The sequence below is a fragment of the Manis pentadactyla genome, chromosome 14, assembly GCF_030020395.1.
Source record: "Manis pentadactyla isolate mManPen7 chromosome 14, mManPen7.hap1, whole genome shotgun sequence".
Taxonomy (NCBI): domain Eukaryota; kingdom Metazoa; phylum Chordata; class Mammalia; order Pholidota; family Manidae; genus Manis; species Manis pentadactyla.
In genome coordinates, this window is record NC_080032.1 from 47709195 (window position 1) to 47831090 (window position 121896).

The 121896-nt window shown below is 40.7% G+C and overlaps 2 protein-coding genes and 1 pseudogene across 3 annotated transcripts; 2 read left to right on the forward strand and 1 right to left on the reverse strand.

Moving 5' to 3' along the window:
* The first annotated feature begins 65630 nt into the window (after nt 1–65630).
* Nucleotides 65631–67477, forward strand: LOC118918947 (erbin-like; annotated as a pseudogene).
* Nucleotides 67478–77592: 10115 nt separating this feature from the next.
* On the reverse strand, nt 77593–85890 carry LOC118918946 (guanine nucleotide-binding protein G(s) subunit alpha-like). Its single transcript, XM_057491854.1, has 4 exons — nt 85813–85890; nt 85304–85395; nt 81789–81918; nt 77593–78355 (listed from the first exon to the last, which is right to left on the reverse strand). Exons 3-4 carry the CDS (start codon nt 81857–81859, stop codon nt 78058–78060), a joined length of 369 nt encoding a protein of 122 aa, XP_057347837.1. The 5' UTR covers nt 81860–81918; nt 85304–85395; nt 85813–85890; the 3' UTR covers nt 77593–78057.
* Nucleotides 85891–86129: 239 nt separating this feature from the next.
* SGO1 (shugoshin 1) lies at nt 86130–100547 on the forward strand. Of its 2 annotated transcripts, none has more exons than XM_036898296.2 (8): nt 86130–86271; nt 88235–88383; nt 88476–88672; nt 91371–91444; nt 93927–93982; nt 94969–95784; nt 98023–98209; nt 98394–100547. In XM_036898296.2, exons 2-8 carry the CDS (start codon nt 88242–88244, stop codon nt 98533–98535), a joined length of 1614 nt encoding a protein of 537 aa, XP_036754191.1. In that variant the 5' UTR covers nt 86130–86271; nt 88235–88241; the 3' UTR covers nt 98536–100547. The 2 variants fall into 2 exon arrangements, with proteins under 2 accessions (XP_036754191.1, XP_036754190.1); XM_036898295.2 differs by having other exon boundaries at nt 86133–86283.
* The last annotated feature ends 21349 nt before the right edge of the window (nt 100548–121896 follow it).

Sequence of the window (121896 nt, forward strand, 5' to 3'; positions counted from 1 at the left end):
TACTACATGCCACCCACTGTTAAACATAATCACAACCATCCTTTACCCGTGAAGAGTGTACATCCTAGAAGGGTGGGGTAGGCAATGCGGTGGAGGAAAGAAAAGCAGAGTGGAGCAGGCTAACAGGGTCCAGAAATGGTGGGTTTAAGGAAATGTAGGCATGGTTGCAGTTTTAAATTGGTGTCAGACCAGGCTGTTTTGAGAATGCGAGATTTGAGCAAAGAGGAGAAGGTGAAGTGCACTGAGGGAAATACAAAGGCCTGGACAAAGGCCTGAAGGTAGAATGTGCCTGCTGTGCACAGGCTGAGGCGAGTGCAGCTCCAAGCAGAAGAGAAGGGGGTCAAATGGTACTGAGGGAACAGAAGATGTGTCCTTAAAAGACACCATGCTAATAAATACTAGAAAAATATAAAACAAAATGGTCAATTTCTTCTTCTGAGTGACAAGCTTACAAATAATTTGTATTTTCTATGTGCTTTTTTCCTCCAGTTCCACTGAGATACATTGATGTACATCACTGTAAGTGTAAGCTGTGGAGAACAATGGTTTGACTTACGAACGTCATGAACTGATTAGTGCAATAAGGTCAGTTAGCGACCATCACGTTACACAGATACAATAAAAGGAGAAAACAAAGAAGAAAAACAACTTTTTTTCCTTGTGACTAGAACTCTCTGGATCTGCTGTCTCAACAGCTTTCCCATACACCATAGAAGTGTTAACCTCTGGTCCTCACGCTATACAGAATATTCCTAGCACTTATTTATCTTATAACTGAAAGTTTGACCTTTTGACCACCTCCTCCAATGGTGCTTTTCTGAGTACTAGTTTCATAACCAGAGAAGACATTACTATAGGAAACGCTTTTGCTATAATCTTAGAAGAAACCCAAGCTATCCTAACCCTGCCTTCCCTGCCACAGCTATGAGGAAGGTACAACCTAAAGAATTCACACCTCCTCTCTGGCTGTGCATGCACACCTTACAAGCCACAGCCTGCCTCCCCACAGCAAGATAAGAGAATCAACAGTTTCATGCAGCACAAAGACTAGAGTCACACACCTCCAGGTCTGCTGCTTACTGCCAGCTCTGCTGATGGTTTGGTTTGACAGATCCAGGGACTTGTCATCTAGACCTGTGAGTCCCACCTGCCAACTGTTTGCCTTTGCCACTCAATTCAACAAACACTGACTGAGCACCTACTACCAGCAAGACAACCTCTGCCACTGTGGGCTCAAAATCCAGGCGACTGCCAGCTAAACCAATTACAGTAAGAGCTAGTAAGGGATAATAAGAGCAAATAGAAGGCATCCCCAGAAACATAGCCTGAGCATGCAGCAGGAAAGATAAGAAGTCTTCCAGGAGGGGGTTTCCTGATGTCAATCTTAAGGATAAGTGGGTGAGCAGGCAACCTGACAGAGAAGACATCTTCTGCAAAAGCATCAAAGCAAGAAATAGGCCCAGTGCTTCTCAGACATTAATGTGAACATGAATCATTGGAAGAGCTTGTGAAAATGAAGGTTAGGATTCAGGAGGTTGGGGTGAGCCTGAGAGTCTGCATTTCTAACAAACTCTCAAGAGATGCTGACAGTGCTGGTGGAAGGGCCACGTTGCTGGAGCAGCCCGGGGCTACGGCAGTCCAGTTCCAAACTTTGCTGCACAATGGAATCACCTGGAGACTTTTTTAAAAAGTGCTAATGCCTGGCTCCATCCTCAGATGTGAGGATATAATGGGTATCTGATGCTGTCTGGGCATCGGATTTTCTGCATCTCCCCCAGGTGGTTCTCATATGGGACAACATTTGGGAGTCACTGGCATTCAAAAGGCAAAAAGAGGGCACCATGCCTGTGGGGAATTAGACGGAAATGCAGTGGGAGAAGGCAGCACACCTCCCCACCACATTTCCACACTAAGAAATCTGGATATGGCTATAGATGTAGAGAGAGGATAGGCAGATAGACATCCAGCTGCCTGTTACGACCTCTTTCCTTTTTTGCTATTATTTTTTATGTTGAAGTATGTACAATAAAATGCATGGATCTTAAGTGTACAGCTTGATAAATGCTGACGTGTGTATACACTCATGTAACCATTGCCCTGATCAAGATATCAGACATTCTGAGTTTTTCTCCTTGAGTAGCTAATGAACATCTCAAAGCTACTATGTAAAAATCCAAACTCCTACTTCTGCACTGCCTGCAACACCCCACCAAAGAAAGTCTGTCTTCTCCCTTACTCTTTCCCTCCCAGTCGGACTCAGCTCCATTCTCCCTGGAGCTCTGGGGGCCATCCTTGAATCTCACATCCCACACCCAAACTGATGGCAAATCCTGTTGGTTTTACCTTCAAAACAGATCCAGACTTGCCTGGGATTTCTTCAAAATAACATAGTAAGGGAAGAATTGTGTGGGCAACAGGTGAAAGAAAACTGGTCCTAAATCAAAAATTTTTTTGAAGTTGGGCAGATTCTTTATATTGTTCCCCTAATTTTTTAAATATACTTAAAGCTTTCCACTATGAAAAGATTGCATATATATTCTTACCACCTTCATCACCACCTCAATGGTCTAAGCAACCACCAGCTAGTACGTGGATTGCTGAAAACGCTCCTTAATTGCCTGCAAAGCCCTCTAATGGGCCTTCAGTGGTGCCGCATTTCCTTCTCTTCTCAAGAAAGCAGCAGAGATCTCCAGTTAGGTAGGGGTCCATATTACTTCTCTGCTCAAAACTCCCCAATGGCTTCCCATCTCGCTCACAGGAGATACCCAAGACCACAAGGGTCCAGCATGTGTACTACCCCCACCCTTGTTTCTTCTCAGCTCGTCGATCTTAATCTCCCACCTATTTCTCCCTTCTTAACACATAAGCCTTCTCACTTGCTCTTTAAAACGTGAGGCACATCCCCTCCTAATGCCTGTGCAGTGGCTGCCTCTCCGCCCTTAGGCATATGGAAGCCCTGTCCTCACCTCCTGCAGGTCCCCACTCAGACGGTACTTCCTTTGTGAGACTTCCCGGTATCCCTCTCTTCAGTCTAAAGCCCTGCCCCTAGCACTTCCTTCCCTGCTTAATTTTTCACACATACTTATCATGAGCTGACACACTATTTGTTTTACATATTAATTCAGTTACTCTCTATCCTCTCTGTGTTGCCTTCTATCCTTGCCCTACCACAGCTAACTAGAATGTAAGCTTGGTGAAAACAATGATTTGGGTTTGTTTTCTTCACTCCCTTTAATTCCAAGCCCCTTAAATAGGCTGCCTGGTAAATGGCAGCTACTCTGTAAATATTTATTAGTTGACTGAATGATTTAATCAGTCAACTAATGTTCTTCCTGGCCATGTTGGATAAGAGACTTTTACTCCACATAAAGTACTTGGTGTATTGGGCCACAATATCAATAAATGGTAACTCCTATTATAATATGTATTTCCCTATAGCCGGAGTTGGCAAACTTTTTTCTGTAAAGGGCCAGCCATTTCTTGGGAGTCATAAAATCTCTATTACAACTACTGGACCCTGCCAGTGAAGCCTGAAAGGAACCACAGACTATAGCAAAGCAAAAGGGAAACTTTGTGTTCCAGTAAAACTCTATTTACAGATTTAGCCCCACCTCATAGAGAGTCCCAGTTTTGCTACTAAGATACATGCAGAGGAATTGCCTATCTCATGTCAAGCAAGGCAATTAAAAGCAACAGAAATAACCTAAACCCCTCAAAATAGGTGAAAAAACTTCAAAACAATAAAGGCTAGTGTAACCAGTTCACTCAAGATTCAGTAAGGTGTTTTGATATAGTTTAATAGCACTTTGTATTTCTCAGAAATAATGGCACATCAGACAGTTGAAGTTTTGGCAAAATACTAATAAATTCTTTTCTGCTTGAAATATCTAGAATAGTTTCTACTTTTTGCACTTTGACTAACATAATGCACATTTATCTAACTTGTCTGAAGAATTTTCATGTATTCTATCTATAGCACCCATCTATCAGTAAAATTAACACGACCAATCTATCAGTAAGTTAACGGGATGGATGACAGGATAACTTGCTCTTTCAAACAGTTAATTCCTAAGAGCTTCTTAATATAACTGCTAAAATAATTCTTGTTAATATAATTGTTTAAAATTACTTTATCTGATTTAGAATCTTTTCAGGATAGTGAACAAATTTAGATTATCTATATTATAGAATAATATGCTTTATCCATTTTTTTTAAACCAGGACTCCCTGACCATTTCTAATTTTCTCATTTTCCTCTGGGACAACCAATACTGGCTTAGTAATCTAAACTACAGCTTCTTTCAATATTATTAAAATTTATCCTTTGTCAACCCAGAAGCAGATCTATTTGGAATATCAAAGTATCAGGAATATCTCTGGCAAAATGTCCCTCTTGTTAGCTAAAAAGAACAACATGAGCAGTGGGGGAAGGGGAAGATAAGGTGCAAGGAAAAAACTGCCCAAACTCTGCCCAGGTAGGGGGTCCCGCATGAAGACAACAAAGGTTTTGCAGGGACTTAACTTCTTTGCCTACAGGGACCAGACCAAACTGGTCCCAACCTGATCCCAACGTGGCGCAACTGAACAAAACTAAGAACTGCCCAAAACACGCCTCATCGTGGGAAAGGAGACGTGCCCTGAGAGGTTTGGCCCTAAAGGCGGACCTGCCCATCAAATAACCTCTCCTTGTCAAAGAGGCGCCTCCTAGCTAGAATGCAATATACAGGCCTTCCACCTAATGGCTCAAGACTTTTGTCGAGTTTGACTCTGGCCCTCAGCTCCCTTGGGGTGTATTCAAGTAAAACCCTCCTTCTACTTCCCTACTGTGCCTCTGCCTGTCATTTATTTGTTTCAGTGGGGACGAGAACCAAGGAGAACAAACTCAACCCATAACGTGCATAGCAGCACAGACTGACCTAGAGGGGAAGGAGCCACAAATGCAATGATTATTGCCTTCAGCAGCACAAGAAATGAGGAACTCACTCAAAACAAGCTTTCACCTCAGAGACGCAGCCAGACGGGCAAGCTGCAATGTCCGAAGGCACAAAATGAAAGTTAAGTGCATCACAATTTCCAGTGAAATTCGTCTTTCAATGTATTAATTATGTCTTCAGCTGAGTCAATCTATTGTTCAATCTGTCCACTGAGTTTTTAACGTCAGTGACTCTATTTTCCATTCCTAAAAGTCTTATTGGTTGTACTTTTTTCAAATCTTCTTGGTCTTTTCCATGGAGGCTGCTTATTTCTCAGTCTGGATACTGGTTATAACCTTAACTATTTTGAGTATACTTATTTTACCTTTGCTATTCAGTAGCTCTGTTATCTAAAGTTCTTGATAATATATTACTGCTGCTTATTGTGTATGCTGGCTGTCGATGGTGGTATATTGTTTTCTTGCGTGTTTTATAATTTGGTATTGTGAACTCTCCAGCACCCTTCAGGACTTGGTGGGAATCATGTAACTCTTCAGACTGAGGGTATTTTTCCAAAGAGGTTTTACATTTACTTTCCTAACTGCTCAGGGTTTTCACAGGCTCAAGCCACTTGTATGTGAATTTATGGGCCTCGGGTTTCCAGCACCATACAAACAAATTCTCTGGGTGAGAATAGGGATATGGTTATGAATTTTCAGGTAAGATTTCTTCTATCTAAAATCTAAACAAAGACATACAAGTGTCCTTCAGAGATTATTCCACACCAGAGAGTAGATAACTGTTGCAGTATGGATCTTCAAGGGCCCCAACTTTCTATGGGGCCCTTCAATGCCATCTTTAAACCCATGGAATCCCAAGGCATTATCTCCTATTCGTGTGTAGCACTAAGACCTAACCCTCTATGGGACTCAGACCAGGATTGCATCGCCCTCTCCTGATCCCACTCCTGGGGCTGTCAAAGCACCATCCAGTGGGGCTGGGCTCTGAATTTCAGCTTGTACTTCACTTTTAACTCATCAAGAATTTCCTTACATGCTCTCTACCTTGGCTATATATTTTCAAAAGACATTTAAATATATAAATTTTATCTAGCATGTGTATTTTACAGCAGGAAGCTTTCTGGGTAATCTAGTTTGCCATATTGCCAGAAATAGAAGTAGCAAGTGGTAGCATGATGCCATAAAGATTAGCAGGATATGTTAAAACTAAGCATCTTATACCTGAAGAAAAACCACTGCAATTTTTCAGGGATTGATACAGTCATGAGGCACTAAATATAGAATTTTACAAAGTGTCATGAAATGCAGTCATAAATATTTAATAGCTTCTTTTGAGATTTTTCATTTTAAAGCAAAGGTAAAAAGCATAGCCACATCCTTTGGGGAAACATATATTCTTTCTGTCATAGTTAAAATGGCTGAACTAGTACCAAAAGCAGCATATGGTGAAACCTAAAATGTGTACCCTTGTCAGCAAATATTGTTGAATGATATATGAAAAGCATTATAGAAGAGTGAAGAAACAAATGTTGGAACAAATTATATAGTGTTGAAGGTTTGCTATATATTTGGCTGAAGCACTAATGTTTCTAACACATTTCAGTTTATGGCATTTTCTGGATTCTGTTTCCAGTAATAAATACATAAAGAACTATTTTTATGTGTGTGTGAGCTGCTAAAAAATATATATATATATTTTTCCCCTGATAATATGCAATGTCTTTTAGAAAAATTATGATATATAGAAAACTGTGGGCAAGTATTTGAAATGCAACATAAAGAATTCTCAAGCAGAGGTGCAAAGTACCCCACATGAAATATATACCCTCCATCATTCACAGGCAAGCTATTGTAGCAAAGATGGTGATGCCATAAGAGAGCAAGGTGCTAAAGGATATCATGGATGAGGTTAGTTTTATAAAAACATGAGACTTTAAAAAGTAGGAGACTTTGCACTCCTTTATGAAGGGTAACTCTCATAGATCATGTTCCCTGTGAAGCAGATTCTGAGGAAAACCAGGTAAAGAAATGTTACTGGAGAGTGTCCTCAGTATCAGCTACCAGGGAGTGAAGGAGGGAGGACTGGGTGGAAGGAGAAACTGAATCAAGATGCATCCATCACTGTGCCTCAGTCAATCCCTTGGGAGGCCTGGAGCTGGGTTGGCCCTTCAGGTTTGACCCCCTTACAGCAAGCTAGCCAAGCCTTTATATCTGGCACTGACCAGTCTTTGGATGAGAGCTGCCTCCTGGAGAGGATGTGACCTTGGGTGAGGTATCTTTCTTCTGCTGAGTACAGTATCTAGAAATGACCCATCAGTCACCGACATGGTGTGAAGGAATGTCAACAGCACACCACAGGGTCCATTAAAGTAGCAAGCAGAGGATTGCAGGTGAGACTCCGTAAAAGACGTAGCAGACTTGAAGAGGATAAAGGAGCACAAAAATTCTCAAATCATAATATAAGCTGGTCACAGGAGTAGTAGTACAGCATGGAGACTATAGTCAATGATTCTGTAACTGCACTAGAGGGGGTGAGGATTTAATAATATGGGTAACTGTTGAACCACAGTGCTGTATATTTGAAGCCAATGTAAGATTTTATGTCAACAATACTTCCGTTTTTTTAGAAAGAAAAAAAAAGCAGACTTAAAGATGATTTCTTCATTTTTCTCTTACGAAAACAATCAAGTGATCCAAATATGCTGAGCTTTCCTATGAGCACAATTAGCAGACATGAGAATGCAACACTCCACAAAAAAATTCCATCTAACATTAAATGAGAAAATAAATATTCCTTGAAAGGCAGTTATGCTATAGAGAGAGCTTTTCGGAAATTTGGAAGTATTCCATTATTACATGCCATTGTTTCCAAAAATTAGGTAGCCTATAAAAACTCTAATACATGCTCAGTTAAGAAATTTGGAAAGTTGTTTTAACTGTTAAAATTCTCAATAGTTTCAGTGCATGTTAAATCCAGATATTAAACATTTTTAATTATAAACCTTCAATAGATAAAAATTCCCTAGTTATTGTTTTAACAAAAATATTTACATATTTTGGATTAACTTTAGAAGATGAGTATTAAAATCTGGAAAGCACAGTCAAAGATACACTATTTCCATTTGGGTTTGCACATGTTGGAAGAACCTTTCAACCAGGACAGCATCAATATCAAGTACCTAAGTAAATTGAAAGCCTAGGTTTTAGAATTTCTGCATTACAAAATGCTAAACCCAGTTTTTGAATCAGAGTACAGCATCGGATCACACAGCGTTGTGAGGCTGAGAGTTCTGTACTGGATCCAGAATCAGGATAATTTAGCAGCAGCTCAAGGTTACCAGGCTCCCACAGGCTCCGACATTTCCCAAGCTGAAATGCCCATTCTCTTCTTTCTAGGATCCAGCTCTTAGATCGTAACTGGTTTCCCTCATTATCACTTAGCACAATAGACTCCAACTCTTTATCTTCATGTATTACTATCAGTAAAGAAATTTTAGTATGTACCTCCACTTATTTGTTTTTAAATTATACACATGTATACTCTTCTAATACATTATCTAGTTATGTAACATTCACAAAAATAGAAATCAATAAAGATAAGACAATTCTTGCCAAGAATGCATAAACTATGAGGAAATACCACACAACTCCAAATGAACAGAGATTCTGCAGTGTAAGTGGCATTTACTCATCAAAAAAGTCAAGGTCCAAGTAATGATTCTATAGCATCTTACACTGATGGACAGTGACTGCAATGGGGCTGGGGGGGGACTTGATAATATGGGTCAATGTAGTAACTACAGTGTTGCTCATGTGCAACCTTCATAAGATTGTATATCAATGAAACCTTAATATAAATAAATAAATAAATAAATAATCAAGATCATGAAAGACAAAGATTTAGGAACTGTTCCGATGGAGCAAGAATTAAATGCAATGCATGAACCTGGATTGGATCTTGGACACTCAGTGGGATCCATGGATTGGATGGCAATGTTAGATAAATGTCAACTTCATAATTTTTGTTTTTGCATGGTAAATATACTTTCAGTATTAAGGGGTTACAGGGCACCATGTATGTAACTTATTTCCAATTAGTCCAGCAAAAAACAAAACCCACAGTAATATGTATGGGTAGGTATTTGTGTATGTGTGTACAGAGGCAGAGAATGCAAATACAGGCATACTTCATTGTATTGGCTTCCATTTTATTGCACTTCACAGCTATTACCTTTTTTACAAATTGAAGGTTTGTGGCAACCCTTCATACAGCAAGTCTCTTGGTGCCAATTTTCCAACAGCATTTGCTCACTTCATGTTTCTGTGTCACATTTTGGTAATTCTCATAGTATTTCAAAATTTTTTGTTATTTATATATTTGTTGTGGTGATCTGTGATCAATGATCTTTGATGTTACTGTTGTCATTGTTTTGGGGCACCATGAACTACAACCATGTAAGACCTCAAACTTAATCAATAAATATGTGTTCTGGCTGCTCCACCAAATAGCCATTCCCAGTCTCTCTCCCTCTCCTCAGTCCTCCCTATTCCCTGAGAGGCAACAATAATTAGGCCAATAATTTGGCCTACAATGGCCTCTGAGTGTCCAAGGGAGAGGATACTCACATTAAATCAAAAGCTAGAAATGATAAAGCTAAGTGAGGAAGGTATGTTGAAATCCAAGAAAAGCCAAAAGCTAGGCCTTTTGTGCCAATTGGCAAAGTTCTGAATGCAAAGGAAATGTTCTTGAAGGATATTAAAAGGGCTACCCCCATGAACACATGAATGATAAGAAAGAGAAATAGCCTTACTGCTGATATGGAGAAAGTTTTGTGGTGTGGATAGATCAAACCAGCCACAATATTCCCTTAAATCAAAGCCTAGTCCACAGCAAGTCCATAAGTCTCTTTAATTCTATGAAGTCTGAGAGAAGTGAGGAAGCTGCAGAAGAAAAGTCTGAAGCTAGCAGAGGTTGCTTCATGAGGTTTAAGGGAAGAAGCCATCTCCATAAGAGAATACTACAAGGTAAAGCAGCAAGTGCTGATGTAGTAGCTATAGCAAGTTATCCAGAAGATCTAAGACCATTAATGAAGGTAGCTATACTAAACAACAGATTTTTCAATTTAAATAAAACAGGCTTATATTAAAAGAAGATGCCACTAGGACTTTCATAGCTTGAGAGGAGAAGTCAAAGCCTGGCTTCAAAGCTTCAAAGGACAGGCTGACTCTCTTGTTAGGTGCTAATGCAGCTGGTCACATTAAGTTGAAGCTGATATTCATTGACCATTCTGAAAATGCTAGGGCACTTAAGAATTATGCCCAATCTACTCTCCCTGTGCCCTATACTGTAAATAAAACAAAGCCTGAATGACAGCACATCTGTTTACAACATGCTTTACTGACTATTTTAAGCCCACTGTTGGGACCTACTGCTTAGGAAAAAAGAAAGATTCCTTTCAAAATATTACTTTCCACTGACAATATACCCAGTCACCCAAGAGCTCTGCTGGAGATCGACAATTTGATTAATGTTGTTTTCATGCCTACTAATACAACATCAAGGAGTCATTTCAACTTTCAAAATTTATTATTTAACAAATAATTCCATAAGTTTATAGATGCCATAGACAGTAATTCCTCTGATGGATCTGAGCAAAGTCAATTGACAAGCTTCTGGAAAGGATTCAGCATTTTGGACAACATTAAGAACATTTGTGATTCATGGGGAAGAGAACAAAACAGCAGCATTAACAGGAGTTTGAAGGAAGCTGATTTCCACCCTCATGGATGACTGAGGGGTTCAAAACTTCAGTGGAGCAAGTAACTTCAGATGTGGTAGAAACAGTAAGAGATCTAGAACTAGAAGTAGAACCTGAAGATGTGACTAAATTGCTGCAACTTCATAATCAAACTTGAGTAGATGAGAAGTTGCCTCTTACGGATGAGCAAAGAAAGTAGTTTATTGACATTAAATCTACTCCTGGTAAAGATGCTATGAAGATTACTGAAATGACAACAGAGAATTTAGATTATTACAAAAGCTTAGTTGATAAAGCAACAGCAGAGGACTGGCTCCGATTTTGAAAGACATTCTATACATAAAATGCTATCAAACAGCATCATATGCTAGAGAAAATCATTTGTGAAAGGAAGACAATCAAATCAGTGAAGCCAACTTCATTATTGCCTTATTTTTTTTAATTGCCACAGACACTCCACCTTCAGCAACCACTACCCTGATCAGTCAGTAGACATCAACACTGAAGATCCTCTACCAGTAAAAAGATAAGGACTTACTGCAAGTTCAGATGATGGTTATTATTTTTAGTAATAATGTAATTTTTAATTAAGGTATATGCATTGCTTTTTTCTTAACATAATGTTATAATACTTAATAGACTACAGTATAATATAAAGATAACTTTCATATGCACTGGGAAACTAAAAAGTTAATTTGACTCACTTGATTGCAATATAAATTTTATTGCAGAGTCTGTAACCAAATCCACAGTATCTCCAAGATGTGCCTGAATGGATGATGCCAGTGACTGGAAAATCTGCGTGAAAAATATACAGAACTCTATGAATCCTTGCACTACTTTTGCAACTTCTTGTAAATTTGAAATTATTTAAAAACAAGAAAGGTTAAAATTTTAATATAAACAAAACAGAACCAAAAAATCCTTGAAAAAGAGACAAAAATAGAAATTAGTTTTATATTATCCCATTTATTAATAGTAAAAAATAATGTACTGGGTTTCTTTAAATATTAGCAACTTTTTAATATGAGAATATTAACAATTATAGATATTTGTCCTGTTCTCTTCTTTAAGAAACTGTTTCAGAGGAAAAACTTCGGTGATCTTTTTATTAATAAAAAAATTAAGTTCCGAGAGGAGGGGCGGAAGATGGCGGCGTGAGTAGAGCAGCGGAAATCTCCTCCCAAAACAACATATATCTATGAAAATATAACAAAGACAACCCTTCCTAGAATAAAGACCAGAGGACACAGGACAATATCCAGACCACATCCGCACCTGAGAGAACCCAGCGCCTCGCGAAGGGGGTAAGATACAAGCCCCGGCCCGGTGGGAGCCGAGCGCCCCTCCCGCCAGCTCCAGGCGGGAGAAGAGCAGGCAGAGAGGGAGGGAGACAGAGCCCAGGACTGCCGAACACCCAGCCCCAGCCATCCGGGCCAGAGTGCAGGGCCCTCGATACTAGGAAAACAGGGCAGCAAGAACAGTGAGCAGGCACTGGAGGCTGGGCAACAGAGGACATGAGAAAAGCGCGCGACCATTTTTTTTTTGCTTTTTTGCTGTTTTGTTTTGGTGAGCGCTTTTTGGAAGTCTTAAAGGGATAGGGACCCAAAATACTAGGGAAACAGGGCAGAAAGACCCGTGAGCAGAGGCCTGAGGCTGGCACCAGAGAATAAAGAAAAACGAACGACCACCTTTTTTTTTTTTTTTTAATTAAAAACTTTTTTTTTTTTTAATTTAAAAATTTTTTTTTCTTTTTTTTTTTGGTGGGCATTGTTTTGTTTTGGCGGGTGCTTTTTGGAAGTCTTAAAGGGGCAGGGTGGGTCACTTAATCCAGAGGTAGGGAATCCAGGATCTCTGGGCACCCTAACCCCTGGGCTGCAGGGAGCAGGCAGGCCCCTTACGGAGATAAATAGCCTCCCAGCAGCTCCTGCTCCAACGCGACTCCACCATTTTGGAGTAGCTGCCCGAGCCAGGCCACGCCCACAGCAACAGCGGAGATTAACTCCATAGCAGCCGGGCAGGAAGCAGAAACCCTGTCTGCGCGCAGCTGCGCAGCACAAGCCACTAGAGGTCGCTGTTCCCCCAGGAGAGGAGGGCCACAAACCAACAAGAAAGGAAGTCCTTCCAGCCATCACTCGTCCCAGTTCTGCAGACTATTCCTATCACCATGAAAAGGCAAAGCTACAGGCAGACAAAGATCACAGAGACAACACCAGAGAAGGAGACAGACCTAACCAGTCTTCCTGAAAAAGAATTCAAAATAAGAATCATAAACATGCTGACAGAGATGCAGAGAAATACACAAGAGAAATGGGATGAAGTCCGGAGGGAGATCACAGATGCCAGAAAGGAGATCGCAGAAATGAAACAAACTCTGGAAGGGTTTATAAGCAGAATGGATAGAATGCAAGAGGCCATTGATGGAATTGAAATCAGAGAACAGGAACGCATAGAAGCTGACATAGAGAGAGACAAAAGGATCTCCAGGAATGAAACAATATTAAGAGAACTGTGTGACCAATCCAAAAGGAACAATATCCGTATTATAGGGGTCCCAGAAGAAGAAGAGAGAGGAAAAGAGATGGAAAGTATCTTAGAAGAAATAATTGCTGAAAACTTCCCCACACTGGGGGAGGAAGTAATCGAACAGACCACGGAAATACACAGAACCCCCAACAGAAAGGATCCAAGAAGGGCAACACCAAGACACATAATAATTAAAATGGCAAAGATCAAGGACAAGGAAAGAGTGTTAAAGGCAGCTAGAGAGAAAAAGGTCACCTATAAAGGGAAACCCATCAGGCTAACGTCAGATTTCTCAACAGAAACCCTACAGGCCAGAAGAGAATGGCATGATATATTTAATACAATGAAACAGAAGGGCCTTGAACCAAGGATACTGTATCCAGCACGACTATCATTCAAATATGACGATGGGATTAAACAATTCCCAGACAAACAAAAGCTGAGGGAATTTGCTTTCCACAAACCACCTCTACAGAACATCTTACAGGGACTGCTCTAGATGGGAGCACTCCTAGAAAGAGCACAGCACAAAACACACAACATATGAAGAATCGAGGAGGAGGAACAAGAAGGGAGAGAAGAAAAGAATCTCCAGACAGTGTATATAAAAGCTCAATAAGTGAGCTAAGTTAGGCAGTAAGATACTAAAGAGGCTAACCTTGAACCTTTGGTAACCACGAATTTAAAGCCTGCAATGGCAATAAGTACATATCTTTCAATAGTCACCCTAAATGTTAATGGGTTGAATGCACCAATCAAAAGACACAGAGTAACAGAATGGATAAAAAAGCAAGACCCATCTATATGCTGCTTACAAGAAACTCACCTCAAACCCAAAGACATGTACAGACTAAAAGTCAAGGGATGGAAAAACATATTTCAAGCTAACAACAGTGAGAAGAAAGCAGGGGTTGCAGTACTAATATCAGACAAAATAGACTTCAAAACAAAGAAAGTAACAAGAGATAAAGAAGGACACTACATAATGATAAAGGGCTCAGTCCAACAAGAGGATATAACCATTCTAAATACATATGAACCCAACACAGGAGCACCAGCATATGTGAAACAAATACTAACAGAACTAAAGGGGGATATAGACTGCAATGCATTCATTCGAGGAGACTTCAACACACCACTTACCCCAAAGGATAGATCCACTGGGTAGAAAATAAGTAAGGACACGGAAGCACTGAACAACACAGTAGAGCAGATGGACCTAATAGACATCTATAGAACTCTACATCCAAAAGCAACAGGATATACATTCTTCTCAAGTGCACATGGAACATTCTCCAGAATAGACCACATACTAGGCCACAAAAAGAGCCTCAGAAAATTCCAAAAGATTGAAATCCTACCAACCAACTTTTCAGACCACAAAGGCATAAAACTAGAAATAAACTGTACAAAGAAAGCAAAGAGGCTCACAAACACATGGAGGCTTAACAACACGCTCCTAAATAATCAATGGATCAATGACCAAATCAAAATGGAGATCCAACAATATATGGAAACAAATGATAACAACAACACTAAGCCCCAACTTCTGTGGGACACAGCAAAAGCAGTCTTAAGAGGAAAGTATATAGCAATCCAAGCATATTTAAAAAAGGAAGAGCAATCCCAAATGAATGGTCTAATGTCACAACTATCAAAATTGGAAAAAGAAGAACAGATGAGGCCTAAGGTCAGCAGAAGGAGGAACAAAATAAAGATCAGAGAAGAAATAAATAAAATTGAGAAGAATAAAACAATAGCAAAAATCAATGAAACCAAGAGGTGGTTCTTCGAGAAAATAAACAAAATAGATAAGCCTCTAGCCAGACTTATTAAGAAGAAAAGAGAGTCAACACAAATCAACAGTATCAGAAACGAGAAAGGAAAAATCACGACAGACCCCACGGAAATGCAAAGAATTATTGGAGAATACTATGAAAACCTATATGCTAACAAGCTGGGAAACCTAGGAGAAATGGACAACTTCCTAGAAAAATATAACCCTCCAAGATTGACCCAGGAAGAAACAGAAAATCTAAACAGACCAATTACCAGCAACGAAATTGAAGCGGTAATCAAAAAACTACCAAAGAACAAAACCCCCGGGCCAGATGGATTTACCTCGGAATTTTATCAGACATACAGGGAAGACATAATACCCATTCTCCTTAAAGTTTTCCAAAAAACAGAGGAGGAGGGGATACTCCCAAACTCATTCTATGAAGCTAACATCACCCTAATACCAAAACCAGGCAAAGACCCCACCAAAAAAGAAAACTACAGACCAATATCCCTGATGAACGTAGATGCAAAAATACTCAACAAAATATTAGCAAACCGAATTCAAAAATACATCAAAAGGATCATACACCATGACCAAGTGGGATTCATCCCAGGGATGCAAGGATGGTACAACATTCGAAAGTCCATCAACATCATCCACCACATCAACAAAAAGAAAGACAAAAACCACATGATCATCTCCATAGATGCTGAAAAAGCATTTGACAAAGTTCAACATCCATTCATGTTAAAAACTCTCAGCAAAATGGGAATAGAGGGCAAGTACCTCAACATAATAAAGGCCATCTATGATAAACCCACAGCCAACATTATATTGAACAGCGAGAAGCTGAAAGCATTTCCGCTGAGATCGGGAACTAGACAGGGATGCCCACTCTCTCCACTGTTATTTAACATAGTATTGGAGGTCCTAGCCAAGGCAATCAGACAAAATAAAGAAATACAAGGAAACCAGATCGGTAAAGAAGAAGTTAAACTATCACTATTTGCAGATGACATGATACTGTACATAAAAAACCCTAAAGACTCCACCCCAAAACTACTAGAACTGATATCGGAATACAGCAAAGTTGCAGGATACAAAATCAACACACAGAAATCTGTGGCTTTCCTATATACTAACAATGAACCAACAGAAAGAGAAATCAGGAAAACAACTCCATTCACAATTGCATCCAAAAAAATAAAATACCTAGGAATAAACCTAACCAAAGAAGTGAAAGACTTATACTCTGAAAACTACAAGTCGCTCTTAAGAGAAATTAAAGGGGACACTAACAGATGGAAACGCATCCCATGCTCATGGCTAGGAAGAATTAATATCGTCAAAATGGCCATCCTGCCCAAAGCAATATACAGATTTGATGCAATCCCTATGAAACTACCAGCAACATTCTTCAATGAACTGGAACAAATAATTCAAAAATTCATATGGAAACACAAAAGACCCCGAATAGCCAAAGCAATCCTGAGAAAGAAGAATAAAGTAGGGGGGATCTCACTCCCCAACTTCAAGCTCTACTATAAAGCCATAGTAATCAAGACAATTTGGTACTGGCACAAGAGCAGAGCCACAGACCAATGGAACAGACTAGAGAATCCAGACATTAACCCAGACATATATGGTCAATTAATATTTGATAAAGGAGCCATGGACATACAATGGCGAAATGACAGTCTCTTCAACAGGTGGTGCTGGCAAAACTGGACAGCTACATGTAGGAGAATGAAACTGGACCATTGTCTAACCCCATATACAAAAGTAAACTCAAAATGGATCAAAGACCTGAATGTAAGCCATGAAACCATTAAACTCTTGGAAGAAAACATAGGCAAAAACCTCTTAGACATAAACATGAGTGACCTCTTCTTGAACATATCTCCCCGGGCAAGGAAAACAACAGCAAAAATGAGTAAGTGGGACTATATTAAGCTGAAAAGCTTCTATACAGCAAAAGACACCATCAATAGAACAAGAAGGATCCCTACAGTCTGGGAGAATATATTTGAAAATGACACATCCGATAAAGGCTTGACGTCCAGAATATATAAGGAGCTCACACGCCTCAACAAACAAAAAACAAATAACCCAATTAAAAAATGGGCAGAGGAACTGAACAGACAGTTCTCCAAAAAAGAAATACAGATGGCCAACAGACACATGAAAAGATGCTCCACATCGCTAATTATCAGAGAAATGCAAATTAAAACTACAATGAGGTATCACCTCACACCAGTAAGGATGGCTGCCATCCAAAAGACAAACAACAACAAATGTTGGCGAGGCTGTGGAGAAAGGGGAACCCTCCTACACTGCTGGTGGGAATGTAAGTTAGTTCAACCATTGTGGAAAGCAGTATGGAGGTACATCAAAATGCTCAAAACAGAGTTACCATTTGACCCATGAATTGCACTCCTAGGAATTTACCCTAAGAACGCAGCAATCAAGTTTGAGAAAGACAGATGCACCCCTATGTTTATTGCAGCACTATTTACAATAGCCAAGAATTGGAAGCAACCTAAATGTCCATCAATAGATGAATGGATAAAGAAGATGTGGTACATATACACAATGGAATACTACTCAGCCATAAGAAAAGGGCAAATCCAACCATTTGCAGCAACATGGATGGAGCTGGAGGGTATTATGCTCAGTGAAACAAGCCAAGCGGAGAAAGAGAAATACCAAATGATTTCACTTATCTGTGGAATATAAGAACAAAGGAAAAACTGAAGGAACAAAACAGCAGCAGAATCACAGAACTCAAGAATGGACTAACAGGTACCAAAGGGAAAGGGACTGGGGAGGATGGGTGGGTAGGGAGGGATAAAGGGGGAAGAAGTTGGGGGGTATTAAGATTAACATGCATGGGGGGGTAGGAGAAAAGGGAGGGCTGTACAACACAGAGAAGGCAAGTAGTGATTCTGCAACATTTTGCTATGCTGATGGACAGTGACTGTAAAGGGGTTTATAGGGGAGACCTGGTATAGGGGAGAGCCTAGTAAACATAATATTCGTCATGTAAGTGTAGATTAGTGATACCAAAAACAAAGCAAAAAAAAAAAAAAGGGCAGTTCCTGTGTGGTAACCTCCAACGAGTTCTACACAAGGGTATAAAGGGCATATAAAAGTGTAGGCAAAGGGTCTGTTTGTGTTTATACAGAGGATCAAAGCCTAATTGGGCTACCCCGAAAATGAACTAAGATACGATATGAAAAAGAACTTCCAACATCTGCACTCTCTGGAAGACTCATGCCAGAAGATGATCATCAAAAAACCCCAACAAAGATCCACGCACTGCTACAGCTGTAGATGCACTCATCCCACCAGTTCCTGGACTTGCCATGGGAATGAGGAAGGAGATATCTAAGCTGGCCTGTGCATACAGTAAAACAACAAATTGGACTGGATCTATACTGTTGGAACTCAACCAAGAATTTGGAGAAGTGCAAATTGTAGCGCTCCAAAGTCTTACAACTACAGACTATTTACTGTTAAAAGAACATATGGCATGTGAACAGTCCCCAGGAATGGGTTGTTTTAATTTGTCTGATTTCTCTCAGACTGTTCAAGTTCAGTTGGACAATATCCACCATATCATAGATAAGTTTTCACAAATGCCTAAAGTGCCTAACTGATTTTCTTGGTTTCACTGGAGATGGCTGGTAATTACAGATATGCTTTGGTTATGTAACTATACTCCTATTATGTTAATGTGTGTGTGCAATTTAAGTAGTAGCTTAAAACCTATACATGCTGAAGTTACTCTACAAGAAGATATGTCAAAGAAATAATCAATCTTCCCATGTTTTCTTCCGCCTGCTACTTCTATAGCTTTTCTTCTTCCTTCCTAATTACAACCCTTAAATAGAATTCGTGCCTCATATCAAATTTACCGAGTATCATAATTCTTCCAAGTGGTAAAGATACCTCAAGACAAATGCTGGGCATAGAAGCCACAGGACATAAATATGCAAAGAAGTAAAAAGCTAACCTTTTCAAACAATAAGGCTTCCCTCTCACTTACCAACTTCACATTTCCCTTTATGGCCCCGGAAGATGACTGGTTAGCCAGAGACGGGTAAGATTCCTCAAGGGAGGAACAACCTAAGACAGGCACAGTCGCAGGGGGGCCATCAGGTGAGAAATTGGGGATCAACAGAGGTGAGGCTTAGAACCTCACCCCCCCTGTTCTGAGAGAAATCTTCTGCATACGTGGATGTTTTATTGCCCTGGTCTAGCTTGGATTAACACATAGTCTACAGGCACACACCTGATCATCTACATTTGCTCTCTTACAACACTAAACTATGTTTTCTACCTTTATCTTGTATCTACCTACCACTTCAGCATTTTATTAAAAATAATAATAATAAAGAGAGAAATGTGGTATCCACATATAAATCAAGTATAAAAACCAAATGAGTATTCATATTTGAACTGACTGTTTAGAGTTCATAATGCATGAGCAAAACTGAAAGTTTCTGTGATGACTGCCCTTGTACTGTTCACTATGTAACTTATTCATTATGTAAGAATTTGTTCTCCATGTAAGAACTTGTTTGTTATGCCTCAGAAGATTGGAGACTGACGAAAATTAGGCTTGGGGTGGATTAATGACTGTGCATTGAGCATTGACTCCCCTATACAGAATTTTATTGTCGTTAACAACCATTTGATCAATAAATATGAGAGATGCCCTCACAAAAAAAAAAAAAAAAAAAAGGACAGACTTCCAATGGTAAAATAAATAAGTAACCGGGATGTAATGTATAGCATAAGGAATATAGTCAAGATATTGTAACAGCTTGGTAGGGTGATAGCTGGAACCTAGAATTATGTATATAAATGTTCTACCACTGTGTTGTACACTTGAAACTAAGGAAATGAATACTGTGTGTCAACTACCCTTCAATAAAAAATAATTATTTAAAAAAAAAAAAATTAAGTTCCCAGATTGTAAAACCAAGCACTCTTAAAAGATTAGATTTAGTAATTCAAAAGTAACTTTTTTTGATTAATATTTAATAATTGAGAATGAATGAATCATAAGCAATTGACAAATACATTTAGTATCTATTTATGACTATCCAAAATGTTTAAATTATTTAAGATAATGTTTATATTTGCTCATGAAATAAATAGTAGTGCTTTCCTATAAAACACTCAAAATTAGAACTAAGTTCTAATTGCTTTCCACATTCCCATTTCTCTCTCTTCCCTGTTAGTATCATGAGGTGACATCCTCAGAGTACACAAGATTTAGAATATTAGGTAGGAAGAAGTGATAATAGTTTCAGCTGCAAAAAATCAGACCTCCCCATTATGATCTCATTCTCATTCTAATCCCCAAAGAATGGTAAAATGATAGTAGAGTTATCATTTAGCAGCCAGCATCATAAAATAATACCCTGCTGCCTTCTTCCTTCAACTCTTCTGACTTTTGCTGACTGGCTGACACAAAAGGAAGAGCACTTCCGTTGAGAGATGTAGAGCAGTTATGGGGGTTATACACTGACATAAGAAAAGCATATAAGGGATGAACACCATCACTTTAATTATACAAACAGACCACAAAATGCATGCAAACAGAGATTAGGCTTTTATCTGAGTATTTATACTTCACCTATGTGTAATACAAGTTGCAGTGAGGGCTTGTGTAATTTGAAAGAAGGTTCTTGAATACCTCTGCAGCATGTGTCCCCTCAGCCAAAGCCCTCAAACACAGAGAACCATTTAATGTAGGTACCTAGAAATAGCAAAACTCCCCCCAAAAGTCTGTCACAAATCTGTGTACATGATGTTGCTGAGTACTAAGTTTTACAAGCAGAATTAGTTGAAAGAGAAAGCTACATTCAAGAAGCTGCTCTTCAGCAGTTTGCCCACATCCTGGTAGTGAACATAAGCATCATCCATGAATTCTCACCCATGGATATCTAAGACCAAAGTTCCTTTGAGAATTCTATCATAGATGTGGACAAACTAAGAATCTTGAACACACAAAAGAACCACTTTTGTTGCAAACAGAAAATCCTAATTACAAACAAGCAGAAAGGTTGGCTGAGATGTTAAAATTGTTATACTTTTAATATCATCAATTTGCATAATGGCTTGCCCATATTCAAAATGGTAACAAGAAAGTCAAAGATTTTGTCAACAATTATGTTTCCCCTGATATAAGAACTTGGTGATATAAAAAAAAAAACAAGAAGTAGGTTACAGTGTTTTAACAAACAAAGAACCTGGCCAGAATACTGGAATCTACCAAGTATCAAGACATCACACATATAATTAGAAGACACCAGCCATATGATATAGCAGGACACAGAAAATTCAAACATTTTATTTTCCAATAGCAAAGAGGTGAGGAAAGGAACAAAACCCACAGACTGTTCCTTAGCTTACCAACACTCCCCAGCCAAAGCCCAGTGGGACCTCACCTATAGGGCTGAAATGCACTACTACAGAAGCCTCCGAACTAGTCTCCCTCATTCATTCTACAACTGCCCCCTACCTCTTTCCTCACTGCTGCCACAGTGATCTCTGGGTTTATTTCGCAAATGTGGCTTGCCTTCCCCATTTCTCTAAAGGCAGAATCTAAACTCCTTAACGCCACCTAGGTCTTGCCTTACTAGCCTCTCTCCAATCACAATCACATTCTGCAACACTGATTCTTCTCTGCCCTCCAGACACAGTAAACATGTTTTAGCTCTGGGAAACCCATGCTCCTTCAGCCTCGGGGCCTTAGCACGTGCTCTTCCTTCCTGAAATGCTCTTCTTCCCTCCTGCTTTACCCAACTAACTTCTATTCATCTTCCAACTCTCATTTTAAACTCCCTAAAAACCATCCCTAGATTAGATCACATCCCCCTATTAGATGCATTCTTAGCATGCTGTACTTCATCTAACATGCATCACAATTATAATTAGCTAATTACACATGTGTCGCTTATTTGTCTCCATAAGAACAGGGACAGTCCTGTCTAATTCATCAGTATGTGGTCGGGCCTATTAGTACAGTACCTTTCTTGGGTAGGCATTCAATGAGTATTTGTTAAACAAGTGATGAAATACATTTAATAATTTACAGGCTGGGTCATCTTTAATTTTCATACATTATTTTTAAAACTAAAAAAAAAGCACTCAAGAGTAGTCTAACATTGGGAATACAGCAGTGAGATTGTATCCAGGACCTCATAGGTCCTATTTACATTAGAAATAATACCGCCTCATCCCGGTGTTGGGTGGCTGGTATTTTGATTTAAACCACCAGTTCATTCTACCAGTGATTTAAGATAACACAGTAGGACAGAGCGGCAGGGAATTAAAAATAAGATATTACAGTAGTTAATCCTTTACTCACCATAATGTATGTTATTGTTACCAAGTTCTTAATTCTGAAAAAGCCACTACCTGGTTACTCATTAGTCTCTCCATTAGGATTCTCCTCTTCCTTTTAACTACATTAATAATTAAAGTATTATTATCAATTCCCTTCACTATTAGATTAGGTTCTTTCCTCATGTAATTGATTTAATTAATTAATAATTAATAGGAATTACTATCCTCATTTTGTAGGTGAGACACAAAGGCCTCATGGCTAGATGAAGCTAACATTCAAATCCAGATCAATTCCATTAAAATAAGCCTCTCGGAGTCTTCCTCACTTGTGGAGATCCTTATAAGCACCTAAGTCTGGCAGGCCTCCTTCCTGGGGCCTTCCTGGAGCCCAGCAGGTGAGTGATGGTCTGGTCAGGTGCAGAGTCCCTTACTTCCACAGTGACCCCTGCCGGACTGCCCATGGACCTCTGCTACCTGAAAGTACCTGCTGCCACATTCTGATTACCAGCCTCACCTCTTCGTCTCGACAACTACCTGAGCTGGTTCTGTGACTTGTAGTCTTTGCACATCATACCAGGAACTGCCTGGCTCTCCTAACCCACACCAGCCACTGAAGCAGCGTAGTTTCCAATTACTAGACACGAGCCTCAGTCCAGCTTTTCAACCTTCTCACAGATCCTCTCGCTGCAAACGTTCCAGCAGGCCCCACAGCAAATACGTTTCCAAAGAGGATTGTGTGTGTATGTGTGTGTGTATGTGTGTCTATTGGGGTGGGTAGAGCCTGATTGGAATTCTTGTTGAGCAGATAAAACACAAATGATATAATATATAAACAAGTGACAGTAAAATCCAACATCAAAATGCAGGGTTCAGAGAAGACATGTTATAGGCAGTCAGGGAGGGAATAAATAAATCTCACATGAGTGAGATTTTAGGAAGGCTGAGAAGGAAAATATGATTTCAATCAGATAAGGGTATAGGTGCCCCAAGTATGTGCTTTCTAAACGTAAATTATTTTTGTAACCCTACCATATCTATAAACTACCTCTATTGCTTTTCATATTCTTTAAATTGGTTCACCTTTCCTGTTGAAATAAATTTATTTCAAAGGGAACTTTATACCACCACTTTTATATCACTATAAATGCTAGCTGTATTTTTCAAGTACACATCAGGCTCAAAATATGACAAGTAAATTGTAAAAACATGCATTCAAGTTCAACTTGAAACCATCTCATATACCCACGGTAGTATGCTCGACACGCTTTGGGAAACACCAGCCCAAAGACTTGTCATTAATCAACAAATGTGTGGCTCTCCTAGGCAACAGTGGCCTCCTCCTTTCTCCTCCTCCCAGGCACCAGCTCCTCAAGCCTCCTGCTCATACAACCTTCTTAAAAGAACTCTTTGCACTCACTCTCCAGTTTCTCTCCTCTCATCTTCTCTTACAGCCACTCCAGTCAGGCTTTCCAGCTACTCTACCACTTGGCTTCTAGAACACCACTGCTTGTCAGTTCTTTACTGCTTCACTGGAGAGCTTTCTTTGCTGATTTCTTCTTTCTCCTCAACCTCCTGATGTTGGGGAGTCCCTGGGTCCCATCCTATAAATTCTTTCTTTCTCTATGCATACCCATTTTCTTGGTGATCTCATTCAGTCACAGGACCTTAAATACATTAAATACAGTCTATATGCTGATGACTCCCACATGTTTATCTCCAGCTCAGATCTCTCCTAAAAACCAAGTGTGTATACTGCCCAATGTTTACATTTGGATATGTGGCAAATCTCTCACATTTAAAATGAACAAATCCCAAATCCCAATCTTTGCTCCCAAACCTGCTCTACCACTTTACATTAATTTTTATGTAGCATTTGTCTGTCATTTTGGTCTGTTTATGTGAACATTGATGTTCTTATTTATTTCTCTTTAGAAAAATTTAGTGCACAGCTAGTTTTCATCATTTTTAAAGCATAAGCATTATTTTAAGACTGTTGAAACAGACAATAAAATATTATATAATATGAAAATAAATTCTAATTTCCAGTTTTAATTATATATTCAAAATTCTTTCATAAAGAAAAACTATAAAAAGATGTGACTGTTCACTTTAAGAATATTTACTTACAAAATATCTTACTTGATCATATGAACAACATTTTTAACTTCTCAGCCTTGTTTCAAACATAAAACTATTATCTTTTTTATGAGCACTGAGAGAACTGCAATGAAATCACAGCGTTAAAACCAAGACTCAATAATAAATTCTGAAGTCTTTAATTTGTCAAATAAAAGCATAACTAAATAAAGATGAATTAACTCAGTTGTGAAGAACTTTCTTAGGGGTGGGAAAATGATTATGATGTTAAATCATTTCAAATATCAATGATTTATAGGAATCTTCCACAAAACAATAAAAAATAAGTCCATCCTCAAGAAAAATGTTCGATTTTTAAATGCTAATCTAATGTTTTGTACTTAGTCCAGAATTGTTCCTTAGGGCAAGATTTTTTTGCAATACCAGGTTGGTACTTGGAAAAAGGAGGAAAAGAAAAGAAAAACATTGTTTTCATCCCACATTCTCCACCATGTACAAATTCATGTGTCCTTGGCATTGTATCTAATAACTAAAAGTTTTAGTTTCTGATTTGTAAATTTGGATGACTGATAGCATGTACCCCACAAGGTAGTTAGGAGGTTTAAATAAAATAATCTAAAAAAACTTCTGCACAGCAAAGGAAACCATCAACAAAACGAAAAGGCAACATAATGTATGGCAGAATATATTTATAAATGATGTATCTGATGAGGGACTAATATCCAAAATATATTAAAAATTTTACTTGTGATTTATTCTAGGAATTTTTAGGATTCATTTAAATTGTCAAATCTATGTTCTACCTGGAATTAGATTTGGTATAAGAAGGCAGAGATCCAGCTTAATTTTTCCTTCCAGACACATATTTAGTTGTCCCAACATCACTTAGCTACTGATAGGAAATCTCATCTTTGTCTTAAATGAAATTCCAGTGTACAGTTGGGTCTATTTTAGAAGAACAAAAAATAAAAAGGAGTTATTTTGGAACTTCTCAATACTAGTTTAGCTTATGTCACCATATATTTTTGGCTAAAAAGCTCTATGTCTTAACTATCTTAAATTATTTTTACTAATTAGAAACATTTAAAAAACCTTACTTTTATATGGGCTTATCTAATATCCTGAATGGATAAATCATATTTAAGTTTTATACAAATAAGGATGGCTGTTTTCTCCACACACCCTTTCTATTTTCAATACTACTTTACTACTGTGAAAAACTTATAGAATTTAGCATTCAACATTCTTTTATTCTTTTTATCTTCAATGAGAATGATTACTATTTGTGCAAACCTGAAGCTTACAATTCTCTACACTGAAATACGTCCTTGAATCTTTATTCTGAATTTTTTTTCTTTCATTTACATTACTATCCTGTCAGGTTTATTCACCTGAAAATAGTGATTGAAGCTGAAAACACGTGATTTATGAAAACATTTTTGATATTTCATGTACATTTACATTTCTCAGGTTTTGAAGATAACTTTTGAAGAATTCTCAAAACTCATTGAATGCATCTTAGAAAACATTCTTGCTTTTTTAAAGAATTCACAAGAAAGACATATGCTTGTCAAACAAATTTCTTTCTGTGACAACATGATAGAATGTGTCAATTGCAAACAAGACCAAATATGATGCACTTTGTCTCCAGGAAAGCAATTCCTTTTCTTCCAAGTGACACATTAATTTTTCTCATTGACAGCACTCAATGTGGTTTAAATGATGTTCTTTTTAGGTAGGTATTCTGTTGGTCAGAAACTTCAACACAGTGATTTGCAATTTGTAATTTAGTATTGATTCAGCAGGGAAGTTTACCAGTCTTCACCTGATACAATCTAATATTTTTAGCAAGAGCTTAGAAAGTAGAATTTCAAGCTTAAGTGTACCTTAGTTGGCTAAAAATTGACAAATCCAAAAACAGTATTGGAGCAAAACACAACTTGGGGAAGTTCCTTTAATAAGCAATGCAGGCATCATCTCCCCCGAGAAGGCCTTCTGACCTGCAGGTCTAGCTGAGGGGCCTCCCCCGGGGTGCTCATCCAGAAGCATGTGTGACCCTCCAGCTCAGCATTTCATACACTTCGCAGTTTATTTGTCTGTCTCCTCCACTTCAGTGGCAGCTCCCGGGAAGTGGGTGATGTCTTTTATATATCTGAACCTCCAATAACTTTTGTGTTCCAACTTAATAAATTTATATTACATTAATGAAATATGCTGAAGTTTTGTATTATGTTTGCCCAGAGCTGATTATTAGTTTCAGTAGAGGAGGTAATTTAATGAGGATTAAAGTTCAGAACATCCATGATTTTTATCAGGTCATTAGGAAATGCAGAAAGGCAGAACATTAGATATGTGCTTTTGAATTTTCAGAGTTAGAAATCTCTAAAAAGTGAGAAACATTATCCATTCATGTAATTGACAAATATTTATTAGACACCTCACTCTACCAGGCTATATCCTACATGGTAGGGAACCATGTACAGACCCGTTTGTCCAGTACTCTCAGTGCTTACAACTGAATAGGCAAGAAAGACAGTAACAATTTTAAAATGCAAATGAACAGTATGCACAAAAGTGGTAGGAACTCTGAAAGAACCTGGTGTTTTTTTCAGATTGCATAGTAAAGAAGTTTGCTACATCTGTGACACCTAAGAAGATGTATACATCAGAGAGCTGGTTGCCCAAATATCTCAGGAAAGAATATTCCAAGAAGAGGAAACAGCCAATGCGAAGGACCTGAGGTGGGAGTAAGCTTCACATCTTTAAAGAAGAGTAGGGAGGCCAATGCAGCAAGTACATGGTGACCTGAGGAACGGTGAGGAGACAGGTGACATCTTATAAGCAGAGGGCAGGACAAGGTTTTCCTCAGCACTCCTAAGGGCTCAGCTTGGGTCTGAAAATTAAACTGACAGGGAGAGATTAACAGGATAAAACATACAAATTTAATTGAATTTTTACATGTACACAGAGTCTTCACAAAAGAATACAGACCTGAGGAAGTGAACAGAGCAGCAGACTTTGATAAATTTCAGACAAGCAAACAATAGGTTTGTGAAGAATTGACGAGACAAAGGGACTTGGGATAGGGATAGCAAATGGTGAATAAGTAACTGGGAACGTGAAGGTTAGTTGAACAAAGTTTGTTCATACAGATTTCTCAGTCCTAAATTCCAGATCTCTGGTGATAAGAATATCTTCCTTCCTCCTGGGTATTGGGAGGGCTCCTCCTGCATGAAGATTTTATGATCTGTTTCAGGGAAGAAGGATGAGGGGAAGGAAGTCACAGTGACCTACCTGCCTCTGCCATTTTCTCAAATTCCTTCACGTTAAGGTACTCAATATGCCAAGATGCTATATTTTGGAGTAGTGTGTCCTGAACCCCATCACAGACCATGTGTGCATTTCAATTTGAGTCTAGTGTATTGAGAAGTTTATTTTGGAGAATCTTTGAGCAAGGTTTTGGCATGACCTAACTTAGGATCTTGAAAAGTCTACTGTTTTGTGGAAAATAGACTTCCAAGAGAGGTATCAGAAGACCATTGAGCAGGTGTCCACCAGAGGCCAGGTGGCTGGACGTGAATGGTAGAGGCGACTATGAAGAGAACTAGCCAGATTCCATATGCATTATGCTGGTAGAGTTGAATAAACTTGCTGATTGATTAGATAAGAATAAGTAAACTGGAGATGACTCCAGATATTTTGGCTGGAGAAACTAGATACATGTTGCTGCCATTCCCTAGTTAGTCTCATGTTAACTCAAAGAAAGTTACAAAGTTACAACTGAAGACAAGTTTTATTTAGTTCAATAAATGACAGAGAATGTTTAATATCTTACCAGGATTTTGAGCTCCAGAAATAAATTGTGTTATTAACTTTCTATGGAAATTATGTGATGAATCTGAATTCCAAATCTCAGCAATGTTTGATACTGAAAATGACATATAGAGAAGTTGGCAGGCAATGTTACCAGTCTGTGCCACCAAACTCCCTGCCTACAAGTCCACAAAACTACTGGTTGTTTTCCTTTTCAAATCTCCTGTATCATCTGTTCTACATAGCCAGAAAGTTGTTATTCAGAACAACAAATTCCCCCAGCAGTTATCCATCTAAGTACAAATCCCACTTCCTTGCCCTGGTTCCTAGTCACCTCCAATCCCAGTTCCTGATGGTCTCCTTTGTAGTCTTTCTCTCTCACTTTGCCTTTTTACTGCCCTTCAAATGGACCAAGCACAACATGCTCAGGGCCTTTGCACTTGCTGCTCCCCCAGATTGAAATAGGCCTGCTCTCTGAAGGCTGCAGGGCCCACTACTCCCATTCAGTGACATCTCTACTTAGATCTCACCTTCCCAAAGAGGCTTTCTCTGGCTCATCCATCTAATGAGTACCACCATGATCTAATCCTTTACCTGGCTTTATTTTTCTTCATAGTATTTATGAGTATGTAATGTATTTACGATTTTGTTTACTATCTCTTTTCTGTCTAGTGGAATGAAAAAATCACTGGGCCTGGGGCTCTTTCGTTTTGTTCATTGCCATATCCAGATTGCCTTGAAAAGTACCTATCATATATGCCTATCTTATGTGGTTCATAAACATGTTGACTAGATTAGTGAGTATAAGTATTGTGTAGAAATTTAATAATATAGTATTTGTGGAGCTTGATAAGTCCAGAAAAACTGAGGTCATGTACTATATATTTGTGTGTGTGTGGTGTGTGTGTGTTCGCACATGTATTGTGGATGTGTGCACATGCATGTATTTGCATTGATCATCTACTTTTCTGTTATTGCTTGTTGTATGTAAACTTTTCTAGAAATGAATGCTTTCTACCTTTAAGGTACAGTGAACATCTATCTGATCAAAGAGAGAGTAAGAAAAGAATAGAGACAGGAAAGGAATACATAAAGACACACAGGCAGGAACAATTTTCAGAAACCATTTTTATTTGAAATACATTCATTTACATATGTATTTGTCACATTCAGATCTAAAAGAAATTGGTTTATTGATACATTAAATTTAAATTTCTATTGGTTTTATAAATAGAGCATAAACACACACACACACAAACTCACACCACATAACCTAGGTAGTCACAATGCTTAAAGGAAAATGTAAGGCTATGTAGTTAGTCCCAGGATCTCTGACTCCAGTCAGCAGGGCCACTCCTTGGGTTCCCCTTCCTAAAAGATAACAAGAGGAAAGTACAAGTGGTTTAAAGCTTTTTATTCTTTACTCCTAATGATTCCTCCTGCCCTTCAAGGGAAGAGATGAGAAGGGTCTGAAATATTTGTATAGCTGAACGAAATCATTTTACTTAAAATTTTTTGTACTAAGTTATTCTAGTGCTTTCCATCATTTCAGAATTGCTATTTTAAGACTCAAATATTAACAATAATACTGTATATTTCCAACTCCATTTAGCCTTTGTTAATTTTCTAATTCAAATAGAATGTGCTTACAATTTCATCCCATAGCATTTTATTCTTATCATCATTGTGCTTATCCATTTTCATCTTCCATATATGTCTGCTATGGAATGAATGTTTGTATCTCTCTAATTAATTATTGAAATTAATATATTGAAATCAAATCCCCAATGTGATGGTATTTAGAGGTGGGGCCTTTAGAAAGTAATTAGGTCATAAGGGTGGACCCTCTTGAATGGGATTTGTGACCTTATAAGAACAGATAGAAGAGCTTGCTTCTCTCTGTTCTCCACCATATGAGGATACAGCATGAGGAAGGTCATCTGTCAATCAGGAAGCTGGCTGTCACCGGACAGTAGATCTTTGGCTTTCCAGCCTTCAGAACTGTGAACTAAGTGTTTGTGGTTGACACCACCAGGCTATGGTAATTAGTTGTAATGTCTTTTATACATGTTATTACATGATATTATGAGCTTTTTAAAGATTTTATAATATACTATAATGCAATATAATTCCATCTTCACTTCCTTATTATCAAGCAGTGTACAGGGTAGGTGGTCAGTGCATATTTGTTGAAGTAAAGTATAATATATTTGCAAACATTAATTTGTATTGTATGATAGTTAAATTTCTTTGAGGCCAATTATTTGTATTTCAAATACTTTAATTTGTATTAAAGTCATCAGTTTAACTGACTATGACTTATATATCCTAATCCTATATTTCATGTTTTCTACTTTTTACTCATTTATTTTAATTAAACCATTGTAGTGTCAGTAATCATGGTGGTTTCATTAAATCTGATGACCCAGACATCATAGTAATCCTAAGGGTGGTGAAAGCATGGACATGTCACTGCATAGCAGAAGAGGAAAAATAGATTCAAAGTCATAATCCAATAGCTATATATCCATATCATAATGATAGGGTAAAGTAAATGTTCAATTTCTCTTTAAGTACTTGGTACACTGTTAACGTGGCCACTAAATTGAAAGACATAAACATCTTTGCTGGCAATTACTACAAGAAGAATGCATTTAATAGGTAGTATAAGAATAAAGGAGGCAATTATCTTTTCCTGATACTGTGAGAAACATTGATTAAAACCTGAAGTTTTGCTATTATCAGTCAGTTTTAGATGAAAAAAACAGGTGTTCTTCATGACCTTAATTTTTACAAACTAAAAATGAATTATGGCAATTTATAATGATCAATTAAATTGTTAAATCACTATAATTCTTAATATTTAAAGTGAAGATTAAACATAGTATATAATTTTTAACAAAGTACTGGAGGGAAAACAATTTTTTCTTTCTAAAACTCAGAAGTGAAATAAAGTATGTTCTATAGATATCAAACAATTGTAGGAAATGAAACATATTTTAAAAGAAGCTCAAATGTCCAAAAAATGAGGTAGTGCTATTATTGTACGAATTAACACTTATAACTACTGTTGCTTTCATATTTTGAGTTTTTGTTTAAGATATGTTCTGAAGGTTTCCAAGGCTCTTATCTGTTACTAGCTGATACAAAAATAGTTAAAAAATCATACATCATCAAATTCTGAGTTCATTTTAAATAAATCTGGACTACTAATGAAATTACACACCTTGATCTCTTATGATAAAAGTGAAAGTCGAGTTAAATAAATAAAAAAGACATTTTCCTGCCCAAATACCAATATTCAGAAAAAAAATGCAACTTAACCAAGATTTCAAGTCCCAGTCATTGAGACATGATATTGATTTACTGGAGTCCAGTTTCATCTATTTTTCTAAATTCACACTTTTAATTACTTCAAAATAAACAATTTTCCTGGTCTGTAAAAAAATTCCCTGGCGAAGTTGATTTAAAATGCTTAACACTGTAGTTTCTTGAAGGTACTACTCACATTATAATGCATTGTCTTAAGTTTCCAGCTGATTTTTTAACCTACTTCTGTATTTTTATCAAAATTTCTTTCTTTGCTCTCAGCCAAGTGACAAAATTAGGCTTCTACTTTTTTTTCTTTTTTGACTTTCTTCTTCCTTACCTTTTTATTCTTCCTGTTTATAATGTATTGTTTCGGGGAGCCACATTTTACTAGAATCTCGAAATTCCCCCATGTCAGTGCACTTTGAGTCAAGGCATTTCAAAGTAAAAACTATCTATGGTACTTTACAGTATCTGTAAAATTCTGTGTTTATCTTTTTTTCTTTTAGAATTGAAATTTTTTTTGAGGATCAGTACACAGACATATCAATTTGTACACAGTTCTTAACGTACGTACCGAATATCTAGAAAATCACGTACTTGTGATGTTTTTCTCAACAGTTATTCCAGTGACTTTCCAGCTTAAACTTTGGAGGCAAATTTTCCTTAAATAAAATATCAAGTACCATTATATTTAAATATTGATATGCTATTACATCCTAGTTTCCCTAATTCACAACTTATCATATACATTACATATGCAGATTTTCAATCTTTTACAGCAAATTAACAAAGTTACTAGGAAAACTGGACTACTAAAACCAAAGATGTTACGGAGTGCACAAAATTCTGACAGGGGAGTGGTTTTTCTTTAGGAAACTTACCAAAAACAACACAGGAGAAGTAATTTAAAATGTTCAGGATATATTAAGTGCACGACTGACTCCAAATTGCCGTTAGCATGTTTATAATACAGGATATAAAAACTACCCCCATTAAGCTCCCACCCAAGACAATCAAAGCCTCCCATATTCAATATCCCACTGTTTTCTGGTTGTACCAAAAAATAAACAACCAGTGAATGATTTCACCTCTTAAAAAAAAAGCATTTACACTTAAAAGTGGGATGAGGTGGGATCCCCTTCTTCTTAAATATGTTTCTAGAGCTACGAAAAAACTTGCCATTCACAAAATATTCCTCTGGATTGTACAAAAGAGGAGACAGGGAGCACTGATAAGACATAGGGTATGGTATTAACCAGACTTGGCTGCTTTCTCTCCTGCGTCATCAGAGGCTGGATTCTCGTGTTCAGTGTCTCCGTTTCCTGCGGGTAAACCTTCAGCTTCCTGGTTCGCCACCTCCGCAGGCTTTCCCTTTGCTCCCCTTTTCCCTTTTCTTCGCACTTTCTCGTCTGAAGATTTATCCTTTCCTGCCGCCTTTTTCGGCTGCGTTTCCACTCCTGCAGGAGCAGCTTTAGGTGCCAGCCACGCCGACCCCCTCCTGGGCTCCCCCGCCGCGCCCTCGCGGGGCTGACCGTCTGGCGCGGGGCGGGCGCGGGCCGGGTGCCTGTGGCTCGCCGAGAGCCTCCGCGGAGCTGGGCTGCAGGGCCGCGGTCGCCCCTCCCGCCGCCCGAGCGGCTGCGGCCCGCGGCGGGGCGGGGAGGACGGGGCGGGGGGTGGGGAGGTTGGGACCGGGTGCAGCCACGCTGGGAGCCGCCCCCGCCTCCCAGCTCCCCGCCCGGCCTGGGGCTGACCCTCCCCGCCGGCCGGGCCGCCCCGCGACCCCCGACCCCAAAGTTGTGTTTATTTAATGTATATTGGTTTTAGTTGTAAAAGATACACAAAGAAGTACACACACAGGCACTCAAATACATGCATGCACACAAGAATGGACACACACACTCATATACATTCACACACACACACAAATTTAGTCACACCAGAAAGTCATGATAATGTTTGTGCTATTTGAATGGAAAATTGTCTTGCTTGTACTTTAATTACATAACTTAAATGTGTATTTATTATGTATATAGATATACTTATGTATGCTTACATAATATACATAATATGTACATAATATACGTAAGTGTAGATTTTATAGTGAGTTTTTTAAGTGATACTAATATTTCACTTTGAGTTCTCTTTGTAACACCAGATAGAAACATTTACGTAAACCTACAGTTATGTAAACCTAGATGGTTTTATAATGATAAATAAACGGTGTGTGTAATTCCTCCTGGCCCTTTAAATTCACTTCTAAATTCTTCTGTTTTTCTTTGTGAATCCACCATATGTGAGATGATGGAATACCATAATGTATGAATGTGTGCCCTTTTGTATTCCAAGTCGCACCAAAATTTCTTGCAAAATATTAAATAGGACTGCATGAAATCTATAGACAAATTTAGAGGAAATTATATAAATAATATTCCATCCCCCAATATGTGCATATGTCTGTGTATATGTGCGTGGGTACACGTATGTATATATATATATACACAGTCTTTTACTAATGTACTAATTGATAAGAAAGTCATCAATTATTTTTTTTTATTTTACAATATAATTTTCTAATATAAAATTGGTAAAAATTAAATTGACAATTAAAAATTAATTGTATGAAGTAATTAATAAGCTATTATATGTGATATTAGTATAACCTTAACTACATTTTTGTAATTTATATTAAAAATCATGTAATGGACTTATTTGTGGTGGTCTTTTTTGTCAGTATAAATGGTAAGTTAAAAAACCACATTGAATAATTTTTTCTGATGAATAAAAACACAATAGACTTTTGTACAAAATTTTTTAACCAAAATGGGCTACAAAATACATTCAAATCAGACTTTAGTGTCTTATGTCATATTGTACTTACTGTACTATAAGTAGTTATGAGTCTTCCTAGCCCAGATTTACCAACAATTATAAACTAAACAACACTAATCTCTCAACATGACCTAAGGGACACATTGACTTACATCATTTGAAATTTTAAGGGAGTGCAAGCCACTTATTTAAGATTTCTAGAAATACCTATAACAAATCCATTGTATTATTAAAATGTGTATCCTTAATTAGATGTTCTTCTGCAAGTAATGTAAAAGTTGATATAGAATGTTAAAAATTACATTGTTTTTCTTATTTCACTTCTGTTTGAAATATTCATCAAAATTAGTAAATTTTTAAAATAATTTTCTGTGGCTTTTTTAGACATTTTAAACAATGATATAATAATATCCAATTAATTAGTTTATTCAGTTGAGAAAAACTGGTCATACTGAGCACCCTAGGCTTGTTACTAGTTTTGAAAGAAATGCTTTCAATATTCAACCATTTGACTGATAGAATGAGGGGCTTTTTAATTTGGCTAGTAGTTCTTTTCCCCTAGGAATTACAAAAATTCTTCCCATTTGGTTTGAGCTGCTTTGAAGTGTTTTACTTCTTTTTCCAGCTTCATTGAAGTATAATTGGCAATTTAAAATTGTGTATATTTAGAGGAAGGGGAACCTCCTACACTGTTGGTGGGAATGTAAATTAGTTCAACCATTGTGGAAAGCAGTATGGAGGTTCCTCAAAAAGCTCAAAATAGAAATACCATTTGACCCAGTAATCCCACTTCTAGGAATTTACCCTAAGAATGCAGCAGCCCAATTTGAAAAAGACAATAGCCAAGAAATGGAAGCAACACAAGGGTCCATCAATAGATGAATGGATAAAGAAGATGTGGTACATATACCCAATGGTATCTATAAGCCACTATTCAGCCATAAGAAGAAAACAAATCCTACCATTTGCAACAACATGGATGGAGCTAGAGGGTATTATGCTCAATGAAATAAGCCAGGCGGAGAAAGACAAGTACCAAATGATTTCACTCATATGTGGAATGTAAGAACAAAGGAAAAACTGAAGGAACAAAACAGCAGCAGACTCACAGAACCCAAGAAAGGACTAACAGTTACCGAAGGGAAAGGGACTGGGGAGGATGGGTGAGAAGGGAGGGAGAAGGAGGGGGAAGAAAAAAGGGGGCCTTACTATTAGCATGTATAATGTGGCAGGGGGCACGGGGAGGGCTGTGCAACACAGAGAAGACAAGTAGTGATTTTACAGCATCTTACTACGCTGATGGACAGTGACTAATGCGGTATGTGGGGGTGGGGACTTGGTGAAGGGGGGGCCTAGTAAACATAATGTTCCTCGTGTAATTGTAGATTAATGATACCAAAATAAAAAATAAATTTTAAAAAAAGGTATATCTACCTACAAATTATCAAATCAAGAACTTAAAGTCATGCAATAAACCCACAGTATTCAAATTGCATGCTAAGGTTTCCTAGGAAACTCAGAGGGGTGTTATGAGATATTTTCATTTTAATTTTCAAGAAAACCACAATGAGATTTGACACCTGCTGGAAACTGCAATTTCAATGTTAGATCATGCTACATTCCTTTCGATGATGTCACATTATTGTGAAGCTAGGTATTTGATGGTTGCTAGGATAAAAAGCAGGCACTGAGTAAAAATCAATGTGAAACAAGAAATGAGGATGGTGCTGAGCAATCTGATCCAAATTTGAGAGCTGGGCAGTGCCCAACAGGCAAACACATCCCATTAGTAATAACTGTGGTTATTAAAAATAAAATACATTTTTTTCTCTTAAAAAAATTGTGTATATTTAAGGTGTATATTTAAGGTGACTGCATGACTTTATATACATGCACGTTATGAAATATCCACAACTAAGTGAATAAACATAACTTTGTTAACTTTGATAACATAACTTTGTTAACTCTGTTAACTTTGTGTGTCAGGCTCTTCTTTTGTGTCATTTCAGATTATCTATTGTGTCATTTCATGATAATGGCCTTACCTGTCTCTTATTCCCACTAGTGCTAAAATAAATATTGTGAGGACACCAGCTAGCAATATGGAGTTGCGATGTGACAGTGTATTCACTCACATACATTCTCAGAACTAGTAACCAGAAGAGACAGCTGCATTTCTGCCACTTATTTCCACTTTCCAGGAGAAAGAACCTCCCTGGCTGGGGTCAGGGGTCTCATCTGTTACAGCCAGTTGTAGACTGGGTTCTATAGTATAAAGAGGACTTTGGAAGCTTCCGCACTTGGAAGCAGTAGGGAGGGAGATAGGGACAATATGCTTCTCAGAAAATAAGGAATCTTCAGCTGAGAAGACACCTGAGAATAAGCTCTTAATACCCCAGGATGTTAGAAATGTTATTACATTTTATTCTGATAAGCATGAAAATATGTTTATGAATCAAATATTGAAACATAGTCTGGTCCTAAATAACTGAATACTGACTAGAAGATATAAAGACTCTTAATTATTATAAGAAAAAATAAATAAAACCTAATTTAGGACACTTAAACAACTATATTATATTCTACTTATTTGAAAAAAAACATTTCCCATGCCTACAATTAAAAATTAAATCTATTATGTATATTAACAATGATACCAGAATACAAGTAATAGAGTATTTTTTTTATTCAAAAAGAATTAAGTGCCATATTTTTCACCTATAAGAGAAAACTAACGATGAATGCTACCCATTTTCAGGAGACATGGACTAGTGCAAAACAGGATAGGGTTTTTATAAGCTGGGTCTCTGGCACGTTCTCTTTCATCACTTTTATTTGTATCATTTTATGTCCATGAATAGGTCAATAATTCATAAATAGCACTGACACCAGATATTTTTTTCAGTTTTCATAAAACAGTGCATGAAAAGACAAAATTTTATAATCATCTGTCCCGTGAAGTCTGCTCTTTTGTCCAGGTGTATGCAGTCTGGGGCAGTCTTCTTTCCCGGTACTCTTTCAGGATGAGTTCTTTTAATTATATTTTCATATAGTATGTGCTTTCAGGAGGAGGTCTCTATGTCACCTCTCACACCATCTTTAATCCCTAGGAAGGCTATTTCTCAGGGATGAGGGGAGGAAGTTGCACAGAGGGCTCCTTGGGAGCAAGCATACCATGGGAACCTACAGTTGCCAGCCACCCGAATCCTCAGATGCCTCCACTGTTCAACCAGGAGGCAGTGGTTCCAGACAGCACTGTGCCGTGTCTGTGTCCATCCCAGGATAGGCTGGGCCTGGTGAGGACAGCCCCACCTCTCCCTGGAACCCTGTGGCTACAACTCAGTGGCTGATGACACCCAGGCAGCACGTGGCATCAACAACGGAGGAGGTCACGTGCACGAATGGTGACACCCACTGCATGGTGGGGCAGCTTGCCTCTCTGTGCAGTGGGACACGAGTAGAGGGGGCGACACAGCACAAAGGTAGCCAGGTTGGCCGCAGCTATGTACAGGTCCTTTAGGATGCAGCGGGATGCTGGAGAGCTGCCCGAGTCTGCCGACAGAGGAGGTGCCAGAGCACCTGCAACGGCAGAGGGTCAGGGATGAGCAGGGAGAGGAAGAGAGGCAGGAAGCAGACTAGGGTCTTGGGGTGCCAGGTGCTGCCTGCCCGAAGCGGAAGCTCTCCTCCACATGCAGCCAGGGCAGCAGCAGTGTTGCGGGCCCGATGACAGCAGCTGCAGGGCCACACAGGTGAACAGAAGAGGCAGGTTATCCCGGGTTCCCCTCATTATCCTGCTTCCACCCCGTCCCCTTTGCACTCTGTGTTCCTGGCTCTGTACGGAGGGATCTGGCCATCAGCAGCACCCATGGGTTCCCTGTCACGGAAAGGCTCATGAGCATCACCTACTCACAGAGAAGGAAACTGGGCCCAGAGGGGGAGGGGAATCACCCTTCAGTCTGAGAGGTCTGGACTGGCAGTGGAGCTGGGATGCCAGCCCCACCTGTCTTTAGGACTCCCCCACACCCAATGTAGCCCAAAGCTTCCCTCGGGCTGGGGAACAGTCCACCCCTTGCCAATGGCACCAAGCCAGAAACTCACCTGGCCCTGGCCAATAAGTTTAAATCTTGTGGGACCTGAAGAACAACAGTCCCTTTCTGCCAGCCCTCTGGCCTGGGGGCTCCAGCTGGCAGGACAGGCTGTAGCTGCAGGACAGAGGGCCACCTGTGAGCCCCTGGAGCCACACGTCTGGGGCCCTTCTCCAAGAGCCTGCCGGCAGCTGGAGCCCACACCCGCCTCCTGGCAGCCTCACCTCTCCTCCTCATCCAGGGGCTCCACGGCCTGGAAAAAGGACATGAAGTGCTCCTCGGGCTCCAGGTAATACAGCGCGGCCATGCGCTTGTGCATCAAGATCTCACCCAGGACGAGAGTGACCTGGGGCAGAGGAAGGGCAGGATGCAGACAAGGAGGGGAGTGAGGAGTGGGGCAGTGGGATGGTCCTGGATCTTTGCTCACATAGGAAACCACCTTCCCTCCAATGCCAACCAGTCCTGCCTATTCCTACTGTTGGGTCTCCAGCACCTCCTCCAGGAAGGCGGCCTTGATGCCACCCCATCCCCCACCTGACAAAGCCTTCAGTGCCCTCAGCTCTGCATGTCTTAACTCTGTCAAGACACGTTAGACCCAGGGAATGGGCCAGACAGGGTCCTGCCCAGGGGTCTTGACTCCATTTCTAACCTTTTGTGGTACTGCACTCAACACTCTCTTGCTCGTCCTGTCACCCTGGAAGGCAGGAAGGCAAACAAAGTGCATCAGTAACAGTCCCCTGAGCCCAGAACAGGGCCAGAATGTACCCACTCTTTCTCAAGCTGGAAGACTGCCAGGGCCCTCCAAGGGGCAGGCCTGCCCAGAAATAGCACCCAGACCTGCCCCAGCATCGGGGTTACCGAAAGGTGGGGACTGGACTGGGGAGCTGAGGCCTCAGGCGGGAAAGCACTGCTAGCCCCATGATGCGTTTCCTGCCCTGAAGGAGCAACATCCGTCCCCTAGGGCAGCACCTGAGCAGGAGGCCAGTCCTGCTCAGATGCTGCCCCCTGTAGCCCTCAGCCCCACCTGCCCAGGGGACAGGACCAGGGCTTAGGGGGATCCTTCTGGCAGTCCTCTCCAAGCAGCCCAGCTCGTGAGATGGAGGGGAGACTCTCAGGAGGGGGCTGGCCCGGTGCTGCAAGCTCCCGGCTCACTGGGGGCTCTCTCCTCTCTAAAGCTCACCATCCTGCCCCACCACCCACCACCCATGCCCCTTGGGGCTCACTCACATCCTCATTATGTTCCGGGAGTTTGTCTACAAGCAGGTCATCCAAGAACAGTCCAAGGAAGGGGACCATGCCCTGTGCCACCGGGGTGTGGAGGTGATGAGTACCCACGTGCATCATGGGCACCCACAGAGCCACCCCTGAACCCCACACCTGCAGCCCCCAGCTCCCTTGGACCACCCTTGTGCTGCCTCCCTCCCCTCCCTTCACCCTGCGCTCCTCTCCTGGTCCCTCCCAGGGCTGGCTTATGGCCAATCCCAGGACCTGTGGTCCCTGCACCAGTCCCCCAACTTCCCCCTGTACCCAGCTGCTCTCGCCCTCCTCCTGGTCTCCCCATTGCTGGCAGCTCAGGGCTGCTGGCACCAGGAGCAGGTGCAAGGTCACCCCCACCACCCGGGACCCGCGCCACTCCACTCTCACCTGCTGCTTCCTATCCTGGGATAACCTGGAGGCCCACAGATCTTTCGTCACAATGGACTTCGCCTCCTGCAAGGTCCAGGACACTCAAGTGCTCATGCTTCCCTCCCACGTGGCCTCCCACCACCAGACCTTGCTTGATGGATGCTTTGCCCTCTGAGTCTCCTGGTACCTATGCTGTCCCCACCTCCAACAGGCTCTCTGCCTAGGGCGATCCAAGCTCCAGCACTCACTCATACACAATGGGTGTCCTTGGGCCATGGCTGGATGCCCTGAGGGGCTTCGTCAGCTATAGAGTGCCAGGGGAGATCCCTCTGCCTCCCAGGGTGCCCTGAGGACTTACTGTCTGTCACCTGGCTATCACCAGAGCTCCCCTCACACGAACAGGTGGGATGGGCACAAAGCTGAAGCCCATCTTGTGCTCCCTGGACCCTGCTCACCTGGGAGGCCCACACCCCAAGGTGACAATCCTTCATGACCAAATGAGGAGCCCGAGGCCTCAGAGGGGCAGTGACCAGCTCAGGAGACCCAGGGGAGAGGCCAATGTTGCTTAGCCATAGGCCCCACCCATGCTGCTGACCCCACGCCAGCCCCAGCCCTGACAGGGGAACTGTCCCCTGGGTCATCACTGGATGTCAGGCCCCCAGTCAAGTGGAGCCAGGGAGGGAGACAAACAGGACCCTCGGGGTCCTGCTGGACCCTACTTTCCCCATAAGCTACCCCATCTCACCCCACACACCTCAAGTCTGCCCCAAGTATGGGCCACAGCATGACAGAGGACTTGCCCCAAGGATCCCCTCCCTTCCAGACCTCTAGCCCCTATTTACCTCGAGGAGCCACTTCCTGTTAACGCCCTTGTCCCTCTTTTTAAGGCTTTTATATATCCTGGAGCTCTTCCTAAGGGGAGGGGAGAGGAGGAGGGAGACACATGGCCAGTAGGTGGAAAGTTTGGGGGCAGACCCTTTTCCTGGGGCATCCAGGAGATCCACTAGCCTGCATGAGGCTTTCCACCACAGCCCTGAGCCCTGGGGAATCCGTGGCCTGCGGAGGGGGCTGCATGTTTCCACCCTGGGCCACCATTCCCAGTCCTCATGGGGGCAAATCTGCTTTTGGTCAGGTCACTGTCCTTGGGCCAGAGACCTCCTGCTGAAGAGCACATGCTCAAAATCTCCAATTGGTTTCAACCCACAGCTGACATTGCAGGAAACTGATTCTTCCAGGAGAACCCCTGGCCTAACCCCACAGGGGGATCCAAGAGCCCACCAATCCCTGTCCTAGGCTCTGCCGCCTCCCGGGAAGTCCCAGCCGACTGAGGGGAAACTACCAAACCTAGGGGTGACCTTATCCTCTTAGGTGCCCTAGTCCTGGGGACAGGACAACCCACCAGGTAACACGTCGCCAGGTGCTCTCCAGACGACGTACAGCTGGGCTCTGCAGGGCCAAGAGAATGGCATGGAGGGACGCGAAATTTTTTAGGGCCAGACACTCCTGGGAGGGAAGACAGAGCTAAGAGCATGGCCTGCCTCTCTGCTCTGTCACCCCATGTACTCCTTTCCTTAAGGAGACAGACACCCAGGGAGCTCAACACACCTGGAACCAGGAGAGCAGCCCTCCTGGGTGAAGGACTGTAGCTCAACCCAAGGAAGGGGCCAGGTATGGTTGTCCCACCCCTGAGGCCTGCAAGTCCAGGTCCACACACTCCTGGCAAGAGGGACCCAGGGACTGTGCTGGGTCAGATGTCAGCCATCCATCCTGACAGCTGGGAAAGGAGGGGAGCAGTTCCCAAGATGACAGTATGGACCCCATTGGCTGTCCAATGACATACCGTGGCCACCTGGACCCAGAAGTTCACCACTTGGGCCCTGTCCCGGGCTGTCATGCTCGGGGCACCGAGGCAGGAAGAGGTGACCAAATTAGCCGTGTCACTGCATTGCCTGATGAAGCGATGGATGGTGGGGGCCAGGAGCTCAATGCCTCCCATCTGTGGCTGGTGCCAAAAGTAGGCCTGGCATTCAGCATATGCCACCTTGGTGAACAGCTCCTGGGGATGACAAGGGGTGTCATCCTGCTGTGCCCCTGGTGCCCCTTTGCCCAGGCAGAGTTACTGGTCAGAGCTGGAGCCCATGCAGCTGAGGATGTGCTGTAAGCCTTGTGGCCATCCGGGCTTCGGACCCCATCTACTGAGGCTCCCAGGACTGGATACACAGGACGCCACAGTGGTGGGGAACAGAGGGGCTTTGCTCGCAGACACCCTCACACACCTCCTCCCTGCTGCACAAGGCAGCTCACCCTGCCCATCCTGGGGCATCTGCCTTCCATTCTGCAACCTTGTGGATCCAGCTCCCCACTCAGGTGCAGTTTTCCCCAAAACAATTCCACCCAGGGCCTTTCTTGGTCTCCGGGTCTCCCATGCAGTCAGGTCCATGGCAGGGGCCTCTGAAGTGGGGAGTCTGTGGAGGCCTGCCAGGACAATGGCCTAAGGACCTAAGGCCCTGGCAGCACCTCCCAGAGCATGCCTTCCTTTTCCAGCCCCTCCCATCCCTGCCAGGCCCTGCCCACCTTCCCTCCACTCCTCCTCATTGGTCTGCAAATATCCTTAAGTGCTAGCCATACTGCCCCCGTATGGTCACTGAAGGCGTAGGGGTGAGGAGAGTCTCTCATGACACGGGGTGAGTCCATGGGGAAGCTGTGACTTGGGCCCAGATCACACCAGTCCATGGCAGGTCTGAAGAGGCCAATGACACAGGGAAGGCCCACGCTCAACCCAGAGAGCCCGCTCTGCTCACCGCACACATTAGGGTCAGCTGCTCGGCCACCAGGCGAGGGGAAAACACCAGGATGGTCGGCTCCTCCTCCCTCGGCACATCACAGGTGTTCACGGCAGAGGGGTTGGTGGGTTCCAATACTGCCTCTGGCTCTGCCAGGCCTGGTGCCATTCCATCAAGTGCTCCGGATACCATGCCTGAGGGCTCATGGGGCTGCAGCTCAGGGCCTGGCACCGTGGCTGAGGTCACAGCTGGGACATCCCCTGGCTCTGCAGGGCCTGAAGCAGGTGACACTGGCCGTTGCTCCAGCACAGGGGTCTCAGGGAGCTCCTCAACAGGCTCTAGCAATGAATCCAGCCCTCCCTGTGCCTCTGGAGCCATCTGCATCTGCCGTGGTTCTGGAGCAGGACACAGAGACACGGTCACCCCGGGGCTGATTCACCACACCTTACAATGACAGAGAAGCCCTCACTGCCTTGAAGGGAACCCCAGTCTGGAAAGCCCACCCTAGACAGTTCCCTGGCTGCAGCCCCTCACCTTCCAGCTCTGCCACCATGGGCTCCTCCTGGACCAAGTGTTGGGGGACTTGGCACTCTGGGATGGATGAAGGCTGGCTGCCATGGAGGACGCTGAGCACATGCTCTGGCTCCCAGGTATGGCACCTAGCCCGTCGCATACTGGGACTGGGGGTAGGCCTGTGTGTGAAAGTGTTAGAAGCCTGGTCTTTCCAGCTACACTGCCCTCCCAGCCCAACCTTCTGTAGGCCTGGCCCCTGTCCATTCCCCTGCCGGTCAAAACATCTGCTCCTTCCCCTTCCGGACCCTGTGTGTCTGTCCTGGGACCCCATCCTTTCTCAAACTCCCAAATAGGATATCCCCAGTCATTAGCCCACCCATGGGAATCCAAAGATTGCTGACCTGCTGTGTTCCAAAGGCACATCGGGCTCCAGCTCCGGGCATGAGACCACTCCTGGGATATCCCAGGTGCTCACACCATAGGGGCTGATGGGCTCTGGACCTGGCTCTGGCTCTGCCAGGCCCGGTGCCATTCTGGCAAGTTCTCCGGGTACCATGCCTGAGGGCTCATGGGGCTGCAGCTCAGGGACTGGCACCGGGGCTGAGGCCACAGCTGATATATCCTCCAGCTCTGCAGGGCTTGAAGCAGAAGACACCGGCAGTAGCTCCAGCACAGGGGTCTCAGGGAGCTCCTCAACAGGCTCTAGCGATGAATCCGGCCCTCCCTGTGCCTCTGGAGCCATCTGCATCTGCCGTGGTTCTGGAGCAGGACACAGACACAGGGTCAACCCGGGGCTGATTCACCATGCCTTACAATGACAGAAATCCCTCACTGCCTTGAAGGGAACCCCAGGCTGGGAAGCCCACCCTAGACGGTTCCCTGGCTGCAGCCCCTCACCTTCCAGCTCTGTAACCGTGGGCCCCAGGTGCTCCTCCTGGACCAAGTGGTGGAGGACTTGGCCCTCTGGGATGGATGAAGGCTGGCTGCCATGGAGGACGCTGGGCACATGCTCTGGCTCCCAGGTATGGCACCTAGCCCGTCGCATCCGGGGACTGGGTGTAGGCCTGTGTGTGGAAGTGTTAGAAGCCTGCTCTTTCCAGCTACACTGCCTTCCCAGCACAACCTTCTGTAGGCCTGGCCACTGGGCATTCCCCTGTCTGTCGAAGCAACTGCTCCTTCCCCTTCGGACACTGTCCTGGGACCCCATCCTTTCCCAATCTCCCAAATAGAATGTCCCCAGTCATCAGCCTGCCCATGGGAATCGAAAGATTGCTGACCTGCTGCATTCTGAAGGCACATCGGGCTCCAGCTCAGGGCATGAGACCACTCCTGGGATATCCCAGGTGTTCACACCACAGGGGCTGATGTACTCTGGACCTGGCTCTGGCTCGAACAGGATCAGTGCCATTCTGGCAAGTACTCCAGGTACCGTGCCTGACGGCTCATGGGGCTCGAGCTCAGGGCCTGGCACCAGGGCTGAGGCCACTGCTGGGATATCCTGCGGCTCTGCAGTGCCTGAATCAGGTGACACCAGTCGTAGCTCCAGCACAGGGGTCTCACGGGGATCCTCAACAGGCTCTAGTGATGAATCTGGCCCTCCCTGTTCCTCTGGAGCCAGCTGCATCTGCCGTGGTTCTGGAGCAGGACAGAGAGAAAGGGTCACCCCGGGGTTGATTCCCCGTGCCTTACGATGACAGAAAAGCCCTCACTGCCTTGAAGGGAACCCCAGTCTGGAAAGCCCACCCTAGATGGTCCCCTGGCTGCAGCCCCTCACCTTCCAGCTCTGCCACCATGGGCCCCAGGTCCTCCTCCTGGACCAAGTGGTGGAGGAATTGGCCCTCTGGGATGGATGAAGGCTGGCTGCCATGGAGGACGCTGGGCACATGCTCTGGCTCCCAGGTATGGCACCTAGCCCGTCGCATCCGGGGACTGGGTGTAGGCCTGTGTGTGGAAGTGTTAGAAGCCTGCTCTTTCCAGCTACACTGCCTTCCCAGCACAACCTTCTGTAGGCCTGGCCACTGGGCATTCCCCTGTCTGTCGAAGCAACTGCTCCTTCCCCTTCGGACACTGTCCTGGGACCCCATCCTTTCCCAATCTCCCAAATAGAATGTCCCCAGTCATCAGCCTGCCCATGGGAATCGAAAGATTGCTGACCTGCTGCATTCTGAAGGCACATCGGGCTCCAGCTCAGGGCATGAGACCACTCCTGGGATATCCCAGGTGTTCACACCACAGGGGCTGATGTACTCTGGACCTGGCTCTGGCTCGAACAGGATCAGTGCCATTCTGGCAAGTACTCCAGGTACCGTGCCTGACGGCTCATGGGGCTCGAGCTCAGGGCCTGGCACCAGGGCTGAGGCCACTGCTGGGATATCCTGCGGCTCTGCAGTGCCTGAATCAGGTGACACCAGTCGTAGCTCCAGCACAGGGGTCTCACGGGGATCCTCAACAGGCTCTAGTGATGAATCTGGCCCTCCCTGTTCCTCTGGAGCCAGCTGCATCTGCCGTGGTTCTGGAGCAGGACAGAGAGAAAGGGTCACCCCGGGGTTGATTCCCCGTGCCTTACGATGACAGAAAAGCCCTCACTGCCTTGAAGGGAACCCCAGTCTGGAAAGCCCACCCTAGATGGTCCCCTGGCTGCAGCCCCTCACCTTCCAGCTCTGCCACCATGGGCCCCAGGTCCTCCTCCTGGACCAAGTGGTGGAGGACTTGGCCCTCTGGGATGGATGAAGGCTGGATGCCATGGAGGACGCTGGGCACATGCTCTGGCTCCCAGGCATGGCGCCTAGCCCATCGGATACCGGGGTGGGGCGTGGGCCTGGTGGTAGAATAGTGAGAAGCCTGGTCTTTCCAGCCACACTGCCCTCCCAGCCCACCGTTTTGTGGGCCTGGCCACTGTGCATTCCCCTGCCTGTCCAGGCACCTGCCCTTCACCCTTACAGACCCTGTGTATCTGTCCTGGGATCCCATTCTTTCCCATCCTCCCAAATAGGACATCCCGTGTCATCAGCTCTCCTGTGGCAATCCAAAGATTGGTGACCTGCTGGGTTCTGCTGAGCTACCGTGCCCCAAGTCCCAAACTCCTCCTCCACCCTTTCTGTGCAGATGGACAGTGCCCCCTCTTGACCCAGTGAATGCTCACATTTTCAGATCCTCCTCAGGCCTCTTGTCATGCCCCCTGTTACATGAGGAGGCCATGAGGGCATCGCCTGTGATGCTCTCCGGCCGTGACCTGCGGATGATGCCTGAAGTGACTGCCCGACTCCACCTGGGTCAGGGTCCCAGTATTCTGTCTGCTTCCTTCACTCAGTTATGCTAAGTGCCCCCAAAGGGCCTGCACAAAGTGAGTGGTTCATACCTATTGTTGCTGAAGGAAGTCCTAACAGAACCTTGCCAGGTACCCCTCTGCTGCCCCCAGGGGCCCTTCATCTGGCCACGGTGAGGACAAGGACCGGGACCAGCCACAGGGAATCATGAGCCCCCCCATTCCAAAGGCTACTTTCCATGTGCTTTTCCAAATTGAGGTGCCTGATAGGTGAGGCCAAAGGCTTTTTATATGGTACAGAAGAGTAATAGCACCAAAGTGGCCCAGCTTGGCTGGCGGTCCTTTCTGCACCGCCCAGCACCAGGGGAGCCCCTCTAAGGCTCCTCCCTTATTCCCCATGGGCACCCTAACAGCCTGATAACCAGCCACCCTGCCTGTCAGTGGAGCACGTGGTGGCTCAGACACATGTGGGGACACTCAAGACACACAGCGGGCTGTGGGCAGAGGCCTGACTGTGCCAAGGAGCGGGAGGAGACTCACTGGGGGGACAGCTGGCCTGTGGTCGGCTGGTCAGCGTCCTCGGGAGGGTGTGTGAACTCAAGAGTGCTCCGGCTGATGTTTCTAGCTGGATCCACTTGGGAGGTGCACTTCCTCCACTTCCTCCTCTCACCCGTCTGGGGAGCCATGCGCTTGGGAACCTCAGTCCCATTGACAGTTGACTCATGTTCACGCTGAGGGGGGCAGCAGGGATATAGTCAGCGGGAAACCCAGGAACCTCCAAGATGAGGGAGGTTTGCAACTCACCTGAGAGTCCCCAGACCCCTGGGGTGGGATCAAGAAGAGGGAAGGGGTTCCCCAGGGAATGAGATTCTAGGCCTCCTGGAATGGGACTGTCCTGGGCCACTCTCATGGGGAAGCCCTGGGAGGGCCCTGGCAGGTTGCCAGGTTTGGAACGGGGTCCTGGGTTTAGACAGCCTGCCCCAGGTCCTGGGAGATGGACTAGGTGAATCCATCCACCAGCTCCAACACGCTCACCAGGGTGGAGCTCTGAAAAGCCAGCGCCCAGTAGCTTGGGAGGGGCCACCCGGGGCTGCCTGGACCTCCCCCCAGGGGGAGATGTGGGCCCCAAATCCTGCCCCCGACATCATGCACACAGGACCATCTGCAATAGACATCCACTCCGTGAGGGAAGGAGAGGATACCCCCCGGGCTCAGGATTAACATGTGGGTGGAAGTGCCTGGTCCCTACACTCACTTCCACATCCTGAATGATGAGACCAGAGCTGTGACACTGACTACCCCTTTAGGGGGCCAATACCTCACAACATGCTGCCACCCAGGAATGGCCACCCTCCTCCCCAGCCTTCCGTCCCACGCATGCCCCACACCCACCTCACACACACGGAAGGGGCCGGTGGGAAGGTCAGCCTGGGATGGGTCACACTTGGGGCCTGACCCTGGAGTGGCCTGCTCTCGGCTGCCCTGTGTTACCTCGGGGCTCCTCGGGAAACACGGACAGAGGCGTTGGAGTTGGCTGCTGAGCCAGCGCCCGCAGCGAACAGGAAGACTGCTCTTCTTGGCTTCCCTGACTCCCACACCTTCAGAAGGCTCTGCACAACAAGACCGCATGTTGCTCTGTCGAGCACCTCCGGTCAAGTGAGCAGGACTGGGGTCTGCGACCAGTAAATGGGCACCAGGTCACAATTCAGGTTCTACTGGGCGTGTCATCAGAGACATCACTTCCTGAAGGTTCCATTTCCTGGGCCCCTCCCTGCATTCAGACACACCCACGTGCCCCTCTGGGCTGCTGACTGCCCACCTTCCTGGCCCTTGCCTTGCATGACTACAGAAATCTACACCAGAGCCCTCCCCTTGCTCTTTGGCAATGTCACCAGGGTCCCAGCTCTGAGGAGACAAGAGCTGAGCTCAGGCCTATTTGTCTCACCACTATTCTGTCCTGCTGAAGCCATGGCACCTCCCAGGAGCTGCCCAATGTCCCAACCTGCACAGGCAGGGTAATGTCAGACATTCCTCCCTAGGGACATCCTCACGGATATATGGATGACACCTCCAGCTCTTGGGGGCTGGTGTCACGTGTGTATGATGCACAGCCTCAGAGATGGAAGAATGCCAACCAGGCTTGGCATGGAGTGTGGAACACCATGCAAGTCAGACCCAGGTCCGGGCCTTGTGATCTTGGGCAAGTCACTCCCCATCTACGCCAGTTTCAGTTGTGCACCTTGAAGGGGTGGCAATGAGAGGAGATCAAGGTGGTGTCATCTACTGGCATCCACCTTCCAAAGGTCCAGGCTGCTCTCAAACTAGGTGCTTTTCAGACCAATCAGTGAATGAGTCAGAGTAGCACACTGGAAATGAAGTCTATGCTGCCTCTGAAATCCAAGGTGGACCACCAGGCTGCTGTGCTCTTTATTTCTTTGTGTGTGGGGGGGGAGGGGAGACCAGATACAGCCCCTTATTCATCACCTTACAAGTGAGAGCTTCAGAGGTCCACACGATAGACTTCTAGAAACTTCTCTAAGACAAAAGGCCCCTGAATTTTTGTTGGATTTATTTCCCACCTTCTGACACACGACTGTGCTATCAGTATGCTTAGACAAGTTGTACTTCCTGATCACTGGGTCTAATCAGCATAATACCATCAATGGGGTGGGCCAGTGTGACATCTTCTGGAAGGAAAAAGAGATGAAGATTCCTTCTGACTAAATTAGAACCTAAGTTTGGAAATTTGATATACCTCTGAGATAGTTTGTCTCCTGCCAGCTTGAAAGCTAACTGCTCTGCTGGTCTTTACTAACAGGAAGAGAACAAAGAGCACTTTCCTGATCAATAGTTTCACACTAGTGCTTGGGAGCCAAGTGATGAAGTCCCATGTGCTGCAGTAACTGCAATTTGAGACACTGTGATTACATTGACAATCATGCACTGTCATCTCCAAGATTCATCTGTTTTCTGAGTAGGCCAAAAGAGTGACTTCTATAAGAGTATGTGGAAATCACCACCCCTACATCTTTCAAATCCTTGGTGGTGACACTGGTTTCTGTAACCTCTCCTGGAATGCATTAATGCTTTAATATATACTTTAGAGGGAGTCCTAGAGGCTTGTGCTTGACCTGCCACACAGCATGAATTCCTTGCCAGTACAATCCCCTGTGGCTAGCAAGGAGGAAGGCAGGAGCTCTGCATTCTTCCAGGCAACTGGGCCCCGTGGCCTCTGACATTGAAGTACCGGCACTGCGGGCACTTGGTCGGGGTGCTACTCCTGATATCAAAACCCGGTCGTCCTCCCTGAGGGCAAATCACAAAACACAACGACAAGGTTTTGGGGTGGGAAAGAACAGTTTATTGACTTTCTAGCAAATGAGGGAGTGAAAAGCTCCTGCCTTAAAAAACCACCATCCTCCTGACACACAAGCGGTTAGGGCTCTTGGAGTGGAAATCGTGGGAGACGCTGGGGTGCAGACACATAAAGTAGCAGCTTGCAAGGGTTCAAGCAGACATTCCTGCACGGATTCACTAGCTTTTTGTTTTTCTTTTCTGCTTCTCCTCAGTCCCTGGGGACTGGATGCTTGGGCTTGAACCAAATGAGCTTTCAGCATTATCTCTGACCCTCAGACTCAGAAAACCTGGAGAACAATCAGAAACTTTCCCTCCCACCCCCACCCCTGTTAGTGCTTAACAAAGTTTCTGGGACTACTTGGGTTCACTTTCCAGTGAATGTTAGCGTTCGGTTTTGAACAAAGATTTGATTCCCCTTTTCTTCTATTACAAATTCACTTATTCCTGTTACATTCCCTTAACCGCAGTCCCAAAACAGATCAGAAAATGCCTTGAGGAAGAGTTTCTGACTATTTCCTGAAGATAGCCACAAGTTGGAAAACACAGCTCTAAGCGTTTCTTGGAATATCAGTGCTGGCTGACAAGACAGCGGTTCAGATTTCCAGTGGACTTGTCTTACATGCTCAAGTTCTGCAAGTGTTGCTGTTAGAATCAGCAAAGGACTCTCTTTGCAGCTGCCTGGAGCCTTGCATTTAATAATCGCGTGCAGAATTTTCTCAAGCGCCCCTCCCCCATTCCTAGCACATGAACAAATTGGGGAAATGAGAGGAGGGGACCCACAGATACCTTTATGTCCAGACCTCCTGCCCCACTCCCTCCACAGAGGCCTCAGGAGCCAAGGGTGCAATGTTTGCAAGCCCAGTGCTTCCACTTTGTGTTCCAGGCTGTTCCCCCTGCTGCTGCTGCTGCTACACTTGTTACCACTTTCAGAAATCTACAAGAAAAACACAAAGGCAACTTGGGCCTTACTGAGGTTTCCGTTTAGTAAACAGGTGAGGCTACAGATCCTAGGAGTCAGCCTTTCCTGGCCATGGCCCCGCCAGTCCTTGGGGTCATTCTGGGCTGTGAGTACCAGAGCTGACCCTTCCTGTTGGGAACCTTTTACAGGATGCTGTTGCCAAGTGCCTATTGCCTTGTGCAGCTGGCTGTGTACGCAGCGGGCTGTGTATGGATCCCACTATGCTGCCCCCTCTCCACACAATACCCTGGGACTCTGATACCACCTTCATGTCTTCTCTCATTCAGGTTTTTAATTTTAACCATTCTCATGTGCAGGATCTCATTATGTTTTCCACCTACATTTCACTTCCATTTCCCTCGTGAGTCATGTTGTTAAGAAAAAGAAAAGTCAAGCCACACATGGACTTGGGGGCAAATACTTGCAAATTATACCTTCAACAAAGGACATGTATTTACACTATATAAAGGCCTGCTACAGCCCAATAGCAAGAAGACAAGTAACCGTTCCTTGTTCCCTAGGAAATGGTGGAAAAGTCAAGTGATGTGTCCCAGGAGTCCCACCAAGCAGGTGAAGGTGATGGCCCACATCACCACCCATTGTCAGCGTGACCCCCATTGCTGCCCGGCCCTGGCCATTCTTCCCTGGACTCCCAAAGTGTCCCCAGCCTGCAGCACAAAGGGGTGGCGTCCTACTCTGATGTAAACCTTTGTGTGGCCTCACCGCTCTCAAAGGAAAGAATTGTGTATGGGTATAGATGCCCTAGAGCCCAGGACAGACTAATGGAGTGTGATACTGGGATTTCCCTGCGCAAGCAAGCTCACTAAGGTCTGTGGAGGGACCAGCGTACTTATACATCACCCGGGGACAGATCAATGGAGGGGCAGGATGAGCAGTGAGGTAAAAGCTGGGGGAGGGAAGGCCAGGGAGCGACTGAGGGGAGGAGGCAGTGGTGGTTGCCTGGTTACCAGCCTCTATGACCTCACACCACTGAAATCATCACGGTGTCACCTCGCTGCCTGTAAGGTGCACTAAAGTGGGACCCCCCCTCAGGGGGGCAAATACATCAGGCTCTGTTTCCCAAATGTCAAGTGCTTTGCATAGTACTTCACAATTTTTACTATGTTCAAGTGCCTCTCATACTATTATTTACTTAATATTATTGATCAATAATAGGATATTTATACCCATACAGCAATTCTTTACTTTCCTTGGGAGGAATCATTTTGTATCTTACCACTTTCCTCTCATGATCTTACTGTCCTTTGGGGCTGTACAAATCTACCTTGTACACATGCCTGCGGCCGCATAACCAGTGTTTAAACAATGTTTTAAAATGCACTTAAAATTTAAATACATTTAACAATTACCCTAAACAATACTATCCATCACAATTTTGTTGTTGTAGTATGTTTTTCCTAATTATCAATAAAAAAATGCATCTATTAAACACAGAAATACTTATCTGTGTACCACTTAAAATCTTCTGTACCTTCCATAGTTTAAAAAAAGGAATAACACCTTTTGAGATGACAAGTGTAAAAAGTGCTCTAAACTGAGAGCCAGGGGAATCAAGTGCGAATACAAGTTCCACCTTTGTTTTGAGTTTGTGTTTCTTGGACAGGCCACTTCTCAGTTTTCTCAAAAAATGTGAATATTGTATTTTGATCCTCTCTCTTGCAGTTAGGTATTCTCGTTTATGAAATATAGTCATGTTAAGATCCTTCCTGCCTAATGATAATCATATTAACATTCATTGAGTACTTACTGTGTACAGGCACTTTGCTAAAAGCTTTACATGCACTATTTCAATCAATCTTCACAAGAACCCTATAAGGTAGGTGCTGTTACCTCCTAGAAATAGAAATTACGGTCTTTTCTCTAGCGTTTTCTTTTTTCTTTTGTCTAGTGTTTTCTAAATGCGCCCTCCTAATTTGATGCAGATATGTTTTGTTGATGTGTGCACCCTGAATGTGGAAGATGAAAATTCCAAGGTCGGTGTTCTTTGCTCCCAGTTGGGATGGGTGGGAACCTGCAGGAGGGCGATCAGTGGCAGCGTGAGGAAAGGGAAAGGCTGTGGCAGAGGGTGGACAGGTGGAGGGGACTCAGGAGGAGAGCCGTCGTTCTCATGAGCCCGGGATCCCTGATTCAGGATTCACTGTCACTCTTGAAAGCAAGCCTCATTTTAGAAGCCACTGAAGGTGCTGGCAGGGCAGAAAGAATTAAAGCATGGAAGACACCATGTTAGGAAGGTGAAGGGGAAAATCCCAACCCTGTACAAAAGTTTAATTAATGGAATAAGGTTCCTGGGACTGATGAGGGCTTCGGGAATACCTTGGGGGGAGGGGCAGGCAGGGGAGGAGGAGGGGAGTAATTCTGCAGGGAGGGCGGCGGCGGCGGCGGCGGGGGAGCGGAGGGCTGACGGCGTTGGCGAGAGGAGGGCGGAGGGCGGCGGAAGGCGGAAGGCGAGCGACGGCGGGGGCGGCCGGGGGAGGAGGGCAGCGGCGGGGGCGAGAGGAGGGCGGCGGGCGGCAGAGGGCTGCGAGATGAGGGAGGAGGGCGGCGGGCAGCTCTCCCAATTCTTAGCAGAAAGCTCTCCTCTCCTTATCTGTCACTTTAAAGAGAAACACAGGGTCCTTCATTTTCTAGTTCATTTCAAGATGGAGCATCTGTGTTGTTAGTCAAGGGGCAGAGAGCTCTGAGGTGGATACTTTTCCCTCCCTCACATAGTTTTTTTGTTGCTGGTCCCAATCATCCCTTTTCCTTTTCTTGTATAATAAAAACAAAGCATTACCTGCCCCCACCCCTCAAAATGTGAAATTTGAATGACTATATTCTCAACGTGTTTCTTTAACACTTTGTTTTTCTACTCCATCGAGTAGTAGCAAAAATTGAAAACTTTAATTTTTAGAGTGCCATCTACAAAAGCCAATTTCTGACATTAAATGGAAACCATATTCAACACAATGCCTGGGTTAGTACAGTCTATTATATTTATAGAAATCTCTACTTTTATTTCAGCAGTTTATTCCAGTGCTGTGTGTGTGGGAAATACACATAGCATTGAAAATAAATTTAAATTCCAAGTTAGTGCTCATTCTTAAAGTACTTATTCTGCTTTCCCTGATTTACTCACTTTTTCCTTTCAAAATACTCTTTTGAGCACATATTGAGTTGTTAACATCTTCTTCATACTATGATTCGATGTGAATACCAGTATAAGAGAGGCAATGTTTTAGAATGAATCATAATCATGTACATAATCACATTAAGTTAGTGGCTTTTTTTTTTGTTTTCATCCTTTACATTATAAAATAATTGGAATTTCAGTTTTGATTTGCTTCGGATGATTTAATATCTTATTAGCTATTTTAATTGGGCTCTCTGAAATAAAATACAATCCAATTCAACACATATTTAATAAAAATAATATTTGGACTTCAAAAATGTGTTGTAGACAAAGACATTTAATAAGACTGTTTTCTGCCTTTAAAGTATTTTAATCTTGTGGAGATATAATGACATAGACATACATATGTACCAGTAAACTGGTAGGTCCCTTGGATGTCAGCAGTGGAAACTGACGTGGAGTAACATGAGCACATATAGTAACAATTTTGGGATAACTTTCATTATCGATTAAGGAGATAAACCACAACCAAAAGACTTTAGAATTCACAAGAATGGGTTGGCTATTTGAGTAACAGGAATGAAGCAGTCATCTTTCCATGTGGCTGCACAGTTTAAGCTTTCCTTAAACTCTTTAATATCCTGATCATATTTATATTTCTTGGACTTGATGTGTTTCATTTGCTTTCTTTGGTCTTACTGTTCAAGAAAGCCAGGGACCCATATTGGTAGCCTCCAGAGCTATGCACACTTGACTTCCGCTTTTGACAACTATGTAATATCCATGGAAAACTCCCATTCCCAGTAAGACAGAAGCTATGCATATAAAATACAAAGAGCCAAACAACAAACAAAATTTTGAAAGCCTCATAGAGATCTGCAGAGGAAGTGAGACTTGAGGGCCCACACAGTCGAAAGCTGAGGTCCTACTATACTCCTTTTGGAACTTTCAGTGAGGGGCTCTGACTTTGCTTGACCAATCAAGGGCATGAAAGTCAAGTGAGACTCATTAATCCCCAGAAATAGGAATTTTGACCAGAGTATTGGACACATACAAGCCTGCATTCTTAGAGCTATGTTACCCTTGAGGGCATTTGTTGATTTTTGGTGGAGATGCAAGTGGTTGGAAATCAAAAGTTAAAGACTACCTGAATACCGTGAAGGAATATTGAGAGCCAGCAGTATTTTTGACCACATCAAGGAGATAGAAAGATGGACTTGATGATTGTCAGGACAGCTAGGACTTGAGACACTGAGTCCTGATAAGAAAGCAAGTACAAACAAGGGAATTCTATACATGATAGATTTTTGCACAAGAAAGTTGCTGTATTTATAAAATACACAGAAGTTAAAGAAGAAGATGGTACACATCAGGTTACAGATTTTCATAGTTTCATGGTGTAAAAGAAACAAGAGTATTGAGTTTAGTACGTGCTGTTAAGATGTGGATAAGAGAATAGCAGTCACTTCAGGCTCTCATTTGAGATTCCTGGAGAGCTATACTCTACACTGAAGTTGAACCAGAGCCTTCCAAAACTGTAATCTTGTCCTGATGTATTAAGATGGTATATCCTGAGTCTACATTCCATCACAAGATTAAATAAACTCTTTTCAGAGAAAGGTAAAATCGTCCCAACCTACAATTTATCAAATATACCTCTCACAAAATTGGAAATGACCTGATGTACAAAGAACCAGGAACAAAAGAAAACCAGTTAAGGAAAGCAAACACACAGAAGATCCAAATACAAAAATTGCATGATGGATAATTTCTCCAGAGAATTAGAATACCAGTTAGTTAATGTAAAACAACAAAATAAATTATAAATGCAATGTATATAAAAACTAAATTTTATAGCAGATAAGGACCAGGAGAGAATTAGTATACTGAAGATAGATGAATAAAAGTTGTTTAAGCTGAGACACAAAGCACACAAGAAGGAAACTATAGAAAAGAAAAACACTTCTTTGCAGATTTTAGTAAAGCTAATAACCAAACACAAAGAGAAATCTTAAAAACAAGTGGAGTAAAAGGGACACATTGCTTTCAGAAGAATAATATTTAAACGGACATCTGACTACTCAACCAGAAGAATGAAACCCAGAAAACAATAGAATATCTTTAAAGTACTAAAAGAAAATGACTGCTGCCTTCTAAATTCTATGCCCAGCAAAAATATCCTTTAATAGGACAAAACAAAACAAAACAAAAAAATTTATAAACCAATCTTGGTCAAATTAAAACAACAACAATCACCACTACATGTTTTGAAAAAAATACTAAAATTTGTTTTTTAGGTATAAGGCATATCTCTTAGAGAGGAAAAGATAATACAAGAAAAATAACTAAAATGGGAAGGATCAGTATGTGGCTACATATAAATAAGTATTGACTGTGTAAGCAATAGTTTTAAAACTATGGTAATGAAGAATGTAATGTAAATTTCAGACAGTTCAAAGGAAGGCATAACAAAAGGATAGCTTAAGGAAGATTTTTGTGGTACAGAATGGCTCTTTATCTGTTTTCTTGAACATAGAAATTTGGGATTTTGAGAAACACCTTATTGTTGTATAGATAAATAGGGGGGATGTTCTGAGCAAGGAACAAATAGAAGATTGGCTCCTTTTATATGCAGCTCATGTGAGGGACACAAGTTTTAGAGAACAGTTTGGCCACATGTACCCCTTTTTGGGCTAGGATTTGCCTATCTCTTCAGCTCAGAACTCAAACGAGTCACAGTGAGCTACTTTTAGATGTATGAAAGGTCCATGCCATGGTTTTATTTAATACTGTGTACCATTCTTTATGTAATGTGTAATGCCCATGTTCTCAGTTCACATGTTTTAAACATGTCTTGCTTCCCTAAATATACAGTGTAGTTGGATTATTTTTTGAAAAAGAATATCTTCTGATGAGACCCAGACAGTACAGCAGACAAAAAGCTAACTGTAGCTCTAAGTCCAATTCTTTAACAAAATGTTAAGCCTTAAGCTAAAAGTATGTCAGATGCAAGAAATAGGAAAGAACTTTAAATAGTATCATATGGAACCAGTGGCAAAATAATTCCAAGAAAACATTCCTCTAGCAGAAAATACCTGATGGGATTTAGTGGTTGTGACAGAGGTGAGGAGAGATTCTGTAGTTATGACAGAGTTTTAGGAGGCATCTATCCATTAAAGGGAGCTTCCCTATAACTTTCTAAAGGAGTCTTTGGTGTCTGATCTAATATGTTGACAAACAGGGGCCCCATAAAGCTAGGGCTGCTAGGCAGTGACTCCGGGGCAGAAATGCTATTTAACACTTTTAAATAGTGAGGCCCCATAGGTCTCAGACAAACCCCTACCTTATCATATCATCTCTAAGTGTCTTATTTTGCTCTTGTTTTTAATTTTTAAGAAATTCCCTTTCCATTAGTTCTTTCCTGTTACTTAGATGGAACAAGTAACTTGTGTGATATATAAAGTAAATTAATTTTCTAGGAGCAAATTGATACTAGTAATTCAAATAAAAACTATCAGATTAAAAAGATCTATCTCCCTTATAATGACAAAACATATGAAGAAAATTTGGAGGAAATTAACCAGAAGTTTCAGAGATTTACACTGAATTTTATCACATTCAGCCTCTTAGAAATCATATCACTTTTTAAAAGTGGAGAAACTTTATCTGAAGACAGAAAATCTGAGTGATGACAATAAATTGCTTCACTCTAAGTTGAATATGCTGATCTCCATCTGTTCTCTAATAATGTTGATGACAGAACAAGAAAGAAAAAGATGTATGTGGCAAAAGGAAGAGATTCAGCATAGACATAAAAAACATTTTTATAAAATAAACATTTTTTAAATATCAAATTCCACCAGTACCCCAAATCCCTTAGATGTCCCTTCTAGCTCTAAAGAATGATAATATTTATCAAAAATTTTGATCTAGCATACCATATTTTTTAAAGAATTCAGTTTAGTTTATGCCTTGCCTAAAATTACAAGCATTCCACTCTCACCTTTTGTAATTATATTCCCATCTTTAAGAAAAAAAAGGCTACTTTTCCAAGTTCCATTTGATTAAAGAGTCTTTTTCTTGTTAATGACAGATAACTAGTAAGAATAAAGCCATTCATTTGACTTATAATTAATAAATGCATTTCAATAAGCTCCTATTTTCTATACACACATAAGATCAAGCTGAAGAAATTTTAATATTGACAGTGCTACTTATGAATACTAAATATTGTTATTGATAATGATGTTAGAGAAACACACCATCATTAGCCTCATAGGAGTTTATAAGCTAATGCTCCTCACCATTAAGAGTCTAATTCTTAATTTATATTTTATTTTTATTAATCAATGAATCCATTTAGTATTAGAAAGACTTTCATTGACCTTTAAGGCATATACATGAGGAAACCTCATATTAATCATCTATAATGAGTAGAAACTATTTTCTTATCTAGATTTCTAAATCATTGTTATTAAAGGACTAATTAAAATATTATTTTTAAATTCTTCCATTTGATAAAATTGCATCTATCAGTCTCCCAAAAAACATGTGTCTTTTGGAAATCTACCCTCAAATATTTTTTAAAAGTTCTATCAACAGCATGTAGTTTTAATTACCATTTATAGGCTTGCATTTAAATTGCATTTTAAACTAATTTGGTTTGTTCTTAAAGTTAATTAACTAATTGGGAGAATGTTTCTTGGTACAACTGAGATAATAAGGCAGATGTGGTAATTTATTGTCATCTCTTGGAAGCATCCCAAACTTAGACATTTTCTTTTGTTCTGCCTAGCTAACCTTTAAAACCATGTGCTTCTTCAAGGCGAGAGATGTCTCTCATGTGTTTATAGTGGACACTGAGAAAATGCCAGGGTAGACAATTGCAAGTTTATTACCTTCAAACATTTATGTTTAACTTAATTTTATTAGTGATTTCTATATAATTTCTGCTTTCTGTTAAATTCTGTTGGATGCTACCGTTATACAAGTAAACAATGTATGGGGGTCATAGTCTCCTTTTAATGACTTGAATTAACTCTTTCTTTTGCTGAGATTTAGTATCCCTTTCAATTATGCAATCCTGTTTCCTTCAAGTAATAGTGACCTGTGAAAGAAGGTTCCTGAGTATAGGCAATGAGGTCTACTAGGCTGCTGACAACATGCACACATTTGACAATTTCCCTGCACATGATTCAAACTTCTTTTCCTTTGTATTTCCTTTCATGGTATCTCAGTGAGGATCAGGAGAGTCACTCTTCTGCTGTACTTGCCCCTGATCATTGAAAAGGTAGTGAGTACATATTTATTGTATGTTGGCTTTGTGATAGTTATTCCACCAGGTGCTTTGCAGGCACCTTATTTAACCCATATAATAACATGTGGCTCTAGTCAGTGCTATAGTTAGTGCTAGCTTCCATCATGCAACCGAAGAAACTGGAGCACGGGGAGTATAGGTAATTAGTCCAAGATGCCACAGGGAGTAAATTTACAACCCAGGATTCATGTCTAAGTAACCTGAATTTGGAGCCATGTTTTAAAGAAAAATGGGCATTTTTGCATCAGAATTATGCATAACATTGCACATCCTGCTGTTGTTACTTAAAATGGCATAAATATTCTTCAATTTTTTTAGTCTTCATAAAAATAATTTTAATGGATGTTTATAGTTTGCCTGGTTTATACACCTTAACGGATTACATAAATTCCCTTTTATTAGACATAAATATATATATATATATATATACACACATGTAATCTTCACTGTATATGTATTTAAGTATTTCTATACAAATAAGGATTTCCTTAGTCTGACTTATTGTTCTTAAACTATCAGAAGTGGGCACCCAGCCGGACAGCGTGGGCCTGGCCGGGTCAGGGCGCTGAGTGGCGGCTGCGAGGAGCTGGGCGGGTGTGTTGGAGCCGCTCCTTAGGGGGCGCCTGCAAGGGGCTGAGTGCAGCCTCCCAGCGGGGCCAGGGCAAGGGGATCAGGCGCGCGCAGAGGCCACCTTTCAGGGCTGTGCTGGAGGCCAGCAGGCAGGGGATCTGCCCGACCTTATTGGCACAGGCAGCAGCTTGCACCCCAGATACCACGGACAGCAGTGGCACGGGACTCAGACGCCCTGTCCTGGGCGCCCCCTGCGAGCTGCGGCTGAAGCCCTGAGAGGACATGACTGGCAGGGGCCCTGCTTGCGGGCCTGGCCCTGGTCATTCTCGCCACCTTGGACCTTTCCTTATGGGGCCCAGCTGCTGGCAGGCGGCAGGAGACGCGGGATGGGTCCGCACACCATCCCGCTCTGACTCAGCCTGCTCCTGGGCTGCCCTGCAGCTGCCTTCCTGCTGGGATCCGTGTTACCCCAGGTCTTCCAGAGCCAGTGACCCCCAACGCTGGACTTGGCTGCCACCTGGGGATGGCTGGTCGCAGCCACCTGCAGCTGACTGGGGAGTCCTGTGTATGGGAACTGACATGAAACAGTTCAGTCTGGAAGAATGGTGATTTCTCATTAACACGCACAAAGCCCTGAAGTAGTGTTTCCCCGCAGTTATCAGACAACATTCTGTCCTGGTAGGGAAACTGCAGCAGAGGAGAGGGAGCTTCGTCAACGGCTCTTGGAAGACCTGTGTGGGAGGGGCAGGCAGGGGCGCCCCAGACTGAGCCACGTGGATGTGTTAAAATCTCGCCAATGATGTAAGATCTTTACCCACTCACGTCTGTGATCTGAAATCTGCGACCAGACACAGAACAGCCGAGGCCTTTTACGTTGCATGCATGCTGAGAAGCTCAGAATATGAAGATTCCTACACACATGTTCTCAGGTTCTGGTCTGTTGTCTTCTCCACTCAAAGGACTCCCAGGCTCTCAGCGTAGGTGTAATGCTTGCAGAAATTCTCGGGACCAATGTCCGCAGCCAGTACTGGAGTTCCCTAGTGATCCAGATGACATTAACCAGGTTCTGCCTGCCTAGCTGGGACACAGGGAACAGGTGAAGGAACATCACCGAGAGCCTACACCTCTGCTCCTTCTTATGAAGACTTCAGGCTTATTAACAGCAACTCTGATGTTGAGTTCTTGAAGCAGCTAAGGTACTTGGTCTTCAGTTTTAGGATACTAGCTACGAATTATCATCCTCTGCCTAAGTAAGAAATGTGGTTGTCAGGGAAACAGGCATAAAGCAAGTCCGTAAATCTTACGATTCAGTGACAACTAAATTTACCCAGCTTCTCCTCTAGCATTGGAATTAGTTTATCCAAAGTATCTTGTTTTTCAAACAACCAGGCTATAATAGGTTGAAAGTTGTTCCATTGTTACAGGTACCCGCTTAGCTGCTTACCTTAGGAAAGCATGTGTTTTTGAAATTACATGGTGCTGATTTTCATTTCTCTTAGAAAACACAGAGGCCTAGGTTTGGGGATAAGGGCTTTTTGACTGATTATCTTGAGAAAATCCATTTGAAATATACCTCAGGAGTCTCTTTTGTAGGCAAGTTCTTATGTATGTCTCATCATATTTGAGGTATTTGAGGGGTGAATGTGTTTATGTATTTTTCTTTTTCTTTTCACAGTATATGCATTTTCAGTATGATTTTCTGCCATTGTGTATGTAGTTTGAGGATTTTCTAAGCTTCTGTTTCTCCAAAGCTCCTTCTGTTTTTTTCATCCCCAAATGATAATACATGGGGAAGAAAGGAAATTCTGGTATGTCAGTTTTGCTTCTGATAAAGAATAAAAAATCACAGAATGAAAAAAATCTCAATTTGGCTGAAATTGGGTCTTTGAACTATTTGAGAATTTTAGACTTGTCACATTTGCCTCTGAACTAGGGTCAACATTAAGGTGAATTATGCTGCTTAATTTTCTAAACAGAATAATATACCATATCTGAGGTACACATTGTAGATGGCACTGTGTTGAGTGTTAATCTAGGTTCCACAAATGTATAGTGATGGGTTCAGTTCTATGATTTTGTTTACAAGTAATTTAATTCTTAGGGAATATAATCAATGGAGACTTTGTTATGCCCCTATTTCCACACATAATCTTGAATAAGCTATATGGCAGTCATTCATTATAGATGTGATTATTTATGTCTGAATCTGGAAATTCCTTTTTGATAATTATGACACCTAAACTGATAGAGAACCCAAAGTTAAATGTTCTAGGTTTGTTGTCTGAGGCTTACAGGTCACAGCCACTCAAGGGTCATACTTACCATGGATTCCTTCAATTCCTTCTGAAGTGTCATTCCACAGAAAGCAAAGGAGCTCCCAATGACAGGACACCCTTTGACGCCTAAAATCTAATTTTGGAAAAAAGGAAAATATAGTAGCCTTTTCAGTTATTCAGTCCAAACATCTCACAGCTGTCTTTGATTTGTCTCTTTATTTTGCACCACATCCAGTCCTTGACAACATCCGTTTAACTCTACCATTACATTACATGCATAATCTGGCCTCCTCTCAATATTTCCAGTGCTAACACACTAAATGGGCACTTGTTTCCTTTGTTTGAGTTAAACAATTTCTCTATATATCTATCGGGGTCCCGGGGTTGCCCTTGAGGTTTTGGGGCAACGGGAAGGGCAAAGAAGGCAGGGGGAGTTATCATGGAGGGCGCTCAAAAGAGGTCACTTTACATTATGATTAGCACACATAATGTAGTGGGGGGGGCACAGGAAAGGCAGTATATACAGAGAAGACAAGTAATGATTCTATAACATCTTACTACGCTGATCGACAGTGACTAATGGGGTATGTGGGCGGGACTTGATAATAGGGGGAGTCTAGTAACCATAATGTTGTTCAAGTAATTGTACATTAACAATATAAAATAAATAAATACCTTCTTCTTATTAGTAGACCCATATTACCAAAAAATATTGCACTCAATTATTATTATATTTTCAATTTTGTCAATAAAAATTTTGTGAAAATTAGAAAAAAAGAGGCCACTTTATTCTGCATACACCTGCACTTCTTAAACTGCTACAGTGCTAATTCACGGTTGCATAAATTTTGAAAATGTGCATGCGTGTGACCTTCATGGCCAGGTGTCTGGCCTTCAAGGCCTTTATCTAGCTCCTTTCTATGGGTACAACATGCTGTGTTTTCAGGTTTCTCAAGGACAGACATATCCAGCTCCATACAAGGCCAGACATATTTGGGGTGAAGCAGCAGACAGCTGTCCTCACAGAACAGTAGGGAAAGTGGGGGGGCTTCCCTACAATATCCTATGCAATAACAATCCTTTATCTAATCTGTTTTAAGCAAATATTTTATCTATCTATAGAATTTTAAGTGAATCACATGTGTCTGTATTTTCCTTTAAACTTTGACTTTTGTGGCTTATTCAAGAAATATCCTTTAATATGATTTAATAAAATATATTTTTCTGTGTTATTTTTCATACTTTGATTTTTCATAATTATGTGTTTAAACAATTTAAAACTTTTTTTTTGTTTGGTGTGAAATACCACTGTGAAAAGGACCCACTTTTCCCCCAAACACATTTATTGAATTGTTTATTCTTAAACTGCTGTATTGTAATACCACCCTTAACTTCTTAGGAGAGAGCCTCTAGCAAGCAAACCCCGGGCCAGGATTAATGCCAACACTTGGCAAAATACAAGCTGAGGTGATAGGGGATGTGGAAAAAATGAAAGGTAAGGAAGCCAGTGAAACAAGGCCATGTAATGCATTGCTGCTCCAGTTAATGCTGCTCCCAAGTGAACTGCTGAGAAAAATGGCTCCCTCCAGGCCCTTCTGTCGGGTTTGCTGTGTGATGACCTTAGAGTTGTCCACAGGAGAGAGGACAGAGGGGAAATATGTCTGCCTGTCCACTTCCCTTCTCCTGTTGGTCCACTGGTCAGTGCCGACACCCCAGCGAGCTCAGTCCCCCTGGATATCTGGGTCATATCTCTGAGGCCTCAGCCACTTCTCAGGAAGCCATGTTCCGTGCTGCACAGCAGGTGCATTACCCCAGTTCTGAAAAGGCAAACTGGTGGGGAGAAGGTGTCAATCAGCTTCTGAGAGAAACTGAGAGAAAAACTGAAAGGTCAAAAGGTTCCAAGAAGGCCAACAAGGTTTCTGTGTAATGCAGCAATGTTTCAAGGGACCCTATAGGGGTGATCTGTTTCTGAATCCACTATTCTGTCCCATTTATCTATTTATCTATCCCTGGAGCAACACTGAACTGCTTTAAATATTTAAATAGCTTTACAATAAATCATGTCTGGTACATAATAAACCTTACTGTGTGTGTATGTGCGCGCGCTAATCTTTCACATACATTTTAGTTTGTCAAGTTTCAGAAGAGTAGAACTAATACTAATTGATATTGCATCATACTTATAAATTTGAAAAGAATCAACACCTTTATGATACAAAAATCTCCCAATCCTTGAACATAATTTTTTGGGAATTTTTTGCATAAACACATGGAATATTGAGGTTAGGTTTTTACTCTATGGGTTTGTTATCCATTTTAAATTTTGTGCTGAAATATTAGAACACTTGGTTTCCGCAGACTGATCTTCATCCAGCAAGCTCATTGACCTTATTGCCCCTGTACTTTAGGATGCCCCTTCGAATTTCCCATCTAGACAATCCTCTGTGAACAGCAGCTCAGAGGCGCCCCCCAGCGTGGAGCCGCCGCACAGCCTCTTCCCCACGGCGCCCCTTCCTCTCGTCGCCCGCCTCCCGCCGGCCGCTCGCAGCCTCTCCCGGAGGGCCTGTGGCGGCGGCGGCGCGGGGCGCCCTCCCGGCCCTGCCGGCCCCCTCGGGCTCCGGAGGAGAGGAAGCCACTGCCGACGCCCCCACCCGCCTCCCCGGGGCCGCCACCGCCGCGGAAGGAGGAGGAGGGCAGGCAGGCCCGGCGCGGGAAACGGGGCAGGGGACAGGGACGGACGGACGGACGGACGCCCCGGGAGGGGCTCCTGCTCAGTGCGGCGGCGGGAGCAGTGGGGCCCGTGGCCCCGCCGCCGGCTGTGGGGGCCGCGGCCGCGTGTGGCCCAGGCTGCCCGCCCCCGGCGGCTTCTTCGCCCCCAGGCCGCGCCCTGCCGCCGGGGGTGTTCCGGAAGCACGGCCGCCTGCGCGGAGCCCCCGCCCCGCTGAGCTGGTCCCCGGGCTCCCCCGACGGAGCTGGGGCCGCGGCCCTCCAGGCAGGGGGTGAGGTTCGCAAGGTAGTTCCCGCGGTGTCACCGGGGGAAAGTGTGTTTCTGGCCGAGATCCGAGTGGGGGCTAGGGAACCCCAGCAAAACCCCGGCCCGGGAAGCCAGCCCGCCTCCCAGCGGGCACCACAGCGATCTCCTCCTCCTGCGGGAGTCCCTCCGCATCAGCTCGCACCGGACAGGGACTCGCTCGGTCCGCGGTGACTGAAAAGGGAGGAAGCCACGCCAGGAGAGGCCCTGGAAAAGCTGCCCTGCGACACTGACCAGCCAAAAGAATGTTGGCTCAATTAAACATCAGGGAAATAAGTTCAACCCCGTCTAAAAATGAATGCAAGATGAACTTTTTGGTGCCATGTCGTCTAGGAGGCGAAGAGGAAACTGTCCCTACTCTTGATTATTCACATCGTAGTTTGGAGCACGTTCTCAAAGAGATTTTTGTTTTTGAAAAAACTTTTGAGGAGCTCCATTTGGGTACTAATCATTGAAGAGCTTCTAGAGCAACTTTTTAACTGTCAGCCTGAGTTTGCCGACAGTGATTTAACAGCATTACCAGCATCTACTGCAAATCTCACTAATCTCAGGGAACTGGATGTCAGCAAGGATGGAATACAAGAGTTTCCAGAAAACATAAAAATCTGTCACGTTTTGACAGTTGTGGAGGCCAGTGTAAACCCGATTCCCAAGCTTCCTGATGAGTTTTCTCAGCTGTTAAACATAACCCGGTCATATCTAAAGGATGCTTTGCTTGAGACCTTGCCAGCTAATTTTGATAGATTAACTTAACTCTAGATACTAGAATTTAGAGAAAACCAGTTGAAAATGTGGCCAAAAACTATAAATAGACTGACCCAGCTGCAAAGACTGGATTTGGGAAGTAATGAATTCTTTATTTAAGTATTTAAGCAACTAAGTAGAATAAAAGAATTTTGGATGGCTGGTTACTGACTTTCATTCCAGAGTTCATTTGACAATTTGAAGCATCTCACATACTTGGATGTTTCTAAAAATAACATTGAAGTGATTAAAGAGGGAATTTCAGCATGTGAAAACCTTCAAGACCTCTTATTATCAGGCAGTTCACTTCAACAACTGCCTGAGACTATAGGTTCCTTGAAGAACATAACTGACTCTTAAAGATGAAAATCAACTAATGTATCTGCCAGACCATACAGGAGGGTTAGTTTAATATGAGTAGAAGAACTGGATTGTACCTTCAATGAAGTTGAATCTTTGCCTTCATCTGTTGGGCATCTTACTAATATAAGAACCTTTGCTGCTGATCATAATTACTTACAACAGTTCCTCCCAGAGATTGGAAGCTGGGAAAGTATAACTGTACTGTTTCTCCATTCCAGTGAACTCGAGACACTTCCAGAGAAGTGATATGCAAAAATTAAGTCATTAATTTAAGTGACTGTAGATTAAAGAATTTGCCCTTTAGCTTTACAAAGTCACAGCAATCAGTCTCTTAGATAACCAGTCCAAACCCCTGATAGCTCTTCAAAAAGAGACTGATTCAGAGACCCAGAAAATGGTGCTTGCTAACTACATGTTCCCTCAGCAGCCAAGGACTGAGGGTGTTATGTTCATAATGTGATAATTAAGGTTTTATTCCTTCACTGTGGGAGGAACAGAGGAAACAGGCTCAAGTGGCATTTGAATGTGATGAAGACAAAGATGAGAAGGAAGCACCTCCAGGGAGGAAAATTTATCTAACATCATACCCAGTAGAGCTTAAGAATCTGGTCAAAACTATTCACACCATAGTATGTAGATTAAAAGATGAAGAGACTAATGAAGATTCTGGAAAATATTTGAAGCCACATGAAGATCAGCAAGTTGTAAATAATGATGTGGGCATGGAATGAAAGCCAGGAGGCCAGCCAGCAGGTGGTGGTCACCACCAGGGGGCACTGACAAGGCCAGGTGGGGACCCTGAGAGGTGGGAGGCAGTGGGCTCAGAGGATAGCAGCTCTCCCCATTTCTGGTGCTCAGAGAGTGGAAAAAATAAAAAATAAAAATAATGATGTGGGCATGGAGACTTCAGGAAGGACCACTCCAGAAAGAAGCAATGCTGATGAAAGGAAAGTTTAAGATAGGAAACTTCATACAGAAGATCAGTGAGCCTAGAGCTGCGGTCAGTCCCAGGAATCTACCAGACACTGCAAGTATGAAAGTATGAAAACCTCTTCGAGCTTGAACAACATTGTTAATTTTAATGAAGCCCAAGTTCAAAGTGTGAGGCCCTGGAACCCCACACCACAAACTTGGGCAGGGCCCCGGGTACCCAGCAGGAACCAGCACAAACCTTCTCAACATGCATGCACTTACACCTTATGCCTTGAGAAATGCCACAGATGAGTTTTCCTGGGCAAGAACCAGCACAGAGTCAGAGGCAACCAGGCACACACTAAACAAAACAAAAACCAGGGGACTGAGTGAGAACCAGCATCTGATAAAACCACCACATAGGAGTGATGACATAGTATGCTTCCTCTGCTAAAATAAATAAATGACAAATTTGAAACTATCTTCAAGGACCAGGAAAATATGAAGCACAACATGGAAGATTTGAAAAGAGACCAAATGAAATGGCTAGCAATGAAAAACCAAAAACAGCACCCCCACAAGAACTGAAATGAAAAGCTAAATGGATGGTCTTAGCAGCAGACTGTACAAGGCAAAAGAGACAATGACTGAAGTGGGAGACAGATCAGAAGAAATGTAGCAGCAGAGTGAGACCAATCATGGGAACTCTGAAAGAGAGGTAAAAAGAGCTGGTGATTTCAGTGAGAAGGTCCAACATACTTTCAATTAAAACTCCAGAAGGCAGGAAGAGAATGGAGAAAAGGAATCCTTTTAAAAGAAATCTGATGAATCTGAGCAGGATAAATACAAAGGGAACCTACACCAAAGTACATCATAGTGAAACTGGAAAAGAAAAAAAAAGGACAAAATCTTAAAAGCAGCCAGAGCAGAACAGCAGATTACCTTCAAGGGAGTGCAGTTAGACTGACAACTGACTTCTCAACAGTTCTGGATTGATTGAAGTGTGCTGACAACTAGCTGCCCCTTGGTTTTAGACCCAACTATATCTTTTATCCAATACCATAATTGCATGCTGACCAAGACCTTTCTCTGAACTCACCCTCAAGGTAATGGGAATGAAGAGGATGTATAAATTTCTGAAAAGAATTCTGAAATATTTGGGAGCTTTTAGCTTTATTACCCAATAATGTGGTATAGCCACTGTACTAGAAACAATGGTGCTTGGCTTCTAAGTTTTGTCTGTGTTAAAAATCTTCCCACAAATTAATTAAAATACCTTCCTGGAGCTGTGCCACAAAAAAATGAGAATAAGTGGAATTGATTCTTTCCTGGTTAATTGGTGGACCTCTAGATGATAGACTTAAATATATCTCTAGGTCCCCAATGAAGTATTTTTTCTTCTACATTAAGTTTTGGGAAGTAAACCTTTCTTTCATATACTCCTCAGGTTTTTATTTGTCCTCTATATCTTATCAGTAAATCTTTAATTTTGACTGTGAAATACCAGAAAGTATTTTACATTTCTATGTATGGGACTCAGTGATTCTGATGTTAAAAAAGACAATCAAAATGACTTATCATACACGTTCCCAATCACAGCTGCTTAATCCACTTCACTTAAAATGCAGCTGGTGGCTTTTCTAATAAAATACTTGCTTTATCAAGAGGAGAAAAGATAAATGGGAATCTTAGTAATGGAATGTTTAAAAGGTATCCTTTCAGTTAATAGCTTGCTGAAGATTCAGACTTTCCACAGAGAAAAAATATGTGTCATAATTTAACAATATTCTAATTCTTAAGATGATCAACAGAGGTAAGAAATACTTCTTGAGAATTTCAGTGTAGGAGATCGTCTCTGGAAAATAGAGTTTGTACCAAAAGTTAAAGAATGTAGCTTCTATGGACAGTTAAGGATGGTCAAGGACCAAGAATAAATTAGAAAAATAAACCACCGATAAAAATATTATGTAATTTTCTAATTTCTCAGAGCCTCTTTCTAGTTTGTATTTTTTTACTACTTCACATATACCTCTGGTTCACAGTAAAGGTTACATCCCATAAATCTGCGTCATATGCTTTTAAGAAATGACTAAGTTAAGGATATCTGAGAGATCACCCAGTGTTTTAGGTGTTATTGGGAATTTCATATAAAAGCCCTCTGTGCTAGTGATTTATAATTATATTGATTTTGATTTTCGTGTTCTATATTTTCACTAAGTAATTCACATACCTAAACAAATCTCAGTGTTTGCTAAGATAAACTAACCACATACCAGTGCACGCATCAAAAATTGTTCTATAGAAGATAAACTTTGCTATATAAAACCAATTTGTTATTTACCTAGACCTTACAAGACTATAATTTTTTAAAACATCTTAGGCTTTCTGAAAAGGTATTCACTACTGAAGCCTCTGAGTGAAAATGTACCAGCAAAAAAGTAGTATGCACAATTTTGCAGGATAGCCTTGCAGAGACCACTGACTTATAAAATACAGACTACGCATTATAGTTTTATTTTTCACACTTCATTTAAATAAAGCTTCTTAATTATTGATAAAGATATAAAGCCCAGACATTGTAAGTGATGGCCAAAACCGTATCAATTTAGTGCTCCTCTCTCTTGACTGCCTGCCTGAACAGGGCCCTTTCCACATCACCACCCTGGTTCTCCTTTACCATGGCTCCTGCTTCCCTTCTCCTCCCCAAAGATGGCTCTGATTATGCACTAGTGTAGGCTCAAACACACGCACACACTCACACACCCATGAAGCCAGGCATTCACCCTCCAGCCCTCCTAGCCCTGGCCTAGCAGTGCTTCCCAGTTATGACCGGAGGAACCTTCTCTTCAGTTCCTTTCTAGCCACTATTTAAGTCCCTTTTTAATGTGGCCAGCTGAATATGAATCAGAGAACTTTATGAGTTTCTACCACCCTCAAAGGATCTGTGTTTTCCTCAAGGCAAAGCTCCTCCCTGCTACAACCTGTAGAGTGCCACTCTTCTGTGAAGCTCAGATTGGATGACAGTTCCGGGTAACCTTTAGGACACTCCGTGAGCGGCCCAGACAAAACCACAGTGTGCTGATTCCTGGGGCCTTCCGTTCTTTTAGAATGCTACCCAGATCCTACAAATAAAGGGTTGGGCTAAATAACAATCCTACAAGGGCGGAAGAATAACAACTGCATCTCTCCTTCCTCCTATTTCCCCAATCCTCCCAAAAAGCTAAATAAACAAACATCAATAAATGTCCTAATGCAAACTGAACTTTCACTCTGGAAATTCAATAGTGGAGTAGGAGGCCATGACCCCTAGGTCTCTGGGTCAAAGAGAATTCAGGTTGTGAGCAATAAATGCCACTGTGATCAGTGACTGGTCAGTGGCTCACCCATGCAAGTGAGTGACTCAGTGGTCTCAGAGTAGCTGTCAAGGCACAAGTGTTCACAATTCTTTTTTGCATGGACATCATTTCTACAAAGAATATTCAGAAAGCCCACAGAAATCTTTCTTGTTGTAGGGCCTCTTGAATTAAAGTATCAGTGCTAACAAATTTGAGAGTACTGAGACATCTCATACCCATACCACACACAATTTACAAACACACACATACCCATTACCTTCCTCTTCCAGTTATGACATTAGGACCACTTACTTTACCAGTCAGCTTATCAGTCAATATTCACTGAACATGCTTGGATACAGATTACTGTAACAAGGAACAAATAGATATAAAGGTTTCACTGATTTAAATTCACTGCCACCCCCCAAAATAATTATAATACTATCAGTGATGTGCCCACAGCTGCTATTTAATGGCACAGATATACATCTTTCTTACCTGGAAGCCTAATAATACCAAAAGTATTACAGAAGTGAAGTTGAATCACATACAGGTCCAATATATATTTGAAGGTGTAGCATCATACTAATTTAAATTCTTACCCTGAAATGCCTGGATTCAAATGCTAGGACTGATGCTCTGTATATAATAAACTCTTAACATACCAAACATTAGGTTCCAGGCAGTGGTCTAAGTATTTACAAATATTAACTCCTTAAACTGCATCAGCTTAATTCCTTTCTTGACTGCCTCTATGTACTTAAGAGAAAATGTAACAAAAACATTTTAAGATTGCAAAAACTGTAGATTGAACAAACCTGTAATTCCTATTCATTATTCTGAATATTTAAACACTGGTTATTACTCACTGAGGGCTTTAAAATAGATTGTGCAAATTTAAACCAAAATGTAATGGTCAATTTAGGAACATATCCACAAATCACTGGTAATGGTGATTCATGAGAGTAACTAATAGTAACATAATAACTGATGGTAACATAACTAAACTGCTACCTATAAACTCCCACCACTCATTGTTTTAACAAATTAGCAATACCCCTTCATTCATTCAATCATTGCATAAATGCTTAAAGAGCAATGACTATGTTCTTAGCACTGTGCTGGCCCCTGGTGATATGATAATGCACAAGACAGACATGACCTCAGGAGTTTACAGTCTACAGATGTGAAATGCTATAATGTGTATCCATGACCACTCAATTTAAAGTTCCTCTGGGTGAGGACAATGGTTTATTTTCTAAAAACTAAAATACATAAATAACAAAATAAAATGCTCAAAATAGATTTGAGATTGCTTTGAACTCTGTCATACAAACAAAAAAAGGGGTAAATTGAAAATCAATAAAATATCCAACTTAACAAAATATTCAGAGAAATAAAATACTCCAAGTATATTTCCTGTGTTATAGAAAGTAAAGGATATAAAAAATTACATATTTATATACATTTGTCAATGGCCTTATAGTTTAATGGATCAGCATTCATGCCAACTTCTAAAATATCATTTATAGAACTAGTAATCACAAAAGTGATCTTATAAAAAGTAAACCTCTCTGACCATTTAGAAGGTAGCTCTAGTCAATTTTAAGTATAATTATTTAATACTTTTTGAAAGTAACTGCAAAGTCTGTACCCATAGAAAGCATATAGCCACATATTCAGGCAACGTGCAAGTTTAGTATGTAGAACAGTGTGTATTTATATCCAGCTGGTCATTTCCCCTTTCTTACTTCCTCCAGTGACCAGGAACTGAATTTTCCCATGAAACCATTAGTCATTACTTAAATAAAAGGCTTTTAGTTACAAATGTACCATGGATCATGACAATTCAAAGAATATCCATTATTTGCTTAATTTGTCAAGGGAGTTTTCAACAAAGAACTGCTGTATTCACCATCAAAAACTAGATTCTTCTAAATTCTGAATAGGGAATATTTTTTTTTGTATTTTACAGTGAGCTGACACACTAACACTAGCAAAATCACTGTGAATCTTCCAAAGGTTTGTTTCTCTCTGTGAGTTCATGGGAGAATTCTCAGACCATTCTTGGATGAATAAATTGTTCTTCTGAAAACAGTTGTAACTTACCTTGCTCCTGAGCAACAGCAGCATTCAGAAGCCTTGCCATCCAGATACTGATGAGTTTCAGGGAAACAAACCCCAAGAGGGCATTCTGCAGTAAGGTCAGCAGTAAGTTTCAAATCACAAAACTAAAATGACAAAAAGAGCATTCAGATCTTCTACGGTTGCCTCTCTCAAGGAATCCTATGATGTCAGAAGGCACAGGCGCCTTGAACTTTCCCAAACAGACATGTCGAGATGCAGGTCCCTAGACAGCTGCTACCACCCCTCTGGCTACAGGGGGGTTTTATTCTCTGGTACGCTCGGGGCAAAGCATGAGCATGGCTGTGCCCTGCCTTTTCACCACGATTTCAAGAGGTAGAATGAAATTAAGCCTACATGCTATGGAGGGAAGCACTGTAACACATCTTTACCTTAAACAGTGTGACCGCAGTCACCAAATTCAAATGGAGGGCTTTCACTGAGCTTTGCAAAGTTTTTTTTTCCTGTGATCAGTAGCATATTGTAAGTGGTGACATAGTTTCCCTGTGCACAGTCCAATTTAAAGGCTCTCTTAGTAGAAGGAGTCTGGTGGAGACATGATCTGAGAGAACAGTGTCTCCATAGAGGTCTTCGGGACCGTACTCACTGGCCCTTAGTTTCTGTTAATACCTGAGGGATGGGAAAGAATGGCCTTTGTCTTACCTGCCTTCCTGAAGTGGACTGGGGTCCTTTCTGATGGGGTGTAAGTAATGTATACAACATCTAAAACACCAATGTTTCTTTCCAAATATCAATATACATGAAATAACTATTTCTATGAAAGATTTTCCTTCTCATCAGATTAAGGGCAATAGAAAACGCACAGTATAGATGATGTGTAAAAAATTTTTTAAACCCAAAAAACAAAGAAACCATAAGAGCTAAGTTTCCCATTTCTATTCAATTTAATATATGGAAAACTAGGTATTCATTTTCCATTCAACTAAGTATTCAAAATGATTGGTTTTTCTCTTGAGAAACCCACTAGTTCATTTCCATAATTCCTGTATGTATAACTCTTTTCCAAAATGGATAATCCATCAGCAGTTCAATCCCATCACCCCTCAAGGGAAAATTCTGAATATATAGCAAGGTGACCTCACTAAAACAAATTATAATCACAGTCTATTTCTCTCTATTCAAAGTAATCCTTCTGGGGGTAATGACTCAACCTTCAATGTTTTTCTCAGAAATACATTACAATTATATTGAACATTACTACTATTATAACTGTTTATCAAAAATCTACCATTCCATGGGCTGTAAAGCAGGCTCCCCTTTTTATTCATTTAAAAAAACCTAAAAGTGGAGAATGTAGAGAATACTACAATTTTAAACAATGGAATATTGTGCTTAACACAAATACTGTCGCTCTGTTGGCAGAGAAGAGAGAAATGCCAAAAGAATATATATACACAATATTAATGTCTACTTAATATACAACTGAAAAATTTTGTCAGGCAATGAACTTATTATACCTCACAACACAATATGCTGCAATTAAATCAATTCATAAACTACAATTATCTGTCCTTGTAGCTCAGGAAACAAAACAGTCAATAAGTACATAAAGAAAAGTGATCCTCACTCATTTATTCTATAAATAACTATATGTAAAGTACTCTATGAGGCACTATGAGCCAGACTGTCTATATCATTGCTTAGATACCCTTGGCCATCAAGACATGGGGGATAAGGAATGGGAAAGATACATCAAAAGAACTAACTGGCATATGTATTAAATGATTAAAGGTGTGCATGTGTATGTATTATTTAAAATACTGTAGAAGTACCAATAACTTATTATTGGACCAAACTGTTAAAATATCACCACATTCCTCCATTTCCTCCATTCTCCAGAATGAGTTAATCTAGAGGCTGAAGTTCAAGCTAACTCTCAGGATAAGAATATCCAGTTCATCCTTTTATAAATAAATGTGTTACATATTTGGCATCCAATTCTCACCAATGGTCCAAAGCTATAGAATCTATGTCAAATAAGTATTTGGTATGTATTACCAACAACATGATAATTATTTACAAAAACATCTCTGTATAAGACCCTGTGAAAAGGTGTAGAGTATCCATAATGTTATCTTCTCAGGGCTTAAAATTCAGATACATTGATATAGACACACACAGCAAGAAGATACCACTAGATGAACAAACACTGAAAAAAATACCTAGATTTTATCAATATTTAAACCCAATAAAACCAATCATTTAGTCCTTACTCTGTAAGTGCACAATACTGAGCACTACTCCTTAGGTTGACCACATGAACTGCATAACATTGTTTTCCTCAATGTCTACACATGGAAACTGAGGCTTAGGAGGTTCAAGTCGCTGTTAGAGTTTGCTAGCGGGAGGTGGTGCAGCCCGGGCTCACATCCGTGCAATCAGACCAAGGTCAGATCCGAGCCTTACCTCTCCACCACTACTCTGATCAACTAAAACCAGCGACTCTTCAACCCTGGAAGGAACACAGCAGTTGCAAAGCCAGATCACCATTCGAGTGTCACAGAAACCTCTACTTGATGTGGCTCAAAGTCAAATTTTCATGCTGAGATGTTCTGAATTACACAATGTTCAAATATTAGAATTCTCATGTGACCTGCTAGACAGGAAAAAACAGAGCTGATTGTCCTCTCTAGTGGCCACATTCAGAAAAGGATTTTTTTTTCATTTTTTTTGAGGTAAATAGATCAGATAATTTGGGAGAAGGCAAAATACTGCTCAGTTCTAGAGTGGTGCCAAAAGTCAGGGTATTGCTGTCTCGAAGACGGCTGGATTAAAGTGTCACGAGTAGGGCCACACCAAGGATGGTTTGAGCCCAGTTTTCTTCTTTTTAGGGGGATTTTGCTTGATCCCATCCCCTGTAGGATACGTAAATGCAAATTCAAAATGTCATGCATGCTTTGTACTTCCTTTACCCAAGGAGGTTAGGAGAGAAGATAAAAGAATCATCATGATGATGAGTTGAAATGCTTGTTTGCAGCACTATTTACAGTAGCCCAGAAATGGAAGCAACCTAAGTGTCCATCAGTAGATGAATGGATAAAGAACATGTGGTACATATACACAATGGAATATCATTCAGCCATAAGAAGAAAACAAATCCTACCATTTGCAACAAAATGGATGGAGCTAGAGGGTATTATGCTCAGTGAAATAAGCCAGGCAGAGAAAGACAAGTATCAAATGATTTCACTCATCTGTGGAGCAAAGGAACAAAGAGAAAACTGAAGGAACAAAACAGCAGCAGACTCACAGAATCCAAGAATGGACTAACAGTTACCAAAGGGAAAGGGACTTGGGAGGATGGGTGGGAAGGGAGGCATAAGGGGGAAAAAGGGGCATTATGATTAGCAGACATAATGTAGGTGGGGGGGGCATGGGGAGGGCTGTGCAACACAGAGAAGACAAGTAGTGATTCTACAACATCTTACTACACTGATAGACAGTGACTGTAATGGGGTATGTGGTGGGGACTTGATAACTTGATAATGGGGTGAGTCTAGTAACCATAATGTTGCTCATGTAGATTAATGATACCAAAATTTAAAAAATAATAATAAAATAAAATGTTCGTTTGGGTTCCATTGAGCTGCTGACCACACAGGTTCGTGTTTAGTCTCAGCTCAACCCTAACTGAGGCTAAGGATGGATATGACATTGGCCTCCATCCAAAAAAGCCTTTGTACTTTACATTCACATAGTACATGAAAATACAAAACCATCCTTTTGTTTAGCTATCTGTAACCCTTCATAGAGTACAAACTCATAACTGGAAAGTAAACTTTCCAAGTTTGTAATGGGGGTGTGGGGGAGGGAAATGGGAAAGTCCACAAAAACATTTTTTTATGCATACACATTTTTTCAAATCATGTGAAACAGAATGCAAAGGTCCACATTGTAGGCACAGAACTATAGTGTGCTGTGTCCAAAACCATTTCCTTTATCTGGCAGCTGACTCCACGTCAACTACTATTAGAGCAAGTTACCGATCCTCTTCTCACTGATTTTCTGCTAACTGTCCTCCCATGTAACAGTCCAAGGATTAAGATGAAAGAGGGGAGAAGAGATATACTCGTGGACAACCAGAAACTCTTCCAAGTCCTCATAAACTTAAGAACAGAGACAGCATTCCATTCACAAAATACTTATTTTGAAACATAAAATAGCAACATATGTATTTATCTCTATAGAAGAATGAGCATTAATTTTCTTTTAAATAACTGTTGACTATCTCTATTTTTTTCTTCTCTGATTTCTGGATGCATTTCTTAATAGCTCACATGTGTGATTTCCCATTATTGTATACAAAAGAAAATTCCTAAATAATTGGCATGCTGAACAGCTTAGAAAAAAAACTCTAAGTTTTAAAACTTTAGGGCCTTAATAGAGAAATATTTATATTCAAAATTAATATTCAAACTTTGCCTTATATAAGGTTGAAATATATTTTTTGAAGTAATCCTAAAATAGGCAGGAATTTCAACCTTTAATTTCAGAGTCCTTAAGTAGAATGCATTCAGTGTTCAGAATATTTTACTATTTTTACAAAATATATTTGTTCTGAAGAAAAAAAATCACTCCAAGTTGGAATTTAGACATTCCTCTTAAAGAATGATTTTAGATTCACTGTGGAATAGCTAGAGAGACTGCCATACACTTGAAAAATGCCAATTTGTCTCTACAATTATGACTATATATGTGAATCGGGAATGGCTTTTACTTCAACAATCCTGATATTATTATTATTATTATTATTATTATTATTATTTTTGCTGAGACATGCAGAGAATTTTTATTTATCACGTATGTTGATATACATACTTATATTTACTTGTACAACAGATTCACAGATGTGCAGGCAAGTTGTTAGGGCTCAAGGGTTTAGCATCTAGCACACAGTAGGTTGTTCAATAAGGACTTGTCATATTTCTTAAATGCCCCCTTTTGGTACAGTAAGCTGTCAATCACGTTACGAAGATGGTTGTTTTTGTTCAGTACACTACATTTTTGCCAGTTAGGAATTTCACTTTTGGGGTTTTTTTGTGTGTGTGTGTGTTTTATAAGGGTTTTTTTTCTTTTGTTTTGTTTTTTTCAGTTACCTTTAGAAGTTTGGTGGCAGGGTCCCATCCCCCTGTCCCCAAAACAGAATAGTTCTTATTAGAAGTTTCTAAGATGGGGTAATTCCAGCATGCAAGGTGTGACAGAACATAGCTGGGAAGATGAGAAGCTGCAGCCATCATCTGGGGTAATATATTCCTTCGCGGTTGCTCCTTGCAGCCTGCGGGTCCTCTTCGCTGCCCTCTCCATTAACCCCATTAACAGGCAGGATCCTCATTTGCTTCACAGTGGTGCTTTTGCCAGATTCTCCCACACCCAGCAGCGGCAGGCGGCGCGTGGCCCAGGAGACCTGCTCGTCCTTCTGCAGCTGCTTCTCCATCTTTCTGGGGGCCTCATGCTGCACCCTCTCCCCGTGGCTGGCGCTGGGCCTCAGTCTCACTGTGTCCGATTGTTGATTTTTAGGCATCACCGTCATACTAGAAAAATAAGAGAGTGATTAGCTTTAATCAGTGCATTTTTAACTAATTTTGGGATCCGATTTGCCAGCTTTTGTAGAGCCAGGACTAATCTCAATTGGCATCAGAAAGTACGTCTTCATCTGGGCAGCCAGAAGCAAGAGCACGGACACCTGGGCTTGGCTGCTGATATTTCACCTGCTGAGACTCTCTGGCTATTTCTCCTTTCACTAGACTAGACAGAGGACCATACAAGCTTCCAGAAAATGCAAACTCTCTGCTCTGCCACCTGCATACACATTTCACCTCCAGTGGTAAGAAGCTATAGCCTTTTATTTTACTTTTTGACCAGGGGTTCCCCCTTACTTCCCCACCTAAGTCTAGGGAGGTGAATTCCCACTAATTACCACCAGGCAACTCATCACAAAACCATCATCTTCCCAGCAACTCAGTCCCAGAAGTCTTGGCCCTAGTGAATCCCTGACAATTTGTTATTAACATGAGAACATCTTTTCTTTTGTCCAGTTGGACCCTGCTCTCAAATTGTTATGTTCACCCTTACAAATCTCAAATGCCTAAATGTTTCCTCACCACAAACCTTCAAAATTCCTTCATTGATGGTTGCAGGAAGCAGAACTAGAGACTCAGTTTAATGAAAACCAATTAGTTACGCCATGACTTAGTACCTGGAGAAGAGACCACCCACTTAGCAGAGAAAGCAGAGTATCTTGTAACAATTACACACCATTTGGTCTTGTGACTTAGAGACTGAGTCTATCAAGTTTCAAAAGCAATTTGAGATTCTCCATTACAGGGGGATATGCAATGTTTTAATCAACTGTAACATCTTGCTTACTGTCTTAGAAACCTAAAGATATCTGTGACAATGACACTAACACAGGGAATCTTAAACTGTGTAGTGACAGGGATAATGGCAGGAAAGTGCCAGTGATTACAGATCCAGTAAGGGCTACTCCTCTCAGCCTTAGATGGGAGCTCCCTAACACACCACCTGGGGACAACTGTGAAAACACCTTTGCCCCGAAATGTCCATGTCCCAATCCCTAGAACCAGTGGATGCCACCTTAAATGGCTAACAGGATTTCACAGATGGGATTACACTGAGGATCTTATGATGGGGATCTCATCCTGGATTGTCTGGATGGACCCTAAATGTAACCACAAGTGTTCTTATCAAAGAAAGGCAGAGAGTGATTTTGCTGCAAAGGCAATGTGAGGATGAAGCAGGGGTTGGGCTGATGTGGTGCAAAGCTGAGGAATGCCAGCAGCCACCAGAATCTAGAAAAGGCAAGTGTCTTGCCAATGGGCTTTAGCCCCCAGCAAGTTTGCTATGGATTCAGTGTGACCAAAGAAAATGACAGTAGAACGTTCTTGGCATGTAAAGTTTATACGCTACTTTATTACCACGGTGGCAGGTCAATCACTAAAATTCCATTCACTCGATTCTGCATGGAGCAAGCCAGTCTCTGCCTCTGGGCCTCTCTGTCCACACAGCTGTCCTCTGGGCCTCTCTGCCTGCACAGCCATCCTCTGGGCCTCTCTCCTTGGTGCTGCCACCACTCCAGCCTCTACTCTGCTCATCTGCAGCCTCGCAGCCGTGCCACCATGTTGCGCCCAGAGCACCATGCAGAGCTCTTTATAGAGAATCAATAGCAATGTATTACCCACACGTGTGCAGTGAGCTAGTCAACCAGGGCCAGATGAGAATCCTGGCAACAGAAACTCTCATTTTATCCACAGCAAGGAAATGGACTTTTCTCTAGAGCATCTGGGAGGGAGCGTAGTCTTGCCAATTCCTGATATGAGCCCAGTGAAACTGGTTTTAGAATCCCTGACCTTAAAAACTGTGAGAGCATAAGAGTGTTTTGTTTTAAGTCATGGAATTTGTGACGATTTGTTACAGCAGCTGTAGGGAACTAAGACATACCTCGTAGGAACTGTTACTCTCATGAAAATATGTGACTGGAAACACACTTGGTAATGTGTCTAACAAACAGTACTTACACTGCATATGTACCCCACTCCCAGGAGGTGAAGCTTTGATTTTGAGGGATTGTGGAAACCGGTACAATGGTCACCATTTCTTCCCATGTTCATCCTGGTAACAAATGCTTAACACATGAAGTTCTTTCTCCACAGGCCCTTTCTTCTTCTATTCCTTAAAGATAGAGGTAATTTCTCCTCACTTAAGTCACGTTATCCTTTTCCTTTCTACTTTTTTTCCCTAACACTTCATGCAAGCAGTCTTTCTGAAGTTTAAATATATCAGTTCTCAGTGATTCAGACACTACTCCAAGCAACTGACTGAGCTTGTGTTTTGAACCCTTTACCCCAACACCCCACTTCCCTCCACCAACTGCCATTTCTTTGCCCATAAACTTTCATTTATCCTCCACCTTATGAAAATCAGCTTCTAAGAAAGTATCTAATAACAAACTTAGTGTGGATTTAAAACAAAGGTACTATTTCCCTCAGGGAGAGCATTTTTCAGGAGTGGTTTTGTTTTATTTTTCTCCCCTCTCCCCACACCCCAACCTTGGGCAAACCCAGATCCATATCATGGCTCAAACACTTAGCTTGATTCTATGAGGCTCGGTTTTTCTAAGAGGCATCTGAGGGCAGCCCTCCTCTCCTGGGGCTGCTGAGAAGACCATTCATTGCCAGCTCTCTCTCAGGTAAGGTGCAAATTGCTGCCAGGAAGCCCTGTTACCTCCCATCCCCCTGGGATCATAAAGGCGATTGGTTCAGGGAGGGTCTGGGCAGGCCTATCACAGTCAGGGGCAGTTTCTCAGTCTCTAAAATGAATACATTTAGGGCAAGAAAGACATGCATCCATGAATCTGAAATTCTCAAATTTCCCACAAGTTACCTTCTAGCTCTTGAGAAATACATGCAGGGAAAATACTGCTTATTACTACCCAGAGTTTTGACCCAGAATCCCATACAAAATTTTAAATCTTTTGACATATGTGGGGCCTTTGGTGAGCTGTCACTTAGGGCCTAGGTCAGTACCTGGCTCAATCTGGAACATGGACTATCTGCATCATCATTACTTGGAGTGCTGGTTGAAATCCAGATTGCTGGCTTTCCCACAAAGGTAGGAAACGAGGATGACAGGGCCATGATCACACATTTTTGATGATCAGCAAACAGTGAGCACTCTGGTTCGCCTAAAAGCAACCTGAGTAGCACCTCTGGCACCTTTCCTCCAGGTCCACGTCCTTACTTTAGCCTTACAGCTTCCAAACTGAGTAAAGGAAGGGCAAGTGTTCTAGAAAGGGAAGGGACCCAGCTCAGGAAAAACTACTGAGTTCACAAATTTAAAAATAACAACAAACTTTATTACAGCAAATAGTGTAAGGCGGGAAAAAGCGAAATTAAATGAATATGAAGTATCAGGAAGAGGGTGGAGAAGCAATGAAGTGGAGCTTACCTTCCTTCCTCAGCTAAGGTGGCACAAATGTTGTCTTCACTTGGGGTGTCATGATTCGGCATGATGAGCATAATGTGTACAGTTCTGGGGGTCACATCAAAGTGCCACAAACTGTCCCCCCAGAGGGATTCTGCAGGAAGAAGGGCTGTGTTTCACTATTATTCAAGTAGCCATCAAATTCATGCTTGTGTTTGTTAACTGCTGTAGGCGGGGCTTTCCTCTGGCTGGCCTGATGCCAGGGCAGGTTTTGGCAGTTTGCGAGCCAGGTGCAGACTGTCCAGGAGGAAGGAGCAGCAGTCTGTGTATCACAGAGGGAGGCCTTGGAGCTCCGTAGCCAGCTAGGGGGATGGAGCGCCTGAAGCTTCTGAAAGTTCCCAACCTGCTGGGCAGAGTGCGCCTGGACAATTTGTCTACATGTCCTTTCTCCTGAGCAGCAAGCTGTGTGTAATCCTTGCCCCTTTAGCAGCCCTCTTACTGTTAGGAAGTCTCGCAGACTTGCAGCCTTTCTTTTGTCCCAGAACAGCTGAATGTGGATCCCTGTTTTCCACAAGTGGCTGGAATCTCAGTCTCTCCATGTATTCTGCCTGTCTTAGCTTTTTGACCCCACAAAACTCCAGAGCACCATGCAATGTATGTTCATTCTCCCAGAGCAGATCTCCAGGGCTGTAATCCTAGGCTTCCACCCCCTCCCTGCTTCATTTCTCTTCCTTCCGCCGGTGAGCTGGGGTGGGGTAAGGGTTTGGGTCCTGTCTGTCCATGGCTTTGGTACATTACCCTGTTTCGTGAGGTCTGCTCTTTTCTCCAGGTGTATGCAGTCTGGCGCAGCCTTCTTTCCTATTGCTCTTTTAAGATTAGTTGTATTAACTATATTTTCATATTACATGTGGTTTTTGGAGAAGGTCTCTGTCTCACCTCTCACACCGCCATGTTTTTTCAAATGCAGGTATTGCTTCTTTTTTATTGTCATCGCAAACCTAGATTTTCTTTTTAGAGTAGTGGAACTGTTTAACTTACTTATTTGCAGCTGATTAGCTAGGAAGCTGTAAAGTCACACTAACATGAAGAAAGTTTAAGTTTTATTTACAGTTGGAGTGAGTACTTCAGGAAAATCAGGACCATTTTGGTTAAATAGTTGTGAGTGTTTGGTGTAAGGGTATATTCAAACTGTGGCCTCATTCTGGTTTTTCTTTAACAATCCCCCCTGTTGGTTACTCTGTCCATTGAACTGAAAATGTGACCAATTATTAACATTACTCTTGGTCACCACATTGTTTCTCTTTTCATGATCCTTGGAGGATCGCAAACCAGTATTTCAGCAGATTCTTGGAACAATTCAAGTTCACAAGTTTTTGCTGTTCACTTCTGATAGAGATTATCTGATGCATCAGTGGTTGCTGACAAGCATTTAAGACTCTTGAGAGACTACAACACATAGGGTATATTATCAATATGACTAATATGACCAAGTGTCTAAAAAATACCCCCAAGCCAAGGTGCCCATTCCCCCAAACTTAACCAACTAAAAAGATCAAACAGGTTATAATCAGATTGAGGTTTTGCTTTTCCAAACTACTCTGCATTTAGGGGGATAATATAATTGGGTTTCAATTTTTTTCCTGAGTTATTTACATAGGCACAGCATGATGTATTAATAATTATGCTTATTCTTTCTTGTTCAGCTAGTAATAAATAGTCTAAAGCTACATCATGGTCTAATGCAATTCTGGCTAAAGTGTTTATAGAATTTTGTTGCAATTGTTGAGATTTTTGCAATAGATAAGGTGTCTTCTAATAAGATTCAAGTGCAATACTTCATTGGTGTATTTTTCAATAAACTAAGTGTCTAGTTTTTAATATATAAGGCACATTGTCTTTTGAAAGTGAATCATGCAAAGTTTTTTAGATCTTTAGCTAATTAGGATGTAGGGAAAATGATAGTTTTAGATTTAGTGATAACAAGTTAAAAGGTTGGGAGAAAGTTAGAAATGTGAGTTTGGAAAGTTGTGGCCAGATAGATATTAGAGAATCTAGAAGAATTCAGCATCCAGTCCAGTTTGCAAGTAGATAACAAAACCTCAAAGACAATGAGCAGAACTAGAATCTGATCATGGGTGCTCTACACTTTTCTACTGAAATACAATCTCTCTCTCTCTAGTCATCCTGTTTTACCAAAAATAATCGAGTAACACTAATTTGTTTGTAAAATTGTTCTCATTAAATTTGGTCTGGTTATTTACATAAGCGCAGCAAGAATAATGATTTCGTGCATATTTTTAAATGTGGTTTTTCAGTTAAAGTTTTGCTGATATCCAAGGGGCTTTACTGGCTCCATAAAGTCAGCTTTAGTTTCTTAAAATAGTCTGGTAAAAAAAGAATCTTGGATTTTTTAAAGTCTAGACTAAGAAGCATGAAAGGTCAGTGAGATTCAAAATGAGTACATGATCTCAAAGATAAAATTGTTATGAATTTCAAGATGTCAGCATAGCATTAAACCAAGTGTGAAGCCCTTCTGAGCATGGGGCTCTGAGTACATAGTGTGTCACAGAAGCCATTAGTGAGCATCCTGAACATTATGGAAATGGAGCAACAAGAGACATGAATGGACACACTTATTGCATGTATCTCATCTGATTATATGCATGCTCCATTCTCATCAGATTTCACTTACAAATCAAAAGTTCAAAGACAAATTATTGAACATACCAAGATGGCAAAAACAGAGCATTAAACCATGTGCAGAGCCTTTCAGAGTACAGGTCACATATCCATGAAGCTAGCACTGCTCTCCCTTTCCACTTCACACCCTCTGGCCTCAAGCAATAATAGTAAAAAACCTGTTCCTTTCTTCTAGATGCTTCTGCACATATGAGTCACACTACCCAGTGGTAGTAAACTGAGGGCTAATGGAGGTGATCTGGTGGATAAACCTGGAAAACAAGTTGTTATTGGCTGGAGAAGGATATTTTAATCTCTTGCACCTCAGGGAGGCCTGAGGTGAGGGCTGGACTAGGGTGAGAATGTAAATGTTCGTTATCCTTAAAAAAAGGCTTCACAATGAATTGAATGCCTAAATTCGAAGCAATTGTTTAGGTTTCTTTTATTCATTATTTTATCATTCCAGAGAATATTTGCTGATTTAATTCAAATTGCTAAACAGATGCTTACGTTTTAACTATGAACAGTTAGATATAGCGTCTACCTTTATGCAACTTGAATAATCTGGCAATGAATGACAACAAGTCAGTGCCACCAGGACTATCAAGGGGAAAGTGCATGGCATCCAGGAAATACAAAGCAGCCTACTGAGGGGGCTTTGAGGACAGATAAGGCTTTTTGGAAGTATTCACTTCTTAAGAGCTGCATCATGAAGAGTAAGTGGGCTCAGGGGAAGGAGAGACTGATCTTGACAAACAGAACGGCATGGGCAAAAGCAGCAAGAGGACATACAAGGAAATTAAAGAACATTCCTTAGGGATAGAAACAGGAGCCATGTGTTCTTTAAGGAACAAAAATACCTTAGAGAATGCGAACTTCATCTTCAGCGCAGAAGCAGCCATTGAAGAGTTTCATATTCAATCCTATTTGCTTTTATCACTCTATGAAGAACCTAAGTGGAGAGGCTGCCATCAGAATAGGTACTGGTGGGGTTTATAGAAAGGATTAAGTTGATGGCTGGATTAGAGGGTGGCACACAGTGGTGTTTGGACGTGAGAAACACTTAGAAAGGAGAATTTGATGGGACTGGATGGCCTGACTGCACACGGAAACGGTAAGGGAGAATAAAGGATCAGTAAGGATTCCACAGAGTTCTGGAGGGGTATCTGGGTGGACGCTGAGGCCATTTCCTGCTGCTAAAGCCAGGTAACTGAGCAAAAGGAAGGAAAACATTTCAGGTACCTGTAACTTCCCTGATAATATCCCGTTAATCCAAAACTTGCTCCCTATCTTAGTATCCCGGAAAGCTGCCTTCGTGCAGCAGAAAGGTCGGTCTGGGCGGGCAACGAACCACGGAGATTCTCCTCACCAGAGGGAGCCCGTGAGCACACCCTAGAAAATGGGAAGCCACAAGACTGAAAAAGCCGGAAGCTTTTGAAGACCCAAAAATACGCCCCGCCACAGGTCTAGGAGTCGACCGCTAAACGCCAACGACTCCGAACAGAAGGCCGACGGGTCAGCGCGACCGGATGACTGGCTCCGCCCCCGGGGAGGCGGGAGACGGACGGTTGATGCCCGGATGTGTATTTGTTGGGCGAGCGCGTCACAGGAGGCCGCCCGGCGGGGCGGGACTCGGCTAGCGTCGCGGCCGCCCTGACGTGCCACGTGACTGCCCCTCACCCAGCCAATGGGCAAGCGCGGCGGAGAATTTCGAATGTGGCTGCTGTTGTTGGCGGACGAGCAGAGACCGTGCCCCAGGCTTGGGGGACTCCGCGGAACCCTCGCGGAGCCTTGGGATGTAAGAAGCAGGGCGACCGCTGCGGCAGAGGTGGGGCCCAAGGTACCGTGCGCACGTGCCGTGGGCGGCGGGTCTCCGGGCCCGGCCGCCATCCGCCCGGCTCTCTGCGGGGCCCTGCGGATGCGGAACAGGGGCGCCGTGACCCCTGCCGCTCTCCCCTCGGGGGTGTCTGCCGTCGCGACTTCCGCGGCCGGAAGCTCAGGGCTTGGGATCGGACTGAGCGCGCGCCTTCCTCTGCGCAGCCCCCCGGCTTAGCACTCTCCGATGCCCCAGCTTCCTCCCCCGCTACGTAAGTGGGGCCCCGAACCTCCTACCTTACGCAACTGTGTGGATTAAATGATGTGAAAATAAACCGTTTACAGTAGTGAAAATCCTGGATCGACGTCAGGCCGCGCTAACTGGCAGCTGCTGTTGTGCAGCGCGATGCGGTCGAGGGCCTTCCCTTTAAGGTGCCCAGCGTCCCCGAGCGGAGGGCCTGCGCCCTGCGGGGATGACGAGATCAAAGGGCCCGCTCCTCTCGCACCCAGCCCCTCACCCAGTAACACGCAGACTGAGGCAACCCCCGTCCTAGGGCTGTGAACTGTTTCCATTTGTCTCCCCGCCACACCCCCTTTCACATCGTCCGCCCAGACAGGGAATAAAACTTCTGATTATACGGCAAATTTCTTTTGCCGCTTTAAGTTGATGACATGTAATAATGAAAGCTTTTTAGATGAGGCTTTGGCTTTTAAAATACCTTAACTAAACTACCTTGAAGAGTTACTTAATGGCTGTTAAAACGTCCGCGGTTGAAACTTGAAAAACTCCATGGTAGTATGTTGTTTTACACCATTAGTGCTTTTAAAAAAATAGTTGTGCTTGCTGTACTGGAAATATCCTGTATATATTGTATCTACATTATCTGTGTTTAAGACACCAGACACTGCATAGAGGAAAATAACTGAGGCCTGGGGAAAATATTCGAGAAAATGTAAGTTTCAGGAAGATATTTGACTATTAAAGATGAAGGTGACCTTGGTAGTGAGAATTGTGTATGTAGATTGTTGTAAGAAATACGAATTTCTCTTCAATTTTAAGGTCTACATAGTGCAATCTGGGGTAAAAGATGTTCCTGAAAAGTAGTTCGACATGCTTAGTGGCAGAATACTGAAGTGTGTCTGATCTGCAGTATTGAAAGATTTAAGTATATTTATGTATTAACATACTCAATAGCATACTCACTGTCAATGCATGTTTTGCTACTTTTAACTGTATGTGAAACAATCATTATTTAACATCTGGCTTGCCATATTCATGATTTACTTGGAGTTAGCAGATCTGAGTTTTAGAAATAACCTGAGAAAACTGGCATGTTCCACTAACCCAGCTTCCGCTCTTTGTAGCTTTCTAATTGTTATAATAGCATATTCAAATTGCATGTAGACCTACAAAGTTTAAACCTCTGAAGATCCCATTGACTTTCTTGAGAGATGTGCATTTTCTAGTAATATTGAGTTAAAAGAGTGTGGAAGAGACAAGTAATGGAGTGGCCTAATCTAATAAATTAATAATATTAATTTTTAGAGAAAAAAATGGTAAGTAAATCCCAGATATATGATTGCCTGTGAACTACTGTAAGCCTAATAAACACTAAACGTTGGTCATAAGCATGTAGGAAACAAACAATAATAACATCAACATATAATATTTCCCATAGTGTCCAGGATTCAGTAAGCCCCCAATGAGTATTTGTTAAATAATAAATAAGTGCCATATTACAGAGTTTGGAGGTTTACTGAACCTGCCTTATATGGTACCTAAGGAGGATAATGTTATGCCAGAAATGTTAATGAGATTTCAAAGCTACAAAATCTAGGTTATCAGGTTAGCTAATTCTACAGTTACAAAGTTTCTACTTAACCCATTCTTAATGAACAACCTGTGTTTTCAATCTTGTTTTATATTTGATAATCTCTTAGAAAAACTAAATCTCTTTCATTGTTTTAAATTTTAGGCAAAAGATGGCCAAGGAAAGGTGCCTTAAAAAGTCCTTTCAAGACAGTCTTGAAGACATAAAGAAACGAATGAAAGAGAAAAGGAATAAAAACTTGGCAGAGATTGGCAAACGAAAGTCTTTTATAGCTGCTCCATGCCAGATAATCAGTAAGAGATTTTCATGTTTCAGGTTTTCCGTTTTTATCACTTTTGAAGTTTAGATTTAAAACAAAATTTTAAAAGATTTTATCCTCTTTTAGCCAACACTTCTACACTGCTAAAGAACTACCAAGACAACAACAGAATGCTAGCTTTAGCTCTGGAAAATGAAAAGTCCAAAGTGAGAGAAGCCCAAGAGATCATCCTACAGCTGAGAAAAAATTGTTACTACCTCACATGTCAGCTCTGTGTACTGAAAGGAAAACTTACTTCACAACCAACAGAAGAATCTGCTCAGGTATTTTCTTGGCAGAGGCTCAGTTTCTCAGGAAAAAATGTCAAAGCCATGAATTAATAGTTCAGATAGATTATTATTTAAATTAGTGACTGGTAGCTGTGATTAGTGAATTGCTCAGCATGTCTTTCTTCTGTGCTCTAGCACAGCTGTTGTGTGTGGCCAGTGAACAGACTTCAGGCCTCTAGGTGGTTGTGGCTTGTGCTTGTATAACTTGGTTCTGAAAGCAGGCAGCACAACAAGGTACAGCAGGGATAGTTCAGCCTTTTGTACTACTGGTTCCTTGAATGTTCAGCTAAGTGAGTAAAAAATAGGGCAATAAGATAAATGTCTAAAAGTGGTAGTTGAAGTGAACTAGTCCAAAAGTTTTAGTCAGTGCTGTAAATCTTAGCTACACTATGTAGTTCTACTACATCCTGTGGAGTTTTATAAGAACTACCTTACTTTGGGGGATGGGAAGTATTTATGTATTTATGAAAAATCACTTTTATCTACTGTTTGGCTAAATAAGGAAGACTATGCATTAACTTCCAAACAAGAAAATCCCTGAACATTGTGCTGTCCACATTTTAAATCTGATTGTTGTGTAGCAGGGCCAGCCAAAATGTAACAGACATGGAGAAGGCTTGGTTTAGGATGTTCTGTGTGTGTCATTGCACTTTACTCTGGAAAAGAGTAAAGATGAGTCAGTTTCTCCTTTTCTTTTCCCAGAAGCCACTGTCAGAAATTATAAGAGGCAGAGAAAGAGAAATGCAGGGGTTAGTGTCAGGTTTTAACAGAACAGTTGACTTCCTTCCCAGGTGGCCATATGCTTGCTCTGCTGGCAAAGATTGTTGTATTGGCCCCTGAGGTCAAGAGAGCAGAGAAGAAAGCCAGCCCATAGTGATGAGGGCAGAGGTACAGACTTGAGAAAGGAATTAAAGTGACTTCTGTTGACAGGAACTCTCGTCTTCTTCACACAAACCTACAGATCTGCCTGCCTGTATCTATACTTATGTCCCCAACTCCTATCAAAGGCCATGCCCTCCTAGCCTTGCAAATCAGATTCCCTCCTTCCCATCTCCTGTAGGACTTTGCTTCTGAAAGTTTGTGCTCTCCCCTAACATGTATCTCCATCTCTGCTGACTCATTCTAGCTATCATACACATGTCCTTTAGTATCTCTAATCTTAAGAGAAAAAGAAAATAAAAGAAACCTGTTGAGCTCATATCCCTCTCTCCCCTCATTCCTCTGCTTCTCTTCACAGCAGAATTTTTCCAAAGAGAACAGTGCACTTAGTGTCTTCACTTCCTCAGCTTCACTCCCATTTGAACTCACTCTTTTCTGGCTTTATTTCCTACCTTCTGTTGTCACTATGTGCCAAGGTCACGAAAACCTCCATGTTACCAAGGTCAGTGGTCACTTATCTTTCTTCTTGACCTTGAAGTAATAACACAGGGGTTACTGTGCTGGACATACTTCAGTCTGTTCACTTTCTTATCCATCATACTCTCCTAGTTTTCTTTCTAGCTGTCTCACTGTTCCTTGTCAGTCTTCTTTGCTGACTTCTTTACTTTTAAATGTCAATTGTCCTAGACCATCTTATCTTACACCTCTCCAAAGCTTTAAAGAAGCAAAAGTCCTACAGGAGATGGGAAGAAGGGAATCTGATTTCCAAGGCCAGCAGGGCATGGCCTTTGGTAGGTGTGGGGGAAAGGTTAGGGCAGATGGAGAACACAAGTGTAGATACTGTTTATCTGCTGGTGACTCTAGATTTATAGCTTAAAATCTATACATACATACACAAATACACACACACACACACACACACAAAACTACTATTTGATATATCCACATAAATATTGATAAAGGATCTCAAACATATTCTGTACAAAGCACAACCCTTTATTTTCCCCTTTCCAGACATATTGTGTACTTCTTCCTCTCTCTGTCATTGAACCCACTTCCATGCCTATTCAATCTGAGCACACTTTGTATGTCATGACCTTCCACTGGGCTTCACTTCTGTAGTCATAGGGCTGCAGTCCTAGATAATATCATGTCTTGCTTGATTTTCTATGGTGACTTCTTAACTCCTGCCATTGGCCCCTTTCAATCCATTTCATATAACAGCCAGAAATCTTTTAAAACCTTAGATCAATTTAACTTAATATTTAAGTAACTTCCCATCACACTTAGACTAAAATTCAAGCTCATGGCTCTCAAGACCTTGCATTATCTGGCCTCTGCGTTACATTTCTTACTGTTCTCAGTGACTATGTTCCACATGACTTGTCTTTTCTAAACACAGCAAGGTTTTTCCTACATCATGGCTTGTATTTGCTCTTTCCACTGCTTTCTCTTCTTTCTGCTCTTTCAGTGGCTCACTACTTTGCATTCTTCAGACTCAGATAAAAGTCATGCCACCTAAGAGCCCTCCAACCTCAAGCACTCTGTTACTTCACCCTTCATAGCACTTATCACTCTGAATTTACTTACATATCTCTTTTCCTTTCTCTTTAAAATTTTCTTTCTACACAAGAACATAAACTTTAAAAGGGTAGAACTTAATCTATTTTTTTAGCTGCTATAGACCCAGTTCCTAGAACAGTGCCTGGCATCATAGTAGACTGTCACTAAGTATTTATTATTGAATATATGAATGCTTTGCTATGAATATTTCACTTGTGCCAATATTTTCTTTGTTTTCACACATTAACAGAACCAGGAAGTATGTCCCTCCAGAATGGACTCCAGTATTCACAACTCCAGGGATTTATTTGTGAAGGATTTACCGTTAGTATCAAATTCATTATTGTAATTATTAATACCAAGAAAGATTTAATTCTGTGATGATTTCTGAAAACAAATTTACATCATTGACTCTTGTAATTTGAGTCTAATGTTCTCTCAACTGGGAATGTATTTTTTAAAATTTAATATGTTGACATTCTGTTACATATAGCCAAACAAGCTTTCTTATATGAATTACTTTTTTTATGCCTAAGAAATTGCTCTAAAATTTTTAACTGTTCTCTTCAGTTACATATTTCTTTTATCATGTTTTTGTCCTAAGAAGGACTCGGTTATTCAAATGATGGTATTTTGCCAGTACTACAAATAGTCTGACTTAAAAAATAAATATAATAAAACATCATATTTAATACAGCTGTCATACTGCTAATTCAATTCATTCTTAAATACAATCAGACCCACGTACCTTCTACCCTTCACTTAGATCAAGTATACTTTGTTTGCTTATGAATTATTGAGATATATTTACATATAGAAAATGCAAAGATCTTTATTATGCAGTTCAGTGAGTTTGACTAATGTACATACCTTGAAACGAAAACCTTAAGATACAGAACGTAGCCGTAATGATAGCCTGAGGTTTCTCAGTCTTAGTGCTGTTGACATTTTGGGCCAGTTGTTCTTTGTTGTGGAGGACTGTTCTAAGCATTGTGGGATATTTAGCAGCATCCTTGGCCTCCAACCACTAAATACCAGTAGCACATTATGAGAACCATAAATGTCTCCAGACGTTGCCAAATTTCCCAGCGGGGCTGGGGGACATAACAGTCCCCAAGTAAGAGCTACTGTCATGAACCACTCCCTCATGTCCTTTTCGAGTCTATACTCCCCTTGAAGAAGTAAATATTAATAAGATTTCTATTCTCATATTAATTATAATCAATAGTTTTAAAACTGTTTAACTTTTAAGATGTGACAAATTATTTATGTAATGGGCAAAAAAGTTGAAGTAATTATAAGATTTCTAAAACTGTTTTTACTTACTATAGCTCTATTACTTAAATTTTTTTTTTTTTTTTTAATAATTATTTTTTTATTGAAGGGTAGTTGATGCACAGTATTACATTACATTAGTTTCAGGTGTACAACACAGTGGTAGAACATTTATATACATAATTCGAGGTTCCAGCTATCACCCTACCAAGCTGTTACATTATCTTGACTATATTCCTTATGCTATACATTACATCCCGGTTACTTATTTATTTTACCATTGGAAGTCTGTCCTTTCTTTTTTTTTTTTTTTTTTTTTTTGTGAGGGCATCTCTCATATTTATTGATCAAATGATTGTTAACGACAATAAAATTCTGTATAGGGGAGTCAATGCTCAATGCACAATCATTAATCCACCCCAAGCCTAATTTTCGTCAGTCTCCAATCTTCTGAGGCATAACAAACAAGTTCTTACATGGAGAACAAATTCTTACATAATGAATAAGTTACATAGTGAACAGTACAAGGGCAGTCATCACAGAAACTTTCAGTTTTGCTCATGCATTATGAACTCTAAACAGTCAGTTCAAATATGAATACTCATTTGGTTTTTATACTTGATTTATGTGTGGATACTACATTTCTCTCTTTATTATTATTATTTTTAATAAAATGCTGAAGTGGTAGGTAGATACAAGATAAAGGTAGAAAACATAGTTTAGTGTTGTAAGAGAGCAAATGTAGATGATCAGGTGTGTGCCTGTAGACTATGTGTTAATCCAAGCTAGACCAGGGCAATAAAACATCCACGTATGCAGAAGATTTCTCTCAGAACAGGGGGGGTGAGGTTCTAAGCCTCACCTCTGTTGATCCCCAATTTCTCACCTGATGGCCCCCCTGCGACTGTGCCTGTCTTAGGTTGTTCCTCCCTTGAGGAATCTTACCCGTCTCTGGCTAACCAGTCATCTTCCGGGGCCATACTATTACTTAAATTTATATTTAGTTTTTGATGTCCAGAGGGGGAAATTCTCTACAGAAAATAATAAAACCATAATTAGGATGTAACAGCCAGTATTAAAGCTTTAAGAAAATTTCTTGTTCAAAGAACCAAACAGGAACAAGATTTTTTTAAAAAAATGAACAGCGTTAACTTCAGAGGAGTCAGTAGTTAAGCACTGTAAAAGCATATCCTACCAAAAACCCAGTTTGACTCATGATAAAGCAGGTCCTAAAGACTTGAGTAATCAAACTATTTCTTTAATATATTTTATAAGTCCTTGATTGACTGTTTCTCCAGTTACATGAAATTATGAGTTATGGCACATTTTCAGAAGGAACTGTCCAATTTGATACGTTACTTCTTCCAGTGGGAGTTGAATGTCAGTTGTAACAGATGTACTGATTTAGAATGGAATTATGAAATGATACTAAAAGAAAGAAAAAAACTTAATTTTAAGAAAATCTTAATTTTGTTTTTATTTATTACATAATTGCTAAGTAAATTTTTATTTTTCATTGGTATTTTCTAAGGCAAGTTCCTGTTTATGAAGTTCTCTCTCCAAGACAAGAATCTTTCCAAATAGAAGGTAATTCAAGTGAAAAATAAAAAATATTACTTAAGGGTAAGATGGGATCTTTGAGAACAAGTAACAGTTAAATTTCTCTCATTTTTTTTTTTTTAACTTTTTAAATCTGCTCATCTGGTAGTCTGCTCAGAGCAAACCTGTTTAACACAGAATAATAAGTTCTAAAATCCACTTATTATGCCAAACCTATAGTGAGAATCCTTGGGTATTAACTATGGCTGCAGTTTACTGCGCCTTACTCTGGGTCAAGCTCTGTGTTAGGCATTTTACATACGTTATCTCACTCAACCCTCACAACAACCTTGGAATCTAGGTAGTCACTCCCATTTTGTATACACTCAAAGAAGTAAAGTGTCTCACAGGAAGTAGCCCAGATGCAGATGGTAAGAGCTGAACCCAGAGCTGATCTCCAAAGCCCTGCCCTCTTTTCTGCTTTCAAATTGATGTGTTCCTGTTCTCAAATATTAATCCTATCTGAACTAATCTTTGCAGAAGGAATAGCATTTGAATAAGCAGAACCAAATATCCTCACTTACCCTAAAATTAGAGATTATATTTCTTACCTGAAATACTTTCTAATTATCCCAGTCTTACTCATTTTTCAGAGAATAATTTAGCTCCCACTTTTTGGTCTATCTGTCCCACTTTAGAATAGGAGGTTCTTTTCCTCTGAATACACAGATACTTATAGACAACTGATTTTTCCTTAAGCCTTTAAAACAGGGGGCATGTAAAACCCTAAGTTAGAATACTTTTAAAGGTTACTTAAGATTCTTTCACAGGTCAGATATAAGCCTTAAATTGGTCATTGCCAAATAGATGGTTTTATTAAGTTCCTCAGATTTTTATTTACTTACAGTAAATGTGGAGAAACTACAGAATGGCTTTTCATTCATTCCATACTTAATTTTGGATTCTAAATATTTTTGAAATTAAAATTTCCATAAAGTAAAATTATTTTTCTCTTTTATTTTTTAAATTCTCAGAGCAAATACCTACTATTCCTCAAGACAGACTAGTATTTGATCTGGATTCAGATGAAGATAAGTCTACTGATAATGTCTTATTACCTAGAACTGTATCTCTCCGTCGCAATTTAAGGAAACATTTTAACGATTTATGTCAATTCAGTAACTTAGATGATCTTGAAATCAGTCATTTGTCAAAGCAGTCTTTTGAATTGGAAAGAACTAGATTTGTAGATCCACTAGTAAACATGCACATACCAGGTAATGTAGAACAAAATGTTTCTCAATGGAACAAGAATCAAATTAACTTATCACCAAAGCTTATTCATCCAGAAAAATCTAAAACCAAAGAAGACATTTCAGAGGATAAATCTGAGCAAATTAAAAGTAAGCATAGATATGCACAAGGAAGAAAGCAAAAAGAGAAAAGAAAAGCTAACAAAAGGAGAAAGTCGAAATCCGTATCAAAGTACAAAGGCAGCAAAAGTGAAAATAAAAGAAGTGTTTCCAAAAAAAAGTTGGCTAAATCTTTCACTTCCAGTGATGCTTACAATTTTAATTTGGAAGAGGGTGTTCATCTCACCCCTTTCCGACAAAAAATGAATAATGATTCTAAAATGGAAGACAACAACAATGAATCTGAAGTGAGCACCTGTGAATCGAGTGGTTCGGGAGATGATTCTGATGATCTGTATTTGCCCACTTGCAAGTACAGTCAAGACATCACCAGAGAATCAGACAGAAGACCAGTCACCAGGCCTCGATCTAAAAGAGCACCAAAATATAGGGATGAAAAAGAGACAGAGGGTTCTCAGACAACAAAAACTCCTGCCAGTAAGTGATCTACTTGTTGCCAGCATTTTTAATATTTATGATAAATGATCACTCCTGATGCTTATATACTACTTACCATCTGTTTCTCAGGGAGGTTAGAGACTTAACCATCTTTTTCTTTGAGGGAAGTTGCAGTGTGAGTAAATGGTGGGGGGCTGGGAGAGGATCAATCACAGTTGTGTTGCTCTGACCTGCTTTAAGCTTATTTGAATCCTCTTTAAGAACCATTACTACTTGTTATGAAAAAAGCAATTTTACTTTAGGTAAAGGAAGCTTTATAAAAGCGAAGAAGAAACAACTTTTTTGCAGAGTTAGGTTGAATTAAAGTATCTTTATATAATATTCACCTGAAATACCCCCTTGAAAAATGAAATCAAACTTGAATCAGTTACTTGTCATTTTAATGGCTTTGGCTTTATATTCAATTTGACAGGATCATGATGTAAAACAGTTTCTAGTTAATAAAGGTGGTCAAACACTAGAGCAGAAAACTTAGTCCTCAACTGAGAGGCTTCGTATTCTGTAAGACATTTGTAAGACATCTGAAAACGGTGGTTTAGAAAATCTTGCTTTTATTAGTTAGGTCAAAAGTAAGCATGCTTCAAATGTTGATATAGCCTGCATCTACCCACAAAGATTCTGATGTGGTAATTTTAGTTAGTGTATTCTCATAATGTTATTGTGCTATTCCATTTGATCCTCAGAATGACTCTGAAATGTACGTGTCATCGTGCTTGTTTTGTTTATAGGGAAACTAAAGCCTAAAAAAAAAAGTTAAGTGACTTTCCAGGGTCTATCAGTTAGATGGCGGTATCATGCAAATATCTTTTTTTTCTTTTAAATATGTGTAACAACATTGGAGTAAATCACAAGATTGGCAAAATGTCGATAATTATTGAAACTGGGTAACTGGGGGTTCATTACACTATCATCTCTGTGGTTGTGTAGACTTAAAAATTGCCATAGTAAGTTTTTAAAAGAAAAAAAATACACTCTGAAGTAGTGTTGCTCAGATTGGTCCCCAGACTATCAGTATCAACATTACCTGGAAACTTCTTAGAAATGCCGAGTTTCAGGCCATACCCCCATGCCCTTTAATCACAACCTGCATCTTTTTAACAAGTTCCCCAGAGGATTTGTATATACATTAAAGTTTGAGAAGCATCGTTCCAGAATATAGCAACTGACCTGATATTGTTGCTTAACCATATTTTCCAAACTGAGATTTGGAATAATTAGTGTAGTACAGTATGCTTATGTGGGGATGAAAAGTCAGATTATTGAAAACTCAGATAACCCTGGAGAACTTGGTTGCTAAATGTAAGTCATTTTAGTTTTTCTTGGGAAACAATTTGCTTTTCAAAGCTATTTGAAAAGACTGTCTTGCAGTGTCCTTACTGTGTACTGGGTACATGCCTCCCAGTGTAGATGTAGCTCCAAAGTAGAATAACTTGGATGCTGATGATAGGAAAAACACTGGGTCACTTTCTAACATGCTCGCTGTACCAGAGGGGCCTCTTTCTTCTGGTTTACACAGAGGTCATGATTTAGAATTCTCATTTATTTCACAGAATGAGTTTAAGTGGCTTTGATGATAAATGTTGGTACTGAGAGGTCTTGATGACTCTAAAGAACAAAGTGTGACTAAATGAAGTCCCAGAGTTTAATTCATTATGCCCAAGCTATCCTAGGAGATTTTTAATTAAAAAAATTTTTTTAACAATGTTAAGTTTTACAGAAGGAACAAAATAGCAGTAGACTCATAGAACACGGAGAAGGCACTAGTGGTTACCAAAGGAGAGGGAGAAGGGGATTAAGGGGCACAATAATTTGCATTCACAGTATAAGTTGGTCACAGGGATGGTTGTACTACAGCACGGAGAATACAGTTAATGATTCTCTAACGTCTTGCTATGTTGATACGGACAGTGACCACACTGGAGGGAATGAGGACTTGATAATATGGGTGAACGTTGAACAACTGTGTTGTGTATTTGAAACCATCATAAGGTTGTATATCAATGACACTTAAATTTTAAAAAAAAGAAAATGTTAAGTTTTAGTAACTTGTATCATTTCTTCGCATCTACTATAATTAATATTTCAATGCTACCTGGGATGAAAAATGGTAAACAGGTTAAAAAACCTATATTATGTAATGCTGGATTTTTTAATATATTTAGGATATGTAATTGCATACAATTTTAATTCCTGTTATTTGTTTGTTTATTTTTGCAGGCACATTACCTGAAACTCACCAGTCACCTCATCTTAGTCTGAAGGATATCACCAATGTCCCCTTGTATCCTGCGTCGAAAATCAGAAAACTTTCTCTTTTTCCAAAAAAGAATAAAGACAGCCCAGTGTCTCTGCCTAAGCGTAGGTGTACAGCCAGTGTGAACTATAAGGAGCCCACACTTGCCTCGTAAGTATTGTATCTGGGTATTCACTTAATGGTACATGTGGGGGGAGTAAAGTTCTGGAGCTCTGTTCAAGAGTGAGTCTCATTTGAAATATAAAATTCTGATAAAAACTGAGGTGGGAATATTATATATTACATAACACTGTCATATAGTGTAGTAACTTTATAACAATTTTTCCCCTTACAGGAAACTGAGACGAGGGGACCCTTTCACAGATTTGTGTTTCTTGAATTCACCTATTTTCAAGCAGAAAAAGGATTTTAGATGCAGTTCTAAAAAAAAAGCATATGAAGCAAATACAATGAAGCGTTTGTTGGATGCTGTTTAAATTTGTCCTACACCCTCTTCTATTGCTGTCGGACAGTGCGCAAGTGGGTTGGACCACTATAGACTATTCTCTTGGCAGGACTCTGGGTCGTGAAGATTTCGTCAGAACTGCTTCAATGTGGTGTTTTGTCTTAAACCTTTAGTATTTGGTTTACTTTTTGTTTAAGTATAAATAACTGGACTTAAGCATTATAATAGTTTGGATTTCTTATACTGCCTAAAACCCTTAATTTTAGTCAAAATGTATCTTGTACCATTTTAGAAATTAATGATTTTTCAAATTAAGGTGTTTTAATTACAGCTTCTGTCATCTTTATTTCTCCCTTAAATAGAGAATACTAGGATAAATCATTTTTGAAGACAGACTGAGGATCTTTTGAAATGAAATAAATCCTTGAAATTCCCAGTAGGGTATACCCTAAGGTGTTTGTGGACCCCTTATACCATTGTTACATTTCATTTTTCAGATAAAATGTGTATATGAGATCATGGTTAGAGAATTGATAGTTGCTTAGGCTCAGGGACTAGGTGACTAGCTCTGAGCCCAAGCTCTAGGCGTACCTTGTTCAAAGTGATACCTCCCTGAATCACAATTATTAGCTAATGGTCTTCCAGGGTACCTCCTTATTTAGTCAAAAATCTCAAATGTTAAATGTGTGATTACCAAAGCTTGTTTTGTATTTTTGATCAACCAATGAGGGAATTCACTTAGTTCTGAAAGTTTGAAGCCTGTACTTGTGTATACCTCTTCAAACTTTAAAGCACAAGGTTATCCACTTTTAAAGAGCAATAAAGTTTCTCTAGATATTGCTTGTTTTTTTCTTCTGTTCTTTAAATATCATTACTGGTCACCTCTACCATCCGCATCCTTCTGGACATTTCTCCCACCGCATCTTGGGTTTCTCTACAGTCGTCATCATGAAACTCAGCTCCCCTGCCACACTCCATTTAACACTGTTTTCATTGTGACATCTCCAAGTCCATGATCAAGTGTTTTTTACTGGGTGATCTTCCAGTCCTGACCTCAGATTTTCTTGACTGAGTCTCCATATCATTCTGCATTCCTTATCAGCCCCAAATTCTTTTTATCAGCCCCAATTTTTTTCTCCCTGTTGAAATAATTGATTCATGTATCCCACTCTTCCATCATGATCTCATTTTTCCAGTTTGTTCAACCACTCCCTTTACACCTATTCTTTAAATTCATAAAAACTCTAGAGTGACTATCTTATGGTGAAATATGATTTAAAATTTTATTTTTGTCACAGTAGCCACCTTTCAAGTGCTTGCTTAATAGCCACATGTGGCTAGCAGTTACCATATTGTGCAGATATAAAACATTTCCATCACTACCAAAACTTACATTGGGTGGTGCTGCTCCAGGCCGGCTATGGGCAAACTACAGCCTATGGGCCAGATTCACCCTGCTTTTGTATGGTCTGCAAGCTAAAAATGGTATTTATGTTTTTTAGGTGGTTGGGAAAAAACACTTGTCATTGATTTTAATAATAGAAAACACTAGCTTTAAACAAATAAAATACTTAGATATATCCTTGGTTTTGACTCCTTGGCCTGAAACACCTAAAATACTTACTTTTTGGCCCTTTATAGAAAAAGTTTGCCAGCTCCTGCCTCCAGAGCACTGGCTGCCTTTACTTTTGCTTTATGAGCTGACATTCTCTGATCTAGTGTCTAGTTTTGAGCTGACATTCTCTGATCTAGTGTCTAGTTTTGATCCTTACCTTCATCTGCAAATCAATCATTATTCTCAATTTGGTGTTTTTTACTTCTGTAGTCTTTATACTTCTAATATTTCTGTATTCTTGCGGTAGTGTTTATCCATAGACTATTAAGAATTTTTTTGTATTTTAACATTTTACATAAATGTTATTTTGTACATATCTTTGTGCAACTGACCCTTAAAATTGTTTTTGAGATTTATCCGTGTTGGTAGATGTAGATTATTTTCACCATTGTACAGTATATCATTACATAAATAAACCAGATTTATTCTTTTGAGAAATTGCTTCTACTCCATTATTATAGAATAGTGCTGCAGTGAATATTCTACATCCTTGTCCACATGTGTACAAGTTTCAATGAGCTGGTACCTGTTCTCTTAAGTGGTTGTACCAGTTCTGACACGAGTGTGTCACTCTCCTAACAGCAATTTGTAAGTTCCAGTTTCCCCACACGCTATCACTAGCTGGTATTAGACATTAAAATAAATTAGCCAAGCAAGTTTTAGTTTCTCAAAAAACTAAAAATAGAAATAACCAGAGTATCAAGCAATTCCACTTCTGGAAATTTACTGAAAGAAAACAAAATCACTAATTCTAAAAGATACGCACTGCTATGTTTACTGTAGCATTATGTATAGTAGCCAAGATATGGAAGCAAACTAAATAGCAAAATATCCAGTAAAGAAGATGTGCATGTGCACATACATACACACAAAATGGAATATTACTCAGCCCTAAAATAGAACTAAATCTGCCATTTGCTACCACATGGGTTTACCTGGAGGGTGTTAGGCTAAGTGAAATAAGTCAAACCAAGAAAGATGAATATGTATGATTTCACTTATATGTGAACAAAAATGGAAATAGGCTCATAAACAGAACAGAACAGACTGGTAGGTACTATAGGGAAGGCAGTGGTGGTGGAAGGGTGGGTGAAATAGAAGAAGGAAAAATATTAGTGTGGTATCGATGAGGGTGATGGTTACATGAATGTATACATAAAAATTCATCAAGTTCACTAAAATTTGTACATTCTTTGTATGTACCTCAATTAAAAAAGTAAGATTAGTGAGGCAAATGAGTGTGAAATTGTTTCCCTTTTAATTGCTTATGAGACTTTGTACCATTTAGTGACTTACTTGTGAGAATTCAAGTACTGGTCATTTTCATTCCTTCTATGAATTGCTTGTTACATCTTTTGCCGACTTCTCAACTAGAATGTCTTTTTCTTAATAATAGTATTGGTTCTAGAATATATGTATTTTAAATACTATTCCTTGTTCTTATTTACATGGGCTAAGTCATCTTCCCTCAGTTTCTACTTTATTTTTTGTTTTTACCTTGTTGATAGTATCTTGTGATTAGGAGCTTTAAATATTAGGACTGTTTATCACCTTTCCCTTAAGGCTTTTGTCTAAAATGTGCAGTTTTGCTTCTCACTTAGGTGTTTAAGCCATATGGCATTTTGAGGAGTAGGTCTCTTACTTTGCATGAGCAGAGCCAGTTGCCCTAGCACTGTTCATTGACTGATCTAGCCTCTCCCCACTGATTGATATTAGGTCTTTGTCATATACCAAACTTCTTTCCCTTGGTTTTGTCTAGCTTTGGGCTGCATACTGAATAGTCAAAAAAGAAGAATTTTTTTTTGGTGGCAAAATATAGTTAACAAAATTTATTCTTCAGATTATTTGTAAGTGTACAGTTAAACAGTATTAAGTACATTCACACTGTTGTGCAATCATTCCATTATCCATCTCCAGAACTTTTTTTATCATCCCAAATGGAAACCCAGTACCCACTAAATTCACCCTTCTCCCCATCCCCTGGTAACTGCTATTTTACAGTCTCTCACTATGAATTTGACTATTCCAAGTACCTCATATAAATGGAATCTTACAGAATTTGTCCTTTCATGTCTGGCTCATTTCACTTGACATAACGTCTTCAAGATGCATCCATGTCATAGCATGTATCAAAATGGAATTCCTTTCCAAGGTTGAATAATATGCCATTGTGTGTATAATACCACATTTTGTTTCTCCATTTGTCTATCAATGCACATTTGGATTGTTTCCACCTTTTGGCTGTTGGGAATAATGCTGCAATGACAAGTATCTGTATGATACAAATATCTGTTGGAGTCTCTGCTTTCAATACTTCTGGGTTTATACCCAGAAGTGGAATTGCTGGGTCACACGGTAATTCTACATTTAATATTTTGATGAACCACCATACCGTTTCTAGAGCGGCTACACCATTTCACATTCTCACTAGCGATGCATAAGGCTTCCAGTTTCTGCACATCCTTGCTAATGCTTATTGTTTTCTGGGTTGGCTTGTTGGTTCCGTAATAGCCATCCTAGTGGATGCAAAGTGGTACCTCACTGTAGTACTGATTTGCATTTCCCTAATGATCAGTGATGCTGAGCATCTTTTCATGTGCTTATTGTTCATACATGTACCTTCTTTGGAGAAATGTCTATTCAAGACCTATACGCATTTTTGAATTGGGCTATTTTTGTTACTGAGTCTTAGGAGTTCCTTATATATTCTGGATGTTAATCCCCTATCAGATGATTTGCAAATGTTTTCCCCCACTATATGGGTTGCTTTTTTACTCTGTTGAAATATCCTTTGATAAGCAAAAGTTTATAATTTTGATTAATTACAGTTAATCCATTTTCCTTTTGTTGCCTATGCTTTTGATTGCCATATGCAAGGAAATATCCAATCATTGCCAAAGTCAGTCATGGAGCTTTCCTGCTGTTTTCTTGTAAGTCACATTTTAAAAAATATGTAGGTGGAGTTGGTTTGCTAATATTTTGTTTAGGATTTTTTACACCTATGATCATAAGTAAAATTTGCCTATATCCTTTCCCATATACATCCTATATTTCTGTTAGGAAAGCTATACTAGCCTCATAAAATTAGTTGAAAAGCTTTTCTTTTTGCTCTTTGGAACAACTGTACCCATTGACAGTTTGGTATAACTTACCACTAAAACTATTTTATTCTGTGCTTTATGGGGAAATTTTTGTCTTAGTTTATTAATGAGTAACACATTCTGTAATTCTTGATTGTTAGAACTTTTTTCTCATGAATTGTATATTTCATCTGTTTTATTTCATGAAAAAAGTTATAGATTTAATTTTTAAAAAATCTCTATGATGTAGTTATGCCACTTTTTAAATTGCCTATTTGTGCCTGTTTTCTTTTGTACTTCATCATTTTATTTGTCGTTGCTTATCTTTTGTTAATTTTCCTGTTCTGTTAATCTTTTTAAAGGATCAGCTTTTGTTGATCCTCAGTTTTTTTGTTTCCTACATTATTAATTTCTGCTTTTATGTTCTTCACAATTTTTGGGTTTATGCTATAATTTTTCCAGCTTCTAACCTGGCTCATTAATAACTTTTTATAAATTAAAAACTTAATTTAAGTTTTTAAAGGCATTCATTTTTTTGTCTAGCTTCAGTTTCACCGAACTACCTCTTTAGTGTTTTTTATATAATAATGTAAACATGTATTACTTACCTTAAGTTTAAGAATTTTCTAACTTCCATTGTCATTTCTCTTTTGACCTTTACTTATTTAAAATTATTTTTTTCATACCAGATTGGGGATTTCTGTTGTTAGTCTTTGTTATTGATTTTAACTTCTTTTTGGAATACCTCAAAAAATATGATTTGTCTGATGTTGATTCTTTGGTATTAAATCTTTTGTGACTGGTAAATTGTCAGATTTGGCAAATGTTTAACAGCATGTGCTTGAGAAAAATATAAATTCTCTAACTTTTGAGTGCAATGTTGTATACATTTTCAATTTATTTTATCTTTACTCATTTTTCTTCATCATTTACAAAAGAAGGATAATATCTTCCACAATATATCTGGATTTACAATTTTATTTTCCTAGTGAATTGTACTTAATGGATAAAAGTTTTGGATTTACCTCTTTGAACAGGAAATATTACATTTTGTTTTTTAGTTCAAATTGCATTATCTTTCACCAAGCAAATTCAGTCCATTTACATTTATTGTGGTAACTGCTATAATGTGATTTATTTCTGTCAAATATTTTATGCTATCTACTCTGCCTTTTTTCCTTCTTTACTGTTTACCACTGGACTGACGAAGTTCTCATTCTTATTTTTTTTAAGTGGTTATCCTTAAATGGTTTAACTTCTATACTTGACTTTCTAAAGTCCAAATTTCTGAAGTGTATCTTTTATATATCATTTTGATGAAGTCATCTTGATTATCAGTCTTTTTTCTAAAAATGACTTAATTTTGAGCTTTCTCTTGACTTTGAGGATAGTTGGGCAGTTACTCCTCCAGCATTTAATTTTCTTATGGTATTGATTTTGCTTTTGGGAAGTCATGTCATTCTAAATTTTGCTCCTATTTTCTCAATTTATCCCAAGCATTTCATATTCTTGAATTACTGTAAATGAATTTCTAGAATTCATTTCAGTTCGTTGATGGTTGATAGAAATGCAATTGATTTTCATACATAGGCCTTGCTAAGTTCACTTGCTAGTTCTGGTAACTTTTTTGTAAATACCTTAGAACTCAGAAGAGGGGGATTAAAGATGTTGGCATGAGAGGTGAGGTAGAGACCTCCTCCTAAAACCACATATAATATGAAAATATAATTAATACAACTAATCCTGAAAGCAACAGGAAAGAAGGGTGCACCAGACTGCATATACCTGGAGGAAAGAACAGACCTCACAGAACTGGGTAATGTATGAAAGCCAAGACCCGGTGGGACCCAAGCCCTTCCCCCACCACAGCTCACCAGTGGGAGGAAGAGAAACAGAGCGGGGAGGAAGTGGAGGCCTGGGACTGCTTAACACTAGGTGATCTGCTCTGGAGATCTGTTCTGAGAGCACAAACCTACATTGCATGGTGCTCTGATGATATGTGGGGTTGGAAAGCTAAGACAGGCAAATACCTGGAGAGATGGAGATTCCAGCGGCTCATGGAAAACAAAGATCCATATCCAGCTGATCTGGATGGGCAGTCTGAGAGACTTCCTAAAACCGAGAGGGCTGCTACAGCAGCAAGGATTGCACAGACCTTACTGCTCAGGAGACAGGACAGGTACACAAAATTGTCCAGGTGCCCTCTGCCCAGCAGACTGGGAACTTTCACAATCTTCAGACTCTCCATACCCCTGGCTGCCTATGCAGCTCCAAGGCCCCCCACAGTGATATGCAGCCTGCTGCACCTTCCTCCCGGCCAGCCCGCACCTGGCTCACAAACCAGCAAACCCTGCCCTGGCGTCAGGCCAGCCAGAGAGAAGTCCCGCCTACAGCAGCTACAAACGCAAAGCATAGAGGCTTATACCTCTGTGTTCGGCCCACTGGTTCTGGCAGTGGAGACAGGCATAGCAGCTGGGAAGCAGAAAAGAGCTCCTTCCTCCCCCAAGGCACCAGCACCTTTCCCCTGCAACCCACAACATCGCTGCAGGGGCTGAGCAGATCCAGCAAGTACAGCTTCTGGGCCCTAGACGGTGCCACATTCAAATATGAAATGTCAAAGAAACCTGGTTCAAATCAAAATATCAATGACACCAGAAAAAGGGTCGAGTGAGACTGAACAAATCAATCTTCCTGCAAGAGATTTCAAAATAAAAATCATAAACGTGTTCATGGAGGTACAGAAAAATATTCAAGAACTCAGGAACAAATTTAGGACAGATATCCAATCATTGAGGAACATAATGGAGAGTATTAAAAGCAGATTAGATACAGTGGGGGAGATGGTAAATGAAATAGAAATTAGAGAAGAGGAATACAAAGAAGCTGAGGTACAGAGAGAAAAAAGGATCTCTAGGAATGAAAGAATATTGAGAGAACTGTGCGAAAAATCCAACCGGAACAATATTCATATTACAGGGGTATCAGATGAAGAAGAGAGAGAAAAAGGGATAGAAAAAAAGTGCCTTTGAGGAAGTAATTGCTGAAAACTTCCCCAATCTGGGGAAGGAGATAGTCTCTCAGGCCTTGGTAGTGCACAGATCTCCCAACACAAGGGACCCAAGGAAGACAACACCAAGACATATAATACTTAAAATGGCAAAGATCAAGGATAAGGACAGACTATTAAAAGCAGCCAGAGAGAGATAAAAGATCACATATAAAGGAAAGCCCATCAGGCTATCATCAGACTTCTCAGCAGAAACCTTACAAGCCAGAAGGGAGTGGCATGATATATTTAATGCAGTGAAACAGAAGGGCCTCAAACCAAGAATACTCTATCTGGCAAGGTTATCATTTAAATTTGAAGGAGGAATTCAACAATTTCCAGATAAGCAAAAACAGAAAATTTACCTCCCACAAACCACCTCTACTGGAGGGACTGCTATAGATGGAAGGGTTCCTAAGATTAACTAGCTGTCACCTTAAGTAATAGAAAGGGATAGGCAAACATTACAGAATATGATACTAATATATAAAGAATGGAGGAGGAAGAAAGGGAGAAGAAAAAGAACCTTTAGATTGTGTTTGTAATAGCATACTAAATTAGGGAATTTAGACTCTTAGATAGTAAGGAAGTTACCCTTGAACCTTCGGTAACCACGAATCTAAAGCCTGCAATGGCAATAAATACATACCTATCGATAATCACCCTAATGTAAATGGTCTGAATGCACCAATCAAAAGACACAGAGTCACTGAATGGATAAAAATACAAGAACCAGTACAGGTCTACCTCAGGAAAGAAGAACAATCCCATATGAACACTCTAAACTCACAATTAACAAAACTAGAAGAAGAAGAACAAATGAGGCCCAAACTCAGTAGAAGGAGGGACATAATAAAGATTAGACCATAAATAAATAAAATTGAGAAGAATAAAGCAATAGACAGAATCAATGAAAGCAGGAGATGGTTCTTCAAGAAAATAAACAAAATAGATAAACCCCTAGCCAGAGTTATCAAGAAAAAAGATAGTCTACACACATAAACAGAATTAGAAATGAGAAAGGAAAAATCACTATAGGCACCACAGAAATACAAAGAATTATTACAGAATACTATGAAAAATTATATGCTAACAAATTGGATAACATAGAAGAAATGGACAACTTTCTAGAAAAATAACAATCTTCCAAAGCTGACCCAGAAAGAAACAGAAAATCTGAACAGACCAAATATTAACAATGAAATTGAATTGGTAATAAAAAAACTACCTAAGAACAAAACACCTGGACCAGATGGCTTCAGTGCTGAATTTCATGAAACATTTAGTGAAGACCTAATACCCATTCTCCTTAAAGTTTTCCAAAAAATAGAAGAGGAGGGAATACATCCAAACTCATTCTATGAGGCCAGCATTACCCTAATAACAAAAACCAGGCAAAGACACCACAGAAAAAGAAAATTACAGACCAATATCCCTGATGAACATAGATGCAAAAATGCTCAACAAAATATCAGCAAACCGAATTCAAAAATACATCAAAAAGATCATCTATCATAATCAAGTAGGATTTATTCCAGGTGTTACAACATTCGAAAATCCATCAACATCATACACCACACCAATAAAAAGAAGGACAAACACCACATGATCACCTAATACCAAAACCAGGCAAAGACCCCACCAAAAAAGAAAATTACAGACCAATATCCCTGATGAATGTAGACGCAAAAATACTCAATAAAATATTAGCAAACCTAATTAAAAAATATATCAAAAGGATCATACACCATGACCAAGTGGGATTTATCCTAGGGATACAAGGATGGTACAACATTCGAAAATCCATCAACATCATCCACCACATCAACAAAAAGAAACACAAAAACCACATGATCATCTCCATAGATGCTGAAAAAGCATTTGACAAAATTCAACATCCATTCATGATAAAAACTCTCAGCAAAATGGGAATAGAGGGCAAGTACCTCAACATAATAAAGGCCATATATGATAAACCCACAGCCAACATTATACTGAACAGCGAGAAGCTGAAAGCTTTTCCTCTGAGATCGGGAAAAAGACAGGGATGCCCACTCTCCCCACTGTTATTTAAAATAGTACTGGAGGTCCTAGCCACGGCAATCAGACAAAACAAAAAAATACAAGGAATCCAGATTGGTAAAGAAGAAGTTAAACTGTCACTATTTGCAGATGACATGATACTGTACATAAAAAACCCTAAAGACTCCACCCCAAAACTGCTAGAACTGATATCGGAATACAGCAAAGTTGCAGGATACAAAATCAACACACAGAAATCTGTGGCTTTCCTATATACTAACAATGAACCAACAGAAAGAGAAATCAGGAAAACAACTCCATTCACAATTGCATCAAAAAGAATAAAATACCCAGGAATAAACCTAACCAAAGAAGTGAAAGACCTATACCCTGAAAACTACAAGTCACTCTTAAGAGAAAATAAAGGGGACACTAACAAGAGGAAACTCATCCCATGCTCCCAGCTAGGAAGAATTAATATCGTCAAAATGGCCATCCTACCCAAAGCAATATACAGATTTGATGCAATCCCTATCAAATTACCAGCAACATTCTTCAACGAACTGGAACAAATAGTTCAAAATTCATATGGAAACACCAAAGACCCCGAATAGCCTTCCTGAGAAGGTAGAATAAAATAGAGGGGATCTCACTCCCCAACTTCAAGCTCTACTACAAAGCCACAGTAATCAAGACAATTTGGTACTGGCACAAGAACAGAGCCACAGACCAGTGGAACAGATTAGAGACTCCAGACATTAACACAAACATTTATGGTCAATTAATATTTGATAAAGGAGCCATGGACATACAATGGCGAAATGACAGTCTCTTCAACAGATGGTGCTGGCAAAACTGGACAGCTACATGTAGGAGAATGAAACTGGACCATTGTTTAACCCCATACACAAAAGTAAATTCAAAACGGATCAAAGACCTGAATGTAAGTCATGAAACCATAAAACTCTTAGAAAAAAACATAGACAAAAATCTCTTAGACATAAACATGAGTGACCTCTTCTTGAACATATCTCCCTGGGCAAGGAAAACAATAGCAAAAATGAACAAGTGGGACTATATTAAGCTGAAAAGCTTCTGTACAGCAAAAGACACCATCAATAGAACAGAAAGGAACCCTACAGTATGGGAGAATATATTTGTAAATGACAGATCCGATAAAGGCTTGACGTCCAAAATATATAAAGAGCTCACCCACCTCAACAAAGAAAAAACAAATAATCCAATTAAAAAATGGGCAGAGGAACTGAACAGACAGATCTCCAAAAAAGAAATACAGATGGCCAACAGACACATGAAAAGATGCTCCACATCGCTAATTATCAGAGAAATGCAAATTAAAACCACAATGAGATATCACCTCACACCAGTAAGGATGGCTACCATCCAAAAGACAAACAACAACAAATGTTGGCGAGGCTGTGGAGAAAGGGGAACCCTCCTACACTGCTGGTGGGAATGTAAATTAGTTCAACCATTGTGGAAAGCAGTATGGAGGTTCCTCAAAATGCTCAAAATAGACTTACCATTTGACCCAGGAATTGCACTCCTAGGAATTTACCCTAAGAATGCAGCACTCCAGTTTGAAAAAGACAGATGCACCCCTATGTTTATTGCAGCACTATTTACAATATCCAAGAATTGGAAGCAACCTAAGTGTCAATCAGTAGATGAATGGATAAAGAAGATGTGGTACATATACACAATGGAATACTATTCAGCCATAAGAAGAAAACAAATCCTACCATTTGCAGCAACATGGATGGACCTAGAGGGTATTATGCTCAGTGAAATAAGCCAAGCGGAAAAAGAGAAATACCAAATGATTTCACTCATCTGTGGAGTATAAGAACAAAGGAAAAACTGAAGGAACAAAACAGCAGCAGAATCACAGAACCCAAGAATGGACTAACAGTTACCAAAGGGAAAGGGACTGGGGAGGATGGGTGGGTAGGGAGGGATAATGGGGGGGAAGAAGAAAGGGGGTATTATGATTAGCATGCATAATGGGGGGTGGGAGAAAGGGGAGGGCTGTACAACACAAAGAAGACAAGTAGTGATTCTACAACATTTTGCTAGGCTGATGGACAGTGACTGTAAAGGGGTTTGTGGGGGGGACCTGGTATAGGGGAGGGCCTAGTAAACATAATATTCTTCATGTAATTGTAGATTAATGATAACAAAAAAAGGGGGGGAGTACTCCCTGATAGGATAAAACTGCAAATCACCGATTAATGCATGCTTTAAATATCCCTAATTTTGATCATTTAAAGGGTGTCAGATGATCAGCTATGGAAGTACATTTTTCTGATAATATTCTTTTCTCTTAAAAAAAAAAAGCAGTTCCTGTGTGGTGATCTCCAATAAGCTCTTCATAATGGTATAAAGGGCGTATCAAAGTGTGGGCAAAGGGTTTGTTTGTGTTCATACAGAGGATCAAAGCCTAATTTGGCTACCCAGAAAACGAATTAAGATACGATATGAAGAAGAACTTCCAACATCAACATTCTCTGGAAGAGTCATTCCAGAAGATGATCATCAAAAAACTTCAACAAAGTTCCTGGCGCTGTTGCAGTTGTAGCTGCATTCATCCCACCGGTTCCTGGACTTGCCATTGGAATGAAGAAGGAGATATCTAAGCTGGGCTGTGCATACAGTAAAACAAATTTGACTGGATCTATACTGTTGGAACTCAACCAAGAATTAGGAGACATGCAAGTTGCAGCGCTCCAAAATCTTGTGACTATAGACTATCTACTGTTAAAAGAACATATGGGGTGTGAACAGTTCCCAGGAATGTGTTGTTTTAATTTGTCTGATTTTTCTCAAACTATTCAAATTCAGTTAGACAATATCCATCATATCATTGATAAGTTTTCACAAATGCCTAGGGTGCCTAACTGGTTTTCTTGGTTTCACTGGATATGGCTGGTAATTGTAGGTCTGCTTTGGTTATATAGCTGTATTCCTATTGTGTTAATGTGTGCACGCATTTTAATTAGTAGTTTAAAACCTATTCATGCTGAAGTTACTCTACAAGAAGATATGTCAAAGAAATAATCAATCGTCCCATGTTTTCTTCCATCTGCTACTTCTATAGCTTTTCTTCTTCCTTCCTAATTACAACCCTTTAGTAGAATTCGTGCCTCATATCTAAATTACCGAGTATCATAATTCTTCCAAGTGGTAAAGATACCTCAAGACAAATGCTGGGTATAGAAGCCACAAGGCATAAATCTGCAAAGAAGTAAAAAGCTAACCTTTTCAAATATTGCTTCTTTCTCACTTACTAACTTTACATTTCCCCTGTATGGCCCTGGAAGATGACTGGTTAGCCAGAGACGGGTAAGATTCCTCAAGGGAGGAACAACCTAAGACAGGCACAGTCACAGGGGGGCCATCAGGAGAGAAACTGGGGATCAACAGAGGTGAGGCTTAGAACCTCACTCCCCTGTTTTGAGAGAAATCTTCTGCATCCGTGGATATTTTATTGCCCTTGTCTAGCTTGGATTAATACTTAATCTATAGGCACACACCTGATCATCTACATTTGCCCTCTTACAACACTAAACTATGTTTTCTACCTTTATCTTGCATCTACCTACCACTTCAGCATTTTGTAAAAAATAATAATAATAATAATAAGGGAGAAATGTGGGATTCACATATAAATCAAGTATAAAAATCAAACAAATAATCATATTTGACCTGATTGTTTATAGTTCATGATGCGTGATCAAAATCGAAAGTTTTTGTGATGACTGCCCTTGTACTGTTCACCAAGTAAGAACTAATTCACTATGTAAGAATTTGTTCACCATGTAAAAAATTGTTTGTTATGCTTCAGAAGATTGGAGACTGTTGAGAATTAGGCTTGGGGTTGATTAATGATTGTGCATTGAGTCCCCTATACAGAATTTTATTGTTGTTAACAACCATATGATCAATAAATATGAGAGATGCCCTCTCAAAAAAAAAAAACTACATGATCATCTCCATAGATGCTGAAAAAGCATTTGACAAAATTCAACATCCATTCATGATAAAAACTCTCAACAACATGGTAGAGTGGGCAAGTACCTCAACATAATAAAGACCATATAGGACAAACCCACAGCCAACATCATACTTAACAGCGAGAAGCCAAAAGATTTTCCTTTAAAACTGGAAATAAGACAAGGATGCCCACTCTCCCCACTTCTATTCAACATAGTTCTAGAGGTCCTCGCCATGGCAGACAACACAAAGAAATAAAAGGCATCCAGATTGGTAAAGAAGAAGTTAAACTGTCACTATTTGCAGATGACATGAAATTGTACATAAAAAACCCTAAAGATTCCACTTCAAAACTACTAGATCTAATATCTGAATTCAGCAAAGTTGCAGGATGCAAAATTAATACACAGAAATATGTTGCATTCCTATACATTAATGATGAACTAGCAGAAAGAGAAATCAGGAAAAAAATTCCCCTCACAATTGCATCAAAAAGAATAAAATACCTAGGAATAAACCTAACCAAGGAAGTGAAAGACCTATTCTCTGAAAATTATAAGACACACTCATGAGAGAAATCAAAGAAGATACCAATATGGAAGCACATCCCGTGCTAATGGATAGTAAGAATCAATATTGTCAGAATGGCCATCCTGTCTAAAGCAATCTACAGATTCAATGCAATCCCTATCAAAATACCAACAGCATTCTTCAAAGAACTAGAGAAAATAGTTCTAAAATTCATATGGAACCACGAAAGACTGAATAGCCAAAGCAATCCTGAGGAGGAAGAATAAAGCAGGGGGAATTATGCTCCCTGACTTCAAGGTCTACTACAAAGCCACAGTAATCAAGACAATTTGGTACTGGCACAAGAACAGACCCATAGACCAATGGAACAGACTAGAGAGCCCTGATATAAATCCAAGCATATATGGTCAATTAATATATGACAGAGGAGCCATGGACATACAATGGGAAAAAGACAGCCTCTTCAACAGCTGGTGTTGACAAAACTGGACAGCTACATGCAAGAGAATGGAATTGGATTATTGTTTGACCCCATACACAAAAGTAAACTCAAAATGGATCAAGGACCTGAATGTAAGTCATGAAACCATAAAACTCTTAGAAGGCCACATAGGCAAAAATCTCCTGAATATAAACATGAGCAACTTTTTTCTGATTGCATCTCCTCGAGCAAGGGAAACAAAAGCAAAAATGAACACATGGGACTGCATCAAACTAAAAAGCTTCTGTACAGCAAAGGACACCAGCAACAAAACAAAAAGGCATCCTACAGTATGGGAGAATATATTTGTAAATGACATACCTGAGAAGAGGTTAACATCCAAAATATATAAAGAACTCACACGCTTCACACCCAAAAAAGCAAATAACCTGATTAAAAAATTGGTGGAACATATAAACAGACAATTATCTAAAGGAGAAATTCAGATGGCCAACAGGCACATGAAAAGATGCTCCACATCATTAATTATCAGGGAAATGCAAATAAAAACCACAGTGAGATATTACCTCATGCCAGTTAGGATGGACAGCATCGAAAACACTAAGAACAACAAAAGCCGGCGAGGATGTGGATAAAGGAGAACCCTCCTACACTGCTGGTGGGAATGTAAACTAGTTCAACCATAGTGGATAGCAATACGGAGGTTCCTCATAAAACTAAAAATATAAATACCATTTTACCCGGTAATTCCACTCCTAGGAATTTACCCAAAGAATATAATTTGTCAGATTCCAAAAGACATATGCACCCCTATGTTTATTGCAGCACTATTTACAATAGCCAAGATACAGAAGCAACCTAAGTATCCATCAGTAGATGAATGGATAAAGAAGACATGGTACATATACACAATGGAATACTATTCAGCCATAAGAAAGAAATCCTACCATTTGCAATAACACGGACAGAGCTGGAGGATACTCAGTGAAATAAGTCAGGCAGAGGAAGACAAGTAACAAATGATTTCCCTCATTTGTGGAATGTAACAACGAAGCAAAACTGAAGGAACAAAACAGCAACAGACTCACAGACTCCAAGAAGGGATTAAGGGTTACCAAAGGGGAGCGGGTAGGGGAGGGTGGGTGGGGATGGGATGAGAAGGGGATTGAGGGGTATTATGATTGGTACACATGATGTGGGGGATCATGGGGAAGGTAGTGTAGCACAGAAAAGGCAAATTGTGACTCGGTGACATCTTACTATACTGTTGGGCAGTGACTGCAATGGGGTATGGCTAGGACAAATTATGTATGCGATCTTTATAGTCTACTAATACAGGTAGTTCGCTTGTGTGTTTCTAACTTCTATGTCTTTCCTTGCTTTTTTGCACTGACTAGAAGTCCAGCTACGATGTTGAATAGAAGTGATGAGAGCAGATACCTTTGCCTTTCCAATCTTGGAAATACTTGGTCTTTCGGCTTTGCTATGACTTTGGCTGGGTTTTTTTCTTCTTTTAAATCATGAGTTGACCTTTGTCAAACGCTTCATCTGCATCTATTGAGATGAACATGTTTTTTCTTCTTTATTCTGTTTATATAACTAATTACATTAATGGATTTCCAATCTTAAACCAACCTTTGATTAATGGGATAAACTCTCTTGGTTATGGCCTATTTTCCTTTGTATATATACTGAATTCCATTTGCTGATACTTTGTTAAAGATCTTCCCATCTGTGTTTGTGAGAGTTATTAATTTACAATAACTCTATAATTTTCTTGTATTTATTTTTCTGGCTTTTGTATCAGGGTGATAATACTGGGCTTCCTAAAATGAGTTTTGAAGTCATCCCATCTGTTTTGTGTATGACTGGTATTACTTTTTCCTTAAATGTTTGACAGCCTAGTGAAGCCACCTGTGCCTTAAGTTTTCTTGAAGAAGAGGTTTTCATTATGAGTTCATTTTCCTTAATTGACATAGGGATGTTTAGGTTTTATATTTTTTCTCTAGTCAGTTTTGCTAATTGGTGTCAAAGTATTTATTCATTTCATCTAACATCAAATACACTGGCATGATGTGGTTTATATATTCTCTTATCCTTTTAATATCTTGTATGTAAGAGCTCCAATTATGTCCTTTCATTCCTGAGATTTGTAATTTATGCTTTCTTTTTTCTTGATCAGTCCAGTTTATTCATTTTTCAAAGAACTGATTATTAATTTCACTGATTTATTTTTGTTCATTAATTCCCTAGTCCACTGATTTGTAGTCTTTCATAGCCTTATATCTAATTTGAGCTTAATTTGTCCTAGCTTCTTAACATAGGCTGAATTAAGACCTCTCTCATTTTAATGTATTTTAATGCCATAGTTTTTAACACTGTATCAGCTGCATCCCACAAATCCTGGTATGTTTTCACTTTCATTCAGTTTAAGATATTCTAATTTCACTGTGACTTTTAGTGTTTTTTCCCCTACAGTTCATTTTTGGTAGCTTATATTGTTATATCTTTAAGCTTATTTATATTTTCTTTTGCTTTGTCAATCTTCTATTGATCCTATCCAGTGAATTCTTCATGTCAAATACTGTATTGTTTAACTTTAGAAACTCTATTTGGTTCTTTTTAAATATATATATTCTGTATTTTCATCAGCATACTCGTTTTTATTTATATCCTTGAGCATATTTATAATGTTTACAGAAATTGTTTTTACATCCTTACCTGCTAATTCCATTATTTTGTCACTTCTGGAGCAGTTTATTGGTCAAATTTTCTTTTAGTTCTGTATTAATTTCCCTGCTTCACACATCTTGTAATTTTTTATTGGGTACTGTACATTGGGAATTGAACATTTTTATAAGCTGTATTTTGTTGTATTCCTTTAAAGAGTTCTTCAACTTTTTTTTGTTGGGCAAGTAAGTTACTTGAAGATCAACTTGATCCTTTCTAAGCCTGGTTTTAGGCTTTTGCGGACAGGTTGAGGGTAGCTTTTACTCAAAGGCTCATTTAGCTCCAGTACTCAGATGTGAAGCATTCAAGGTCTCCACTGAATGTCCAATGTATTCAACAAGGTCTGTCCATTCCAGGTGATGGATGTGCGAATGACACCCAGCCCTGTGTAAACTCTGAGGGTAGTTCAGCTGACCATTTCCTGTAATTGTTCTTCATCCCACAGCTGTGCTTTCCCTGGATTCATGAAGTTTCATGCTACACGAGCAGATTATTCAACTAAGTCTCTGGGATCCCTGAGCAGAATTCTGGAGCTCTTTCTCTCCAATACTCTGTTGGCGAATTCAACCTTCCTCAGAACTTCAACCTCTCGCTCCTCAACCCGATGACAGTACCAGACTCTGGACCCTCCTCCTTTGCCAGAACTGTGAAACTGCCTGGGGAAGAAATACGAGATGATCATAGAGCTCATTCTGCTTATTTTCCTTCTCTCTGGGATCACAGCCCTGTACACATATTGCCCAATTTCTGAAGTTGATTAACATACTAAGTTCAATTTTCGCCTTTATAGTGGGTGAACATGTCCCATGATAGTTATGCCTTCATGGGCAGAAATGGAAGTCAATAATTTATTCTGCTTGGGATTCACTAATTATACATATTCATGCCTTTTATTGACTAAAAAGATTCTTAATTTGCTGAATATTGCCTTTTCCACATTCTCTCCTTAAGTTCTAATAATTATTGGACTTTGATTCAACTAATATTCAGGGCTGATTGTGCCAGACACTGTTTTAGGCATTTGTGATACCTAAACAAAGCAAGCATTCTGCTCTAATTGAATTCACATTGTGTAAAGCTTATCCTCTGCTTCTGAACTCACTTTTCTTATTTCCATCTCTCATCTCTCTAGCTGTATTGTTTCATCTCATCCATTTTATATTCACTCATTCTGTCCTTGGCTTTTATATAGCCTATTTAACCCTTCACTTAAGTTTTTTTAAAATTACAAGCTCTTATTTTCTTTCAGAGTATAGTCATATTTGCTCACATTAGGTGTCTGCATCTAATATTTGTGTCTGCTTTTCATTGATTTGTTTGCCATGTTTCATAACTTTTTTGTATTTCACTGATTTCATAATCATTCATGGCACTTCCTCCTTCAGAGGAAAATCTGTGGATTGGGTTATAGGAACATCCCTTCAGTGCTTGCTTTTTACCAGGAGTGCTGAAGATAGCAACTACCTAAGAACCAATCTTTATTTTCCATTATGTTTGGGAATTTGTTTAGGGATTTCTAGATCAGGTAGAAAATGTATACTTGAAGCCCAAACCTGGTTGAGATAGAGTCCAAGGGCTTCAAATCCTTAGGAAACTTTTTAGTCCATATTGTCACCAATGTGTGCAGACCTTTGTAGATTCTGGTTTTATGTACGTGGTGGGTTGGTGGCTGATAGTCTGTTTTCTCAATCCACAGACATATTAAAACCTATGTCCCTTAATTACAGAGACAGCAACTTTCCCCAAGTGACCAGTCAGTACCTGTGTTGACTCCTCTATTTTTAATTTACCATTGGATGGGCACTTTGAGATTGCCTTTTCTTCCTTGTCAACTCAGCTATGTCCTTAAAATCACTGCAATTTATCCAGCTTTTCCAGTTGTTTTTAGGGGGCAAGGTTTTTAAGTTTTCTTATTCTTTGATATTGTGTAACAAAGATTCTCTAGTCCGTTGCCAAAATGTTTTTAACATCACAAAATTTGATCATGATTAACAGGCATTTCCTATTTCCCTTAAAACTCAAGTGTTCTTAACATGGCCTTGTATGGCTCTGTACCACCTCATACCGGTCCTCTCTGCTCCCTACGACTCCCATCCTGTTGGATTCTCAGCTCCTCAGTGTTTTGCAGCCTGTGTTATTTCTACTCACCTTCCTCCAAATTTTGCCTTTGTCAATACCCATTCATCTTTTAATACACGGCCGGCACGGAAGCTTTCCTAAGCTCCCACTCACCAGACTGCACCCACCTTCTTAGAGTCTCATAGTACTGTATTTATGGAAGCATTAGAATGTCCCTATAGACAGGACCCTGTGGTGGTGACTTTTCAAGATTGCAGGAGGGAACAGGGTATGCCTAGGAGACTTCTCTTGAAGTACATTTGCTCAAGTATCTTTTTAATTTAACTCCTGTGCTGATTGAAGCTGCCCTTGGTGCCACCAGTCGGCTCTTCCCTTCCACCGAAGCACTCCAGACTCTGTAATGACCTGTTCAATTTCTTGTAATTATTTCTGTCATTTCCATGAAAATATAGTTTCAATGTTGGCCATTTTGCACCTGCACATATTCCAAGTTGCAGGGGGCTCTTTGGGCTACCATTCAAGCCCAGGCTCCTCAGCGAGGTGTCGCACAACCCCATTCAGCCTGATCCCCACAACACACCATCAACTTCACATTAATCTCTCACCCCTGAACTCACAGATGTTTACATTTCCTTTCCAATAGATTTCAGTCTTAAAGCTGGCAACTCATCTTTGTATCCTCATCATTTTACACATAGGAAATGCTCCAAGAATGTGAAACAAGAGAATTCATAGTGAAGGGCAAGAAATGTAAAGGGAAGCAGGACTTCGATGATAGCGTTAATATCGAGGTACTTCTTGCTGCCACAAACTAGGACAATTAGTACTCTTTCAATGCCGATGCAGCATTGCCTAGTCTTTACACTGGCTCCTGGTCTAGAATCCCTGCATGTGACTTAGAAAAACTGCCTCTCTGTATCCGTGTTTTTGGTAAGGTGCCTCCAGAACTCACAGAATTCGTACATGTGAAATGCTTACAAGAGTGCCTAACACCTAGTGCACCTAGTCGGTTCTTGGGAAGTGGCAGATTCCTGGGTAATCACTTTATTGGATAATGTGAATCCATGTAGCACCTGCAGATTAACTCTCTGCACTAAATTCTGTCTGCCAATTCAAACCCAGTTAGTACCAGTGTAAATTTCTAAGTGTTCATATTATGTTAACAATATTTCAAAGCTGTTTTAGGTAAAAATCCTTTCTAATTTGTAAATGTATAGTATAGCTTAAAAATTTATATACTATTTCATATTTATTTCAAAGCATCATCACATACATTATTTAAACACATCCTTACTTAAAGCATTGAGCAAAAGGTGTTTCTAATGAGGAAATAGACACAGGTGATGACTTGGCTTCCCAAGAACTATACATTGTGTCATCCACAAAAGGTGTTGGAAAGTAACATTTGTGCAAGAAAGTACCTGTAATAAAATTTAAAAACAGAGAAGTATCTAACATTTCTTGCAGCTTGGTGTTTAGAGTGGATGGAGAAACATGGCCTGGATGGGACTCTTAGGTGGGTTCTCACACAGCTGCATCCTCACAACCTGGGGATTTTGATCTCTGGCATCTTAGAGGTTGGTATCTAGCATCCTAAAAAAGAGTTTCATCCTCTTCTCCACCTTTAGTATTTTTATCAACAGGGACATGAGTAAAGCATAAATTTATAACTGCAAAACCTAGAAGGAATTAACAGTGCATAGCAGAATGGGAACAAAAAGAACTTAACAGACTAACAAGTGCAGAAGGAATTTCCCATAAAATTAAGCCTACATCTATTTTGTGACCTAACAATTCCACTCTCAGGTACTTACACAAGGGAAACGAAAGCATGTGTTTACAAAAAGACCTGTACAAGAATGTTTATAGCAGCCTTATTGTAAAGGCCAAAAACTGGAGACCCAATCCAGCAGAATACAATTCAGCAGCCAAAAGGGATGAACAGATACAGGCTACAATATGGATAAGTCAGACTGGAGACAGTACATGTGGTCGGATACCGTTCATGTGAAATCAAATAGGCAAAACTAATGGGTGGCAATAGACTCAGAAGTTGCTGCCAGGAGACAGCAGTAACTGAGAGCAAAGCGGCCTGCAGGCACTTTGTTTCTGCAGGTGATTGAAACTGTCTTCCTTAGAGTAGTGGTTATACTAGCGTACAGTGTAGTTGTCAAAAGTCGTAAGCTGAACACCTAAGATCTGTGCATTTTACTGTATGTTGTTAATTAAACTTCATTTTCTTTTTTAATGTTGAAAAATTAGAGGAGGGCTGTTGTGCATGACATGACAACTGTACAAGTGTGGGTGTGCCAAGCAGGAGCAGTGCTGGCACGCTTACATCATTGCATTCGGAATTGGAGCTTGATCACAAACTTAGTGTGAATCAAGGGTGTACTGGATTCAACTCTTTAATAGCCAACATCAACCAAACCTTAAGACTTTCCTTATAACCCTTTGCCTATTCCCTATTGGACAGTCTACTACCCAGGAGGGAAGACTCTGTTCTTAGATATTTTTCAGCATAAAGTAATGTCCATCTACATTTCTGTACAAAATGGGAGTTTAACAGACAGCAGACAACACAGGCGAGTGAATTTTAGGAAGGTGCAAGTACCGGGTGAACAGGTATGCAAAAGTGCACATCTGACCAGGTGCATTGCTTTGAGAAACCCCTTAGCTTCCAGTGAATTCTCCAAGGGATTTCTTTAAAAGAATTTCAAACCCAGAAATATTAAAACTGATAACCTTCACACACACACACACTACACATTGTGGCCCATCTTAAACTGCCTGCCAAGGTCATGTTGGCGCGCACACACACACACACACTACACATTGTGGCCCATCTTAAACTGCCAAGGTCATGTTGGCACACACACACACACACACACACACACACACACACACTACACATTGTGGCCCATCTTAAACTGCCAAGGTCATGTTGGCGCACACACACACACACACACACACACACACTACACATTGTGGCCCATCTTAAACTGCACACACACACACACACAATACAAATTGTGGCCCATCTTAAACTGCCTGCCAAGGTCATGTTGGATTTCCCAGTAAGAAGCAGCAGAAAGGTTGACTTTTTTTTTCCCCTGCTTTGTTGAAATTATACTGCTTTTTAATAAACCCAAAGAAAATCTTGAGCTTTGTCATTGTTGGCTTCCTTTTTCTACAAAAAACGTAAGGATTCTCCCATAGAGACACGAGGCACAAACATACCTGTTCCACTATGGACCTTCCCATGGTGCTGTCGTCTCCCCTCCTCTGAGCACCTTCTGTTTCCATTGCTGAAGCTCTTCCTCCAAAGTGTACTTGGAGCCCTTCTTCCACTTGCTTTTCTTTTTTCCCCTACATTCATTTTCATCTCTTCGCCTAACAGGACATTGCCAACACTATTTTTACCCCACCAATCTCCATTATAATTTATTCTAACAGCATTGCTGAGCCCAAAGGAGAAAGTAAATACCACCACCAAGAGCCTCAAAACTCAAGGAGAGGCCTGATTTCAGGCCCTGCCACCATCTCCCACCCTCGACACATACACACCTTTTTCTGCCAGGACAAAATGTTTGAATAGTCAAGAAATCTAAACTTGTGCTCGAAATGATGGAAAAAGTCAACTTAATCACTACCTCTTAAATAAGAACTTGTAACCAAATGACCTCTGATATTCCAGAGCAGCTGCCCTCTTTTTTGGGGGGTTTTCTTTGCAAAAAGGAGAATGCTAAGAGCCAGAGCAGAACAGCTCAGAACAATATGGAAAAGACCAAGAGTTGCCACCAGTAACTTTTCCTTGTGCAGCTCTTGGAATT

Bases quoted from the DNA above. Each gene is read 5' to 3' on its own strand.
- SGO1 (XM_036898296.2), top strand. From the start codon at position 88,242: ATGGCCAAGGAAAGGTGCCTTAAAAAGTCCTTTCAAGACAGTCTTGAA. The intron at 88,384-88,475 runs GTAAGAGATTTT...ATCCTCTTTTAG, and splicing joins TGCTCCATGCCAGATAATCA to CCAACACTTCTACACTGCTA. The intron at 91,445-93,926 runs GTTAGTATCAAA...GTATTTTCTAAG, and splicing joins TTATTTGTGAAGGATTTACC to GCAAGTTCCTGTTTATGAAG.
- LOC118918946 (XM_057491854.1), bottom strand. From the start codon at position 81,859: ATGCTCATCATGCCGAATCATGACACCCCAAGTGAAGACAACATTTGT. The intron at 78,356-81,788 runs GTAAGCTCCACT...TTATTTTTCTAG, and splicing joins ACCTTAGCTGAGGAAGGAAG to TATGACGGTGATGCCTAAAA.